This window comes from Megalops cyprinoides, chromosome 24 (assembly GCF_013368585.1).
Source record: "Megalops cyprinoides isolate fMegCyp1 chromosome 24, fMegCyp1.pri, whole genome shotgun sequence".
NCBI lineage: Eukaryota > Metazoa > Chordata > Actinopteri > Elopiformes > Megalopidae > Megalops > Megalops cyprinoides.
The window spans coordinates 18,140,563-18,265,379 of NC_050606.1; the positions used below are offsets into that span (position 1 = coordinate 18,140,563).

A 124,817-nucleotide genomic window follows, 5' to 3' on the forward strand; every position below is an offset into this window, starting at 1 on the left:
GGAGTCTGATATGTCTGTGAGGAATTCATGGCTTTTAACCCTTACCTGTTTGGAGCATATACAGTTGTTTTGTGGATAGAAACGAGGCCTGTCTGCTCTAGGGTGCTCTAGCTGCCCGAACCAAAAGAATCAGGCATACAAAATGGACGGGGCAGAGAGCCACCTGATGTTAGACCAGCTAACACTGAGGTACGCCAGCCAGTTCCGGAAGCTCCACAAACACGGGGATATTATCATGCCTAACTCGTGTTTATCACAGTTATCAAACAATTTATACAGTAGGAAAGGAAACATTTCCAAATAAGTGTTCATAACCAAACTCCCTCAGTGCCACCAAAGGAGGTGACCGATGTTCAGTGACATCTTCAGTGCTGCGTAAGAAGTGTTTGTGTCGTTCAATAGCTGTCTCTCTGTCGCAGAAAATGAGGTGCTGTACTGAAGAAAGAAATCCAGGCATGCTTCTACCTCGCTCTGAGGAGCCTGTAGTGCAGAGAACATGGAAACAGGGAACGGAAAATGGTCACGTTTTGTGTCGTCCGATACGTCCCCTGTGAGGCTCCCCTGATGCTGGGATGTTTTTGGACACCATGGCAGGCCTTGGTGAGGGAGGGGGCAGACGCGGAGGCCATGCCCCCTAGCTTCCGGGGTCGGACCCGTATCGCTGTGGTGTCCGTGACTCCAGGGGCATGTGGCAGCCTGGCAACGACAGCCGGCGACTAGGCTGCAGCCCCGCTCCTGTCTCGGAGCCGCGCCGCGGGCCGCATATTCCTGAGAGGAGTCTTGCAGAGGGACTGGTGGGGGAGGAGTCTGTGCTCTGCAGAGACTCATGGGACTCGGCCGGGGTGCCCTCTGAGCCCTGGGGGTCCAGCACCTGCAGCAGGGACAGAGGATGAGGAAGGGTTACGGAGAGGAAACGTTTATGGAGAGCCACTATAATGAAGGCTTATGGAACCACTAACATGTGCAACATGTCACCAATATGGTAAATGGTATCAAATTGGAGATATGCAGAAAATATTGAAGTGGACAAAGTGGATAAGGATTTAGCAGTGACAAATGCAGCTAAACAGACATGTTATATTTGCTGGGGTGGACTGTTGAGTCCATTCAAAGGGCCTGCAGCCAGAGCTGCTATTTCTATCAAGACAAAATGTCCAAACCCATGTGCATGATTTTGATGTGATACGACTTTCAGACTACAGCAAGACATGTCTTGGAAAAAAGGCAACCCTCTATCTGACTTTGATCATTGAACATCAAATATAGCATATAGTAGTGGTTGTAAATAGGTAGGTGCAAAAAGTGTTTTTCAATGAGCAGCAACATATGGTTAGAGTCTGGTTGGTCACCGAAAGGTATCAGATCCTGATTCTTACAAAGGCTGCAGCACAGATAAAATGGTGACAAACATATACTGATACGTCAGAAGTATTGTGGAGCAGAACAGAAAGAGAGGCCAAATTTTTCTTCTCTGTTTCTGCCACCAGAGGGCGCAGGTTCAACCTTGAGAACAGCCTCGTGTACTGGCGGCTACCTGAGAAAGGGAGGCCAGCGTCTCTGTCTCCAGGGGCGGTACGGGCTGAACCCGCCTCTCCCCGGGGGGCTGGTAGGGGCAGGGCTGGGGCGGAGAGGTCACCGTGCTGTAGGCCGGAGGCACCAGGACCATCTGCCTCTGCAGCAGCTGCATGATGGCGCCAATATCCGTTGACATCCGCGTCTCCAACCTGCAAGCAGTTCAACCAGAGAGGTTCCAGACAGAGTAAGTGTCATTTTTTGTAACGGATAGTAATAACTGATATTTTATTTGTTGCAAGCAAGCCTTCGGAAGTTCTGTATCTTTGAAAACAAAATTTCTTCTAAGCTTCTTAGAAGCTGGCATGCAATAAAGTTATTACATCAAGTCAGAAAGCTAGTTATTGAATGGATACACTACATTGTGTATTTTATGGGTGAAGTGATTTTTGAGCATGGGGATTTCTTATAAGAAAATGTATGCTTCACAAGTGAAAAATTCCATGGTTATTCCGTGCAATGTGATTGGTCAGCCAGGCTCACCTGTTGAGCTGTTTCTGCAGCTGCTCCAACCTGCCCTCCAATTGGTTCCGCTGTTGCCTGGAGATGTTGCGCAGGGGCGTGTCTGGCGGGGGAGGGGAGCACAAACTTTCTCGGGGCAGCTCCTGGTACTGCCGCCCGGGGTTGTCCCCCCAAAAGCTGAAGATGTTGGAGACACCAGAAAACGCATCTGATTGGGACAGAGAGAGGAAGAAAAAGAGACAGAGCCAGTCATTCAGAAAGTTCAGGTAACACATGTCCAGGTTTATAAGAAGGTGCAGGTGTATCTTCCTATCTGGTCTCAGAATACATGAATTGTAACTATTACGTTTACATTTAGACATTTAGTGGACACTTTTATCAGAGCTACTCATAAAAATGCATGCAAAAAGTTCAGGCTAAGAGATCACATTACTGTATCGTTTATTACATTTCATAGTCATTTACCAGATTTGCAAAGAAATGATCAAAAGTAAACATTATGTGAATGTTGGGCTCTGTCCACACAGTGACTTTAAGTGACTTTTCTTTGGTTCTACTATGGATTTAGATGATAGAGGGGGCGGGGCCTGACCTGACAGCACATTACAGGTGCTGCCATTCTTGGGATCCCCCTCCCCTTCTGCCACGTCACTGAAGTTAGGGGGTGTGGTCTGGCCTTGGGCAAGGTCCAGCAGTGCAGAGGGAGGTGCGGGGCACACAAGGATGGGCTCCTCCCCCTCATCACCGATCGAGTGCAAGGGGGAGGACTCTGAGCTCTGAGGCCCCTCCTGCTCTGCGCTCCGCCCCTCCCCCAGGTTTCCCGCAGCCTGCTTCCTGGTCCAACGGACGGGCCTCTGAGGCTGTTTGGCCCCGCCCACCTTCTCGCCATCTGAGAGAAGCAGAGACAGAAAGGACCTCTTAGTGCTGTAGCCTGCAGGTCTGGGGTGAAGGAAGTTTCCAGAAGGGTGCGGTACCTCTCTCCGTCCGACGGCGGAAGGACAGCTTGCGTCTGCGCAGGCGGCTAAAGCTGCCACTCTCAGACTTTTCACTGTTCGGAGACCCAGGGATCATGTTAGACTGGAGGAGAGAGACATCATTATAGCTTCATTATTGAGATTTATGGGCATTATTTATTTGTATTTGGTTCCTTTTCTTTCTTTTTTGCCTGTTCCTTCCTTTTCATGTGATGTATGTATATATATAGTATGTATTTAAGTATATATGTGTGTGTATAGGTATGCATGTATCATATCTGTGTGCACATATTATGTGCTTTGACAATATTTACATGATAATTCAAGCAAATACAGAAAATCTGAATTGATCTGTATTTCAAGAGAGGGAAAGGGAAGGAAAGGGAGAGTGGGGGAGGGGAAAAGAAAGAAGGAGAGAGGGAGTAGGAGAGAGAGGGAAAGAGACAGAAAGAGGGGGTGAAAGGGAAAGAGAGAGAGAAAGAGAGGGAGCATGATGCACACATAATAGTCTTGATACATATTGTATCCAGACTATAAATGTGACCTTTTTATTACTTCCTAGCACCATATTATCAAATGTTATATTGATACATTTTTTATCAAATGGTACTGATGGCTGAAACAGATTCATGAGGAACGTCTAAAAAAAGAATCATTTTCAAGCACTGTATCTCTGTCATGACTTCAGCACCCTTAAAAAAGATAAGGTCATTTGGAATGCCAAAAAAGTAACTGCCAGAAAATTATGTCATTAATTTTATCATTAATGTCAGAGGTCATTTTTTTATCAATGTTATCAGTGTGGTGCAACCACTTCCATTCATTTGAACTTTAGCCTAAAGTTCATCAGTTTACAGATGTTTATGGTTCCATGTTGCTGTTGTGGTGGTGCTGAAAGTGACCAGGGCATAGGCGTGTGTGAGGTGCGGTGGCTCTCACGTCACGCAGGTTGAAGGTGATCTCCAGGTTGCTCCAGAAGTGGTCGGAGAACTCGGGGTACATGTCGAGGACCTCCAGAACGTCCTCGCGGTGGATCTTGTGCAGGTCGCAGTAGGTCAGCGCCCTCACATCCGCGTTCGACTTCCCGGGTCGCGCATACAGATTGATGGGTTCCCCGAATATGTCATTCTTCCCTGCATGACACAGAAGGAGGTCCCTTGCATTTCTTGGCAATTCCTTCAAAAAATGACTGCTCCTGGATTTCACGCTCAGAGCTTATGCTCCTGTCCAGGGCAGAAAAATAATGATTTTTTTTAATATTGATTGATATAACAAAAGTAATTCATGTCTTTTGTAAAATATTGCAAATTTTCATGCCCTATAGAATTTAAATAACAGTACCCAACATAATGGAATTGTGATTAGAATGCCCACAGATGGTATTGTTGCCTGAATATATTGCAGGCAAATAGACACAGACTCAGACGGCGCTGTTGGCTTGCTGTGCTGGAAAAGAAAGATTCATTTACACTGGGTTTTGGAGCTTGTGACTCACACACTGTCACCTTCACACACACAGTCCCTAACACCCTCAGCTTCACCTAAGACACACATACACCATACAAACACACACACTCCCTAACAGCCCATGCCCCATCCAAACACACACACACACACATACACAAATAACACATTTAATGCAACAGCAAGACCAATTGACAACAGTGTACTATTTGTGATGACAGTAGGATATGAAGAGAGCCCAGATTTGCAGTCCTGGCCTGAAAGCCACACCCCCAAAACATAGCCCCACCCAGGGGAGGAGCCCCGCGGTTACCCAGTATGGCCACCACCACATCTCCTCTCAGGATCTCGATGGAGCCGCGCGAGATGAAGTAGAGGGCTGTGATCACGTCGCCCGCGTGCACCAGGGTGTCGCCCGGCGGGGCGTGGGTGGTCTTGAACTTCATGGCGAGGGCGCGCAGACAGCCCTTAGTGGAACCTTTAAAAGCCTTGCAGTTCTGCAGGAGGGTGCGGTTCAGGTGCAGGCAGATATCAGCCTGCAGGCACTCCGGGAAGCCCTTCAGAACCTGCACGGGACACAGTGTTCTCCTATTCAAAATGCCCACTGTAACGTGATCTACAACAATATAGCATAGACTAGCGTGGTGGTAAGGAGCCGGGCTCGTAGACCAAAGGCTGCTGGTTCATTTCCTCACTGGGGCACAGCTATTGCACCCTTGGGCAAGGTACTTAACCCACACTTGCCACACTTCAGTTGTATAAATAGATAACATGTAAAAACTGTAACCTATGAAAGTTGCTCTGGATAAGATATTTTGCTGAATGACAATAATGTAATGTAATGTAAATTGTCCTGTGACAAAGAAAATGTGAGTTGCTTGGTGAGGACTCCAGGGGGCGCTCTACTGACCGCATTCATGTCGATGCCGTTGGTGTAGGACCAAGCGTGCTGGAAGTACTCCTCCAGCCGCTGCCGGAGCGGGTTGGGAATCTGGTGGAAGCGGATGAACTCTCGAACCCGCAACATTTGGGTGTGGTAGCGGGCGGTGCCGGAGTACAGGCGCTGGATGATGGCAGAGACATTCCCAAAGATGCTGGCGTACATTAGAGCTGGTTGGAGACAGAGAGAGGGTGAGGGGGACATGCACATGTGTATCGCCAAAATCAGACTGCACAATCATTATGTTACTTAACATAATTAAGTGTGAATAACTGTATTACGCACACCAACCTTTACACTTACCAGAGATATCCATGTAGCTAGCTTGCTAGTTAATAGCATCAGTAATAGTATGTCTTTGGCTACAGCAGCCAGCTAGGTAATCAGCCACATACTTTGAGCTGTGACCTAGATAACCTTAATGGCTCATAACGGCCAAGGTTTAGAAGTTCAAATGTAGCACAGTCCAGTCTTGAATGCAAATATCATTGAAATAGCTATGATTTCCCTTCAAGCACAGTAGACATGGGCCAGTTTGTTTAGTTGCTCTGAGTCTTAAATGCATTTGAGATGTGGCACTGTGCTGGTTTGGCATTTTTGTTTCAGCTTCATACTACATTATGTTTTGCTTAGCAAACTGTGGTGTGTGTGTGTGTGTGTGTGTACATATATGACAACATTTTAATTTAGCTGATCTTATGTCGCCATTCATAAAGGTTATAAGCTACACAATTCTACATAATGTGTATAATTATTAATACCAGATTATAATCATGATCTCAAGTTGAGATGAAAATTATTCAATCATATGTCAAAGCAAGTCTTACTTCATGCTTCATAAGAGTTTTCATTTATAAGCTAGTTATAATGTGTTTGCAGACTTATAGCAAGCATTAGAGCACATTATGTTGCATTTAGCATCACACTACCATTCACTTGATCCAGGGAAGCACTCAAGCAATACTTAAGTTCACTTAAGTAATAGTTAAGTAAAAATAAGTAATTTGAGTAATAAATGTGTTATGGCAGCCGCACAGCAGGTTTAATTTTCAGACACCATGGTCTGTGATGGTGTGAAATTTCCAGTACTGGCCCCGGGCCTCGAGAAGCGACTCACAGCCAATGAGCATGACGCAGATGGAGAAGATCTTCTCGGAGTTGGTGTTGGGGGAGACGTTGCCGAAGCCCACGCTGGTCAGGCTGCTGAAGGTGAAGTAGAGCGCCGTGACGTACTTGTCCTTGATGGAGGGCCCGGACCCGGGGATGGTGTCATTGTAGTGCTTTCCCAGCTGCTCGCCGAGCGAGTCCAGCCAGCCGATGCGGTTGGCGGCCGAGTGCTCCACGTTGCCGATGGCGTACCAGATGCAGGCCAGCCAGTGGGCGATGAGGGCGAAGGTGCACATGAGCAGGAAGAGCACCGCCGCGCCATACTCAGAGTAGCGGTCCAGCTTCCGCGCCACGCGCACCAACCGCAGCAGCCGGGCCGTCTTCAGCAGGCCAATCAGAGTCGTCGTCTGAGGGAGGGGGGGGCGGGGTTGGAATGGCAGAAAGACATGGGAGGAGGATCCAAAGGTTGAGCAAGTGAAAGAATTTCACCACTCTGTCCCCAGCCGAAAACACAAACTTTGACAAGAAGTTAACAGCTTGCAGTAAAACTGCTGCAGTAGTACAGAAATCGACAGAGATACAGTATAGCATATCTGACTTAGTAAATGAAGGGAGGAAATCAGAGATATCAGAATTAGATATGTGGTTTAATATGGAGCCCCTTCATCCATTAATAATGTCAACTCTCATTAAGCAAGAATCCCACTATGAAGTGAATATTTGGTGATATTTGACTGTACTTCATAAGTTGGACCACTGAGCTCACAGTCTGTGAGTAGATGCAGGGGGGACTGTGGACTGATGCTGTTGCCAAGGAACAGATGCTAATGAGCATCACAGTGGGGGAAACCCTCCCATGGACTAATCCGTCGGGGGAATACAGTGATATACTGGAGGTCATAAATAGTCTCTTCCTTATTTATTGGCCTATCAGCCTCAGGTGTTCATTTCCACAATTATGTCCCTCATTAATTCTCCACTGTCAATAGGAATGATAAATAATCTCCACATTAGTACATGGGGTATTTTCGCAATCAATCTTCTCTGCTGGTTATATATTGGATTGTTGGCTTGTGGTGATCATTTCTTCTGATTACGCTGGAAGAGAAGTCACCTCTGTCAACGGAGCAAATAAATTACCAGCAGATTTGAACATGAGCTGTATTAGCCCTCATAAGGAGGCATCCAGGAGCTGCCAACTGATAATGTATCATAGGCTAACACTCAGGATGATGACAATTTAAAACACACAGCATGCCTCCAAACATTATCCTCATACTTATACTCTTTGTGCCATACCATATTTCCTGCAGTCTTCAGAAAAACCTGCCTTACATTTGACATTTAATATTAATGGGCAGTATGACCATCCTAACCTTTCCTGTTAGCTGCCAGATGGATTTAAACAAGCCTGTAATGCAGGAACAAGAAACTAAATGTGCAGATCACCATCTGAACTCTAGTTCAGTAACCTTAAACAGATTCTTTTGTAAAAATATTTTGAATTTTATTTTTCTTACATAGTTTTACCTCACGAATGATCCCCGAAGGTCAAGGCAGTTATTATTTTTCCTAGACTTAAATTAAACACACTCTGTTATTCAGCCAATATGTCACTGAAGGAATAATCTTCATAGCTGAGGAGCTCATTTCATAAAATCAGTTCAAGCAAATGACTCATTACATTCTTGTTTATTTGTCATTAACTTTCTCACAAAGTGTGGGCAGGGCTAAAGTACATTTCCTTGATCTAGACAAACAAGCCCACACTGGATTAGAAATGCACAAATGCAATTATCAAGTGCATGTTCATTTACTGCTCAGTATAAGCTACATGTTTCTTATGAGACAGGAGGGATCCATATTTGTGATATAGTTTGGTTGTAGTTTTGCAGCCTTATTAAGGCACAAAGATTTGGTTAATCATTAACTATTGGTAAAAATGAGTTAAAATAGCCACCCCAGTGTCTTCAGCGATGCAATTATTGCATATTCTTGTTGTACGCTGGTAATGTTATTCAGTGTGAGAGCCACTACTTCTCGCTTTCATTTGACATTTATATACGTCTGCACTTCCAGAGTTGTATTTCTTTTTTATTCCTTTTTCAACCTAACATTGGAATCACCAGTTGTACACATTGTGCTCAGCTCACAATATCATCCTCTGCATTTGTGCTAGAATGCAGAAGCTCAACGACAGCAATCTTCCAATACACTTGCATGCAGGCAATGGCTAATTTTTGCACTACAAGTCCCACAGTGCACCACAACAAGGAGAACGCTGAACAGAGGACAGGTGAGCAACTGAGCAACTCATTGGTGCCTGACAAGTAGCTAGAGGATGCTGTTCAGCAATGTCACGAGGACCCTGGCAGAAAGAGGACCCACCGTGCCACAATGGAGCCAATTACATTCCATTAACGTGTACTCCCAGTCATAATGACACAACCCAGGCTAGAATGTGAGATGTCATGGCCTACGAGGCTAAACCTGCACTCAGAACAAGGCTTAAACAACTGAGCCACTCTGGAACCATAAGCTGCATTTCTTTAATGGTCATACTTGCAACTAAAACTAAATGTGAATCCTTGAACTAGTTCATTTGAATTCATTGTTCATAAAAAAAATCATTAAAAAATTCTTTATGAGTGACAGTTGATTTTTTTAGATTATTCATCATTCGCTGAGTAATATTCTGACTTGTCAGTGCACAATGACAATGTGGCCTTTTCACGCTTCAAAGATTGATCAAAGATAGATTGCTGAAACAGGATCTTCCTTGGTCAGACAACAAATGATATTTTATTCGTGTTTTATTAGTGTTCAGCTTAACTGTAACCATAAACCCAGATGCTATAGATACAAGATTAGTTTTTATTATAAGCAATAATAATGAAAAAATAAATCAATTAACAAAGGTTTAGCTACCAATTTAATAATAATAGCGCTAAACCACTAGCCTTTAACCAATAATTAATTTCTTCTTTTATTCATGAACTTATACACAGAGTTTTATATAGATAAATAATGAATGTTTTTTGTGGCAGTAAACATGGATTGTTATTTCTGTGCACTGGGGGGACTACAATACCCACGATTCAACGTCACCAAGGTTCCACCAAGGTCAGCCTCTCACCTCCTCTCCAGAGCGGTAGATGAGCAGGTCGAAGGGAATAGCTGCCACCATGTCGATGAGGAACCAACCTTTGAAGTAATGGACGGCGATGCGCCCGGGCTGGCTCACCACCTCGTCGTTGGAGTTGACGTACGTGGTGCGGAAGTTGATGACGATGTCGATGATGAACATGATGTCCACGATGAGGTCCACCACGTTGAGCGGGCTGCAGGAGTAGATGCAGCTCTGCAGGGCCGGGTCCTCCTCGTCACTCAGCAGGAAGGCGGCCGAGTAGGGCGTGAAGATGGCCGTGTAGATGACCAGCAGGAGGATCAGCCAGTCCCACACCGCCTTGAAGGGGCTGTAGTGGAGGATGGTCCACTTGTGGATGCGGGGGGCCTGGAGCTTGTACTCAGGCAATACGTCGGCGCCTAGCGACAGCACCTGGGAGACAGAGAGAGGGAAGGGCTATGGAAACTGATTTGGCAGCAATATTTCCATGTGTCATGGAGCTTAGTGCATGGGCCGATTATGATGGACTCCACAAAGCTGGAGAAAATAACCCAGTTGTTCTTCAAGCGGAGGCTCCTGGTGTTTCCCGCAAGATGCTAACTGTATCTCTTCTAGGGAGGGCAGTGCTATGTAGCTGTAGAGGTTTAAATTTCTCTTCAGTCTATACCAGCAACAGAGAGTTACACAGACCTTATCTGCCTCTATGCTTTGCAATGGAAAATGTCCCAAACCTTCAATAATCATGCGGTAAATTGCACAGCACAAATGACTAAAAGCTCACAACAGAGAAGCCTATTCATACTGAAAACACTTGACAATCAGAAAGAAGCAAAAAAAGAGATATACCCTCTGTGGAAGAACTCAAACTCTCGCCTATGTTTCAGGAACTCAATTTGACCATGATGCATTGCAGAGAAAAAGGAAACGGATACCCCATGGGATCCACTGTAACAGCTATGATCCAATAGGGCTGGGTCTCGAACATTCACTACATTACTCAACCAACATCAACATTTACCATGTTAAGTGTCATGTTAAATTTGACCAAGAGTAGTTCAAGATCCTGAGCTGTGAGAGCACAATATACCAATATACTCAGGTATATTAAGTGTATCTACACGAGTATATTGGTATATTGTGCTCTCACAGTTCAGGATGTGGTATTTCTGCGACTGTAGACACAGGCCCGTGCCGCGGCCGGAGAGCTATTTCCCCAGGCTGGTGACAGCGTCCGTCCCGCAAGTCTACTGCCTCTAAGGCTCTGCACTCATGCAGACAGAGAGATACACATTCCCTGCTCTCAAACGGCGCCACATTTCAACTCTCAGAGAAGGAGGGGATTTGTGATGCCATTTCTGTGTTCTTTTTATGGCCGTTGAAGGGCCCCTAGTGCAAACAAACGCTTTCACCGGGTTTCATTGTGCAGAACAGACACATAAACGGATGTTTCTGTAGAGGAGCTGCTGTTGCCTATGGAGTTAGGGGAAAATTGCCTTTAGAGCAAATGGTAACAATGTTGGCTGTTAGAGTCAGTAGTGTGAGAGGACATCAGGGGTTTGGAGCTCACTTGTGAAGTTGTGCACCTCTTTCACGTTCCCTACACTTAGCGCAAACAAATATTTTCCCTGTGTTTCATTTTGCTCACCTAACTTAGATACTTTACCATTGACAACATTCACAGATCATGAGCAGACTGCTTTGATGTGGTGTGGAAATAGTTGTCTTTTAGTTGTCTTTTAGATTAAACAAAAAACAATCCCTAAAAACACATCTAACATTTTTATATGCTCTGCAAGTCATCCTGGGTGTCTTCCAAGAGTAAAATAAGAAGAATAAGATTGGAGAGGAGATACTTCAGTGACTTTAAATAAAAGAGCACTCAGTATATACTCCCTCTGGATGTTGGCTCGAATCCTGGTGCATGGCACTGTAAAACAGGGAGAGAGAATCCCCAACAGACCTTAGACTGACAGCGGTAATGCTCCTGTTGACTGGGGTACACTGCAACGCACACATGCATGCACACACACGACCACACACTAGTACATATGCACACACGCACGCAAACACACATACACACACACATTTAACATACACACGGCCACAAATTAACACATACACATGCGCACGCGCACACACACACACACACACACACACTCACTATAACACACATACGCAGACAAACTATAATGTTAGTCCACATATATGAAAACACACTAATACACATGCACAGACACACTTTATGATCTTCAATACCTCAAGTGGATCTAATGTACCAGTGCGAGGCAGGAATCCACCAAAATTACAAATGGATTTGAATGTTGAATCCAAGAGTTTCTGTTGCCTTTGTTTCCTTTAGAAAGTCAAAATAAATTGGTGTTTTACTCATTACTACCCATACACATGCATTATATATAATATTACATATGATTTTTTTAAGTGAATTTTCAGCAGGAGTGTGCAGTTTAGAGGACCCACCCCCCCCCCAAATTTAACAAAACAAACATTCAGTCGTAACGAAAACGCGGGCTTCTCGCATGACCTGGAAGAGATGGGTGAAACAGTTAATAAGAGAAAAGCCTCAGAGGACTTCACCTGCCTCCTTTCATTGCCTGTCTGGATCTTGAAATTCTCTGCACAATCCTTGCCAAAGTGGGAGAGGAAAAATACCCCAGGGCGTCTCTCCCCGAGGGTTAGCGGGGGACTAATAAACACATTAAACTCATCTCTTATTTGGTCTTTTCTGGGAAGGGACACGAAAGCGCCGCGAGACAGCCACACGCACAGTGGGCATGGTGAGGATGAGCGGTCCTGACAGGGCCAGCCGAGGCCACCGCCGCCGCCGCCGCTGCAGCTACTGACAGGGCGACTGCGGAGCCAAGCCCGAGCGAGCCTGCCCGCGCTCGTTACAACACAACGCAATGAGACTTCATTATCTGTCATTATGGGGGAATTAGCACAATTAAAGCCAGTCTGCCCGTCTCCCGTATTGATCTACGTCTAACCGAGAATGTCGTGTTCCATACTGATCTGCTTAACATTTAACCGTGCAGCTGACGTTCAAAAAGGTTAGGCTGAGGACTGAGACGATAACCATTCAAAAAGGTTAGGCTGAGGACTGAGACGATAACCAAGAATGCCTGTTCCATACTGATCCACATTTCATCAAGCCCACCCATGTTTAAAACAAATCTGATGAAGCGCATCAATGCTCTTTATAGATCTATATCTATCCAACACTATCTATGTCCAATACAGATCTATGTGTACCCAACCAATCTACATTCTATAGGGATCTACATACATTATGACTGTCTTGCCGTGGCACCTACAGGTTTATATCTGTGTAAGTGCGTGACAGAGGTACTGTGCAATCTGGTGTATAAGCAACCCAAGCGAGTCCTTCCTCTCTGCTGGAGACAACACAAGCAGAATGCAATGTGTCTGAGTTTTTTTTTTCCAGCACAGCTGAGAATGCCCAGAGCAAAAGCTCCTGCATCCAATTTTCCAGCACAGCTCTCAAGCACTTATGTGTCCATTTTGCAGGGCACCACATAAGTGCAGCTGCGGGGTTCTGTTACAGCAAATTAGTTAGTAATGAGTCTGTTACAACACTGTTACTACGAAGACAGTGCACGCACACCCAAAAGACTGAAAAATTATATCAGACGCCGGACTGGTTTTACCTGATTCGTTTAACTCTTTACATGACATGGGTGATCCTTTATGACTGTACATGTGTGGGATCTTGTAGGACAGCACAGGTGATTTTTCTTCTCTGCACAGGTGTTACTGTATAACATTACAGGTGATTTTGATGATATGCATCCAATTCATGTAATTACTAAGATGTGACTCATGTAATTACTATAAATACACATGCCTGTATATATGAATAAACAATCCCACACATCATCTTACATAACATTAACAGGATTACAATAAGTAAGGGTTTCAGTACTTTTAATGAGGATTCACTGGGTATATATGATATACAGAGTGATATACAGAAGTAGTGTGCAACTTAAGCTGAGCTTTTAGCAGGAGTTCTGTGAATAAACTGGTTGCATGTTTTAAGCAAAAGGTGGACACTTTCAAACAGTATAAGGACTATGCTTGGGACCATCATTATTACAAACATAAGTTTGTAATGGCAGAACTGCATTGCGGTAGGCAGGTGATGGAGTATGCCTTCACCAGGATGAATCTATAGCATCAGTCTATGGGCTGACTGTCTGCTCTACTCACAGGGGTGAATTCAGAGACATGAATCACACGTAGCAAACAGAATACAATAGCATAGCAAATGCCTGATTGTCAATTCCATTAAATTGTCTAACAAAAAAAGAAGACATATCTGGAAGGGGAAAAATCAATGCCAACAAGACAGTGTGAAGTTCAAAGTATGGATTACCTCCAGAAAGGTTCATGAGATCATAAAATAAATTAGTTTAAGAGTCGAAGATGCATTTTGTCTAATTGCCTAATGCGAGGGCAAAGAAAAGGCAGGACATTTTATTTTATTAAGATTTGGCCGGGATGAGGGTTTCTCCTGTTCCCCATCAAATAATCCTACATTAGATTTCTCTCTTCAACATCACCGACTCAGAAACACAGTCATATAGTGTGCATAACGGTCTTTAAACATATCTCAGTACAAAAGTGCAAAACAGGCATACCCTATTTTGAGTGTTAAATTGCATACAGCTTTTAAAAAATACCTGTCCGATTATGTTCATTATGGATAAAAATTCAATAAGCTGCAGTCCTCTATCCCCCCCCCCCCCCCACAATAATTATTTTAATCACTTTAACATCAAGTTTAATTAAACATGACTTTAAAATGTGCAACAAGGAGCCACATTGAATACTACTGTACACTGCATTTATTCCAGTCTGATTCTGCCCCCCATACCCAATGGTCACACCCCTGTCACACTCATCAGCACTCAGAAAAGGAAGGTGGAAAATAGCAGCTTCAGAGCGGCTGTCCCATTTCATATCTGCGCTTTGCTTCTTGCACTAGACGCTTGTGCTGTGATTTTGCACCCTCTAAATAAGGCCCCTGACATCACAGAGTAGGGTACATAATGATACTGTACTATTTATAATAAGTAAAATTGACTCTTATTCTTTGAGCTTCAAAACAGGTCAAAAAAGTATGATAACTTGGGCAAACTTTGTTCCTCCATTTACAAAGGGTGTTTTGGGGTGTGTTCACATCTACCCAGAATTCAAGAGGAATGGGGAATACCTTCCTGATTTGGACTGCTGTGGCACACAGAATGTAAACATCACCAAAGCTCAACGTGCCGAGAAGTATGAGAAGTCACAACAGTTCCACATGTGGTTCAGTAGCTATGAATTTTCATACAATGAAAGTACAATGGTTGGCCGTAGGTGATGCTACAGGAGTTATTCGGCATGGACTCATTGGCCATGGCCCAATTCTTCTTAACCCCCAAGTTGGACAAAACAAACAGGAAAAAACAGAGGAGATGGGGTAGAGGACGGATGCCAGGAACATCTGACACAAAAAGGAAGTGGTAAGTGGGATATTTATATTTGTGTATCAGATCAGTTTTTTAATTGAGTAGAGACTGCCAGAAAATAGTCTTCCTGAATCTTTATCAAGAACTTCAGTTGTCCTTACAGGTTCTGGCTTTCACATATTAGAATGGAAATGTTCCCCATTGTAAGTCGGGGGCGGCAGTGTAGCATAGTGATTAAGGAGCAGGACTCGTAACTGAAAGGTTGCCGGTTCAATCCCCGCTGGGACACTGCCCTTGGTCAAGGTACTTAACCCACAATTGCGTCCGTAAACATCCAGCTGTGTAAATAGATAACATTGTAAAGAACTGTAACCTATGTAAGTCGCTTTGGATAAAAGCGTCTGCCGAATGAATGTAAATGTAAGTCTTAGGGCCCGTATGTAGATTATTTCAACGAGAGCTGCCCGGCATACTTTTGAACATGGGTTTAGAGTGCAATGCAGCTCTTGTGCTCTTTATATTACACAGATGCATTAATCAGATCACCTGTGAATCAGTCAATAAGGGTTTTTGGTACAATTACTGATCTACAGCAGGGGTAGGTCTGTGTGCTTACCCTCAAAGCTGCAGTGTTGTGTAAAGAAACATCACATGCAACACTGACTGCATTCAAATCTTGAATTCGTATCTAAGGCTTGGGCGATATGAGGTGCGAGCTCACACCTTTGTCATCTTCAGAATCTGAAGACAACAGTGGCTTTTTATATGTGAACCTGACCCTGAACTATTTTTGAGTTTTTGTAAAATCTTCCATTAGCTTTTACAGGCAAGAGCGTGAGTCACACAGCCCCATTTGACCCCTTCTGTCTGAAGTGACCTTAGGAAGTTATTGGCAGAAGACTGGTTCTGCACATAGTTGTCTGGAATGTACAGGGCTGTACTCCAGGACAGAGGTAAAATTAGTATGATGTCGCTCTCTCATTAGTGAAACTAGGGGAATATTTGCCATTACCAAATGAAAATAATCATCACATGCTGTAAATGACCCTCCTGCTCACAGCCAATCTCCTCTGGGAAAACAAATGTGTCCTTCCCTTTCTATAGTATCATTTCCATCACTGCTGGGTAAGCTTCATCACCACATCCTCTTGCTAATTGCTGCTCTGACTCAGCCAGGAGGGCTTCAGTGGGACACAGTGTAGGCTGAGGTTGTGTGTGTGTGTGTGTGTGTGTGTGTGTGTGCATGTGTGAAGCCAGGAAACACACGTGTGACAGAGAGAGTGTGTGGCTCCTGTTTGGTACAGTAAAAATGAATATGGGACTAAAACCTCCAAGCCTCTGGTTACATACCCTAACCACAAAGTGAAATGGTTACACTGAGGGATGGATTCTGGGTAATATTGATCACCTTTACTAAGTTCAAAGTACTTCACTATGTATAGAAACCTCATCCGATGCACTTTAGGTCATGAACTTCATTAATTTATGTTAATGTAATACTTGTCTTCCTCTTTGAAGACAATTACAATTAGACACTGCATCCGGAACGGAACAGCAGCAAGCAGATGATATGATGTCATTTATTTATTGGAACATGTGTCTGTTTCGAGAAATGAAAAGTACTGTTGTAATTAATTCAATTAAAAGTATAATCCTGTTTCCAGATAATATCTCCCTGACTATTCACAATGATACCTTTAACATTACAAAAATAAAATGAGCTATGAAAAGATGAATCAGACAATGTCTACAACATGATTTTATGCAAATCTGGGATGCATATAACACAAATAATCACACAGCTAATCGCACAGCTAAAGAATGGTTTAGAACGTTGTTTCTCCAATAAAGAACCTCTTAATTATTTACTGAGATTTAGAATCAATGCTGTGTTTAAGGATGTCTATGAACCCATGTCCATATTAGATAGTGGATGAGCTGGTTTGAATACTATAATTATCCTTTGTTCACAAGTATGAGGTCACAGACTTCACAATGTACAGCCTGCAGATTCATGGTGGGAGACAATATGACAAAAAGAGAGTGAGAAAATGCCAGATGAATGGCAAAATCTTTGCATCACTTATCACTTTGTATTCCCTAAGTACTTCCCGCAGTACTAGCAGGACAGGAAGATTTCAGAAAACCTCTTAAATTCTAAAAGTAACTAAGAACAAAGTTCCAAATGAAGATTTGGGAGAATTTTTAGACAATCCCTAGGCAATCAACAAACCCATTCTATCATCAAGTATAAAAATCCACTCAGCACATCCTTTCATGTCAGCAGTTCACAGTATCTCTCTTCCATCCCATTTCCTTTTTATTTTCTATCCCTGTGCTGTCCAACGCAGTGCCTGTTGTTGTAAAATTCACACCTACAGAAAACGGAACTGGTGGTTTCACATCTGAAGCATAGAGTCCCAACAGAAAGTCCCCCAGCTTAAACAGACTAGAGAATGTCTAAGCTCCTGTTGACATTTACATGTTTCTTTTGAAGTGGCGTCTTGTCTTAAAACTCATTTGATTCCCTCTGAAGTGGAAGTTTACCTATTTGCCTCAATGTGAAGATGATTTACCATTTGATTACAACTGTATGAACCTCCTCTATGCAAAGGACTGGGGAGCCATGTTCTTGTGATAAATCCAGAGTAAACACATTGAGAAATAAATCTCTGTATTTGTGTTGAAGCGAGAGGACAGAATTACGCCTGCTCCTTTTTGCCCTATTTCCTGGCACTACCGAGATCCATAAGATATCAAAACAGCCATGTTCAGCCAAATAAATATGCTTCAGGCACCACTCAAGTAGCTGCTGTATGATATTGCAACTGGCACAAATGACAGCATTTCACAACTGCATCTATATCTGCTGAAGGAAAACAAACCTTTACAGGAAATTAATAGTAAAAAAAGAAAAAGAAACCACTATAGAAGTACTGCCAATCAGACTTGCAGAGAAAGATATATAGAGAGAGCATGGAGATCATATCACACACAGATCGCTTACTCTTCCTTTATGCGCCAGTGAGGATTAGGCCATCTGCATTAGTCCTTAAATTGTGTATCTGTCTATGTCTGTTCATCTCTGTCACTCAGTCAGTCTGTCCATCTATGTCAGTTAGTCTGTCTATCAGTCGGTCTGTCTGTCTTCGCTTGAGACATCTCACACCATGGACCACCCCTCTATGCCAAATCACAAAGGAACAGCACAGCACATAACTGCAGGCCCTGGCTGTGCCCACCTTCATGGTGAACAAGGTACGGCAGGACGTTACCGTGGTGTGGCGGTTAGCAACGAGCAGCTGCAGGGCTGCAGACTTCAAACCCAGGCGAGGCAAAGCTGTCACCCCCTCATACAGACCAAGCCCTTAACCTGGACCACTTTGATAAATATCCCCCAGTAGGTGAGGACAGCCTATACAACATCGGCTCAGCATACGGGATGCCCTAAAGGTGGGCAGGTGCCTAGCAACATCTCTGCGGAGACGGCCCTCTTGACTGCGAGAGCCCCGGCAGGGGAGATCCCCCTCCGGGCGTCTCAGCCGTGGCACAGCTGTATCCCTTTCCGCCTGAGCGATGTGCAACACCAAGGATCAGGCGCTGCGCTGACACTCAGTCACAGCCTGTCCTCCAGAGTCCCAGCAAGCAAATGCACACACAATTTCCTCCGCTAAAATCAAAACCCAGAAATTGTTCAGCCCTCGGAGTACCTTTAGAGGTCTCTCTCCTTACTATAGTTTACAGATGCAATGTTATTTCAGCATTAATATTTACAGATTCTTTATAAATAGTACTATTCAGCCAGGACAAGTGATCTATAAAGCTTATAGGTTCAAGTTTTCTCTTATACTGTAAGTTACCAATGCAATGTTTTTCCCCCATTTCTATTCACAAAGTCTTTATATATAGTGCTATTTAGCCAGGCCTAATGATTTATACTTCTTATAGGACCATGTTTTCTCTTAAATTGTAGGTTACAGATGCAACACAGATGCAATGTTATTTCAGCATTTCTAGTTATAGATTGTTTATAAGTAGTACTATTCAGCGAGGAGTAGTGATCTATAAAGCTCATAGGTACGTTTTCTCTCATAGGTTTCTCAGTCCCTACCCTCATTCCCCTCTGTCCCGATCTCCGTCCCCAGCCCCCTCACCTCTCTCCCCTCGACGGGGAGCCGGTGGTGCTTCCTGTCCCAGAGCCGGTGGCCGTTGAGTCCCGGCTCGCGTGTCATGCTGGCGGCGGGAGGAAGGGGAGCGGACAGCAGGAGCTCGGTCAGCAGCTTCAGGACCAGCGGCGGAATCATCATCCGCCGCCGACCTCGGGGTCACCGCCCCCTGCCCCCACCAGGCCGGTGACACGCCACGGGCACGTGGGAGCTCCTGTCCAGGCGCCGTGCCAAAAGCGCATCCCCCCCCGCAACTCCCCGGGGGGGACGGGCGTCGACCAGTCCCTCGTAAAACACGCCCCCCCTTTCCCCTCCCCCAACCCCGCCCCCCCACCTCGCGCCTCTCCACCCCTCTGTGAAGTTCTTCCTTCTGGGCTTTCCCGTGAGTGAGTCTCCCTCTGTCCCTCTAATATTCCCTCATCGCTCTTTCCAGTCGCCTGTCCTCTCAGCTGTATTTCCACTGAAGGGTTGAAGCTTCCAGAAGCTAACTTTGTGCTCGAAGGCTGCTCACTTTCACGCTAACGTTCCACTACGAACAGGGAAACCTGTGAGGATGAGACACGCAACGCTACAGATGGGTGCCAACAGGACCCTGAATTCTTTTGATTGTAGGAATGAAGAGGAGAGGTTTCAAGCAGTCTCACTGTTATAAACATGAGCACTGCTCATGGGTGGGGGGAGGGGGGGGGGGGGGGGGACAGAGAGAGAGGGAGAGAGAGAGAGAGTTCAGCAAGACAGAAAAAACCCAGACATGCTCTGATGAGGGCAATCAGAGAGAGAGGGGGGGGGATGAACAGACAGACAGAGAGAGAGAACGATGAGGAGTTGTTGACCGAGACAGAAAAAAAGCTCCTGACAATCCAGACACACTATGATGAGGGCAATCAGAGACAGAAAGAAAAAGAGAGAGACAGAAAGAGATTTCTAGTAAATATGCTTTGATGAGGAAACTCTAAGAGAGACAGATAAAGAGAGAAAGAGAGGCAGTCTTGGCTGAAAGGTTACCAGTCCAGAAGCAGGACCCAGAAGTAGAAATTATTCCTCAGCTTGAAATACTGCCAAAACTGAAAAGAGTGACTTTCTGTACATTAGTCTTCTCACATACATGCACCCATGCCTGCACATATGCACGCACGCACACACACACACACACACACACACACACACACAGTGCTCAAAATGTATGCGCTCTTGTTTGCACGCATGCACACACGTGCACACGCACATGAACATGCACGCACACACACATTCACTGCTCAAGCCATTTGAGAGGAATTGTATCTGTGTTTCCCAGAGGTATGTGCATATTTTATCGCTCTGTATAAGGGACTGGCAATGGAAAAAGCTCCATTTTAGTGTGCAGACAGAAGGAGTGAAAAAAGAGTATGCAACTACCTCCAGAAAAGCACAGTGAACAGCAAAGTAACAAGGTGGGTGTGTGTATGCGCATATGTGCGTTTGTGTGTGTGTGTGTGTGTGTGTGTGTGTGTGAGCAGGCAGCTTCAATCCAGATATAAACTTGGGTGACAGGTGTGTGTGCTGTGTGTGTGTGTGTGTGTGTCGGTGGGAGTGGGGGTGCACAGGGCCAGTGGTTGTAATTAAGGCATGTATATCTTCATGCACACCCTGAAGACAGTGGAGCTGCAGAGAGCTCCTGGAATCAGTTGGTCTTGACAGGTTAAAGCCACACACCACCACTTGCCTTCAGCCTGGCCAACGGGCTGACAAGGGTGTTATTAGAACACAAGCACACATACATCCACTGTTCTTCTCTGTCTATCTTTTCTTGTCTTTCCACCTCTGACTTACCTCTCAGCCAATGGTTAAGCTGCATTTGAATGTTGAGAATGTATTCGCTCTTGGATGGATGATATATAAAAAAATCCCGCGGTGAGAGAGAGCAACCTGTCCTGCTTCCCTCGTCTCCATTTCTAAATATGGACCAACAGGGTGTGGCCGTTTGAAAAACGGATTGCCCTCATGCGCCTCTACATGTTTGTGCCTCTGTTCATGGTCTAGCATCCCTTGCACTGAGTTTACAGTGATACAGTATGTTTGCTGTTTATGATCAGAGGTTTATTATTCCATCCAAATCTGTTATCAAACAGCATTGTGGTACATCTCTACAATAAAACCAGCTCTCCCCCCTGCCCCCTTCCCTCCCTTCCACCATTCCTTTCAGACACCATGTGACTACCCACCTGACCTCTCAGTCACTATTGAGCTGTTTGCCTTTTGGCTCACTGCTGCAAATATAAATGGTTACGTGTGGATGCTCTAGTGGCTCAGATGCGCTGTCATTTCCGATCGCTCTCCGCTGTCCTTCCAACGCCTCACCACTTCTAGCTGGGGCGTGACCTGCCTTCAGGCCGGGTTTGGAAGAATGTCACAGCTTCCGTGCTTTTATAATGACACTCAGGACTTGGTTGCCTGGATACCAGAGACAGTTACCTCTGTTTGCAAATGTAAAGATCTATGGGTGGAGAGGTAGTGCAGGTAGAGAGCTGCGTACAACATGACTCGCCTGTCATGCAGACACCTGCAACATCTTATTCAACAACGTCCTCTCTCGCTCACTACCCACAATTCTCCTCTACAAGCTGGCATTTTCTGACTGGCCAATTTTATTTCAATGTTATTAGAAGCCGCATGTAAACCTAGAAAGCTTGTCCAAGCATACTGTGAATTAGTGGAGTGGGAAGCAATTTGGTGCATTTCCAGAACATGAAATTCATGTCTGAAATTCATTTGTAATAGCTACAACTGTCATATTGTGATTCTGAATCAGATTAGCGTAACCTAATGAAACAGCACTCCACTTGTTTTTAACATTCAAAAGGCAGGTTCTAGGCACGGTATGGAGAAGGGCAACCAACGCTCCATTTTTGCAACAAACTAACAGTTATTCCACTAGCATTTCATCTGGTGGTTCACAGAAAGGGAACAGCCATGACGTAGCTATGGAAAAACTGAAATAATGTGCTTCATGCAGAAATATGAACCCATCGAAAAAATAACATATTAAAAACATATTTTACAAAATATATATTTTTAGCTCAGTAAATATGTTTAAAATAAGTAAACTATTTCTATTTTGGCATACTGCAGTATTAATATATTTTAAAGGTCTTTGCAGTATTATAGGGTTAATAACATGTTTCTCAGTATATTACAATATATTTCATTTTTGTATGGGCATGTAGTTCTCTTTTTGATATAATTCCTTATAATTTTTTATCCTTTTGGTATGCCAGCGTTAAACAAATTCCTCAGTGTCACACGTACTGCACTGAGACTGCCGGCTGTAAATGACTCCAACTTTAAGTGTATGATTATTTCAGTGCAGGTGACAACAGGAGAGGAGAGCTTGACAGACAGCGCTAACATTCCTCTCAGTGTACCACTTCTCCCCCTCTCAATCAACACAGTCGGACTGCGGGTGATCCTGTCCTCAGCTTGCTTTGAACTACATACAAACTTAAGATGCTGATGTACAGTCTCACTGTGCACTCCACAGTACATATCATAACACTAGTAACCAAGACTCATTTAAGGCGAGGACAAAGGTGAATTAATCCGGGCAGCATTTACATCATGGAAGCATCTCATGTATACAGTCAGAGAATTTCACCATCATGTTAAGCATTAATATCAGTCTAATGTCTAAAAATAGTGTTCAAGGGTGTGCAAAGCTGTCACCTTTAAGAGCATGTGTAGGTATGTGAAATACCAACCCCTTTAAGAGTTACTGTAACTTAGTGAAATGCCAGCCTCTTTAAGAGTCTGTGAAGTGCGAATCCCTTTCAGACTCCGCACATGATAACAAGTGGAAAAACACAAGATTTTGTTCTTCTTTTTTGTTCTAATGTAATGATACATTAAAAACAAAACTGGATTGGGTGTTGGAGTGAGCCATAGTGAGAGTTTTGCTCAAGTAATTGGACTCCTTCTTTGTTTTTTTACTGATTTAAGAGCAGTCCAGTGCTCTGATTCGTGTGGGCAGGTGACCGGAAATCTGAATGGACAAGGGGCCTGCGTCTCCACAGCAATTTATCGCTCTGACTGATGGGCCAGTGAGCGTAATTCTCAGTGGTCAATCTGACTCCTGACACCGCAGGTGATGAACAGCGCCGTGACCGCTGACTGAGACCTTGAGCGCCCGGTCGGGGAGAGACACAGTTTTAATCAGAGGCCTGAGTGGGCCTGACAGACTGCACCTCTGAGACCTGCTCCGCCCACCTCTGGCTGCGCATTGCGGCTGTCGCTGGCTGATAGAAGTCTCTTCATAAACCGAAATAAGATTAATTTCTTTGACCACATCATCTTTTCATGAGAAGGGAAGACCTCACCAAAAACAAGCTATGCCTGTTTGCTTTGAATGATTAGAGAGTGGACCATGAATCCCCATGTTACTGTCGAGAAAAAATCCCCTCACTGTCAGAGAAGGTGTAGAGCATTTCATTTCAAATGGACCAATGTCAGCTTTATCACTTCAAGCTAGCACAACACCTGGCTGGTAGAAGCATAGCTTGTCATTCAAGTGACATACGCTGCAACTGACAAACGGTTCGGTTTTCTGTCAAATTAGGGTTTGTGACAAATAATCCTTTTTCAAACGGCCAACAAACCCGGTGTTGCCAAATGTGACGCAAAGGAGGGGAATGTAATGTTTCTCAGATATTCATATGGGACTTGCGAAATATGCTAATGTGCAGAGACACACCTTAGCATTCAGATGGGAGAAGGACTAAGACTTATGAGGAAGGACTTCATGTAATTAACAGCAAAAACTATCCTAATCCTCCCTTATCTGATCTCATAGAAGATCATGGAGGGGGAGTGGAGAACTACCCACTGTACAAAGCATAGAATAGCTGGTTCCAAGGTAACGGGCAGAGAAGGATACTGGATGACTATGAAAAGTTCCCAAAATGCAATTCTCCAGGGATGTTTGCTTCAGTCAGCCTCATCACATGCAGAATGGCTCCCTCTACAGGTAAAAGTAAATACATCCTATCACTGCAATAGTGGGACCTTTCTTGGATCAAAAAGAAACAGACCTTTAGGAACAGACTGAAGTGGCCTGACTGACCTGTTGGAATGACTAACCAGGTGCAAACTGTGTGCAGAATTCCCAAAGAAAACCGACAGGAAGGACATTGCATGCTGTTATATAGAATTAGCTTTCTTTTTATTTTTACATGACTCTTATCTGCATTGTCAAGCATTTACCACTATGTTACATTACAGAAATAGTTCAGTGTCACTTTACTGCTTTGGTGCTTTGGCTCAGTTTATCAAACCGTGGCAAAGGTATAGGTCTATAATTTGACAAGTGTAAATAGGCTATACAATATATTCAAATTACCCAAAATGTGCAAGTACAGGATTTGCTATCAGTTTTAAAATTATATACATACAGGGGAGTAAACTGTGAAATAAAAATGGAAATTTCAAAGTGCAAAACAATTTACAGGAAGTTAAATTTACAGCAGTAGCAACACACTAAAGAGTCCTTCATTTTCAGTTATTGTGAATGGAATACAGCTGTTTGCGCAATTACAAGGCGAGAGAGCTGATTTTTAAAGGCTTACAAATTCCTAAGCGTCAGACCTAGGAATGTAAAAGGAATACTGAGAACAGTCTGGGACTTCACAAATATGATGGAAAACGACAGGAATCAACCTCACTGTGATACCTTTTCACTGTGATACCTTCTCAGTGACACCTTTTCACTGTGCTCCTGGACTAAGATGCTGAGCTTGCAGTGCTGTGTGGTGTTAGCCAGTGGGAGGCAGTGTCTGACTTTGGGAGGACCCCACACTGTGTGAGCTTAGCACACCGCTGCATATTAACAGGCAAACAGTCAGATAGACTAAACAGAGCTGCGGTGTGTATGGCTGCGTGGCATTGTAGATGGGCGTGGTCAGAAAGCAGACCTCTCTCACATGTGGTTTGATGGTCAGTTACAGCAGGGAAATGAAGGTTCATGCCTTTTCATTTTGATATGTTACTGCCTCTTTCAACATTAGAGGTGGAATAGAGTGGACAATTTAGCAGACAAAATTAGAAAGGAAAGTAAAGGAGAAAAGACTGACTTCAAGGACAGTCTCTTGTGTGGGGTGTAGGGGAATGCAACTTCTGTCTGTGATATATTTGCTGTTTACACGTGTACATGTGCTTGGTTGTGAATGTTTGCATGATCACACACAGTCAGACAAACCAGAACCAGTTCTATAAATTCCAGAAGCAGTATATTAGCAATGCTTTAGCTATCTCACCTTAAATGTATTTTAGATAATGGTTCATATTAAGGCAATTGGGAATCATTAGCTTTTCCTAAAAGCAATTGCTAATTGTTTCAGATTGCTGCGTGTTTGAGTAATGGTATAGATCAGCCAATGTATCACTTATCAGGTGATGCATGAGTTCATTTCAGTCCATTAATATCATCACATTGATCACAGAGTCAGACGGTTGGAAGGATATTTCCTCTGTGTATCATTCAGTGCTTTACTACGGGGGTTTCTGCCACTACCATATTCACAGTTGTGAAACATCTCTGTCCAATGGGAAAATCTTATAACTCCAGCACATTTAAAACATCTGCTTTCAGATAAACCATCCATAACACTCTCTATCCTGGCTGTCAGAGATAGAGAGGACTGTTTCACAGCTCCTTCTGTAGGACTTCACATGTTTATTTGTAAATAGCTTAGCCGATGCTCCCAGATAACATGCAACGCGGCATTTTTAACTATTATTCATGTTTACATTTGAAAATTGTACTGGAGTATTGAAGATATGCGCCTGAGTTATGGGCCAAAACAGCAACCCCTTTGAACACTACTCCATCGAGGCACACGCTATATTTTGCATTAAATTCAACACACTACTGCAAAGGCCATTTTACAATGGTGGATGTACAATGAAATTGAGTATTTATTCATAATGTGTTCATAATGTATGACACCAGAAAGCAAAAGAGAGAAAACAGAGTTATAGTACAGAACATATATTATCGTAGATGCCCCTCAGGCGTTTCCTATCTGTCTATTATATAAATCACCAACACTGAGCTATCTTACATTTCCTTGGCCACTTGACAAGATGAAAGACACTGAGAAATGGCATACAGATCAATATTTCTGTATTCCTTTGGGATGTCATGTGTGACCCTTGACCTCTATTCAACATATATATGCCTCAGCATTCTGACCCATGTCTTCCCCACTGCATTTCTCAGCATGCCCCTGGTTTCATATAGGCCTGCTGCTGCTTTTTAATGAATTATAAGTAATATCACACCTCTCTCTCCAGTACACTTACACTGCATGGAAGCAAGAGAACGGCTAAGGGTGAGGCGCTGGGGATTGAGCTGAGCTTAGACTCTGTGAGTCTAGAGAATGGGGTCTGTCTGGAGCAGTGGAAAGATGGTACACACAGTTCAGAACTTGTGACTCACTCAGGTCTTAATGACTTTGTTGGAGCCCCTGACTGGATTGTAATCTGAGCTATATATTCCTCCTGGTATCCCACATCACCTGGTATCATATCCCAAATGTCAACACGCGATTAGGTGAGTGACACGTCAGTATTAGATGAAGGGGGTTTTGTCACACGATATTAAACAAAAAAACAAAAAAAAAACATACAACACACAATTCACACAACTGCTTCACCATGCTAGTCCAAACACATAATATTGACATGTAATACAACAACATCAAATACTGATAAATCATTCTGTGAAGAAGCTGGTCGATACTTCTCGCAAAACAAGTTTTTGTTTTATAAAATACCAGTATGGAGGCTAAGAAAATTTGTCCATAGTAAAGACTGCATTGTCACAAATTTACCCAGAGAAACGGTCAGATATTGACAGTTGAGCCATGATACTAATATGTTCCCCCAGTAGCTGGTCAGAGAGGCATCCTTTAATGTAGTATTGGAAAATAAAGCATCCCTTGATTACAAGCACTCAGGGATCAATGCGCAGGGTCAGATGTGTGTCAGATGCATCTCTTTGACTCGATTCAGTGCCAATAATCAATGGCTGACACAAGAGGCGGACGTAATTGAATAGGATCCCGCTCTCCAGAGAACTGCAAACAGGTCCATGTCCTTTGGTGGAAGAACTGCAGGTCAAACAGCACCCCTTTCCCACATAGCAGTTGCAATTCATCTGGGGGGGGGGGGGGGGGGGCGAAGAAGCTCTGATTTATGTGTCGGGACCCACTAAGGGTTGGGTTTCATGTTTCATTATTTCATGGCCATCCCATCTACCTTCACTCTGGACTTGGTAGTTCAGCATCTCCATATAAATTGCCCGTACAACTTTTTAGAAGGGAAACAGGGCCTTTTTTGTAAACATGCCATGCCCTTCTTTGATCTATTTTGGGGTCATCTATTTTTTTTTTCTCTATGCAGATAATTTATTCCCCTCTCCCTGGCAGACCCATTGTTTGTGAAATAATTGGCTTTGCTTGGTATAAAATTAAGGGCAGTGCACTACTCACAGCTGTGTGTTATAATAACTGAAGTTTGCACACTGTGCTGGAACATGTTCAAATATTGGCCAAAGAGCTCAAGGACAGGCTTCTGTCAAAGGGTAGCCACGCTGGCTCGCTTCTGCACTCCGCCTATTAATAACATGATATATGCCAGCAAACGGTGAATTATGCAATGTGAACATGAGGAATATTCTGTTGCAGGGAGAAATATATGGAACATCCACATATTACATATTTGCAGAGGATAAGTTCTTGAGATTCATGCCAATGGGGAAGTCCATGAATACAGTATTGCACCAGTATTAGACTTAAGAGGGGGTTTGCTCCTGCAACACACGGCAACACTATAATGTAGTAATGCAATAAGCAGGTGATTACTCTGCGTATTTTCCTAATAACAGGGTGGACAAATCACTGATTTCAGTGGTAATCCTCTGGGCTACAGGTACAGTCCCAGACAAATTTTAGTTGGCCACTCATGTTTTTCCGCATTACATTAAAGAAATGAAATTTGAAATGGAAAAACCAGACAAAAATGAGTGAATTTTCCTATTCAGTCTCATCTACTCTGTATCTAAAACAGGTTATTTTCACTAGCTGTGGAATAGCAAAAGGGAAAAGACCAGATCATGAAAAGGTTAAAACAGGGTTTCACTTGAGGATATGCCTGCGTACAAAGATGCAATCCCATATATATATCGGGCTTTGTGACATAATACCACTCATGTGTGACTGAACTACTGCTTTGTCTGGCCACTTGCAATAAACGTGTAATATTTAAAATCAATGTAAAAGGTTAGTCAGGGGGAGCCAAGGGAGCGCTCTATACAAAATCAATCCATCAAAACAATGCAAATGCAAACTGTAAATCCATGCAAATGGTGAATCCATGAATGGCAAAGGTCTATTTTCATACTACTGTACAGTATATGTGCTATGTGAATATTTCTGAGTAGAATTCAAAACCGTTCAAAAGACATTTCAAAATACAGTTAATAATTATATATATATAAACAAAAAATGACTTGTTTTTAACAATCTGAAACATTTTATGAAATGCATTTTGTTTTAATTTTGGATATTATGTACTCTTTTTTTTTCAGTAAAAGCCAGCAGTGAAAGATGTGCTAAGAGTTTGTGCTTTTGTGTATTTGTGCTCCTTTTCATCCCCTAAAATGAAAGCTTTCCCAGGAGCTGAGCCTGGAGAGACCTGCCGCTATTGCTGTTTACAGAGCACGGGATTAATGGCCCCTTGATAATAACAGAAACGCCGCGGACAGACAGAGCCAAGTGACGTGATCCCAATAGCATCTGTGCACAGCGCTGGATTCCACCATGGTCTTCCCTCGGTCAGAGCAGAGCATGCGGGGAGAGCTACAGCACTGTAAAGTTACGGATGAAGGTTTTTATGCAGGGCAGTAATGTGGCCTAGAGGTAATGAAACACTGTCTTTATGAAGGGTTGTAACATGACGTAGCAGTAATGTAACACTGTATTCATGATAGGCTGTAACATGTAGCGGTAATGTGACACTGTCTTTATGAAAGGCTGTAACACGGAATAGCGGTAATGGAACACTGTCTTTATGAAAGGCTGTAACACAGTGTAGCGGTAATGTAACACTGTCGTTATGAAAGGCTGTAACACAGAATAGCGGTAATGGAACACTGTCTTTATGAAAGGTTGTAACACAGTGTAGCTGTAATGGAACACTGTCTTTATGAAAGGTTGTAACATAGTGTAGTGGTAATGGAACACTGTCTTTATGAAAGGTTGTAACATGGTGTAGCGGTAACAGAACATTGTCTTTGTGAGGGGCTGTGACCCTGCATAGCGATAATGGAATACTGTCCTTATGAAGGGCTGTAACATGGTGTAGCAATATGGAATATGGACCGTCTTTATGGAGGGCACTAATGTGGTGTCACACTTATTATAGGTCACATTTTGTCAAATGTTATACATTGTATGCATAATATTACATACATGAAAAATGATTGGAATCTTTTCTATTGCCTATATTTTCAAACGTTTACGTACCCATTGACAAAGAAGCACGCACACACACAGACACACACAAACACTGTATGCATATTCGGACACAGCAGTAGGGGTAATCCCATCACAGAAACTGTGACTCATCTCCTTTGTGGATTAAACAGGGGATAATCTCTTAACAATAAACCATTAATTACACCAGAAGCGAGTCAGAGATCCAATTGGATTTCACCTCTACTGACTTTTACTCAACAATCCAATTTAACGCGCCTCAATAGGCTTGGCAACATTGATACACACATTTCTGGAGGCGACATTCAAGGTAGTCTTCACTTCATTTGCTATTACTAGCTTTATGCAGATTTAAATCAACAGAACTGCTTTTACAGAACGTTTAGAGAAATGCAATAAATTAAATTCTTTGGTCACCGGCATTAATTAACAAATAATCAGTATTTTACAACATACATTTTTCATTTACCAAGGAAAAGAAACATGAGTTACGAGAGTTCATACTGGGCTGTGTATGAACTTTTTTCACAGCTATTTGCAGTTCTTATTTACTAATATTAATTCCAAAATGTTGCCAAAAATTGCCACACACTGACTGTGAACAGGCTGTTAGCTCCAGATCTCTATCTGTCCAGCACTTTCCAGACATGACAGTAACTCTGGGTCGATACCTCACTGAATGCCTGGATGCTTAGTCACGAAACACGGTAGCACCATTAAGAAGTGCCAGTAATTACAAACATATCACATTTATCCAGGACGTACAACTTACTGCCACTGTTTCTATTCAGACCAGATAACCTGCTTGTCACATAAGATTGCGGTAGACCTTACACTACATAACACTCTGATACATTCTCTACTGTATTGGGCAAGTTCACAGATGGTATAGCATCTACTTTTAGTGTTTATCTTCATAATTCATCTCTGTCATCATAACTATTATCATTATGCTCCATACCAACATCAGCATCATCAAAATCTTCAATTATCATCTCCACAGTCACCATTGTACTTTCTGAACACATTTCTCTGTGCTCTCTCCTACTGGCTACCAAAGGCAAATAATAAATAAAAACAAAGGAACCATGTACTAAACTAATATCATTTACTTTAAACTTTGGTGATTTGTACACAATTTAATGGCTTCTGAGTACGCACATATTTCTCTCTCTGCCCGTTACTTGTGCTGGGATGCTGTTGCATGGTCACACTCACCTCCTGAGCCACCAGGCTGGAGATGCGAACTGCCCTCTTCACACGTGTGTTCCTGCGCTCGCTGCTCACCAGCGCCCCCTCCTGGGGAATGCTGTCCCTCCCGCTGAGTGACATCTCTTCATTCCCTCTGTGCTTTCATCATGCCCAGACGCTGAACATCGTGTCCCCTTCGCTTCTCCAGAGTGACAGGCCCCAACACTGACCTCGCACCTCTGTCTCAGCCACAACTCTCTGCTCTCTCTCTTTCTTTCTCTGAGCTGGTGGGGTAGGACTGCGGGACTGGGGCTCAAGGCAGTTCCTCAGCCTCCCTCCCTCCCTCTCTCTCTCTCTCTCTCACTCACTCACTCACTCACTCAGAAGACAAATTGTTGCAGCTCTCTCCTTTGCCCCGATGGCTCTGTTGTTAAAATCAATGCTGTAGTCACCACCTCTTCAGGAAAGGTGGAGACAGAGGAGGAGAGCACAGCCAGGAGTCAGAGGCTTCTCCTCCTCATTTCTCCTCTGCTCCGCTGTCCTGTACCTGCCGCTCTGTGCTCCTGCTCACTCTCCTCTCTCCCCTCACTGCCTCCCTCTCTCTCTCTCTCTCTCCACTTCTCTCCACGTTCCCTCCCGGGCTGCACAACTTGATTAATTTTCTCCCTACTCCCAACAAAAACAAACAGGCGCGCACAAACCACCCCTCTCTCCCTCTCTCTCTCTCTCTCTCTCTCTCTCTCTCTCTCTCTCTCCACCCCTCACCCTGTCCCTCTCCCTCCCTCTCTTCACTTTTCTTTCTCTAACCAATGCACAATGCACAGTGGCTCCATAGCCACAGCCTGTTTGGCAGATGGTGCTGTATCGGGAGCGTTCGTCACACACGCAACAGCAATGAACACCTGTTACCTTGCATAGGGCACGCAAATACTGCATAGGAGGCTTAAACGTCCAGAGATGCTACACTGGCCCCCTGCCATCTGACACAATCGTGAATTCACCACAGGCATTGGCCGGTGTAGTAAAAACAGACTTCCCTTCACTCTGAAAGAGAGGACCCTCCTCCTGGCTCTCCAGACAACTGCTGGAATGTGGCCTCTTCAGATATACGAGAGCCAGGGCCATCAGCATGCGTGTCTCAGAATAGTTTATAAGTTGTAAATGTTTTTACAGATAGCCCATATAATATCCTTCCTATTTGCCAATACTGTCACAGTCACATAACAAATACAAGACATTAAGAGATATATACTGTAAGTAGTGTAAACTGGCAACTCAACCCGTTTTTGGTTTATAATATATCCAAATGTTTGGTATATTTTGGGACGTCACATGCGACACTGCCACAAGCAAAGGAGAAAATACAGTATGTTATGCAGAATTTATCTATGATACATCCTGGAGGAATTAGAGAGGTACACGGAATAATGATGGAAGTAGTCATCTGTGGTGATCTGACCTGTTCAAGGGTTAGCATTCCACTCAAAGACACTGACACTGTTAGGTAAATGAGTTTGAATGGATTTATGTGTCTTTGTGTTTGTGTCTCAAAAAAAAATATTACAGCGCGAACTTGCATTTTAAAAGTGTTGCCTGCTTGACATCAGAGTAATTGCAAGAATGCAAATTTATCTTGTGACAATTTGCAGGAAAGAAAGCACCATCACTGAGAGCTGCTAGACAACAGACCCCTTTCTTTGCATAACGATATGCATGGCTGGTTTAAATTAGGTCCTGAGTGCAGATATTTGCTTGTTTGTACATGCACCATAGGCCCTGTTTTCAATCGCCTATATAATGCACACAGGCTAATTATCATGTTCATCATTGGGTGTCATGGCTGAAACAGCCCAGAGAGGTGCACAGGACAGAGCTCCATTTCATCACCAAACCCATGTGTTAATCAGGTGGGTGGAGGAGTACAGGCATTTCCTCCAATCATTTGCTGAGTGGCCCAGCGGCGAGGGTGTCCTACATAATCAACACCCCTTGTTTCATCTTTTTTCAGATACAAAATATGCTGATGCACACATCTCAATTTTCGATAGTCTCTCAGGCACTTTTGCAACCCCAGTTTTGCATCGTCGATCATCTCTGAGGCATATTCATGATTAGGAACATTACTGTTGCTCTCTATCTCTCTCATTTGCTTCAGGTTCTGCTTCACACACACTGGATACTGCTTCCTTGCCTCAAAGACAAAAATTCATACTCACATAATTTAAGCCTTTGAAGCATAAATATTTTGCAACGTGAATATTAGAGCGGTGATTATTATTACATCAGATGAGGACATCTCCTTAAATATTTCCAATTCAATAGCTATGCAGTGTAAACAGAAAAGTGCTGAATTTCTGAGCAATACAAGTGTTCCTGAAGTGTACTTGAAGCACCATGCACCACACTACACCCCTTCAATAAGAAACAGTATCAGGGGAAAAGTCACATCACTGAGTTAACCCTGCATATACTGTGCTGTACAGCAGCTCACCAAACAAGTGAAGCAAAAACAGACACACAGATAAAAAGAGGCCTTCTGCTTGACAAAAGCAAATAAGATCCCAAGATCGACATAGACTAATCCAAGACAAGAAGCTATGGTATTACAGCATTAAAATACTGTAGCATTATATTACACGGACGTAAACTAAACGAAGATATACTGTAGTATTATAATATTAAAATACTGTAGTATCACATTACAGTGACATAAACTAAATCCAAACATACTACAGTACAGCAGTATTAAAGTGTATTAAAGTATTATATTACACGGACATAAGCCATAGTGTAGTATTGCAAGTGACTGTCCTAAAGGCATAGACCTCTACAATGGTACTATTGACAGAAAGAACAACATAGAAATTCCCTCTGTTTTCTCATCGCCATTGTTTGGCGTTAATGGGTCACCGCATATAATTTACTGTTTCAGCTGTATTCCCCACATGGGCCTCCCACTCTGCTGCGAGCAGGAGACAGGTGGGAGGAGGGTGTTGAATGATGCCGCTCCTTTGCTATAATAAAGCCAGGCGAGCAGAATAAATATATCACTAATCTAGAAAATGGATTGAGCCTCTGTCCTGCTCCCGCAATTACCCAGCTGCCTTGGCTGGGACGACCCGGGAAGACAGGGAAGGAGGATCTCATTATTCCGTTATATTAGGGAGATAGCTAGCGCGTCCTCTAACCCCGCCCCGTATCGACATGAGTTAGTGCTATTGGTTTTTTACGGCTCAACTCGAACTGCCTGGGCTGCACCCCCACGACTCCTGCCGCCCGCATTAAGGGCGCAGGATGGTAGTTATTTTAAGTCCGCTGGCCCTAGGAAATGTCGGGTAGAATCGGAAAAGCAGCTCTTGGCCTCTGTAATTGAGAGATCTGCACCTTAGTCATCTCTCGGTTTATATAAGCAGCTGCATTTTTAAGCAGGACAGAAACTGTTATTTTCCTCAGCGTCGGCAGTCAGGAGGTCGTGCCGAGGTGTCTGTCCGAGAGTGAGTCACCTCGCACCTGTGGCGGTGACAGGGCCGGCGAGCACGAAAGGGAGAGTGACCGTCCTAACCGGCTGGCAGTGTGCGGTCGAAACCCTGCTCCCTAATGACGTGTGTTTGAATCCCCATGGACCCATTAGGCACGGCCTCACCTTGGTGGGGCACACTGCTAGCAGCAACACAACTACAGTGACTGATGGACACACAGTACTTTGGCCCTGTACTGTTGGAGGGACACTGAGAGCACCGGGGTGGCAGAATTTGTACTTTTTCCAAGTTTTTTTTTTAAATTTTCTCTTTGTAACTCAATGTCATTATTTGTACAAGGTTTGCTGTAAAAGGTCATGGTATAGATGAAGGTTGCAATCTATCATTGGTTGAGGTTTTCACCATGGAAAAATCCAAGCCATTCTATTCATTCCCTGCATTATAATACTGCGCATGTTTTGAGAGGGTACAACTGGAAGAGGCACATTTCTTAACGGCACAAGGCCAGGAGCATCTTCTGTGTTTGTTTCATAATTTACCATGTGACCAAGACTAGTCATATTTCTGAGCTGTGTTTGGTATCGAAAATAATTATCTATCTTAAATGCCTGCCGCCCATTCCCAGACGAGTGTGCTCCTGTTATCTTCTAATGCAAGGCCATCAGGGGAAATCACCTGCAGTGCCCATAGCCGTGAATTTCACCCCGACAATTTAATTTCAGCGCCCTCTGCGCAAAGAGCGCTCCTGTCACGCAGGTAATTGCCTCTCAGTATGCAATGCAAAGAGGTCTTCCAAGCAGGATCTCGTAATTCCTCTTCTCAATGGAGTAGCAACAGGAAATCAGTACCAGGATATCAGATAGCGATAGTCTCCTATATTACAACTGCACAACGTCACTGAATTACAATCGCAAAGGGACTATGGGAAGACAATGAAGTACTAAGATATGCAAATATGGTCATATTAACATGGGTGAAGGAACCATAATCTCTTCAGGGGCTGGGTGGGTGCAGCACGGAGTGTGCAAGGACCATGCTCTTTAAAGAGGAGAGGTGTAGAGTGAAAGGACTATGCTCTTTAAATAAGAGATATAGCGTTAAAGGAGCATGCTCTTTAAAGAGGACAGGTGTAGTGTGAAAGGAGTATGCTCTTTAAAGAGGACAGGTGTAGTGTTAAAGGAGCATGCTCTTTAAAGAGGACAGGTGTAGTGTGAAAGGAGCATGCTCTTTAAAGAGGACAGGTGTAGTGTGAAAAGAGCATGCTCTTTAATTGATGCAAGGGACGGGATTTTTAAGCAGGATGGAAACTGCTATTTTCCTCTGCGTTGGCAGTCAAGAGGTCGTGCTGAGGTGTCTGTCTGAGAGTGAGTCACCTCACACCTGTGGCGGCGACTGGGCCGACGCACACAAAAGAGAGAATCACCTTCCTACCAACCAGGCTCGTGTAGCTGAAACCCTGCTCCCTAATGATGCATGTTCCAACCCCCACCAGAACCATTAGGCACGGCCTCACCTTGGTGGGGGCACACTGCTAGCAGCAACACAGCTACAGTGAGTGATGCACATGGAGTACTTTCGCCCTGTACCAAGCTCTTTAACTGAGAGATGTAGTGTGAAAGAAGCATGCTCTTTAAAGATGAGCACTGTAATGTAAAAGGACCCTGATCTTCAAAGAGGAGAGGTGTAGTAGGAAGGGACCATGCTCTTTACAGAAGAGAGCTGTTGTATGAAAGGACCATGCTCTCTAAATAATGGAGGTGCAGTGAGAAAGGACTATTCTCTTTAAAGAGGTGATGTGTAGTGTGAAAGGACCATGCAGGCTCTCTTTCCTGCACATTTTCATTCCAGCTTTCCAGCTAATGGCTTGAGTTTAATGGAACACAAACTGAACACAGACTGTAAGCGCATGCTGCACAACTGCTTTTGGTAATTCACGTCAATGCATTCAGCAAAATTTCCAAAATTGCCCCCTGTGCTGGTTTTACAATTTTTGTTCCTACTGCACTAGCACGTTGCCCTGTGCAGGAAGGTTATGGGTGGTGATAAAAAAAATTACAAAGTAGTTGTGAATATTCAGGGTTCAGTGATATTTTGGCACAATGCAGCAGGTCATACTGCGGTGGAGATTTTCCAGATCTGGCAGAAAGCCTGATGCAATATCTACCCTGACAGCATGGCAAGTGGTGTTTGATTAAAAATAGAAATTATGCAAGGTGTTTAAAAGGTATCTGTTGGTGATTACCAACATTTAATTCAGAGTGATAATGATTTCAGTTACAGTATTGGTTGGTTTTAAATTGGATTTTGCAAATTTAATGCAAAACTAATGCAATCAGTTACAAATCATGCAAAACCAAAAGCATGGAGATTAGCTGTTGAGTTCATTAACAAAACATCAAAGTGCTGACAGCCAAGTACAGCCTATAGAAGTGAGCTTTGATATATGGCCAGTGAAGGATCAGATGTGTGATGTCTGAAATGACTAAAAGATCTAGCAATTTATCAAATGATCTCTGGCACACAGAGTTGTTTAACCCATTCCCCTTGTCCTTAGTCCTTTCCTGTTTCTGTGAAGGTGACATTTCCCTTCGTCAGCTGTCATACGACTGCTCCCAGAAGGGGGGGGGGGGGGGGGGACCACTCAGTCTGGACCGCTCAGGCTAGTGATCCAGACAAGGTCTTGCCTCACAACACTTCTTGACTGACCAGGTCACATTTCTTTTCCTTTAGGCTAGATATCAGTCAATTCAAGTGGCGCCCAATGTCATCAAAATATATATAAATATCATCATGTTTAGGCCCTCATATTTAGACTAGAGTAATACTTCCACTACAAATTTCCTTCGGGATTAATAAAGTATTTCTTATTCTTATTCTTATTCTTATAAACCAACCATCTCATACAGTTACAACACCTGTTTAGAAGTTTAGTCTTGGTTATCTAGTAACGCTAAACAATCTCAGATGGATTTTTCAGCCATATGCCAGAGTGTCACGTGGATGTCCTTGACTGCATACAAGGATGATACATTTATTATATCTGCTCTGCACACACTGTTGAGAGTGACACTAGAAAATGAGTCATAGTATTGCGCAATGATACGAGCATAATAGGAATTGTATCTATTAAACAAAATTATTGCAAATTGATCTCACAGAACACTGGGTTCTTTCTGATAGCGCTTAGGGGAGGTGTGAGAGCAATGAGGCATGGGCATTTTTTTTGAATAACCATTTCTGGGGATTGGACAAAGAGACAAAGGTCACCGTGCACACTCAGAAAATAAGGAGGGACCCTTAGTGATCTCCAAAAAAAGGAGGAAGGTTGGTGATCTCTTAAATAAGTCCTGCAACACAAACCATGCGCAGGGTTATCGCATAATTTGGGAACAAAAGTAAGTGCATGAATTTTGGGAGACTACGTCCTCCATATTGTCACATATGATGGGACATGCTATAAGTCCTGATCCCACAGTATTATTACTTAATTATGAAAACTTGATCACAAAAAAGAAACTGAAATAATTAACAGAGAAACCAAAACAAAACTGGGGACTTACGTGCGACTGCCCGTTTGAGTCATCTGACAACCTGAGGCTCTTCATCTTTCTGCCATTAAACAACAATGACCCAGAAAGCGCCATGAAAACAATACTACACTAACACAGACAGAGAGCTGGTGTTACTATTGGGTATCTGTTATTATTATTTTGCTCCTTACTGCTCACTGTCCCAGACTGGGAGCTGTGTGAAAGAGCACATCCAGCTCTGTGAGGCGTGGTACCATTATGCCACAGCTCCACGGCTCCGCCCCCCTGGTGGGGGTAACAAACGATGGCTTTCCTTTCGTGTTCGGAGCGAAGGGTCCGCTCGGTGCTCCACTTCCTGCAGCTGTGCTGAAGTAGGCAGTTTTGAGCCACGGACTCCTGCCGTGGGAAGAGGGAGGGGTGTTCATCACCCCCCCCCCCCCCTCCCCAAACACCACCAAAAATAAAATGTAAACCACGACATGGCACAGCAGCACCACAGTGCCACAGGGATGGGGGTAGGCCACTGGATTCTGAATCTGGGGGTGCTGTGTTCAGATTCTCCAATGGACACAGGAGTAAGGATGAACTAGGAGCAAGGAGTACTCTGTGTATCATCAGGCTGTAGAAAGAAAATTTAGAATGTGTAAGATGTAAGACATAGCTACGAGTTGCATAGCAATTGCATTACAGGTTGATTATGCATGTGCATTTGAACTGCTAGTCTAATGAGCTCTTAGTTTAGGATCCCCCTCTCAGGTGGCTGCAAACCCATTTGTTAAGTTAAGTGGAAGTTTGACTTTAGGGCATGTGTTGTGTTGTGTTGATCAGTCCTTCTGTTGGTTGTACAGTGTTGCAATTTCATGTTGGGCCAGGTGTGTACTTGTGGTTTCAGCTTCGTTTTTGCCACTGGTGCTTATTGGTGTGTGGATGGTGATGTCATTGTTTGGGTAATGCTTTGTGTCATTTTGTTGGATGCACTTAGTGCTTGACTTTAGGAGTTGCTCTGGATCTTATGCTGGATGTCGAAAATGTAAATGTAACATTAAATGTACTTTAAAAGAGAGCGTCTGGTAAGTGACAAAATGTTAATATAAACACAGAGCCAAAAAGTGCCCTGAATAAGAATGTCATGATTTTGGCGCCAAGTTTTTCTTGACCTTCTTTTCTTGCATATATTTCTGCCAAAATTAATAATGAAATTAATAAAAATGATAATGGAATTGGAATCCATGAAATGCTTAAATAGCTGTCCAATGAATGCCAGGTAATGAAACTTCTTTACACGTTGACTATTTATTGCAATGAAACAAAGGCTGAACTGACGAACAATCCAACTGCCTATCAGCAAACATCACGTTCTCTTTCAGGGGGAAATTAATTTCATGTTAGCCTGGCTAACAAGAGTCAGCTCTCAGGCCTAGCACAACAACATGCCAGATGAGGTCCTCTGTAGTCTAAATACTCCTTCAGGCTTTTCCTCTGAGAGCTTCAGACTTCAGTATCGTCACAAGAGAGGGCCACAAGTGACACGCTAACTGCTCCATCAACCCCTCACAATGACGACAGGAGGGCCACAGCTGTTTGACTGAAGTGCCACCATGTGCACGCTTGCGACATCACTATGACACATCTGCATTTTTACCTCCAGCCAATTAACTCAATTAACTCACTCTGTGACATGACATAAATCAAGCACCTAGCGGGACCGGGTTGACAATGCGACAGTGATGTAAATCTGAACTACTTTAATAAGACAGCAGTGTATGTATTTACTGTATGTGCATCGTGTAGTAATTAGTCGACAAAGTGAGTGATGTGGCAGGTGTTCCAGTCGTCAGTCAGTAAGTTAATGGTTTGTCAAAATGCTTGACCTACATGTTGTTTTAACATTATCGATTTTTGCTGTATAAAAAATACACCAAAGACATTCTCGTCCTTCCTGAAATATCACAGCTGTGAAAAAGGTGACTCTTTAAAGTGCTCATAAAGTGTTTATGAAACAATGCCAGTCTTTCACCTTACAATGATCATCTAACCTTCATTTAATAGGTATTTATGTTTATCTGGTCACACTATGCACACTGCTTTGTCAAGGCTGATTTGTAAATGTTACATCTCTATGTGCTACATCCAACCAAACTCTTTCCCTGGGTTGGGAAATGTCCTTTATATCAGGACTGACTCTGAGACACTTCAGGCTTCTTTCAGACTTGTGCTTTGTGTTCTCATTCTACCCTATTACCCACAATGCCACGACGAAGCAGCCAAGGTGATCATTTTATCTCCACTGGATCATTTATTTCCCTTTAGCCGCAAGCGTGTTGCTACAGATTGCTAAAAGAATTGGATGTGATTCTATTTTCCCCTGAAAATAAAATTAAGCAATTTATAAACCTTGATTCAAACAAACTGACAAACTGTAACATGTAACGCAAAAGCAGTCTATAATACTCCACAGGGGAGAAACGACAATAATCAACTGAGTCATATAAATTCATTACATGACTGCAAGGCAGAATCTAGCAGTGTATACAATATTTATCTGCCCCTGGTCTAAAAACATCATATGTGCAATAGATCATCTTTCAGTGGAAAATATCTCCCGCAAAATATCTCCCTGTAGGTTTTCTGAACCTAGCTATTCCCTTCATTTCCAGCCCTATTTCTCTTTGATCGATGTGTATTCCAGAGCCCACATAGAACTCCAGCAGAGAGGGAGAAAGGGGAAAACATGCCATATCAGCTTTTATAAGCCTATAAAATGTAACCTATAAAATGTGCAGGTTTGGCCCTAGGGGCATGCCCAGTTTACTCTTGACCACACCCAGAGACACACCCATGTAGGACAGAAAGGGAAGGAAGTAGAGTGTGACAGGAAATGGAGGAAGAACAAAGGGAAGTGTTGGATGTACCTGTGGTACTGAAAAGCTAGAAAACTACAAAAATGTGTAAGGAATGTTAAGATCAGTCCTTTTCATTTCCATTCTAACTTACTTTTCTTGTTTGGAGGATTGCCTTTTTCACATGTATATTTTGGAACTGAGAAATTAAAAAATCTTTATGCTTTTTAAGCTTTTTCAAAAAAGTTTTTCAAGACCCCTTGCACATGTTTACTGACTACATTTCTCTTTGACTGGTGGTGATGCATTCAAACATCTCTGGCTAGTACATGATATTTGTTGCTTCCTCAGTGGCATCTGAAAGTGCATTGATCACCCACCATAGCTGTACATGCGCTGTGCCCCCATAGTGTGGTATAGTGGGGTCATAACCCCTGCTCAATTCCCAAGTGGGACACTGCTATTGTGCCCATGGGAAAAGAATTTAACACAAATTACCCCAGTAAATATCCAGCTGTATAAATGGATGATATGTAAAAACTGTAAGCTGTGAAAGCTTAATAGTATTGCACAACTGTTTTCTAACCATTACTTGTATTACAGAAAACATGCAGGTCATGCTTATTTATGACTTTGACATTTTAAATCTTTTCAATAAAATTCAACAAAAATAAATCTGCATCTATATTATGCCTTTTTTGGAAACTTCTGGAACTACACAGACGCCTCCCCACATTTCTTATTATGTTTTACCTATTAATGGGGGGTGTCAATAAATATGGAGGGCACAAATATGACAGCAGGGTCACAGAGAGTCTGAGGAAAGTGGGGTCACTGCAAGTCTGAGGGAAGTGTGGTTACCAGTCTTATAGCACTGTCTCTTTCAGTGAACAGGTCAGGACACATCTGTATTGATTCAACACCAACTCCAACAACTCTACACCAACTCTTCCACGCAAGCATTTTCCTAACTTTATGGGCGTTACAGTGCCTCTTCATGTATCATCTTATCCTTCCACTAATTACTATACACCTCATCCAACCACACATACAAAGACAGCCACAAAGGTGCTCTGTAATACAACTGCCATGTTACCAATCATAGATGCTGAAAAGAATGCAGACAACAGACTTACGATAATATACAAATATCCACCTGCCACACATCCCCAGGGCGTTAACACTTAACTAATTACATGTTTACTTGCATTTACACAACACAATGCAAAGGAAGCTAGCTGGAATGAGACGGCCAACCTTATTGCACTAACAGATGGGTCTGTGTTTGTGTTTATGTTTGTCTTTCCAGGGCTGTGCACACTGATGCCAGAGGAGCTGTAGGTGTGCTGTTTAGTGTAATTGCGTGTGCATAATTACTGTGAAGGACGGGATAACGCGGTCTAATGTCCACAGTCACGTGATGCCCGTATCATAGCGTGCCTGGAGAACGCGGGCCGCCAGCACGGTCGAAGGCTCGTGAAAGACCGGGTGAGGAGGCGGGCCACGCAGCGCCGAGCCCGATCTGTCAGCACCGGGATGAGCCGCAGACGGCACGCGCCGGCCGCCCGGGCAGATGGCAGGAGAGCAGGCCGCTAAACGAGGCGAGCCACAGAGGCCGGCTTCATGCCACTGGTTTGTTGTTGACAGGTCTCTTCAGCACCTCCGCCACACGGCGCCATGCATTATTAATCACAGGGCCGCACAAAGACACGACCCCGCCCCAAGCCCACGGTTCCCGCCACAACAACAGTGCCCAAGGCTTAGGAGGGGACCAGAGCACATGCAATTACACAGATGTTGAACATCGAACAAACGCAGCCACCTGGTCCAAATGTCACACACTGTAAAAGGTAATCCATACAAAACCAATCCAAAACAAAAGCCACCAGCCACATCACAAAGGGAATGAGACTTCAGGGCTTGTGTTCCTGTAAGAGGTGAAAGTCTATTCTAGTCAAGACTGTATCATAGTGTGATAGCTTCAGGTCCAGTGGCAGCATATGAGAGAATGTCATATAAACTATTTGGAAGATTAGATGTGTACATGAAAAAATGGGGAGAAAATGGCTGATTTTGAAGTGTATATTATTTTGTAACATATATACAAATATAAAAGAAAATAAAAAACTTAGTTATAAAAATGTTAGTCATAAAAAAAAGAATTCTATCTGTTTTCTATATGGCAGTTTCCTTGTCAAATCCTGACAAGGAAACCTTGGCGCTCAACTGCTGAGATTGCCGTAACTTCGACTGGATCAGCTCCTGTGGAAATTTGGAAGTGCACCATAGGGCCAGTTACGTGTGTGCTGGGAGACTCTGAGCTCTCCTGGCATTTAGGATGATATTTATACAGACAGTTCTCTGGAAGTGGGGTCACAGTTAATGATGGTGTGTCTTGTCTCTGTTGCAGTTTACCCATACAAACGGATATACACACTACTACAGCAACTTCTCCACGCACACTCTCGGTCTCTTACACGCGCACACACATTCTCACATAAACAATTTCACAAATACACACAGTTATGACAGCTGCCCCACACACACATGCATATTTCCAAACTGTCCATTTTAAACAGCTGCTTAATTTAAAGCTGTACAAATGTTTTGAGTGGGAAATATTAAGATAACAGATAGATACAAATTGGAATGGCAGCCATTGGTTGGTGGGTTATACTCTGTATCCACAGAAATGGTTCAATTTGTGCCTTCACAGGTGTGCAGACTTGGGGCAGTTATTTTCAAAAAAAAGTTTGTTCATAGCTCATTTAAATATCAGTTTAAATCAATTCTGGCATTTAAAGTTTTTGCTATTTTCTATGCAACGGAGGTGTCTGCAGGTCTGATACATATATATATTTTGGAATTTTTTCTTTCACATTAGTTAAATAAATGCCACAGTCCTTAAACAATATCTAGAGGGAAAAGGCAGCTAAATTTAGCATTTTTTCATGTTATTGAAAGATTTCTCCCAGAAGACGCTTTCTGCAACTTTTACGTCACTACCATAACACTGAGCATTACCCTACAGATAAAATATGCAATAAGCCACAAATGAGGTCACATCAATTTCAAACACAGCCACCTGGTTAGTAGTAATCTATCCCCTTCTAATTTTTCAAAAAAAAAAACATGTGATATGGTCAGTACATCTATAAGCACGTTTATTATGTGTCACCACTGTACATGTGACATTGTCAAAAACAAACGCAGTGCGAGGTCGTGCTTTTGAATGCCAGGCTCTGCTGTCTTTCAGCCATGTGCAGCAGCTCTGCCCAGAGGCATGCTGGGAACGAAGAGGGGAGGAGGGGAGTGGCCAGAGGAGAGCAGAGCCGCGCAGGAGGGACAGACGCAGTGACCGGAGGTAAAGATAGAGGGGTGAAGAGAAGGACAGGGAAGACCCATGGCACACGTGTCGCTGTGGCGATGGGAGAGGGGCTGAAACGGAGAGGGGCTGAAACAGAGAGGGGAGGGTGTTGGTCAAATCACAATTGTTTTTGTTTTTTTTTGTGGGACAGAGGGTGGAGGGCATCGAATCCAAACACACTTTTACAAAATTGAAGCAAATTATGGATGATATTCAGGCTTACTTACATTGTAAATTTACCAGAGCATACCAGACGAGACTGGATATCTGAAATGGAAAATGTCATTGCGTGTATATGTGTATGCAGCCAGTGATGGAATTCAAAAACAAATATCAGTGCCTAAAATATGAGTGTTTCATCATAAGTACTTTCATTATGTTCCCAAGACAACCAGGTGAAGTGACAAAGGGACAAAAAGTGACTAAACTCTTAAAGACAGAGATGAAGCCCTGGCTTGAATGAGGCCTGGTCGATTCCATTTATATTTTGACCCCATATTTAGGCCCTAATCATTACCTATTCCACGGCTCTGCTGTAATGGGTGAAGCCAATGAGCTGTGGCCACCCCACAGTGATTAATGGGGTGAACGCTTTTAAAATGGGCCAGCAGGGCACCAACTGTGTGCTTCTGTTAGAGAACTCTTTATAGAGCAGCTAAAAGAGCTTCCTGAACTCAAAGTGAGGGACACATCTGCTCCCTCCTAGATGCTGTTACAGAGACCACACCCCAAACGGGTGGGACACGCCTACTGGAGACAGCCTTAGAGGACCCCTATATGTGTGTTCAACTCCCCAAATGGGCCTGCCACTACCGAAACTGAACATGGTGTCCTAAAGACAATCCTGGACATATATGAGGAGTACCTATTCTGTGGCTTTCCACATATTCCGTGTTCCCAACTACACCAATTGCTCGATTTTTGTAAAAATCTTGCTGATAATTTGTGACATTATTTTGTAACATTTGTGATGTTAACAGTTTCTTTTTATATTTCATCAATGCTGTGATCATTGTCATGCTGGAATGTCCATTTTCAGCCAACCTCTTGGCTGAGCTTCTTCACTGAGGGAACCAGGTTTTCATCAAAATGTCCTGATACGTATTGTACATAACTCTCTCTTAACAAGGGTCCGAGCATCTGAAGATGCAAAAGCATTTGAAACAAAAAAAGTCTCTCACACTATACTTGGTAGTTTCCTCTGTGAAGTCCAGAAGATTTGTTAAGCATCATCTCGCCCTGTGACAACTATGTTGACTATCTCTCATGATACATTTTTTTTTCAAGGATTCAACTATATACTACGTTATTACTCTCTGAATTTTCTTTTTAATATACTTTGTATAGTCTCTTCTCCTACATTAAACTCTTCCATAAGGATTTACTTAACCACCATGGAGACCATTTATTTGATGTATTTTCCTTATTTATTATGTTTACTGAAGTTTATAATTCAGGTTGAGAATAGTTTGTTTGAATTTGGATGGATTCTCATTAACAGTTCTGAGAAGTGTTACCTAATCAACGGTGCTCCTTCTCTCTCATCTTATTAAAATCAGTTCATCTAAAATTGAAAACCCTGAATTTGCAGGAGGTGGTTTTGACTTGCCAATATACCTTCACAGTTCACAGTTGCTCCACTACATCAACACTGTAAATTCTGTCAGATTTATTACAAAAAACAAGTCTAGGCATGAATTGCCTCTAGTTATATATTGCATTACAAATTATTTACAACTTTCAAAAACATCATGCTGCTGAATTTGTCCTTGTCCTGACACATCTAAAAAAAGAAAACACAAGACCAAGTTACACACAAGAATTTACGGCTGCTTTGGAATTGCATTTGCCCACTTTTTGTGAGGTAATGTTGCCCAAATTGTTTGGTGTCATTTGGTTTCATTTTTATATCAATAACACACCTTTTCTTAAATGTGTGTCTCCTGACTTACAGAGACTTTGTACATATGTATATATGAGTAGTATATATGAGTAACTTGGCATTTTTGTGTTGGTTCATACAGACTGTAATCCCTGAGTGAGGGATCACACATACTGAACTTTCTCATGGGTGCTGTGAATGTACTCTTATTATGACGTTACCTCTGTTGTAGGACCTTCTGTTAGCAGAGCTCTGGAAAGAGTCCCACTGAGGGACTTAGAAATGTATTAAACATACCCTCCACCTCACCCCATTGCCTGCAGGGAGCTGAGAGCAGTGAGCTGTTAATTAGGCAGAAGTTCTCTTCGCTACACTTTGGCGCTAAGAGTCTAAGTCTAAGAGAACAGACTTGCAACAAGATTTCCGCCTCAGATTCGAGGTGGGTCACTGCCGTTGTACGCTTGTGCAAGGTATTAAACTTAAATACCTCAATAAATGTCTAATAGTGTAAATGTATCTAGCATGTAAAAATGTGACCTTTGTAAGTCAACTTTGATTAACACATCTGCTAAGCATAATAATGATAACAATAATAATAATAATAACAACAACAACAACAATAATAATAATAATAATAATAACATCACAGGGCTCTGATCCACTCCCAAACACTGCAACTGAGAGTCTGTATTGTTATGATAATATAGTTTTAAACTGGTGATAACCAATAATGCATTATTATGATGAAATTCTGTGATATGTGATAGCCAATAAGTTGATAACTGATAACACATACCTAAGGTGACAACTGATAATGGCTAACTACTGTGACAACTGATAGTGGATAACTGTGGCTATCAATGATAACACATCATCAGTGTGATACTATAACTGCTACCAGCTAACTACAGGGGTTATAGTGGGCAGTATAGCTTAGTGGTAAGGAACAGGGCTTGTAACCAAAATGTTGCTGGTTTGATTCCCTGCTGGGGCGCTGCTACTGTACCCTTGGGCAAGGTACATAACCCAGACTCGCCTCTGTAAACATCCAGCAGTATGAATGGATAATGTGTAAAAATTGTAACCTATGTAAGTCACTCTGGAAAAGAGAATCTGCTACATAAATGACAACGATGTAACTAAGGTAGTCCAGAGGTTCAAAATTTCCAAACTGAATGTGCTTCCTGACAAAACCAGTGAACTTGATACTAACATATATATATAAGCGACATATTCTGAGCCCACTCAAACATCTGGGCACTTCAAGGACACTCCCTGGCAGATCACACAGTAAGGGGATCATCATCAGGACTCCACACAGACTCTGAATCGTCAGCTAACATCAATCAGACTCCCTTCGAGAGACGATGCCGTTCATGGGTCAAACAAACACCCTTGAAAATTCCAGATGGGCAACTCATCAGACAAGTATGAATTACTAGCACACTTAGAAGTAGCATGTCAAAAAAGAGTATGGTGATCATGATATTCAACCATAAGATTTGTAGTTGTGGCAGGTAGAGGAGTGAGTGTGTGTTTGTGTGTGTGTGTGTGTGTGTGTGTGTGTGTGTGTGTGTGTGTGTGTGTGTGTGTGTGTGTGTGTTTGTGTGTGCGCAGTGACGCGTAGCTGTCAGGTCTCAGAGGAGCACTCAGCGATCTAAGTGGGACAATGTCACTGAGGCGTGATGTGACTGCGACGTCAGAAGGTGTATCACAGAAAGGCATAAACTGTTCCCTGCGCTTTTGGAAGATGCTTTGGGTGGTGCTGCCGCCTGGAGGGCAAATATGGAACAACCAATAGCCCCAATCCAGTGCTGTACAAGATGTTGACAATAACCTGGGTCCAAATGACCAGTAGGTCTACATGCAGGTGGATGTACCAGCACATTGCTATCACCAAAAAAGCTGCTGGATCAGAACATTTGTGTATAAAATATACACTATAGATTCATGACACTTCTGTGGAAACAGTATGTCCCTTCAAGAAAAATACAACAGCAGTTAGATGGCCATCACAGTGGTGAAATTCCTCCAACCCCATTCAGTAACCCTGATCTCCAATCCGTGCTCAGCTTGACCTGGCAACCAATGACAAACAGTGCTCAAAGCACACTGCACGCTGAATATGGGTCATGGTCTTCTTTGTAGTGCGCGTGCTCAGTCAGTTCCTACCAAGTACCAGCATTTCTGATACCTGCATTACATCACCATCGAAACAAAGCAAAGTGTACTCTTTGTACACAGGTTCACAGGTGCTGACCTGAGTTCTGACACGAACGTGTCCATACAGTTGATGCACAAACTGCCTGTCTGCATGGCAACCCCGGCCAGCCTGTACAAGACCAGCACATTCTGAGCAGGATATGAGGATAATCGTGGCAAGAGCATCTCTCTCGGCTAATTATTGGAAAATGCATAATGATAATAATTCTTGTGGAGATAAGGGAAATAATCATAATTATAATAAGACTGCAGGTCAATATCCCTGACAGGTTTTACCACACACACACACAAAATATAGACTCAGAAATAAACCCCTTGGTTCCTTGGCTACCTTGCTCATTATTGTTCAATATGAAATGCCCAGTAACATTTCAGTATGAAAACAGAAGACTGCAAAGCAGACTGCAGGAGCTTGGTCTTTCAGTGCTTGTAGGCTTTACCATTGACTTTCAAACAGTGATCTCAGGTGGAGCACAATATCCTTGAACAGAAGAATACACTCATGTAAATGCAATGTTCTGCTAAAGAAGGCGCTAGCCAAACTGTCTGCTCTACGTTGTAGATTTCTCTCAGAGTTCAATTTAAACTCCTGCACTTCCTCATAATAAACACGGTAATGAAGATTTTACCAACCTTCAAACTTATTTTCTGTTTGAACATGAAAGTCATCCCACGGCTGGCCAACACATGGAACCTCTAAAGCTTTGGTGAAGATATTAAACTCTGCGCATGTTAAATCACATGTCCAGATGATCTCACCTGTCATACAGACCCTGCAGAATTCAGTGGTTTCCCTTAAAGTTCTGATTTTCCTAACGTCCCTTAAAATCATTATTTTTATAAAAGTGCATCCTGGAATAACAGGCTGGAGTTAAACAATGACAATCTAGGCTCAACAGCAGCCAAAGCATTTTACAATCCATATACCAATTTCTCCAGTCGATTCAGATTCAATCAATTCAATTTCTCTGAGATGTGTGAACCTACACCTAGAAGTTGTAAAAGTTCTATATTTGATATGTTTTTACGTCAGAAAATTTTATATAAGAAAATATGTTTCTTGTTTGTTAAATTTTATCCCTGAACATTTTTTGTTTCTTGAGAGATTCTCTGTCTTTCCACTGTGCAGCTCTGTAAAAGAAAAGGCCACTCTGCTACAAAAGCTGCCAGGAGGAACATACAGGCCTCATCACACTTCATATGAGAAAACACACCCTGCATTCTAACTCTGTCTCATTGGGTCATCATGCTCCTGTGCGTGTGTGTGTGTGTGTGTGCGTGTGTGTGTGTGTGTGTGTGTGTGTTTGTGAGAACCAGAATTCAAATAACTGTTTCCCCGCTAAGAAGAGCAAACATTTTCAGCAATTCATTTCACCAAAAAGTCATCAGTGATCATTTCACTCGGTCATAGATGCACAGCAGTACACTCTACTTCCTCCTACCTATGGAAGGACACTGTATGCTGCTGAGCTAACCTGCTCACATCAGCTCCTATACGCAGCCTTAATTCATTCATGGCAATCAGCTGCCAGCTGAATGTGCTGTATGTGTGAGTCAGCTACAGTGCAACCCTCCTACTGGAGAAACGCAAACACTGCCTCCTCGCCCAGCGGCTCGTTCTGTGGTGGGCCGGCAGCGCCCCCGTGTGGCCGTTACCTGCGTGACTTTCTCGGTGACGTTGTGCGTGCGGTCTATCAGCTTGCACGGGGCGATGATGTCCACGTCGCCCGCCGGCAGGGCGATGAAGGGGTCGGGCTTGAAGTCCACGAAGTTGAGGGTGATCTGGGGGATGGCGCTGAGGGCGCGGTAGCGCACCAGGTCCGAGTCGGACGTGGAGTTCGGCATGGGGGACTTGTGGTTCATCACCCCTGTGAGAGACAAACCTGTCCATCTCATAGCTGAAACACACAGCTGTAAGAGTATGACACATCACTGCCATTGGGAGCCCACAGCTGCGGAACAAATTGGCTTCATTCCGCCGGGGTTAGGGGTGGGTGCGTTGGCAGGGGTTGCTCGTATCACTGCTCTCAGGCATTCTGTGACTCATCAGGTGCCTGCAGCTTTCACGGATCAGCTTTCACACCCATCCTCCACTAGGTGCTTTGCTCACTGTATTGCACTGACTGACAGACAGTGTGAAATATACTGGTGTGTGAGCATATTGGAGGATTGCATTCACCATGCCCCACTCTCCTGCATGAGTACAATGGCCCTCATAGTAAGAGATGACAATGTCCAAAAGAGGGGTGCATTAAAGGTGGAAAAAGATTTTTTTTAAATAACTGCCATTGTGAATTCAGTATGTGCAGTTTGAAGATTCAGTGATGTAACATTTCCATTTAAGATACTGTATCTGTAGATCTCTACGCACAGGGCACATGCTTTAGTGTGTCTGCGCTCAGACATTTGTAATTTTCTCTAAATGTTTGACAGACCCGTGCGAGGCGGCGGCCCCGCCCCTACCTGTGCTGACGCAGCGCGCGGGCGGCCTCCTGTCCCAGTCGGGCCGCAGGGACTCGATGTCGTCGACGGAGGAGACGCGGCGCAGGCTGTGCACGCTGTCGTGCGAGCGGCTGGGCACCAGGCTGCAGCTGGAGAGCGAGGCGCTGGGGTCCAGGCGGTGCAGCTGGAAGGAGGACTGCGGGATGGCCAGCGGGAGGGGCAGGGGGAGCGGCGAGGGCGGCTTGCTGTCCAGCAGGGGGCGCTCGGGCCACAGCAGCGCCGGGCTGCCCAGGCGCGGGTGCTCCGGCGGGGTCAGGAGCTCGCCCAGGGACCCCGCGCGGGCGCGGGGGGAGGAGCCCCGCCGGCACCCCGCCTCGGGGTCGTCCTGCAGGGACTGCTTTCGGACGCTGCCGGAGCGGAGGAGGGGGAGGCGCAGTTTCAGCCCGCACCTCCTCGCTGTGGAGAGAAGGAGAGGGAGAGAGAGAGTGAGGGAGAGAGAGAAAGGGAGAGAGAGAGAAAAAGAGAGAAAGGGAGAGCGAGAGAGAGGGAAAGAGAGATAGAGGGAGAGATAGAGATGGAAAGAGGGATTGAGGGATAAAGGGAGAGAGAGTGGGAGTAAGGGAGAGTGAGAGAAGGAGTAAGGGAGAGAGAGTGGGAGATGGTGAGGGTGAGGACAGGCGGTGACAGAGGGAGCGAGAGAGAGGGAGGGAGATAGAGAGGGTTAAGACAGAGGGTGACAGAGGGAGAGATAGGGAGGGACAAAGGGAGGGGTGAGGATGAGAGAGGGAGAGAGAGAAGGTTAAAAGAGAAGGTGAGAGAAGGAGAGACAGTATGAGAAAAAGGTAAAGGTAAAGAGAGAGGAAAGGTAAAAGGATAAAAATCACAGGAGTACAGGTATAGGCAGAGGGAGAAGGAGGGAGCATAGGTGTGATACGGAAAGAAAGGGGGTAGAGAAAAATAGAGACAGGGGAGGTAAAATATGATTGAAAAATATTAAAAAACATTAGTTTTGGTGCAGCTGTAGGTAGGGTACAGGATTTGTGTTTGATGTATTAAAATTTATACCTCATGAGCACGGTAATTTGAAAAACTTGTTACATTTTAACTTAATTTGCTGCTTGGCAAATTCCTTATGCAGCCTATGTACTACACATTCTGCTAATACAGTAAACGGTCACTGAGGAAATTTACTTTCATGACCTTCTAAAGGGTCCAACAGCAGTGTCGTAAAAGTGTTGTAAAAGCAGTTTGGCTTTAATATGGTGTCATCTGAAGATACATAGTATTGCTGCTATGGCCACTGTTATTCTTCTTTCTTCTTTTGTCAGCAACTCCTAAAAAGGCGACATGCTATAAAATGACAAGCTTGTCTTGCATGTGGAAATACGATCGCCGGTTTCCGCACGCGTACAGTAATACTGAGCTGAATGGAAGCAGAAAAAACATGATTATACACATGAATTCACAAACTCTCAGACAGACAGGTGTGCAGTGTGTGCCATCTGGCGGGAGCCAACAGAATGACTCGGGTCGTTCATGAATACACCGTAGGGCTGCCGGTTTAGAGGCGGGCGAGGCTCTTGCTGTACCTGAGGAGATCCAGGGAATGGGCAGCTTGCGCCGGATGTCCCGACCCGGGGAGCTGTGAGGTTTGCTCTCGGTCGCCAGCTCAAAGTTGAGGATGAACATGATGACCACGCTCTCTTCGTTCTTCACAGGAACCACGTCCACCAGGCAGGGCAAACACACACCTGCGCAGAGACACACACAGATTCAACCGTTACCTTCTAATTCACTACCCTTACACGGCATTGCATTACATCATTTAGCAGACGCTCTTACCCAGAGCGACTTCCAAATAAGTGCATCGCTACGCTAAGAGTAGTTATCGAGAAGTATTACAAGAGTTAAGTGCTGAACTAGTGTAGAGTACTTTTTTACAGAAAATAGGGACAGATGGGATAGATAGAGGTAGATAAAGTGGAAGGTAGACTAGAGATACGGCTTGAAAAGATGAGTTTTCAGCTTTCTATTGAAGGTGCCCAGGAAGTCTGTTGTACAAACCCTTACAATAAAGACTATAGGCCAGAGACCTCCTACTACTGCACTATTATTGCACTATTAAAGAATACTGACCAACTTATACAGCAATATCCTCCTATTATGCCTCCTACCGCAATATCTTCCTATTATGCCTCCTACTGCAATATCCTCATATTAAAGACTATAGCCTATAGACCACCTACAACTGCAATATCCTCAATCATGGTAGCAAGTGGGTCTAGGCAGAAGTTGCACAAAAGTGCTAGTGTAGGACCTATTTTGCTGTTTAGCTAATAATGATTAATGTTATAGTGGTGGTATGGAAATCTGGTCCTAGAGGCAAGAGGGGTTTCTTTATGAAAGATAAGAGACGGAGGAATACAGTGTAGTGTCCAGCACTCAAAATAAATACACAAAACATGCCTTGCATATAATTACATACACATGTAGATACATATGGGAAATGCTGAAAGAAATAAACTACATGGCCCTCCACTGCTTTGAACAGTCCCTTAGGTCTGCATCCGTCTCACTCTCAGAACTGAGCTACCAGACTGTAATCACTGCTAATGGACTGTGTGAACTCAGCTGGGAGGAATAGAGGCTATTTCACACTCCAAAAGGGAGGGATGTGGGGATCGAGGGAGAGGGGAAAGAAAGGGAGATAGAGACGAGGGAGGAGAGAGACAGAAAGAAGGGAACAGGAGAGGAGAAGAGCAAGGAGAAAGGAGAAAGATCGAAAAGAGGCATAAGAAGAAAGACAGCGTATGGAACGGGGTGGAATTTTAAAAATGGGATGGAGGACTAGTGGGGAGAAGAACGAGGAAGAAAGGTTTAGTTCACAAGCAAGATAATTTGTCTGCCTGAATGACCGCATGGGCCAGCAGCCAAGAGACGGATGTTAAGTCTTGTCATTTAACGCTTCGTAATAATATTGCAACGATATGACATTGGAAAAATTGATTGTTTTGCTGAGAAGTTAACCTGAAATTAAATACAGCAACACCAGAGAGTAAGAAGATTAATTTAGCCTGTTTAATGGCTCAAAAAAAATTACAAGCCATTAAAAATGTTCAACATTAGCCCAATGGAATTATAACAAACTGTCAAACACGTAATGAATCCCACTCTCAACAAAAGCATTCGGTGAGCTCATCCTGAACGACTGTTGTTTGCTTTACCAATTAGGTTTTCCACAGTGCTAGCATAGCCTATAAATAGCTAGCTATAACTGCCTACTGCTAACCACACTCATGAGGTGTATCTGTGATCTGTAGACAGCAGTTCCTTCTGTTCCAGTAACTTTGCTGACATAGTACAGCTCCAGTCTGTCTTCTCTTGCTGTGAAAAAGCCTTCTGTTGTTAATAAATTGGTCATTCTAGCAGGTAAAAATTAGATTAAGAATTAAGAATAAATTAACTTTATGGGGAAATTGCACTTAAATGAGCGTGTTTTAATTTAGGTTCCTGCTAACAAACAGACTTTGCACAGGATCCACGTGAGAAGAGCTATACACTAACAACCATGACATTTATATCCCTATTTTCCTTAAAAAGATCATAAATAAAAATAAAAAAGCTCTTTACACTAGTTTAGCACTTAACTCAGTATCTTACTAACCTCTTGTGATACGTCTAGATAACTACTCTTAGCATAGTGATGCACTCATTTGGAAGTCACTCTGAGTAAGAGCGTCTCCTAAATGACGTAATGTAATGCAATAATGTCATGTTCTATGACACCGATTGCAAAGGTGTTTTGAGACTTTCACTTGTGGTTCAATGAAACCTGCGCTGAATGCTACTTATTTGACAACACAGGTGACATTTGTTAAAGGAGGGTTGTCCAGAATATGTTTTAATGGTCCTTCATTTGGCCTTGACAAGTAAGACAAACACTTCAGTATGCAGCCTGCTGAATGGCAGGAACTGTAGCAGAGCCTTCAACAGCAGCATGGGATTTTTTTCATAACATACAAAGAGATCCTGTGCTGAAAAGATCATCCTGCAGTATTTCAGTCGCCTCTAGAGGGCAGCAAGACATTTAAAGACCACATGAATGGAGCGGTGAATTACCACAGGTTCTTCATGTGATTCCATGTGACAAAAACGAGTCAAAGGTTCGCTCCACTTGGGAACAACCTTGAAAACGTAAACAGATACTCAGCTGCTGATGATCTCATGCTGAACCACAACAAAAAACTCTGTTGTGGCCGCCCTCGTGAGTTGCACCAACTAAATTAAGGGACATCAATCATCACAATGATGTTTTTTAATGTACAGGAGTAGTCAGTTAAACATAGCAGGGCAATACCAACAGCCTTAGCAGAAGTTTGAACATCTGAACCAAGAGGCCACTGCAGTCTATTAGAATTGGAACAGGTGTTCTTAATGAATGAGATTAGGAAGATCCATTCCAAGCCCCTGAGTTCAGTTGTACAGTGGTCTAAACCTGAGGTAACCCTGATAAGGTCATTGCAATTTTTACACTACATTTATTATCATGTTTAACATATTGGCAAACAACATATGAGGTACAGCATGTCTTCCTCACAAACAATTTAATGTTTTAAAGTATTTCATTTACACTGAAACCAACTTTCCCGTGGTAGTAAAATAACATGTACTAGCTAGATAGCTTGCAGTATGTTCCATTTCAACACAATCGCACAGGTCAGTTTCAGTGATCGCATGTTGTTATTAATGTAACTTAATCTTATATTACAAGGATGGGATATGGTCGTGCATGCTTTGTGTGTGAACAACATTTGTTAGCATTTGATAAATGTCCAACCCAAAAAACTCCTCAGATGGAAAAGGTGCTTACTACTGCATATCCAGTGAGACAGTCCATCATTCAGTAAAAAAATCACAAATGGTGACAAGATCTGGCTTCCTGTTCCATAATTCACTATGGTGCAGAGATATGGCACCTGATTAATCTGTGACAGCTCGCTTCGATTGAAATGCACTTCCCCTTTTCTTTAACATGACAGCGGTTGATTGAATCCTGAGAGTCTGGATTCTCAGGCTGAGGAGGAGGCCGTGTGTCAGATGGGGTGGCAGGCCGAACAAAGGAAGTCTGATATACGAAGCTATTAGCGGCGCTCGGCGTCAGCTCCTCTCTCTGCCCACAAGGTGGCGCAAGTACAATGTCGGTCTGTCTCCCTTCACAGCAGTCTTCTAAAGACGCAGCGTTGCGTGTGGGGACATGGACAGAGAGAACGCAGAGACGAGAGCCGTTACTGCACAGCTGTTCCCAGAATGCAGTGTGACAGAAAGACATTTAGGCACCAAGCAACTGCTCTCACAATCCCCCCAATACACAGACACTCACACTGTCATGCACACAACTCAGACAAGGGCAAAATGATTGCATGGTTTGTGCAGTCCTTACCAATTCCACAGTAATAGTCTACTACATTACATTACATTTTTGTCATTTATCCAGAGGAATTTACACAGGTTACCATTCTTACATGTTATACATTTATTTGACTGGATATTTACTGAAGCAAGTCTAGGTTAAGTACCTTGCTCAAGGATACAATGGGAGTGCCGCAGCAGGGAATCACACCAGCAACCTTTGAGTTACGAGCTCTGCTCTTAAGCATACATTACAAACTTTGCAGAAAAAACTGTCCATGCCAGCAATGATTGCATCATCTTCATAACCTTTTTCCAGTTTCAGTAGTCCCTATAAATTCAGTTAATATTCGGGGTAGGGTTAGATCTGGGGACACCATATGCATGGGCCAGGTGACTTCTTTATAGCAGGGAGGTGGGTATCAGTCAGTGCTCTCACACTGATCCTCATATGTTCTTTGGTAAATCTACTGTTTTTGAAGTTGAAAAATTCCTGCTGGTGAAGCGCTGATTATGTGGAGTGTGTTTATATGGAATATCTACATTAAGATAAGCAGGAATGAAAAAAAAAAAAAACTGCACATCTGATCATCCAGAACTTTTTCCAGTCAAATACCATTTCCACATGGATATTATATATGCACGTTGCCCCATTTTCTCTTTAACAATTTTTTAAATTTACTTATAAGGTTGAGATACAAATCTAAACCTTTATGAAAACATCTTAATGAGAGCATTGTTGCTCCTAAGTAATGATATATTCACTCAAATAAAATTTGCACATTCTCAGTTCAATCTAATGTGTATTGATTAAAGTGTTTTAACTGTTCCTCATTAAGATGTGCATGAATACATCTTCTTGAAGGGCACATGCAATTCCCATGTTTAATATGCAGCCATGTACATAAAGTCTATAACATATCCCTGTGAATGAGCACACTGCATCCTCAGATAAGTTTACCCTTTCAAATTTAATAGAATTGCACAAGGGTGCGCTCACTTTTTAGGGAATCTAACTGCGTTGGTTCAATTTTAATACATTCATGAGAATTTCTCTCATGAGTGCCTCTGCAAACAATCTCTGAACAAGATCTCTTTTTCCTCCTTTCTTCTAAGATTTTAGAGCTTAGATCCCATCTTCAAGGAGCAAAATCCTTGCCAAGTTTGCATAATTAGATGGAACAGGGAATGCAATTAATTAAAACAGTGGATTAAATGAGAAGTCAGAGCTTGAAATCATATTATGACTTAATTTCCCCCTCCTCCCCTTCATATTTAGAGATTGTGTGCAAAGAAGTACATAAACAAGCAGGAACCTGAATGATGATCTTATGTAACTTATAAATATACTGTATACATTCTGTGCTGCTTCCTTACAGTAAAGACCAGCACAACCTTGATTCTCATGTATGGGAAGCTAAGAGGGTGACTGTATGAGAATCTCATAAGAGTGCACAGGTTGTGTATATTCCTCTGTATTATACCATATTTCATTATATTTTATTTGACAGTATTATTCATAGACACTGGGTGCCTCCTGTGTTTGGTGACACAAGCAGTGTGCCCTTCTGGGTGAGATGGCACATTCCTCTCCATCTGTCTGTGATCAGTGTATAAGCAGCCACTGCCGGACAGCAGAGCACAAACACACACATGCACACACACAAGGGCACATAAAGTCAAAGCCCAGCTAATATTCAGAGCTGGTGCTGTACTTTACATGTGCTTCCACATGAGCCTCACTAACAATATAAGGCCTACTTTCAAAACATGTTCACAGTACAAGACTGGCAACTTGACGGAACTGAGGACAGTACAACAGCCAATGGCGATGTATCCAGAATGGCTGTCTCTCTTCATAATGCTGTGAATGAGTGAAGCAGGCACGGAGTGGTTTTTATGCTACTATGAATGAGTGAATCAGGCACAGAGTAGTTTTTTTAAGCTGCTGTGACTCAGTGAAACGGTTTTGGCATGGTGTTTATTCTACCGCGAATGAGTGAATCAGGCATTGAGTGGTTGTTATGCTGCTGTGAATGAATTAATCAGGCGTAGCGCAGTTGTTATGCTGCTATGATAGAATGAATCAGGCGTAGAGCGGTTGTTATGCTGCTGTGATAGAGTGAATCAGATGTGAAGAGGTTGTTATGCTGCCATGAACGAGTGAATCAGCTGTGGAGAGGTTGTTATGCTGCTATGAACGAGTGAATCAGCTGTGGAGAGGTTGTTATTCAGCTATGAACGAGTGTATCAGCTGTGGAGAGGTTGTTATTCTGCTATGAACGAGTGAATCAGCTGTGGAGAGGTAGTCAGTGCTCAGAGCTCACAGCCTTCACAGAATGCCATTACAGAGTGTTGAGTAATGAACTGACTTGTATCTAGACAATTGCAGGTGTGAAACTGGTTGGGGCAACACTGATGTGCAAGGCACTTAATCTGAACTGCTTCAGTAAATGCCCAACCATATAAATAGATACAATACAGGAAACCCTCACCATTCGTAGATTTATGATTGTGGATATAAATCACTTGTTTATTGAATTTTATATCCAAAATGTGATTCTTTTCAAGGTGGAACAAATCCCCCTGTAAGCCCTCTGTATAGGTACAGATCTCCCCACTCGCGGAAACTGCAGGAGCTCGTTCCCCTGTGAATTCCAATCCTCTCCACAAACGCTGCTCGTGACTTGGACCGCGACTCCTCAACTTAACAGAATAGGACCTGCTGGCGCACATAGTCATGGCAACATGTTATTTATAATGCTGGGGAGATAAACATGATTTATGTGGGCGTGGGTCTAATCAACGGGGCTACAGGCAATCGAGATTAGAACTTTTCCTATATGATCTCAGTCTGTAATGAAGAAACCACGCTGGATCTAAATTCCACTTTCCTGACAAGTTGGGTTAATTCAGGCGAGCTACACATCACATGCCCCCCCCCCCCCCCCACCCCCGCCCCAACACCCCCGCCCCAGACCCTGTTTGACTGCAATGGGGAGCACAATGCACTGTTTCATCTCTTACACCGACAATAACAAGATTTTACTCCCTCCCTCAACAGCAAAATCAATGACCGCATCCCTACTGTAGGCTCTGTAATGTCCTAATGGGCCCAGTAAGGTCTTACTTCCTTCTGAAACAAGCAAATAATTGGGAAGATTTATTCATGGGAGAGACATTCACACGGAAGCCTGCATTAGTCCTGATCAGGCTTACAGTGTCCTCAGCCTCTTGTCCCACGCGCTAAATCACACAGATATAAAATAATACATTAAAAGCAGCTCCATTAAATCTGTGTTTATTGTAGCCAACAGCCTTTCACCTTGCTGCAGTGGAGGCTGCGTGCTGCAATAACTTCAGGCTGCAAAAGGGATGATTCATGTCGACATACTGTTTATTCCATTGGAACCTATATGACTATGTGATTTGAGCAGTGTAGAGAGGAGATTGTTAAGATATAGTTAAGACAGTGACAGCAATATCAAGCATTTGGTTGTCTTTAGAACATGTAAAAAGGAAACAAATGCATACATTAAAACCTTTTTGTTTTCCCCATGATTCCTACACAAGAGACAAAAACACACATTATATGTCTTTTTACACCACTTAACTAATTGGTGAAAAACAGTTTGAATGTAATGGTATATGGACAAATAGGAAGTACAGTACATGTCAGGTAGGTATAAATATTTAATTCAACAAGAAGAAAACTAAAGAATGCAGCCAGATAATTGCAGATAATTACTCTCTTTAGTTTTTTATTCATGTTATAGAACAAGATATTGAATCCGGAAGTTTTTGAGCAAAGGCTTGATGGGTGTCGATTATCCAAAAAAGGATCCAATAATCGTGTTAAATGGCATACCATATATCAATTATTCAAACATATCTGTTTGCTGTGGCACTATTCAAAATGGTATTGCTGCAGAATTCTTTGCACAACTACCACAGGGTTTCCCCCAGCACATCACATGTATGGTGCAGTGCCATTTGAGAGGGCTATACTTATTCAGCTGATTGGTCTTTACAATACTAATTGAGAACATGAAGCAGACACATGGGAATGTTATCTCCACTAATATTCAGATGAGTGTTTTGTGGTTGGCTGTTTCTCTGCCCAAGTGAAGTCTTCGTCATTGTGAAATGTGGTTGGCAGGGAAGAAGAAAAAGAAAAAAAAGTGTATGTTTCACTTTGCAATATCTTGAAGGGTAATACATTGCCATTCTTGCTATGTATTTCTTAGAAGGGAATACACCCGAATTCATATTTATTTTAGCTAGCTCAGTTTAGAAAATGACCTAATTGCTTCAAGGATGGGTCAAGTTATTTTCTATACTATGCTACGATACATTTTAAAAGAATATGAACATCCACCTTATTCAAAATATATTTACATTAAATAAATATTATTAAGAAACATTCTACACACTCTGGATGTAACAGGCCACTCATGCTGTGCTGCAAAATGAGCATCCAAACAGATGTGTGTGTTTTTCTGTGTCAGAAGCTGGAGCTGTAAAAGTTGGACTCCAGTGGAATATTGCCCCTCGTTATTTTTGGTGAAAATATTGGAATGGAGTTGATTTGGAAGCGATATACAAAAAAGTCAGTTATGGGACAAAAAATGAAACCTTTGGGAACATCATGTCAGAAAACCAGGTGTCTGTAAATATTAATTAGTTTAGGTGGGAATAAGGAGGAGCTGGAAGTAGAAACGAAGGAATAAGCAAATAAGTGGCTGACAGACAAGGAGAAGAACCCGCTGAGATTCACCCTTGTCATGGGACATTGGTTTCATTTATTATTTTCTCTTTTCTAGGCTGTTTTGTGTGGAAAACCTGTTACAAGGAGACACCAACAATTTTGTGTATTTTGATTTATAAATTAAAGAGTTCACACCTAAAATAAATGCCAACCACAATAACACGATGTCCAGCCTGATCACTCTTGAGCTAGCACATGTGGCATGCAAACATTACTTATGTTAAGCATTTGCTATTCACCTAAAGGTAGTGTAGACAGTGCTGCTTGACACAGGCCATTCCTTTGTGAGGGGGCTGGGTCAACAGCTCTTTAAGTTGGCTGCCAAATGACGCTGCAGGGAATATTTTCAGCCAGACCTCTACATGGTTTTGAATCTGCAAATTGCTTTAGACTCTGCAATTTTTCCACCTCGATGTACTTGTTACCAAATGAAATCTCCCTTACAGGGTCATGATCAGGCACGTTGAAGTATGGTGGTGTGACCCAAGGTATTGGTCCCAGGGTACTTGTCTCCCTGAGATCCAGCCATTTTCTGGAAGACCATAACTTTTGTTGTGTTTTGTTTTGTCATTCACTGTCAGTGCCCAGGGCTATAGGTATTGCTCTAGCAGTGCCAGAAATTGCTGTAGTCCGTGCTCTGTCATTGACAACGGTTCCATGTCACCTGCTTGGGGTAAAAACTGTTTATTTTTCACGTAAGCAATACTGAGGACTGCTGCAACACTGGCTAAGGCATTACTACAAATATTTAAGAGCATTGGACTCACTACAATCCTGTCTTCATGCCCCTGAGCAAAGAACTACATTTTTATATTTCCAGTTTTAGTGTCACACTTATTCTCTGTGTACACTGATTTTATGACATCATAAACTTCCTGCTTCATCATATTATACAGGTTTATGAAACAATATTGTGTGTAGTATTAAACTAACAAAGTATATGTGTGGGTGTTTGGTGGACATATTTTATTTGGGTAGATAGGGTGTAAATATGTATATATGGTCCACTAAACCATAAGTAACAGTTTCATAAAAAGCCAGGCTGTAACTTGTAACTGGACTGTGACAGGCTATCTTTACAGATAAGATGGTCCATTATCCTAAAACAGTTTCCAGTTCTTTTGTTTATATTATCAGCATATTGAGGCTTAGTTGGAATTCAGTTTCTTTCATGTATTCCTTATTAACAACATATAAAATATATTCAAAGAGTATATAAAATATATATTTTCAATATGTTCCTCAAAGTAGGTTTTCCAAAAATGGTTTTTGTATTGTGAGCATTTCTCCGGTATTTGATTTTTTTAAAATAAAAAGAAAAAGAAAAATGAATCAAAATAAACTCAATCACTTGTATTTTCAATTTCAATCAGTTCTTTAGACATGTACATTGCCTCCTTCCTATTCAAGAGCTGTTGGTAGACCTTCAGAGGCAGGTGGTATTTCAGATGTCTTTCATCAACTGTCTCCCTTGGTCACAAGGCGCTGTTTATCTATGAACTCAATCCGTCCTGTCTCACCTTTTTCCGGCCATGGGATCTTCTCCTTTACATGGCTGTGGTACATGATGTCATACTATTACATTGACCTGTCACCGTGGGTCGCTGTCACATTAAAGCCTGATGCAAACTGACTTTAGCTTGGGAAAATGGGGCTTTCTGATCAGTACTGTCTACTACTACTACCTACTCCACTGGGGAGTGCAGTACACATGGGGGATACGGTTGCTTCTGCAGGGGTACTGATTAGGCCAAGGTCATCCTACACCCCCCTCCTGCCCCCTCCCCACACCACCTCTGCAAAGGAGCTGGGATTTAGCTCTATCGTGTCAGAAGTGGCTGACACAAGTGGCTTTTGGTGTGTACACTAACAGCATCCACACTCAAGTGCTTCCGCGGCTATTTATGTCACCAGTTATGTCATGCCCACCACACACACTTCCTTGTTCATGAGATTTGGAAGGATCATTTTTAGGCTTGTCACCAGCTAGCTTTTTTCCTCTCTACACACTTCCTCCTTTGTGAGCTGTGGAATGACAATTTGTAAGCTCGCCATTGCCATGTCATTTTTCTTCCCCGTCAGAAATGGAGCTCAACATTGCAAGACATTCCTGGACCACGAGTGGAAGGTTACTGGCTGCGGAGGTCCTTGAACATCCTTGCCCTGGGCGGTGAGCCTCCCGCCTCATCCTGCAGGCTCAGTCCGGCTCCGACACCTGTCTGTCAGTGAGCCAGATAATGGACACATGATCCCTCTCTCACTGAAGCGGGGGGCCCAGGGCAATGACGGGAAAGTGCTTTGGAGGTCACCCTCACCAGCTAAGAGAGTGGCACTGCAGTCAAGGTTACTTTCTGCCAGCCGAGCAGCGCGAGGGCACGCTTTATGCTCAGATAAGACCGCGTGCACTTGAAGCATTTCCATTCAACACTTTTAAAACGGGTTGGCCATCTAATGTGCTTTTGGTGGAGAGAAACTTGTGTTCCCCGGCCCTGTGTCTGGCCTACACACTGCAACCAGGCTTGCGCATTTCTGATAATAACCCAGAATAACCGTGCGATTAACTGAGATGAAGAGTTTCCTCAAGTGCTTTACAAGCTTGGATTTGAGCCCTGGCTTTGACAGCATTGTGTTTATTCAAGTTCAAAAATACCACAAAGCACATATTGCAAAAGCAGTATGCATATCAGCACATTCAATGTTCCTAGGGGTGTTGTATATAAAATATATACTCAGAATGGTGCTGATTTTTACAGAATATTGGGTAAATATGCGTTGTAATAAAGCTTCAGTTACACTCAGACACATACAGTAGCATCAGAGGCAAAAGTCTGTTGACAGTATAAGCTGTCAATAAGCTTTGCTGCAACTTTTCTGTGGAAAAAGTTTGTCATTCAAAACTTTGTGCTGAAAGAAGCTTGTGGCAGTTGAAGCTGGGTGGCTAAAAATTGCAACAGCAGTATATGGTTATACATCTTATGACAGCACTTACTATGGCAATGATCCCCAAGTATGGCACTAATGATTCTATCATCTATATGGCTGCATGCCTGCCCCTGTTAAATGCATTTTTTGAAAGTCATTCTGGATGAGAGCGTCTGCCAAATTAATAAATGTTAACGTACATTGAGCTACATTATTTCGCTGATTTAGAGCTCCAGCGAGAAGTTGTAATCAGATCAGTACTGAGTTTAAAACTGCAGCAGGGGAGCCACATTCAGTTGCACAATTTAACTTAGTTTTAAACTTGGGAAAGGAGTTGCACTCACATTAGGCCACTGATTGAAACTTCAGTAGAAGAGAGCATTACCTCTTTCTGTGGGCCAAGACCTTTCTACTAGATTAAAGGAGAGACATCTGAGAGGCAGTACTATTGGTGATAAATAAATCACCCGCTTTCAAAGTTAACTGCCGTGTTCTGCAAACAAAGAAGCCATCCTTTTGCCCAGCTGATGCAGCACAGAGTAACAGAGATTCTCCCAGAACTGCCCACAGCTATATAGTCCGTGGAGAAATTCTCACTGCACTGAAATAAATCCCACAAAACCTATGATGTTCTGGAGGAAACAGATGATGTTTTTTAAACACAAATGTGGAGTCAAAGCAGACAAAATTACTGCATGCTGTGCACTGTCTCCCTGTATGTGTTATAATTAATTTTAGGGTTCCCTTGTTTTTAGAGAACAGAATGGTTTAGCACTTGAATAAATAACTGTGTAATGCACTGGCCAAGATGAGCTCTCAGATCTGCCAATGCTAGTCTACCTCTTTCAAATGTGAACAGCAAAAGATCAGGAGTCTGCTTTCTGTTCATACGTTCCAAAACTATGGAACTCATAACCACAATATACAGTGGCAAAAGACTGTTCATCTGTGCACCTTTAAATCCCATTTTAAAACATACTTTTTAAAATGACTTTTGGCTAATCACATTTATTTTTTTGTTTCTTCACCTCGTTTTTGTTTTATTTAATATTTGCCTTTTTATTACTGATGTATGTGTCCAATTTTATTATTTTATTATTAAAATGGTTTTTATGACATATTATTTCATTTTTATAACATATTTGAAGATGGCCAGCATTCACCACTGTTTTTGCAGCTTCCCTGTTTGGTTTTTCGATCTTTCTGTTTTCAACTTTCACGTTTTCTGTCTGTGAGGCTCTTCGGGTTGCATTAAAGATTATAATTATTATTATTATTATATTGGTTACATTACATTCTCACATTTTTACATGGAAATTGCATTATTGATGACTCATTCATTATAATATATGATACTATATATACCAGTATATCATACCATAACTTGTCATCTTATATTGACAACTTATCATACCATGTGAACATTACTGACAATAGTGTGCCCTTAGTTATACTATGGTAGTCACAAAAGAAATGTTACATGATCCCATTACAAAATCGTATCATGTTCAAGAGCTACAAAATCTAAGAAAAAGAAGAACTTGGGATGCAGATGCAGTGTAGTTTAGTAGGGAATGGCTTATATGTCTGCAGCATCAAGGTCAGTTTTCCTTTTCAGAGTTTTCTATAGTAATAACCACAATGAGTGTGAGGTCTGACTCATTACAAACATTTACTTTAGTACCATCTAACCTCATTTCAACAAACAGTACAATCTCATACTCCCGAAAATAAACACCCACACAATTTCCATTTCGTCCTTATCATCTATCATCTCCTTCTTCTCTTTCTCTATTACAGTATTTCTGCTTCATTACATTGAAAGACTGCAGCCCAAATTATGGTTCTCACCAAAGGCTACATCTGTTCATTGTAGCCAACACCAAGTCACTTTCTTTTTCGGTGACTGCCATCTTCACTGTGCATTGCTAGATCGTTAGCTAAGTAAGCTTCTCAATAATAATAATAATAATAATAATAATAACAATAATATTATGGCAATATAGCCTTAACAGACAGCAACAACATTTCTAAAACACATCCTCACACCATTTCCTATTTAACAACAGCATCTCCTTGTATATGAACTGATGACAGGTAGCCAGGTGAAAACAAAGGCCTTAACATGCCCTATCTAGATTTGCTGCTCCCGGCTGCCTGCAACCTACCATATCTGGATAAGAAAGGACCAACTAGCTCAAAGTCACTACAGTAGCTCTATTTCCTGAAAGTGGGTTGGAAGTAAATTTACTGGCCATCTGTCTTTTCTGGCCCTGATACGGTGGACTGCTCTTCTGACTTGCAAGTAGTAGTCAGATTTTAGGAATTCAGGAGAGACTGATGTGCTGTTGGTGTTGATTGTCGACATGTAGAGTGTTTTATATCCTGGAGACCGCCAAAGGCCTGATTATGAAGCCCTGCCAACACTCCTTAAGATAATCTGTTAATTGAAAAATAATGGTTCCATGCTCTTGTAGCAGGTATCTGGATATGTGTGGGAACAACTGAAAATTACTAAGTTTTATAATAATTCAGTCCGGCATGTGCCAGGACTCACTTCTGTGAAGGACCCTTTCACTGCAGGTTTATAAGACTAATAAAACACTTTCCCTGGGAACCACCCTTGGTGGCTTTTAAATCTCCTTATAAATGAACACAATATATGAAACACAATATTAATAAATAAAACATACATGCACACACACAATCTGTCATTATCTCAGATTCTGACTCTGACTCTCTCTCTCTCTCTCTCTCTCTCCTCTCTCCTCTCTCTATGTCATGGTCTGTCCACTCCCTGTCCAATATTTTATCTCCGCTGCTGTCCAGGAGGAGTTAGAGACTATAAAGCGATCATCCTGAAAGTGCAATTAAATCTGCAGTAACACAGTCAATATAAGGGCTTCCCTTGAGAAGCTGATAAGCTTGCTGCTTCATCTTTGGGGGATACAGCTTAAATTCTCATTAAAGCCAAAAAATAAATTTGTTGGGTTTCCTTCTATACAGGCTATTGCAGTGCCTAAATGCACTTTCTAGAAGCAAAATGAAACTGTTGTTTCTATTCAGCATGAGCATGTGATTTTAGTTCATAAAGACACAAAAAGATTAAAATAAATATGGGTCTACAGACTAAAGTAACACTTAAGTAACAGAGTGTTTGTGGAGTCCTGCAGGGCACAGGATTGTGGTAATAAATATAATTGTGGGTATAGTCATCACAGAATATGAGTTGTAGTGCTTGCTGACTGACCCAATTAAAAGCTGAGACCCAATGCAGAGAAGGTAAATCCACATCATGGACATCACAGAGGCATATCACAAAGTAAACACATTTATTTCTGCATCTAATGTTTATGTTTTTCCCACATTTCAAGGATGGTGCCATTTGTAAAACACTCCAGCCAATCAAAACAATCCCTGTCATGTGACCAAGACGATTTGTGACATAGATTTGTCCAACTGGTGAACTTGGCCAGCAGCAACTGCAAAAAACTTGGAAAAATTGTTATTATTTTTGCTTTAACTGAAAAATATCATAATGCTGTCAAGCTTGTGCATCCTCTCTCAAAGGAGAGTAACTCACCTCATCAAAATGACAGTTTATGCTGCTGAAGATTGACAGTTTAGAACAGGATTACTGACAAGCTGATGGGACTGTCTGGTTATTCCATGCTTTTTTTGCTTGGCAAGCCAAAGCACTTTTGAAGAAATAGCTGTCAGACATTGAGAGGGAGCATTTCAAATGATCAAATGATCCCCAAATATGCTGCGACAATTTTACAAACAGCTAGGAGTTATCATCTTGAAGATCTTGCTTGCTATTTGCTTCGAGTACATCAAGAGATGAACATGATGTGGTACCATATTTAGGCCGACACTCCAAGGGTACTGACTGTTGGCCATTCCTAGCGCATTAAACCAAAATGTTTGCCATGAAGCCCCCAAGCCTTATTTCATCCTCTAAAATTAAGGGCAGGCCTCACCTTTAGGAGGTGTACTGGAGTAGTTGATTTTCTGTAGTGGTTTATATGGTCATTTCTCTGTCAGCTTCCTTATGATAAACAAAAGGGAGAGGCCTTCCCCCTTACCTCTACGGCACTTTGTCCTTCAAACTTCAAATACCCGATTTAAGATACTGTTCCATTTTCAGATAGGTGCTGACACAATTTATCACGTCAGTGACTGCTGAATTTGTGATAGACCTCTAAGTTCATATGAGAATAATTTAAAAAGTAATACTTGAGATGGGTTCATTCAATCTTAAAAGCCATTTCAAGAAGACAGATGGTTAGGAGAGATAGGAGGATAGAGAATCAGCTGACATTAACGTGAGAGGGCAGGGACTTTCAGATCCTGAAGGCTGTTGAGGAAAAAGGCCGAATGACCTGTAGTGTGCTGAGTTGTAGCAAGCATTGCTTAACTTCCTGTGTGAGAGCACAGTGAGGTGTGGACCAGGGTGCAGTAATGGTAGCATCTGACGAATGTAGCCCGGGGCAGAACTATGAAAAGCATTGTACATGAGATCAAAGAACTTGAAATCCCACTGGGCTTAACTGGGAGCCAGGGGAGGTTAAAAAGAACAGGGGTATTGTGATCCTTGTTAAGAGGTTTCAAAAGAGTACAGCTTGTATTCTGGACTACAAGTTGCTGTTACAATCTGTGGTCTCAGGGCGTTCTTCACACCTTTACACAAACAATGCGGGACATTCAAAATGTGGCTAAATTCTGGGAATGGGTTTGTGCTGGACCAGTGTCCTCTCTGTTGTTGTCCCACTTTCTCCTGAAGTGCTCCTTCTGAACCATTTTGTCAGTCTGAATGTATGACCATCTGAGAGTTGTGTTCTGCTGACAGGGCTTACAGCAGCCAAAAGGATGGTTTCTCTCCCCTGGCAGCCTCCTCGCTCTCTCTCTCTGGTGAGATGTGAATCTTGGGTTTGATTTATGTTGCTAATATTTGGTTGTCGGCTGTGCGGGTCCAAGCTGCCAGTGAGAGGAGTGTTAGCCTGTGGCTGGAAGCAGCCAGAAGATTAAAAAGATTGCTGTGATTGGCATCCTTTTTGGAGAGAGACCACATGGTCCTTATGGGTTAAAGAATAGTTTCGTGAACATCTTGTGTTCTTTTGTAACTAAACTCGAATCAAATAAAATAAAAAACAACACAGACAGAAAAAGTTTTATTTTTTCATTTTGTTAACGTTTTTACCATTTTTATTCCATAAATGTTCAACTCTATAGAAGGAGAGATTTATAATTGGTGAGTAAGTGACACATGGACACGCTAACAGCTCACTGTTTGCGGTAGCTTTTAACAGCATGAAACTGTATGGTAACAGTGGCAGATGCTAGGTTTTCATCTATCTGCTCGGTGCCAGCTAAAGGAGGAAGTAAATAGAGGACAGCAGAAAATAATATAGACCCTTTCACTGTAGAGAAGCAGGGAGATGAATGAAATACCAGTCAAAATGGTGAAAATGAAGGCTCAAGATAAAGCTCATCAAAAGGATACAGGCATTGTTAGCTCTCATCCACTCAATGCATTTCAACCTCGTGAAGAGAAATTCCTATATATGTTTTTCAATGTTTCTTATAAATTAAAGACACTGAGGTGTGAAATGAGAGGGTCACTTGACTGACCACATAAGAGGGTCTAAGAAGAAAATGACGGCTTACAGAATGGATAGAGCCAAGATGGAGGTGAAATTGGTTGACAATTGACTGCCTCATATAGCAGAAGTCCTGCCAACCATGGAAGCCAGCCCCATTGAATTTGTCCAAAGAATGGTAATCTTTCTCTGTCTTTCTCTATCTTTCCTGCTGAGTTGAAATCTGAGGTGGCACTTTGCATTGTTGCTGTGATTGGCATTTTACCTCAAATAACTTCATGTACAGAACTTAGTAAACTCTTCTCACAGGGGTAGATCAAACTGGAAGACACCAGGATTACAGCATCCTGTGGATATTTATTTCCTGTACCAAAAACTAGTGCCTGAAATCACCTTCTTTCAAACAACAAAAAGTGGCTTCTGAGTCCACTCTTGTTTGCTTGCAGTGCAAGATTTTCACTCTCAGCTCCACTAATGCTAGTTACTATGATAATATTGTACATTGTAAGTGTACTCTTCATGCCATATTGGCAGGGAGGACATGCCAAATTAGACAGTTACAACCAGACATTTTCTGAAATTAAAGACAGTGAATACTTCACACATTCTGTTTTAGTACCTCTGGATGCAGCAGGTAGCCATTCCTCCAGGGCCTCAGCAGACCTTGAGCAGCCTAGCTTTGTTATAGTTTAAAAGAAGCATAGCTCTAAATCTAATCCTTTGATGTAACCTCAGAAATCCCTCTTTCAGTCAGATTCCCGCCTCAGTAATACACCTGCTGAGAAAGTGTTCATTGTTGGCAGCTCTGTAATTAGACACATAAACATAGTCTACAGCAAACATGGTCAGCTGCCTCTGGTGTGCCAGATAAACTTGATATTGATACAAAGCCATTGAAAAGTTAATGTATTCTTTGTTATTCTGGCATAAATTATACCCAAATGAGGCAATCATACATTCTTCAATGGTTCAGGGGGCAAGACTGCTAAAATATTGAATCACTCTGTCATTTGCTCTGATTCCAGTCCAACTTTGAGAGGTATCAAGAACTACAGCAGGCATTTGTCTCTAAATTGTTTACTGGTGCTCATCCAGCAATGTACACTTTATAGACAATTGGAATTTGTTCTGGGGAACCCTGGCCTTGAGAATTTGTTCTGGGGAACCCTGGCCCCTGAAGAGAGATGGGAATCCACCCAAGCTACCAAAAAGGTTTCAGCAAGGAGCACTGATGAAAAATGGAACTGATGAAAGTTTCTTGCTGAAACTTTTGCTGTTCACACTTCTTTCCACCTGAGCACTTACTTACTTACTTACTACTACTTTCCCCTAAGATGATAACATAAAACATTTTTGATAAACCCAGAGGTCTGATTTTTTGTTGAGGTGAGCAGAAAGCATTTTGTTTTCGTCTTTCTGTCTCAAATTTAGCCATTCTGGCTGACAAGGATTTGATCATAACGGATTTTAATTTCCATATCTGCTTTGTATCTGATTCTTTAAAAACTGCCTTTATTTGAACTGCTGGCTGATGGCTTCAGCCAGCAGTTCAAATAAAGCCAAGCTTACACATCATCTTGCACATTAGACCTGATAATTTATCTGACCATTTCCTTACGACATTTACGAAATTTACTTGCATATCCCTCAAACCTACAGCTGAGAAATTCCCTAAATTAGTTTAGCTTAATTTACACTCCTTTAAGGTTCCAAATTTAATAATAGGGCTCCCCCATTTCCTACCAAAGAAGGCCCCCATAGCCTGACCTCACCAGATGATATATTATGTATTTTCAACAATACCCTACCTCAAGCCTTCAACTCTGTCATACCTCTTAGCAGGAAAAAAGCCAATCAGAAAAACAGCATTAGGTGTAGAGACAATACATGCACCCTTAAAAAAGCACACTAATAGAATGCAAATGGAACTTAGAAAAACTAGAGGTATTCTTTCTGACAAGGAAGGACACTGTCTTACACTACAGTTTCATCAGTCAATCATTTTATTTTTCAAAGTAAATAGAGAAAAATAAAAAACAATCCTCGTTTCCTTTCTAATACTTTTGCTAAATTAACTAATGCAATGCTGATTACCTATTCAAATGATGCAGAGAGGATTTCACCAGGTTGTTTCCTGAAGAAAACAGATAAAATAATCTCTCCCTAACCTCTAACCTCTAAGGTTCTAACACCTTTTCTAAAACTGCTCACTACCTTGAGTCATTTTTTAGCTCTGAAGTATTGCCAGAATTAGGCCTTTTAACTCAGAATAAGTATTCCACAAATTTATTGCAATCCAATCATAATGTTCTTTTATACATATTGCGAAATGTCACTGTAAATCCCCTGCAATTTTTTCAAAATGCTGCTGATATAATTGAGACAAGAACAAAAATATTGCTCTTAACTTGCAAGGATTTGAATGGGTTTCCACCTGCCTATTAATCCCCTACAACAACCCTAGATTGTTTTGTTCACAAGAGGCTGGATTTCTAGCTGTTCCACAAACAGAAAAAATAACTCTGGGGGAGGGACTCCTCTGTTATGCAACAGCCACCCATATTTTGTCTGGGAATCAGACACAATCTCAAATTTTAAGTCTAGATTAAAAACCTATGTAGTAGGTCTTATAGTCAAACTGGTAGCCGAGGAAGAGGGTAGCTTCCAGCTATGGAAAATTTCTGGTGCAAGAACTTGTCCTTGTTTATTGTTGTGGGTCGTAACCTTACTGCTCACCTAATTTTGTATGTTGCCACACTTTTTTCTTTGCTAAGGCTTCACAGCATCATACCGCTCCATTACACACTGCGCCTGAATTGCCTGGGCGTTCTACTATAATAACTACATTCTTCTCTCCCTGCCCCTCGTGTCATCTGAGCAATGAATGCTCTTGCAGCCCCGCTCCCTGCTGATTATCATTTACCGTGCCTCAATGAAAAAGATGCCTGGATCATTGCAACATGATCTCATGACACCCCCGCCGATGTTGGGTGGAAAGTCCCCTTCACAGTCTGCTTAACCACACCATGTCATCCCTTCGGCCAAACTGCTTCTGGACTTGATGCAATGAAAACAAACTGTTTCTCCATCTGATGCAATGAAGGGATGAATATTTTATGACATGACACTGTTAACATTCCACTGGTTTCCACTCTTTTTCTGGGGGCAGGGGATAATTTTCCATTTTTTTTCCTAATTGGCTTTTGTTTTCCACTGTTTTTTTTTCCATTATTTTGTTGTTGGTTCCCTCTGTAAAACCATCCAGTCTATAACTGCTGTTATAAAACTTTGTTGAAACAATTAAATTTTGATGGATTGATCATTATTACAGAGAGTGGTATGATAGCACAGGCGGCTTTGATGCAGAAAATAGTCCTGAGTGTTTTCTATTCGGTCTGCATCCTGACCTCAAACAGACTGACTGAAGTTGAATTTATGTAGATGAATAATCCAGACAAGACAGGCAATGAGAAAGCATTTCATACACCATGTTTGTGACAAAAGCAGAGACAGTGGGTTTCATCTTCCCAAATGAGTGTTAGTGCCAGAACAGTATTCTCTGAGAGAATACTGAGGAGATTCTTAGTTCCGAAGGTGACTTTGGCATGAAGCTTTCAGTCTCTGGTTAAAAGCATGTTTCAATCAAAGCACTGTAAGGACGTCAAGTGGTCAAAATTCTTTGTTGTGAGACAGGCTTTGTTGTGATTTTTTTGCGTTGTTGTGATATGTGAACAAAGGCTTTTCATAAAAGCTGAATAAAAATGATAAAAAACATGAAGGTACATGAACACCTATGCAGTATTTCAGACCCTAAATAGAAGCTCACCATTAAACATACCAGAAAAGTTCAACATCTGTTCATCAATAAGGAATATAATTAAGAACTTTCTTTATTAGCCACTGTAAATGCAATAACACATCTGGTCTCAATGATGTAAATGCTAGGAACATATGTACAGAACATATATATATAATTTCATGACAGGAACAGGCTATTCAGCCTCAGCTCATCAGTTTTCCTATAGACTAGAGTGTGTGGGATTGTGTCAAACCTTGTCTTGAACACTCCTACTAAAATCCTTAGAAGCTATTCCATACATTTATGACTCTCTGAGAGATAAATAGTTCAGTATCAGCAGGAAAAGGAGTATATGCATACAAAGGTGCAGTTGAAATGTAAACATATGTGCAGTGTACTCTAAATGTAACTGCAAGTATTAAAGTACTGAGGTGAGGTAGGTCCCAAACAGTCACTGTCAGTGTTTGGCAGTGTTCAGTTCTCATATCGCTCTGAGGTAGAAGCTGTTCCTAAGCCTGTCTGTCCGTGATATGATGAACCTGAAGCGTCTACCAGAGGGCAGCAGGTCAAACAGATGATGTCCAGGGTGGGATGGGTCTTTCAGTATGTTGGCTGCTCTACTGAGGCAGCGACAGCTGAATAAGTCCTCCAAAGAGGGCAGTGAGCAGCCTATGACCTTCTGGGCAGTATTGATGACCCTCTGAAGGGCTCTCCTGTCCGCTGCTGTGCAGTTGGCATACCACGCAAAGATACAGTACGTCAGCACACTCCTGATGGAGCAGCGGTAGTAGGACACCAGCAGTTTCTCCTGCAGGTTGTTTTTCCTGAGGATCTTCAGGAAGTAGAGTCGCTGCTGTGCCTTCTTGACTACTGCGGTGGTGTCTGTAGTCCTGGAGAGATCTTCAGTGATGTGCATACCCAGGAACCTGAAAGCAGGGACCCCTTCCACACAGTCCCCGTTGATGTACAGTGCATCAGGGTCTGCACTGTTCTTCCAGAAGCCAATTATGATTTCTTTTGTTTTTGAGGAGTTCAGAGCGAGATTGTTCTCTGAACACCGCGCTGCCAGTCTTTGGACTTCATCCCTGTAGGCTGTCTCGTCTCCTCCTGAGAAAAGTCCAACCACAGTCGTGTCGTCCGCAAAGTAGATGATGGTGTTGGTGGGATCGGCGGGGGCACAGTCATGTGTGTAGAGGGCATGGAGAAACAGGCTCACTGGACGGTAGTCGTTGAGGCTGCTGATGACAGTCTTTTTCATCAGTGGAGTGATTGTGGCAGGCTTCAGGGAAGGTGGGATGATGGATTTAGACAGGGACAGATTGAAGATCTTTGTGAAGACCTCGGAGAGCTGGTCTGCACATTCCTTCGACACACTTCCTGTCACACCATCAGGGCCGGTAGCTTCCCTCGGGTTCACCGCTCTGAGCACCCGCCTCACATCATGCTCCTGCACAGTGAGGGTGTGGCTGGTGGAGGCTGGTGGAGGTGGAGGTGTCGTGTCTGTCTCTGCTGCTTTCACCTCATAGCGAGCAAAGAAACAATTAAGCTCCTCTGCCAGCGAAGCGTCACCGTCGACAGTCGTGTGGTTGCTGGTCTTATAGTTGGTGATGTGCTGGATGCCCTGCCCCATCCGTCGTGGGTCGTTGTTGGTGAAGTTGTCTCACTTAGTTTTTTACTACAACCATTACGGCTACGTGATGCAATAAAATACTTTTTCTTATGCTGTATATTACAAATCCTACGATAACAATACAATGTAATTTTTCCCCATTGAAAGCTAGCCTATTCACTTCTACTGGAAAAGGCATAATTCTAATTGGTAGGTGACGTGTTTAAATTCAGTAAACAGTAAACAGTAAGCAACTGACCAATACAAAACAAAGTGGAGGGGAAGCCACTATCTCAGAGAGATCACAGATTATTCCTTTAAATGTGAATTCAAATGTAGTGAATTTAAATGTGAATTCAAATGTAGTCCTCAAAACTATGTTCTCAATGTGCAAATTTTCATATATAAATATCATAGAATTGTGGGAAATGCACATGGGGGAGGGCTCTCATTTGGAAACCCCCCCCCCCCCCCCCCCCCCCCCCCAATGTCTATACCATGGTTATGCCCTTGATTTATAATTAATAAATATTATCACACCTTCGGACGCTGCAAGTCAAGTTCCTCTCTGTTACACAGTCTGTCTGTTGTTTTGCTATGAACACCTCCTTTTTCAGGGCAAAAATATTCAGGGCTAGGCTTAAAATATTCATAAACCCAAATGATCGGAACTTAACGATGCCACTGGCTTCATCAAATGTCTACATCCAGACTTCAGTCAACTATTATTCTGCAGTCTTTTTCAGAATGCACATGCTCTAGTTTTAATAAACCTGTAATTCTGCCTTGCACTGTAATTGCTCATATGTAGATCTTTACTTTTGGTAATGTTAAACTTTATTCTCAAGGTTTCTGCTGACTTCAGGATTCTATTTAATTCCTCGGGATTCACCTTGGTAGCTTCTAAACTGTTAGCTTCACCTTAGGTTTAGTGTCAATGGTGAATTAAACTACTAATGTTCTTGTCAAGGTCATTAATGCAAATAAGGAACAGCAAAGGTCTCAACACTGGTCCCTGAGGGACTCCACTTCCTACAAGTTCTCGCTCAAAGGAAATCCCTTCTTATCATTACTCTTTGTACTCTACACTGAAACCAATTTTGAATCCACTTTAACACAGCTCCATTAATTCCTACTTATTTCAGCTTAATAATGACTCCCTCATGTGCTACATTGTCATACACTTTCTGAAAATCCAGACGCTTAATATGCTTTAAGCCCAATACAAGTTATCACACGTAATATGTGAAAACCATGTTGAGTATCCTTCTCATGCATTTTTTTTTCCAGAAATAAATCTAACCTCTTCTCTGTGATGGATTCTACAATATTACACAAGACACAAGGTAAGTAACTGACCTATAGTTCCCTGACTCAGTGTGGTCCCTTTCCGTATTTATTTATTACACAGCCTTGTGTCTAATCATCAGAATTTCTCCAGTTCCAAGAGACAAAAAAAGCTTTTTAAAGATTTATAAATAATCTTGTTTAGTTCTTTAAGTACCGGGTATGTACCCATGGAGCCTGCTGGCTTATTATTCTTTACTTTGTGTTATTTTTTGAATATTTCACAGTCCCTTGTTTCTGTATTATTAATAATTATTATTGTGCATTAGACCTACCTCTAGGAATACAAAGAGTCTCTTCACTGATGTTGAAATCCTCAACAAAGTCTTTTTAGTGCATCTACAACACCTTTATTGCTATTAAGCAAAATCCTTTCCCTTTTTGATGCACCTAACCTCCTTTTCAGTTTTTCTTTGTCATAACAAGATTGAATATGATTACTTTCTGTGTCTATCACAGTTTGTTTCACAAAAGATCCTGATTTCTTTTCAAACATTGTTTTATATTTTACTCTCTGAACTGTTGGTTATTTATATACCTTCTACAGCCTGTTCTTCTGTGTTAAACTATTCTGCAAAGACCTATTTAATTGCTGTGGGGACAATTTATTCAACCCATTTTTCTGTACTTTTGAAATAAATACATTCTGCAGGTTAATATATATATATATATATATATATATATACATATATATAAATAGCTATGATATTATGTAATTTCATTTTTTGTTAGATTTGGCTCGCATAAAGACCATAAACCATGTTAAAAATGTCAAACCTCAAACTTCAAGTTTCAAATCTCTTAGGCCTCTCATTCATGTGCCATTTCAAGAATATGTCAATCAAGAATATCAAGAATATGAATAATCAGTTAGATTGGCAGTTCAGCAAAAGTCACTGTAAGGTACGAGCAGAAATCAGGAAGCTAATGGGTATTCAGCAAAGTTAATGAGCTTCATCCCAGTGGTGATGATGATGAGCGTTTCAGTGCTAATGAGTGGCAGAGTGGGGCATCAGATAGCCAATGTGACAGCGTGCCACTTATCCGGGAAAAACACCATATGCCATAGCCAGGGGTCAACTCTCAGAGCTGGCAGATTTTTACATTGCACTGAGATCTATTCTCAGCTCTTTACCTCACACCTGTCTTTTCACAAATACTTTTCTGTTGTGGTGTTTTAAATTGATGCTATGGTTACATGCCCCATTAAAGGTGTGTGGTTGGACTCGCCAAGTGGGCATTAAGTCAAGTATGATGTATACACCAATCCGATTTGCATCAATTGCTTTCCCTGGGTTGTATATTCAACACAAAGACTCCTTGGGAAAGGAAACAGTGAGATATTCTGAGCCCTAATGAGGCTGCATTTGAGAGTCCAGCTCTCAGCTGCTGTAGATCTAATAAAGCGCAGCACCTGAGCAAATCCCCATGCTTTCACAGAGCAGCTTGAGAGCATCCACCCTAAACCCCAGGAAAAGAAGTCCATCCCTGCAGACAGCTGCACTCTGATCCATCAGGCTTATACAGCGAAGCGCCTCGCCAGGAGGAAATGGAGAAGCAGACAGGATGCGTTCAGCGCAGCCACGGCAGCATGCGCGCCCGGGTTTATCTTAAAAATATTCCACTCCGCCATTCATTCCGGTTTAAATCTTGCTTTGCAATTCATTTAGCAGAGTTATGGGCCACTGACTCGCCTGAAACACAGTGCGTAAGAGCTATACCTTGAAATGTTCAGTGTTCGTATGCTTTAGCCTGGAGGCAGTCATGTGATGGGAAGTTTTGCATTTCTGAGCATACTGTAAGCGTTTAGAGAATGATCTCTATCTCTGCTTGGCCTAATGGAATGTATAATGAATATGTAAGATTTAAAATAAATATACCGTAAATTACATATATTATATGTAATATAAAAAATATGTATAAATTTGTATATATAAAAGGACAGATTTAGCCAAAATAAATAATAAATAATACATGACAATTTTGTTGTGTTTTGCATTTCCCATCCCATATAACAGTTCCAATGCTCTGTAAGCCATCACAGACAAAGATGTCTGTCACATAAATACATGAATAAATGATAATTGTAATCCCTCTGAACAAAAAGACTTGAAAACCATTTTGGGTGCCAGGCTAAACAAATACCTATTTGGCATTTGATTACACAACCAGGCTATAAACAAATAAAGGGATAAATTAATATTCAGAAATATGTTACTGTTTGAAACCACAGATAAACACCCAAATCTGAGATCAGCGCACAGGGAAGGTAATATGATCTGGACAAGCCCATTTTCCAGATGGATTAAAATGATCCCCTTCACGGTGAGTGATTTACTGATACAATGACAGAAAATGAAGAGTGTGGATCAGAGAACTGTGTGTAGTAGGATCAGACACGGGCCCCTGACACCCCCACCATTCCAGCTGTCCCTCTCGCCAGCTCCCCAACACTGACATTGCGTGTGACTTGTGCTTGGATCCGGTCCCATTCAAAGTGTGACCAAAGTCCTCAACCATCTGTACATCCCTGCCAATTGTTGCCATGGTTGCTGACACCCTTGCCGACGAGACAGCTCCTCATCTCCAGAAGAGGCAGGTCTTGTGCAGTGTAGTGGATGGGGTGGAGGTGGATTCAGGGTCCAAACCTGCAGTGTTCTGCAATGTCTTCATAATTCTACAAATGCAAGTGTCAGTTATTTAGATATATTTTCTAAAATGTGCAGCATATTTTGAAATGCAAATGTATTCCTAAGATTTAGGATGGTGCATTGCAGAAAGAATGTTTTTCCTTGTCTTTTTTGAGAAACTTTTCAAGACAATTATTTCCAATTCAATCTCTTTATGGGTCAGATGATAAAAGTCAGTCATTGAATGGCTAATGTTTCAGGAGAGCCTTACAGTGGGGGATAACAGCTAAAGGTTAAGGTCAGCATCGAGTTTCACCCAGTGACTGCACCCTTTCTGGTAGAGTTCAGTGGCAATTAGCAATGCTTTTAAGCTAACTTGTTTTAGCCAATGTACATTAACTTTAATGTTATTTCTTTCGACCATGTTCCTTTGGGAGCAGCAGTTTGGACAGCACCACGGATATTCTATTTACCGAACAGCTTGTGTATTTAACATTGGAAATTCAGTCTCTGTAATTACTGAGGATGGATGTGTTCTGATTTCTTAAATCTTTGAATATTATTTGAATATATAACTGTGTGAATATTCATGAAGGGCTAGGGAAAAGACGGAGCATTCATAACTGTCCTGCTAGCACACACAGTACCAGAATCTTGCATTACAAACTGGAACTGTCCGTTATCAACAGGACCTATCCATCACCAGCCAGGACCTCCCACAACCAGACAGAGCCTCCTGTTACCAAGCAGAACCTCCCATTACTAGCCCAAACCTCCCATTACCAACAGGCTCTTCCCATTACCAACCAGAACCTTCCATTACCAAGAGAAACCTCCCATTACCAACAGGCCATTCCCATTACCAGCCTAAACCCCATGGATGTAGAAATATGGACGACAGAGACAATGCAAAGCAGAAAGACTCCTATTAAATCTTTGGGAACTCCACAGGAAGGTGAGAGACAGCTCTTTCCTGCTCAAACAGATGAGTGATTTATCACTAACGATTCAATACATCAAAACAAAAGAAGGACATTCTTTAGTAAATTCACAAAATGTTTCCTGGAATAGATCTGCTCAGAGAACAGTGTATTTGGCTAAACCCAGGTAAAGCCATTTCCTCGTTATATTAGCCCTAACTTCTTTAACTCCTTAAATGACTCCAGTCATTATAAAGAATAAGAAGCTTAACATTTCACATTTGAATATTTTTTAAAGTAACTGCTTTTTACTTAGACAAGGTCACCCCTAAAAGATAGCAGAATGGGCAGTGAGTGGGAGAGAAGTAGAAATACCATCACAGGGATTATACCCCTAATATATTCTTATCATTCATTTCAATCTACCTCACCACTTCCACCAGCCTCTGCTACGGCACAGCCCTCTACAGAAAAGCCATCTGCTTCTGACTATGTCAAAAACCGCACCCCCTCCCGTCCCACAATCCCTCACCCCCTCCTTCGGCTAATCCCCTGGACCTCCCTGATCCCAGAGGGCAGTGGACAGATGGCGCACAGGTACGCCAGCCAGGTAGGTGACGCAGGGTCGCAGGTAAAGCCGGTCGTTACACGCCCCTTTTGTGTACAGCTCCGCGGGTCTGGACACGTGACTACTCCCCTGTCTGTATCCGTACGCACTGTCCACACGGGCACGTTCGCACAGAGACCGAAGGGGCGAGTCACTGTAGGGCCGTGAGAAGTTCTTATCCACGGCTCACCTTGGAGTGCCTGGAGTACGTGCCGTCCTGCACGCCCTCCGCTGAGCTCCTAAACGGGCCGGCGGGTGCGGAGGCGCGGGGCCTGATGATTCAAGGGGCCCGTGTCACGGCGGCAGGCGCACTGCGAGGACACTTCATCGGCGCTGCGCCTCTGATGGGGACATCGAGGCCGACCCGGCCGCCACTCGTCCCTGATTCTAGAGGGCAGGAGTGATGTCCGCTAGCACGAAGCCCATTAGCCAGACCCCCGTCCCCGCCCCCGCTGCCACCAGGGGCCAAAAATACCTGCTCCTTTTTCATCTGAATGACAGTGTGTGTCCTACTCATGCCAACTACAACTGCCCACCTTCAGCAACGGAAAAAATCAAAAGTAAAAGTAATGTATATAAATGAAATACTCACATTACTGCGTGTTCTAAATGCTACTTTTATTGTTGTAGACATTTAATATTACACATATTAGGTCTAATACAGAAAGAAACTACATACAAGAAATTATATATAATGCCAATGCATTGCAACCATACACTGCTTATTTGCTTACTTTGAGTCCAGTATGTTCAATAAGATTATTTTTGGATTCTTAAGACAGCTGCCTGGCATTCCACATAAACATTTACATTTATTCATTTGGCAGACGCTTTTATCCAAAGCGACTTACATAGGTTACAGTTCTTTACAATGTTATCCATTTATACAGCTGGATATTTACTGAGGCAACTGTGGGTTAAGTACCTTGCCCAAGGGTACAGCAGCAGTGTCCCAGCGGGGATCGAACTAGCAACCTTTCGGTTACGAGTCCTGCTCCTTAAGCAGGTGAGATGAAGTGTTGTTGTTGTAGTACCTTGCCTTCTTCTCAACACACTCCATAACGAGTTAAAAGTCCTCACTCGAGTATTTCAGGGATGACACGCGAGTGTGCTGTTACCTTCCATTCCACAGGTGGGCGCTAGCGAGGGGTTCAGGGAGCAGCTAAACACAGAGAATATTGTGTAATTTTCTCCTGATAGTAGTTACTCAAGAGGAACCAGAGGTGGTTTCTGCTCATAAACACAGTAATATATCAGTGCAGCTTGATGCTACTACCTGTCTTATTTGCTAAGCAGAGTCAGTCAAGTACAAATGACATTGTTGATATTTTTACATAATACTGTGACATCTTCCATAATGCTGTGACTTTAGTAAAAAAAATAATAATATGAAAAGAAATGTAACCTGACCTGTTCTGCCAAAGATTATTTCATATCTTTTTCATAACAGCACTCATCACCAGTCCATCTCCGTCTATTATTTAGTTTTTTGTAGTTATTTTCTTTCTGTTTATTTCCACATTTAAGGTCACTGTTTACCTTATTTTATTTCAGAAGGTTTCTTCCTCAGTAGGAATCTATATTCATATGCTTTGCAACCCCCATCAATCACTTTAGCTGTTTGTATAGTGAGTGACTTCCATAACTTACCAGATTTTTATATGTTACCCCTATAGCTAGATCTTCATTGAAGCAATCTGGTCACTTTGTCTAAAGTGCACCAGCAGTGGCCTATATGGGAATTTAACCAGCAGTTGGGTTACAAGCCCTACTTCTTTCCGCTATCCCACAGTAACACTCCTATACCTGTCACTTAGTGTTTCAAATCATTTAGTGTTTCCCAATCCTCTTTTATTTTTATGCATTAAAAAATCAATACATATCCACTTACAAAGCTAGATATTTACAGAAGCAGATCACATTTAGTACCCTGCTCAAGAGGACATTAGCAGCTATCACAGGAAAAGGGTGCTTTCCTGTGAGAGCCTCAGGGCAAGTATTAGTTTACTAGAGGAAAAATCCCCTGCCACTGTATGAATGTTCATACTCTCAGTAGTCCTCGCTGAAGGCAGCAATATGTCTGGTGTAAAGTATGCTAATGTGCCAACAACCCTACTGTGTTTGAGAAGTGTTACAAATACTGACTGCTAATGCATGCCACTTCCTACCAGTGTGTGTGTGTGTGTGTGTGTGTGTGTGTGTTTAAAAATATTATAAAAAAGATAACATAAAAAAGAAAGTGAAAGTTAAAGGAAAAGTATTTTTAATTGTACTAGGCCTACCACAATTACATTTAACTGAACAGCCATCTGTATTAATAAATTAGGAATGACTTGCAGTAAATTTTACTTGCATCTTCTGGGAAAAGAAGGCCATGAGCTTTTCTGCTGATTTTTCACAACGCTTGCTGTATATTGTTAAGATTCACATTACAAGATTCAAAGCCTCATGTGAAGTGCAGTGTCCTTCAGGACCATGGACAGAGACCAATGACACATTCTTGATTTGATAAAGGTAGTTAAAGCATGTCTCATCTAACTACAGCCAGAAAAGGCACACAGTGAAGTATCTTTCAAGTATATCATACCAGACAAATGATCTTGTTTAATCACTTGAGAGATACATCTAGCACTTCAGTGACGGTTTTGTGCCATGTATTGTAGGAGTTCTGCGCTAATTCTGACAGGTTCATGGTCAATTATGTAAAAAAAACAATGTTGATTAAGACATCTTATTCAACACTGCAAGGAGAAAGTTAAAACTACTTTTATTACTCATAATAGATGGATTACCTAACACTGGTGAACATTATGAGGACACAGCTTGTAAGCCCATGCACTTACAGAAAAAAATGAAAAATGATACATAAACTGTGGTCCTCCATTTTCCTGATACCAACGCACAGAATAAAAATGTAATTCCATGGCAAAGGTTTTACCATATCCACTGTGCATCCTTCATACAAGGTTTAAAACACCCCCAGATTGCTCTGTGTCAATGCCCCTCTGATATCATAGCACCCATATTAAAAATCAGGAAACGACCGGAGCTTAAGTATTAAAAAACATACGAATGACTGATGTGGATAAGCGTTTAGGTTGCAGGATAATAGCTTCCGTGAAAAAAAAGTAGAGATATTAAACTGAAATTAATGATGGAATGACACTCCTGAAAGCTGATCTCCCAGATCCCTTATGGTACGGACTCATCATCCCCTTCCCTGTGGAGCTGGTTTCTCTTAATCCCCTGGCCAAGACACAGAGGTGGTGACGGACTCAGACACGGGGAGATTTTTTTCTTTTTTATTTCTGAAAATTGATTGTTTTGATGTAGACAGAGGATCTCAATGGCTGGATTAGCTGCCAAAGTCAGAGCAGGAATTGGAAACTGTAACCACAACATTCAAACCGTTATGAAAGCCAAATACATTTATATAATCAATAATCTATGTAATATTTTATAATATATGACATGTAAAGGAAATAAGTGATGACACTCTTGTACCATTTATTGACTTCACTGTAGAAGATATTCTAAAATGACACGGTAGCACATGTTCAACAGTACTCATAAACATGCATTTGTGGGAGAAGCAATAACTAAAACAGATGATATACATTTAATAGATGCAGCACATTTATCATTTATATTAAAACATGTACTCTTAAATCTGATTCATGTATTCATGTAATTCAAGTACATGTACATGGACTTGAATTATCTTTTTTTTTTTTAAAAAAGTAATGTTTTCTCCTCACCTGAGTCATCAGTGGTTTATCTGCTTGTAGATTTATCTTTTTTCTGCAAATGACTGAGTCAGACCTTGGGAAGCAGATGTTGTATATGATCAAATGCTTAGACTGCATGTGATCACAGTAAAACTGGTGTCATAATTCTTTCCACCTTCCAGCAAAAGGAATAGCTTATTATTATTACAGATGTGGGTGATCAATGATCTGATTTCATAGGAAACACACAGCACCAAATTTTGAGAACATCAGGATATTTCACGGGCCAAACAAGTGCTTTGTAGTAATGACTATTACACTTCTTGGTGGGGGTTAAGCATTGCTGAAATGTTTCTGAGAGTAATGTTTAGAAGGATGCTATCCACTGTATGACTACAATGCTGAGACAGGCACTAGGCTTGAGTTTACATTTGGACAAGGACAAAAGGGATCATATCTACAGTAAGTAAATCAATAAACCGATGTGCTTTGCCAAGAATGGTGAGCAATCTAATGGACACAGCCCCTCATTTTTGGGCCTCTAATTTTTCACCTCTAACATTGTCTCACTTCCTACATAACCCCAGAATCACCATTTCAAGCCAATTAGGCGCTCTGACTGCCTCTCTTCACAAAAGGGAAAGCTTCCTTAAACGACACCCTTACCAAATTGCCTGAAGTTAAAGGCAGAAAAACTGTCGCGCCGCAAATTTTACCCTCCGGCACAAGATCACAATGGCAGACCAGCAGAGAATGGGTGAAGCTTAAACAAGACCTCAAACGTTAATGAGAATGAAAATCTCCACTTGGGAGAAAGGTAGGCTTGTAACCTTCACTGGTCTAATGAGTGGAGCCGTAATTATAAAAGCGCACAGGGTGGAGAATAGTGTTCAGGAAGGCACTGTGATATACTGGTTATGAAGACAGAACTGGAACCAGCAGGTTCCAGTTACAGGTGTGAAACTGCAGTTGTACACTCGAGTATGACACTTAGTGAATGGCAAGTTGTTCAAATGGACAGTGTCTAAATCATGCAAGCTGTCCCTAAAAGGGAGAACTTTCTGTGCACTGAAATTATGTGGATGATGAACAAATAGCCTATATATAGCACAGGCGGTGCAGCATTTTTAAAAACAAAATCCAGACAATTTTGTGCAGGCTCCCCAAAGGTGAATCAATACGCCTGTTCGTTACCCCTCTGTGGTAACGAGTTGGAGTTGGTCTTAAAAATCCATTCCCAAATCCATATCAGAAGCAGAAAATGCACTGCAGAACTACACCGAGGCTGCAGTAATCAAGAACACTGGGGTTAAAGGTCAGAGGTCAGAAGAAGCTGTGTATTGCAGCTGTTCCGGGACCTTAGCCAGAGCTCTCACAGGAGACTCAGGGGCACATCTAGGGAAGGTGGTTGATGGGGTGGAAAGTGTGGAGGGATGGTTTGGGTCATTAAGATCCTGCGTCTGCGGTTTAAGGAGAGCAGAGAGGTCACAGAGGTGACCCCCCATTCCACTGTATTCACCCCCCTGGGTCAGGTCTCAGAGGCTAATCAGAATAATTATTTCAAAAGCATTCATCATTTTGGGTATTTAACAGCATTTTAGGCTCCTCTGTAATCAGGTCATATTATCACACTGCATCATCTATTAGTTTAGCAGACTCCATAAATGCAATTATATAATGTGATTATGACCTTACATGCCCCAGCTCCAGGATCTAAAGTTCCAATCTCCTACTTATGGTGCCAGTGCCTTACAAAATTAATTAAAAACCAGGGATTTTTGTATTAGAAAGCTCATGTTCGGGCTCTTAAAAGTAGCCTGCCCAACAGACATATTGTGTTATGTATGTTATGTGTTATGTATGACGTGTTATGTATTGGTACAGGATGCTGTATGGCCTTAATGGCTATCCATAACTATTCCCCCCGCAGTGCCTTCTGGGAATATACTGGTACTGTAGAATGTTATTCAACCAACACATCTTTGCTCTATTGAGTTCTGTCTTATGTCCTACTAATGTCCTACGATGGTCCTATTATGCATTTCCCTACCTTTGCCCAGAGTGTATCTGACAATACAATATCCAGTCAGACACCTCATGCTGTGCAGAGTTCAGAACATTGACTGAATCAGTGAGACCCTCTCCAGACAGAACTGTCCTGATACATAGTCAGAGTTCCCAACGTTTCTTTAACATGTCAGGTCATCAGGCCAGATCTAGGGCTGTATCAGTGTGTAGAAGGTCTACACATCTTCCTCAGGAGGCTAAGTCGCTTTTATCGGTGAGAAACAAGCATTCAGTGTGATTTCAGCAAGTACCCCGGCGGAGGCAGACAATGCTGCTGGGGATCGGGTATCACCCTGCTGTGCCACAGCCAGCCCTGCAACTCTGAGATCTGTCCGTTCACTTTGCGCCGTGCAGATGACCTGTCAATCAACGTGGACAATATTCATCCGCCTGCGTGAGGAATAGGCCAGAGAAGACAGGGAGGACAACTCACTGCACAGGATGCTACAGTGAAAAGCCAAGCAACCAACCAACCAACTATATACACATTTTTACCTACAGATTTCATGCAACTGAATTGAGCTCAGTGAATGCTATGTTTTTGGGGCCAATTTCTACAACATTATCTTGATATTAATTAATGTCTTTAATTTTACATGGAACATGGAGACATGAGAAAGGCAAGTCTTTGATCATATGTCCTTTTGAATAATATATACAGTATATAAGATATGTAAATGCAGACCATATATACATATACATATATATATATATATATATATATATATATATATGTGTGTGTATGTATGTATGTATATAGGATATGTAAATGCAGACCATATATACATATATATATATATATGTGTATGTATGTATGTATATAGTCCATATAGTCCATATTTAACTGATTTGTAACACCAGCCTTTCAGCCCATCTCTTCTGAGTCCTGCCCCTTTCAGATGTATGAAAGCATCTACGTGACTCCAGACCTCTGCGTGGGCAGCGGTACAGCTCTGTAGCGCAGTCACTGCAGAGAAACCAGAGCCGCTGCAGACTCTGAGCGCTCAGCAGCCTTGCAAGAAACCCCGAAACTTCACCGCAAAGCTCCCTTCAAAGGAAGCAGCTGAACTGTGACTGATGTCTCCGCTCGGTCCGCTCTCCCGGGTTTATTAGTGCCAGTACCTTGGGAAGGAGAGGACACCGCGCGGGGCTGTTTATTTTGGGAAAAGGAGCGAGTCAGCTTTAAAATTAACGGCTCCGCCCTCCTCCCCCTCGCGAGCGCAGCTGGAGAGTGAAAACATGCCATTAAGAATTAATCGAGTGTGTCCGGTATTAATTAAACGGGAGGCCTGCCGGGGCCCCGGTGGCAGGCGTATCAAAGCCCCCCGCGCCCGCGTTAATCACGCAGAGATCACACGGCCCACGTTAATCACCGCGCCCGCCTGCCCGCCCGCCGCCGGCCTGGTTGTGTTTGCCGCTCAGCAGGGGTGACCCTCCCGGTGCGCCGAAACCCGCACCTGCCTGCCGTGACATCAGCGTTACACATACGGTCGGGGTGGGGTGCAACGATCAGTCACTTTGGGGTTTTCTTGTTCCTCTTGTTCCTCTCCACTCACACGAAAAGGCCGGAGAAACACAGCAGAGCAAGGGATGTGTATTACATCACATTATTGGCATTTAGCAGACACTCTTATCCAGAGCGCCTTACACCAGTTACAAATTTTTTACAATGTTGTACATGTTTACAACTGGATATTTACTGAGCCAGTTGTGGGTTAAGGGTACACCAGCAGTGGCCCAGCAGGGAATCGAACTGGCAACCTTTCGGTTACAAGTCCAGCTCCTTAACCACTATGCTACACTGCTGCCCCATGCATCTCATGCATCTCATGCATCTCGTGCAGTACTGCACACAAACACACTAAACAGACACCAGCACCATCAGCGCATGCAGGCTTGTGGCTGCCTGTGTCAAGACCTGAACCCGCAACCCCCTGGTCACAGATCCAGTTCCTTTCATGCTCATCTGAACACCTACAGCTGAGCGGTTACTATATGTAGTAGATACTGGCAGTCACAGTTACACTGCTACAGAGTTCACTGCAATGCTGGTAAGTTTGAAAGCCATTGAGTTTTGAGTTGAGTCTTGGTGGTAAGGAGATGCAGTGGCTGGCTTGAGGAGAACCACTGACAGGGGCTTCGTTACATATATACATGTCAGTGGAGATTTGTGATTTTGAAAGTGCGGAGACTAAAACCTTAACCTTAAACTAGCAATTATCCTGAATCATTTCTGATTATTTTAACTAATTAACAGGTGTGATCATTTAAATAAAGATCACCTGTAGCAGATTCGTTTTTTACTTACTCTTACTTACTCTTCTAAATTCATTATGAATGTCAAAGAGCTCAGGCCACATTATTGTTGTTATGTTATTTTAGTATAAGAAAGAGACTGGAGGTCAACCTTAACTTCACACACATCTTACAATATGTCTGATACTGAGGCAAAACTATTAAAAACAGATCTGTGACAGTCTTGTAGTTAGTAATTACTGAGCTCCACTCTACCGCACCAAACAGAGGCACATACTCCATCAAACAGTAATTGCTGAAACCATTAATGAACACTAAACCAGTCACAAGTAACATCAAAAGAATTGCGCGTTACTCTGATGCATGTCAGTGTATGCATGTGTGTGTGTGTGTGTGCGTGCGTGCGTGCGTGTGTGTGTGTGTGTGCATGCATGCGAGTGTGTATCAGGGAGTGTCAAGCATAAATAACAGACGTGCACATAATTAAGAATTTGAAACGGCTTCGATCGTCACCCCTCCTAATTATAACTGCGGTGGCATTAATGGATTATCCAGATTAACGATAAGGGCGCGTCTCAACGATATTTTTATCTACCAAGACCACATCTTCCCCAGAGCCTTTCCACAGACATATGCTCCTGCACACACAAACACAGGACCAATTAAAGGCATGCCATTCATGTAGAGGCTTAATATAAGGATGTTAAGCGTGCTCACAGGGAATACTGCGAAAACAGTGACTCCCAACAGCACAAGCATATGACACACCAAATGTCAAGTCAAAGGCAATTTATTCTAGTCTAGTTATGTACAAGTATATTTTTGATTTTAAGCATAGTATCATCTGCTCCTGTGAGGTCAATGGCTGAAATGAATGGCAGGACAGATCCCCTTGACCATAAAAGTTAACCGTATGACAGTGAAACAGCCACTCTGATATTTTAATTCACAGCAAAATATGTCATACAGTACACGGCAAAATATATCAGATTTTGCCACCTTCATGTATCACATTTTAAGGATACAGTACATTGTAGAATAGTTCAAATGTATAAGTAGGCCAGTAATTTATGGAAAATAAATATATTTTCTGAGACTTTAGATTTGAATACATATCGGCTTTCAGACGAGGGTGCTCAATTGATGAAGTCTTACGGGTCATGGCCATGGAATTAAAGTAATGATGGAAAATTACTATACTTAGATCCTGTAACTCACAGAGTGAGGAGGTGAGTCCAAGCCAAGGCGGCTCAGAGCTTGGCGCCGGTTTTGTGGACGGAAGTGATGCGATGTACAACTGCTCAACTATATACAGGGCAATCACCCCAAATCAATCTCTTTTAATGCTGAGTGACAGGCAAAGGGGTCAGGGGTTACCTTTTTTAAAGGCTTTGGTACAACCTGGCTGTGCTGAGTAAATAACCTTCCAGGGATCAAGAAGGAAATTGGAACAAGGCCATTGAGTGTGACTCACGCAGGTGTAAGGGTTAAGTGTGAGTGGGAATCTCCTCAGTGATCTCATCCCGCATTAGGTGCACTTGTGTTTATAATGTGAGCTTCACTTGTGACAGAGCTGGCACTGCATGGGTTAAATGAGAAACCAGGTCAATAATGGCCTGTAATTACTCGTTGCTGATTTAAAAACGTGTGCGTGCGTGTGTGTACCTCCACATCTGTGTGAGTGTGTGTGAGCGTGCCAGCATATGCAGATTTGTGTGCGTGTGTGTATGAATGCGCACGCGTATGCCACCTACACTCTCAGTCTGATTTATGAAGGCACCTTAAAGTTTATGTTCCCCCAGTATTAAAGGCTTAGGGGATAAACACAATATTAAACATAATATTACCAGGGATATAAAAGTAGGTGGTGCTGCGAATGCTGTGACGGAGAGATGAGCCGTCCCCCCAATGCTGCCACCTGTTGGGCCACGCTCGCCATTACAACCGCTTTCCACATTACATTGCGCTTTCCACTGCAACACGCCACTGCGCCAGGACCATAACAAACCACCCACTCTGCTGTCTGCAGCCCCCAAGCCTGCACATGGCTCTACTCGCTCATTTCATGCTCTTCTTGACCGAGCTCTCCGTCAATCAAATTATGACACAGACACAGCACTGAGGCATAGAGGCTGTTTCACACATGAGACGGTCGAGCCTCATCTGCATTCAGAAAACAATGACTCCTAATGTCATAACCAGCCAGCTGCATTTCTATTCTATTTCTCTGTCGCTCAGTGATTTGCAGGCCTGATTCCTTGTAAATATTTAGTTTGAGGCTGCAAGAAAAAGCAATTGCCATGGCTTAATAAGCTAATAAACAATGTTCTGATGTACTGATGGGATAAAGTCAAGCTGGCAGTTAAGGAGAAGGGGACCGCTGATGCTACAAGCCTGTGACAGCACTGTTTATCTGGGAGCAGCGACAGTCCTTGGGAAAGCAGGTGAATCGTAATACAGTTACAGTCGTGTGCGTTTGAATGCTAAGGGCTTGTTGACATTCCAGCGATTCAGGCAGTATGGGATGTTGAAACAAAGCATGATTCACACTGCTGTATGGAGCATCTGATCTCACCTGGGGGATCTGAAGCTATGATATCTGGGTCTTTTTTTTTACATGGAATCGCAAAGAGAGTTAAGTTTCACCTGAACGTCCACAAAATATTCAGCTGGATGTTTGCAGCGGCCGTGGGGCGCGTACTAATTCGAGCGTGGGCGTTCGCTGAGACCGTATGCTGCGCTATCTCTCTCTTCGTAGCCTCTTACCTTGGTGTCAGCGCAAATATTAAATCGTGAGACAGAGGGGCCCTATGTAGGCAGCAGTAGCACAGTGGCCAGCGCAGGCATACGGTAAAAGGCACAGCGATCAAACGCGCGACGCTAGCTCGATATTGCTATTTTGGCATCACAGAGGGAAAAAAAAGACACTTGGACCGCAGCTGCTATTCTCCTGCACTGTGTGGAGGAGTACGATCATTTTGGAGTGCAGCCTTGCAATAACACACAGTGCAGTAGTATTTAAACAGTCCTCACAAGCCACCTGTGAAAAAGGTGCTGTAAATGCAAGTGCAAGAAGTGAAGTTCTCAAAAATTGAATAGGGGAGATTTCTACGTAGATACTACCACAGCAACAATATTATAAAAGAATCCATCACAGTAAAAGAATTACAATACATTTTTACAACTTTTTTTGTTTAATGTTTTACATGCAACTATGGATGATATATATGTGTAACTTTATATATAATTTTTTCATATTTCATCCATACTTGCATTTGAAACATTAAACACAAAGCAAAAAGTTTACCAATACATGTAAATATATATCTATTGCTAAACACATTATTTAGTATGTAAATAGAGCACACCAACGACAGTGAAACATTTGCAACAAATCTTCTGTTGTGACTTGACAGAGACTGAATGTCACTGCTCACTATTGTCTTTGCAAATCTAATTTAATAGGCAGTTATGCACCCCAAGTAGCTCATTAAATGAGATCTGCAAAGGCCACTATGTGCAGAAGATTCATTCATTTCAATTAGCTTATTTCATCTACTACGCAACTGTTGCAGAGCTTCATTCACCAGGCCAATTTTTATTTCTCTTTTAAAACTCTGAAACTCAAAACTTTGCTCTAACTTTCAGTTTCAAGTTTTTGTTTTGGTCTTAAGTCACAGGTTTTGAATTTACAGTGCTTTAAAAAATTCCCTCCCCAACCTACATGGCAAAGTGGGGAATTTTAGTGATTTGTGATGTAATCCTTTTAAAAGGTCGCTGCAAGACTATATTCAAAGCGCTGTGCAGATGAGACACGAGGGTCAGATGGTCTATATTCATAATTAGAGATGTTATTTCATAAGGAGAATCTCTCCTGCCTCAGATAAGCACTGTGTTCTGGTGATGGGATGCCCTAATTAGCAGGACAGCACACAGAGCAAGTAATGGTTGTCAATCCCGAGAGAGAGGAAAGTGCCCACTAATTAACTGTCATTACGGGCCAGCCCTCCTCTCACCCTCTCTTTGTGTAAGTGCTGCATTTACACTGGAACTAGTTTGACATTTTTCACAAGAGCACCCGATAAAAAATGGCATTTCCACAGCTTGTGCTGCGATGACGCCTCACTAAATGAAAGGGGTGGGGGGGGGGGGGGGGGCAGGGGGTTGGACAGAGAAAGAAAATCTTCAGGAAAAATAATGAGCAGAAGAGGAGCGCTGAGGTTTCTCTCCAACAAGGAAATCCTTCAAGGGGCCTGCGGGAGGACATGTTTAAATGGAAGAGCCAATTACGCGCGAACCGCAGGAGAGCAGGAGATACGCGCCTGTCTGGATGGAGACGGGGCTCGGCACACGCTACCTGCGGTGTCACACAAGCGGGAAATGGGTACTTCATCTGTGGGATGCGCTTGAGTTTGATACGTCAGGCCTCATAAATGTATAACAACTCAGTCCTCCATATTGTACATCTCGTATCAATGTATAACATCTCAGTTCTCCATACTGTACATCTCGTGTCAATGTATAACATCTCAGTCCTCCATATTGTACATCCCAGTCCTCCATATTGTACATCTCGTATCAATGTATAACATCTCAGTCCTCCATATTGTACATCTCAGTCCTCCATATTGTACATCTCGTATCAATATATAACGTCTTAGAGCTTCTGTATGATACAGGTCATAAATGTATAACATCATACATCGTACATAACATAAATGTATAACCATATAAATGGCTTCATATAAATGTACAGGTATAATGTACAGTTATAACATCTCAGAGCTCACATGATACCCCTCATATGAGTGTATAATCTTAGATCTATATATTATATACTCTTCCACACATAGATGTATAACATCTCAGAGCCTCTGTACGGTACACCTCATGTATAACATCTAAGGCCTCTGTATGTATGATATACCTCATTTGATTGTACAATATCTTAGACCACTGTGTGATATCAGCTAACACCACAAACCCAGGTACATTTACCCTCAACATACACACCAGTTGACAAATAGAAACTGCCCAAAGAAAGGAATCATGTTTGCTGAAGTATGACGCACCCATCAAGTCAAAACTCTGGATTCATCCATCCATGACCTGCATCCATCCATCACCAGCACTGTTGGCAGCATTTTGGCACGATTTCGCCAGCGGAGAGGTACATCCAACCTGCTTCATAAATGAGTCTATCCATGCAGACAGTGGCAGCACCACTCTCCTGGGGGGGGAACGCCACCGCTCACCGTATCATTGCTCAACTCATTGTGGCCCCCATTCATCACTGTACAGATACATCGGGCTGAGTCAGCCGTGCGCTCGGCACCTTATCTGATCACACACTGGGGACAGTCCACTCCACCACTGAATGGAGTCAGAATTGAAGAGTTCCTTGCAAGTGCAGAAAGTGCGCACACACACGCACGTCAAGCTTTAAGGCTTTCAAGTCCCATATATGATATTTTATGTATGATATGTAATATCATACATATATAAAATGTATAATGTAATACCTGGTATAATATAATACCAGGTACCTGCTCTGCCCGCACAGCATATTATAATATACATAAAGTCATAATATCCTATTGGCCCATATCTTGGATTGTTTTGTATTGCATTGTATTTCTGTACATTTTCAACCTAACTGAAAAGACAGTGTAACTGTTTATCATATTATAAACAGCAAACAGACGTCAGAAGAATGTCAAAAGGAACCCTATCATTCTAAACCACAGCAGGAAACAGCTGTACGCACTACCTGCTGGGAAAAACCAACCCTTGCATGCTTGTTCATTGCTCAGTAAATTTCAGTTGTACACAATGTTCTCATCTCTGGGGTTTTTCTTAACCTTATTCAAGTAGACCCCAAACCATCACAATTTCACTGAAATTAACACATTATTTTTTTCTCTACTACGCAGAAGATCTGGAACAGAGTAAGGGATGAATCCATCCATAGCACCCCAGCAGTGAAGAAAAAGAATATATAATGATGATGACGATGCTGCACTCTTATTCTCTGCTACACAATGCTGCCCCCCCCCCCCCCCCCCCCCAAACATAGGTAAATGTCACCATGGTGATTAATTTGAGGCAGGATTATGCAGTGTCTCCGTAGCTCCCCCACACTGACGCTGTCTTACCGTAAAACCAATGGCCCCTTTAAAGGACCCCTAGGGCTGTTCTGCAGAAAGCACATTATTAATGGTGCACATCACTGCTGTCGTTTTAACATGCAGGACTGCCTGAGCCTTGAAATGAGCCTCAAATTTTCTGGAAGAAAGAAGAATTTCAATATGAACCCAAGGAAAAGTAGAAGGTAGAGGTATATTAACCTTGATGTCTTACTGCTACAGAGAAGCCTTGAGGAAGTGATTGAAGAGATAAACCGTCTTACAGTTGTATTACATTTTACCCCTGCTCTGAGTACCTCAGCCTCTGTCAGGACTCACTCCAGCTAACCGCATACACGGCTCCTGTATAACACATTCACTCCACCCATGAACAATCCGGTCTGCACAGAGCACTGGACAGGGCCTTCACATTATACAAGTACATGGCAGAGGTCCTCACATGAGCGCTTAACACACGTAAACTATCACACAGAAATTTACACCACAGGATACTTACAGTCAGTTTTGAAAATGAATTTAAGCCTTTCTGCATGTTTTGCAGTTCCCGTGCATTATAGTTGAGCAGGCCTTTCCCAAACTCGCCATTGCTGCAGTAATTAGTGCATCAGACCTATGTATTGTTTGACTTCCTGTCAGTGGAAGGATTTTTTAAAGCAGCAATACCAGTAGACTGAAAATTGCAAGTGATAATGACATTTTGTTCCTCCCTGTGACTGCAAGCAAGATGTATAAGCAAGTTAGAGCTAGAAAACGCAGAACCCAAGCAAAGCAAGAAGTAGAGCTTGTTTTTCTCAAAGTAGAAAAGTTTCTCTGGCTTAAGTCTGAAGAAGGAAATGGCCTGCGGACTGCCATTTATCAGTGACTGAACTAATTGTGTTTGTGTTTGCACTTTTCCAATGCACAGAACAATCAATCTGGGAGAAACATGTCTTTCGCCTCATGCGCTGTGTGTGGGACTGAAAACACTATTAATGAATTCCACCATGTTGTTATACATTTTCATTGATTTCCTACATGAATGACAGACCAATAACTCACATTCGTGCTATTCATCCCTTAATTTGCCTATACATAACAATAAAACACTAACAATGCTACTGCACTACAGGAGAGATCAACTGCTCAAGGCCATTTCTTTCCCTGCGCCATTCCTGTTTTTCTAATTAAGGACGAAGAAAGAGGGGTTAGTGGCTCTTAATGCTCCATGTGCATTTGCTTAGGGTTTATCTGACTAATGTAACTGACTTCAATGAAAAAGAAACATGTGTTGCTTGACCCAAAGACCGCTGTTTATTGAAGAGCTGAATACTCAGGTCATTACATGATCAAATACAGTCAAATACAGTGCAAAGCATTCATAAGACTTGTCTATGATTATGATTATGTTTTCCATGCAGTGTGATTTATTTGGGTATCTCTATGGGGGGACAGTTGTACCTTCAGGATGATTTGGGACATCTCCATTGGTATTTGCATAATGGAGGAATTCATCCAACACTATATTCATTAGATTATCTCTATTATATTGTTCCAGAATATGAGGTTTAAAGTTGTAGAATGGCTCATTTTTGAATTTGCACAAATAAAAAAAGTGCAACCACTGTTAATTAAATGGTAACAAAACCCAAAGGGATGAAGCGATTTCCTGGTGTCTCTGACATACTAGGATCCTAGGTAGGATCCAGCCGCCTCAGTGTTGCTTCCCCTGGTCCTTGCCCCTTCCAAGGTCACTGAGGCCTGCCTGAACCATCCAAGCCTAAAAATATTCCAGCCAATCGCACCTCTCCAGTGAGTTATACCTCTCTGCAGGCCTGGAAAGCAAAGGTTGGCAGACTCCTGTCTGTCACAGAGATCCTCCAATCAGCCCTGACACTCAGACGTGGCTGCTGCTGTGAAGCTTTTATCAGGCTCTCGCCTCACAAGGAAACAACAGCCTCATTTTCTCATCTGCTCTGGCCAAGTAATTACATCGGTATTAGGCAGCGATTACACCTGTATTTATGCTGTGATAACACCCCTATTTAAGCTGTGATTACACCTGTATGTATGAAGTGATTACACCTGTATTCAGGCAGTGATTACACCTGTATTCAGGCAATGTTTACATCTGTGTTCAGTGCATCCAGTGTAATGTTGTTTCATGGCATGCAATAATTCTACCTGAGACAAACTGTGCATGCTTTTACTGAGACCAAATTGACCCAAAGTCAAAACTCAGACACATACTCATAACGTCATACAAAAATATATATTTGTTAATATTTGTACGCAATTTACATATTTGTACTCTATTACTATATTATTTCTACTTCACTCTAAGCACAGTGCAGCACTGTGGTCAGGGAAGCTTTGACTAGTGGGTAGCATTCTGGAATCCCAGGAACTCAACTGCATCACTCCAGTGAATATTTCATAGGATAAGGGCATCTGCTTAGCAAATGAAAGGCATCGAGTAAAGTCAGCCCTGGCCAGCTCCTCTCTCCAGGTTGGAAGGCAAGTCTGGAGGATCCATGGGAGCTGTCACAGTGGCTCTTAGTGACACAGTGCAGAGAGCTGGGACTGGGTCCAGGGGGATTCTCTGCATACACACACACAGACACACACATAGATGCTCACTCACTCATTTCTTCAATCATTAATGCACTCACTCACTCATTTACTCTCTCAGTCTCAATAATGTTTTACTTACTTATTCAGTTATTCACTCATTCACTCATTCAATCTTTCTGGTTCCCTCTATTTTTCCCCTCCTTACTGTCACTCTAGTTTTCCTCCTATTTACACACACACACACACACACATACGCAGGCAGCGAGGTTTATTCTGCTAAGACAGATTGCCAGGAAAGGAAGGAGAACCTCTGAGTTTTCAACAGTTTACATCAAACACAATGAGTTCCGTCCCTCTGCTTAACATCACACTGTGTTTTACAGCTAACCCTACATCTGAGCAGTTAGTGAGAGGGTTATTTAGTGAGAGGGTTATTTAGTGAGAGGGTTATTTAGTGAGAGGGTTATTCTAGATCACTCAAAGTACATGCTCTGCCTGCATCCTTGCTTTGCAGAATCAGACATCACATTAGTTTCGAGTGATGGCCTTTCGCCGCAGGGACCTCTCATGCAAAAACTGAAGCGTTTTGTAGACAGTAGACACACAAAGCCACTCCATGGATACCAAACTGCTGACACCCAGACTATCCTTCAGCAGGGTGCTGGTATGTGTACGTGTGTGTAGGCCTGCCTATATTTGAGTACATTTCTTTATGTGTGTGTGTGTGTGTGTGTGTGTGTGTGTTTTGTGTGTGTGTGTGTGTGTGTGTTGTGTGTGTGTTTTGTGTGTGTGTGTGTGTTTTGTGTGTGTGTGTGTGTGTGTGTGTGTGTGTTGTGTGTGTGTGTGTGTGTGTGTGTTGTGTGTGTGTGCATGAGTGTTTGTACTCTGTACTTTCAGTGTTCCCACTCCAGGTGAGATGTTCTTTTAAATACTCTCAGGACCAATCAGGCCACAGCCTTATGCAACGATCGGCAGTCTGGGGGATCCGCTCAGGGAGTCGTGCTGCCTGGTGACTAACTGTTCCTCAAGTGATCACGACTTACGAGTCTTTTATAGTTTCAAGGAGGTATAAAACCAATACACCATTAAGGTAAATGGCATGGAATAATAGGCGGTTGAAGAAGGTCATTACTAAGGCAGGACTTGAGTAATGAGCTGAGACTATCGCTGGCAGCCATGACAGTAAGAGCAGCTGGGGAATGAGGGGTCTGAGACATAAAAAAAAGTTCATGTACAAACAGCATCTCGTCTGTCAGCTTCAGATATAGCATAACTCTTATTTATCATACAGCATAACCATAATTCTCTTTAATACCGCAGGCACTGTTCAAAGACCCTGTCTCTTCTGGAGATGCACTAACAAAAATACTAGCTCGTCTGAAGAACAGTGGGTTTGAGTGATATATGTCCTATCTAAACAAATATCCTATCCTATGATGACATGTTCATTTTCATCTATAGCTCTATCAAGTCATTTCTGCTGAAAGTGTACACCTTTGTGTACTTGCTATGATTTACTGCTTGTATATCTGCATAGGGGAAATTCACAGAGCTAGGCCTAAACACGTTTATAGACAAGGAGTGTTCAGGGTGGCACTGTGCTTGCTTGTGGGGGGGGTTAAATAAATCAGACTTAAGAGCTGGTGGTCTGAACGCTTGCAATACAACACAGTGGCACTGGTGACCGAAACTACTAACTTGCCACTGTGCTCACACTTGCTGTTGGACTTACACCTAAAGTCAAACTCCCACTTGGGCTATTTCACAAGGAGAGGCCTGGTGCTGTCTGAGGGCTGCAAAAGGGACAGCAACATACCGGAAAACTGACAAAAACTTGGGACAAATAAGGCAGCATGCCCTGATTGTATTTGCCTATACTTAAATCCCTATACTTAAAGAACTAGGGTAGAGTACTCACAGACTCTTCACAAATGTGTGCATGTAAGTTTTAGAAACATCAAGAAATTCTTGATGACTAGTATCAAGGCAGTTTAATACCAACACATATAAGAAAGTTTTGGATTCTACCATGTGTTAGATTAAAGTTAAAATAAAGTAGCATCATAAATGATATTTAATATGTATTTCTCAAATCTCAGTGAATTCTTAAAGAGAAATATAATATCTGTCTACTGAAATTGATCTCCTGATATAATCCATGTGTTCAAAAGGCTTTAATGTACAGCATAAACAACTCATTATGAAAGAAAAATCAATATGAATTAAGGGGGTTATTCCAAAAAGGATTGAAAATGGCTGGAGGACATGGCTGCATATGGATTTTTATCCAATTGTTTGCGTTCCCTCCTCAATGGTTTATAGTATCTGTAATCTATCCCATAATTAAATTACATAACAGTATTCTGTCCAACTTTGGGTATTGCACTATAAGGACACAGTTGCTGTTCAGAAAGTACTGAGAAGGACAGCAAGACTGTTTGTAAGTATCAAACATAAAAGCTATGATGAGGGACATAAGACATTTAATCTTTTTAGTTGAGTTTGATTGCATTTTTTATTTTGATTGCAGTTTTAAAGAGGTTCTAAAAAGTTAACTAAAGCTATTTCATTCATGGCAGAACTTGAGGACATAGGTGGACATAATTGCAAGGAAAATTTCATATGCTAGGATTTTTTTTCTTCAGACAGCTATTAATGCATGGGATAGTCATAGCATAACTACAGTATTCACATAGAGGAGGCTTAGTGTGTTCAAGACCAGGCTTGACACAGTCCTAGACACACTTTATTCCATAAGCAAAACATCAAGCCTAGCTGGGCTGAATGGCCTGCTGCCATTATCAAACTTTCCTTCTAGCAAATGAACAACACACAGAATGAATGAATGAATGAATGAATGAAAACTTTGTTGTCTTTCCAGGAGGTTGGGAGGAATTGCAAGAGAAATTACACTAGATGACAGACAGAAAGGACCGAATGACATTACAGTAAACATATACCTGCTCTGTTTAGGCCACATTGCAAGTCTGGGAGGAAGTCAGTCAAATTTTGCAACTGGAAGTACAGGAAAAATAAATAGCTGAAATGTATTGATAAATGACCAAGTAAAAATAGGGAGCAGTTGTTGACTGTCAAAGAGACCACTCACTCACTCTTTCACTCAGTCAGCTGATCTGTAACTCAGCCACTACATTGTTCAGTGAGTCAACAAGAAGCACTATTATTTCTAATGCTGCTTCTCGCTTTCATAGACAGAAATGACCAGATCTGATTGGTCACTGGCGAATCTCTAAGGGTTCTGCATATCTGTGGTCACACCAGCACATAGGCATCAGAGAGTCAGAGAGAGCACAGGAGATAAAGAATCGTGTGAATAATTTGCACAGTTTCTAAAAAAAATACCGATCAGACTCAAAGTCAGCTAATGAGATCTTGTTAATTACCCATAGCACAATATTGTTAGTCATTTATCTTTAGTTTAATAGGCACAGACAGAATTAATCTAACATGTCTGCTTTCCTATTCTAAATGAATCTCCACAATGGAGCAGAACGAGCTAAGGATTAATCTTCAGGAACATACAAAGACAGACAGACACACACACACACACACACACACACACACACACACCTTCAAGAAACTTCCTCTACGTTCTGTTATTCCAAGTCATTCCATTGTTTGCAAAAAGCCTTTTGTAAAGAGGGAGATCGGGACAGCACATAGAGATATGAATGAACAAGGCTTCAACCAGCCTTACAAGAACTCATCCTGTAAGAATCCATTATCCTGTCACTTCATCCCAAAGAAACTCACAACTGGGAGCTCAATGGGAAACGGTCCACTGAACTCAAGAGGAGTTTATTTCATCATTTCTGAAGGCTTATGCTGTAGCACTAGCACTGCAGCTACAGCAGTTGAGAGATCACAGCACTTGCATACAGAAGAGAGGAGGAGAGAGACAGCGCTCTGTAATTCCAAGGCCCTTTGGTCCAGTAATCTAATGTGGAAGATTTCCTTGTTTAAACATTCCAATACTGTTAAAGCAGAGGTCAGAGGGATTATGAGTGTATAGCGACTAACATTCCATAATACAAGCTAATGGATGGGCGAATCTTGAGTGCACAGGGGCTAACATTGCACAGCCCAAGTTAATGGCATAGATACTTCATACACAGACCAGACAGCAAGCCAGTGCATACCACATCAATTCTGCCACTGCCATTGTACGAAATATAAGTATTCAGATTTTTTGGCTTTTTATGACGATTCTTGAAGGGGAACAGTTTAAAACAGAATATCAATAGGAACACGCAGGGAAGTAAACAGCATTGGAGACTCCTGTTACCAAGCAGAACTTCAAAGACAGGGCACAGAAGGAAAACCGGAGCTGAATATCTGGTAATAACTTAACATCTGTGCCAACAGCCTGAGAGATCTAGAGTGAATCAGCACCAACATTCCGCTATACAAACTAAAGGAGGAATGCATAATTTTACACACTCCTAGGTGTCCTTCATTGGACAGCTTTTACTGACTTATAAATTCTGCTAGCATGGACGATAATCCTAAAACAAATGTTCCTGTCCAGCAATTTGACATCATATCTGCATGATTTAAGCACTTTCCAACCAGTCTGCCCCTGCAAAGGATTTCTGTAAATATCCAATATGGAAGAGGTATCTCTCAGTATAAACAGTGGAAAGTCTGCTTGGTTAAGCACAGTTGGACTGCACTCTACTGTGGAAAGCCTGCTCTATCTGGCACTGGCTCTGTCTTTGAGGGTCCTGTTATTGTATTCTGCAGATACCTGCAGTAGGGATCTTTCTTGTCCAACACCAGATTTCTGTAGGGTAAGCATATAGCAAAACAATACATTCTAGAGTTAGCTGAGCACCATTGTTCATTTCTTTATCAAATCACATTCAGTGAAATCTGACAGCCAATGACCATAAACAAGGAACAACCAGTGTTGTTTCACCCTCTGAATTTAGCAGTAAAAAAATTCGTACATACTTCTGATTTCTCCATAAATGACAACATTCCAAACAAGACTGACTCCCACATACGCTGCAATAGCCACATGTAAACCCTTAATTCACAAGGAGATTCAAGTCTCACAGAAAGAGTTTCCTTCATAGGCAAAGCGTGCGCCGGCTAGCAGGCTGCAGTCCTACCGTCTTTCCTGTAGAGGGAGATCTCCACCTTCCTCTCCTCTGAGCCCAGCAGCGCCTGGGCCATCTGGACCACGGCCAGCCGCTTGGTGCGCGGGCCGTACAGGAAGTTGCAGGTGCAGGGCTTCTGCATGACCTCGGCCCGCGTGTAGCCGCACATCCCGCAGAAGCCGTCATTGCAGAAGATGATGGCGCAGTTCTCCACCCGCGCGTTGGCGATGATGAACTTGCGGTCTGCGGGGGTCGGGGGTTGAGGAGTTGGGGGTGAGGAGAGTGAGAGAGAAAAAAAGCAGTGTCAGTGACCACTAGACATGGACTTAGCCTTCACTTTACGTGCTGACCACTGAAAGCCAGCCCGAATTCATGCTGGTGATCAAAACTAGTCATTCCTTGCACAGGTGACAACTCCAACAGAGCTGCCAAGTGTGTCTATGAACAATTTAATTCCCATTGTATTATACTCCTGTTGTCACGTCTGAAAAAATGGTTGACTTTGCAGCCACAGTACAGGTTTCCAGACTTTCAGTTAAGCGGTTGATGCCTGTGACACAGAAGATCTGGGACAGGCCCAGTAGGATGCCTCTGATTACATGGATTCAATCAAAAATAGGAAGTGTTATTCAATCAATAAAAAAAACCTCCCAGTTCCCCATCTGACTAAGACCTTGGTTTGGTAGCAATCATGGGGTTACGTGTATTACTGTAATACAGTGCCATATTAATCTTGGACAGTTTTATTATTTTACTTTACCTTAAGGCAACTTGGTGGTTTTGATTGATTCTACTACTCCCAACAATATACTGCACCACAGTAATGTAATGGTAATATTCAGCAAGCCCTGCTTAATAAAAGAGCCCTTTAATATTGTGCATAAATCTCCTACAGGAAGAGTTTAGGCTTCGTGAACTTCAAAATAGGTAAAGATGGCTAACAGTATGTTGCCAGTCATTCACTGAGAGGAGCCAATCAAAACACAGAGATTTCAACATAATTTCTGAAACACTTTCATTTCCAGACCCACTATGTAGTCCACAAGGTCTCTATAGCTCTATAGGTCACTCTTAGAGTGTTGTTTCTGTACACCAAAAATCTTTCCTATGCGAGATACCGAAAATACGACACAATACAATACAGAGTTTCCATGGGTCACACAGTCATTTCAAACAGCCATTTCCTTTCCCTACACCATGCTATCAACTCAAGAAGCCCAGGATGGGTTTGTTGCAATTGAATACTTCAGTAGTTGATCCAACCTGCTACTGCCTTAATGAAAGGAACAGAATCACTTCCCACTTTCCTGTTTCAGCCTCTAAAATAATCTGCTGAAGGTGAGGTGCAAAACTTCCAGGACTGCAACTCTCCTGGAATAGAGCTGAAAATTCCTGACTTCAGTCAAATCAAGAAATCACTGCAGGAAATATATAGCTGTCATAATCTAAATCTTTCCTCATTATAGCACAACAACATAAGGGTCAGAGTTGGGGTCAGTTCAATTGAAGTTGGGGTCAATTTATTGAAGGTGGGGAGTTGGGGTTAGTTCATAACTTGAAAATCAGTCATAATCTTCTATGAAAATTTTTCAGTTGATGAACTGAATTTCAATTCAAATTGGTTGAATTGGAAAGGAATTGACCCCGATTCTGCTAAAGATCACAGTTATGGTTCTTTCCTCATATGATGATGATACCAGCATAAGCAGATGCAATAGTAACGCTGCAAGATGCTGAGAATGGATACCACATATGACTTCCCACAGCAGCAAAATGGGACAATGACATGAGATACTGCTTCACTTGCTTCACATACATGTTATGCACCATAATCGTTTCTGTAAAAAATGTGCTGTGACAGTTAGCTAAATGTACTCATTCAGGCTCCTAAGCCATAAAATGAGATAGGAAGAGCACCATTATCTTAGAAAAATGTCACTTTTCTGACATCTCATTTAACGTCTTGCCTTGGAGTGCTCCAATACAAAGCACTTAGAATCTGTCTGGGGGAGGGGTTTCTACACAGTGACAAATCAGGTCACTGGAGACACATCCATTTCTGAAGAACAATGATTCTGTTAATCTAATGAAGGGGAGAAAAGAAACCAGTTAGTCAATTTCAAAACTATTAATGTATATGTGGTGGGAGTGTGGCTTCACACAAACCAAGAATGAAATGCATGGGCAAAAAGCCTTTGTGGTTAAGGTGCTGTTATGAATCATTTTGATGTTTATTGATTAAAACTAAGTAAATAAAAAAAATGTTCCAAATACATGAAGTGATTTATTGCCAATCTTAATTGCCAAATTTGCTGACATCCTCAATCCATCTCCTCACATTATAAATGGGGTGCATTAGCAATTTCCATTCCAGTTTTGGAAGAAAAAAAACAGGAAGCTTCTGCCATAAATCTACATCAAAGTCTAAGCTGGAAAAATGTGAAGACCTGTGAAAAGTTTCTGCACAGAGAAATTCTTTCAGACTTTGCTCACAAGATTTCCCCAGTTCAAAGTGTCACACTTGTCCTAAGCAGTTTATGAGAGGTGCTGTCCCTGGTAGTATGGCCTCCTCTACGTTTTTATCTAAAGAATTTAGTGAGCCATACTGCTGACATACCCAGTGCTTTTAGTTAATTAAAGTTACTTTTAAAAGAACAGCAATAATCAACAAGAATATTTTGCCATTGGCATATATCTGTGTCTCTCTTGTGAAAAAATTAGAAAAATGTACACCGGTATTAATTTCAATTACCTTTGCTAATAAATAACATTATTTGGAGTTTCATCCTAAGATTCTAAGCCAAATTTTAAGTCACTGCTCTTACCTCAGTGATGTAAACTATTTGCACTAGAGCAAATCTTAACTCCCAGCTAGATCAGAGAAAAATTAGCAATTTACCTACTTTAGCTTGTTAGTACACTATCCATCTATCTGAATATAAATATGCCTTGCCAATCAGCAAACAAGGCTAATGGCTGTTTTGTGTTTGCTTGGTGTTTGTTCAGGCCTTAGTGCACACATTGCTTCTTCTGGTTTTAGCCACTTTATTGGAATTACTGTTTCTTTTCCATCCAGCTAGTTAGCAGGGCATCTAAACAAAAGGTTTTCTTGTTCTTTGTTCCATTGTGGATGATCCAAGCCACATCCAAGCCACAACTGTAGACTAGGTTTCTCTGTCTGGGCATTACACCAAACAGTTTGAAGGTAAGTTAGTTACGTAGTTAGGGGGTGAAAAGGTATGCACTACACTGAGTGCGTGACAGAATGATTCCACTCCTAGATAAAACCCAGGATTAGTTCAGTTGTGACTGTTACTGGCTGGTTGAGCACCTTGAGAGTAAGATTCCTGATCTTGCTGGACTCCACTGTAAAACAGAATTGTGCCTTGGGGCAAAATTATTGTAAGTTGTTTTGTTAATGCAATATGTCACTTCCCCTACCAGAGGCAGTGCTTTTACTGATCCTAACAGAATTTGCAGCATTGATGTAGAGAAACCACTGGCACCACATGACCGCAACAAAGTCTCTTCTAAGGTGAGCTACCTCCTCCAGATCCAGGGTTTTCAAATTTATGTGAGCTCATTTTCAACTTAACGTAACTTTTAACAGCAAACTACACACTAACTAAGGTATCTTATCCCTTCAGAGAGTTAAAATGGCATAGAATGGTGTATTCAGATTTGCAGTGGATACAGAGACCCTTAGAAGTCCCAGGTTTGACACAGTCTTCCAGTCACTCTAGAGTCTCAACTTTTGACAAAAAGATGAGCCTAGCTGGGCTAAGCGGCCTGTTCTTATCATTTATTTTATGACTGTATGTTCTGAAAACATTATATTACATTACAATTGCTCAGCAGATGCTCTGATCTACTCACATACATCTCATATAGCTTTACATGGTTATGTTATTCATTCATACAACTGTTTGAACCCTTGTTTAAGATGTGATTTAATCAACATGGAAATCACTACAGCAGATGCAAATGCAGAATACAGTTCTGGAGCTCCTCAAGTTCCTCCACTCTGTACCAATGCCTTCATGATGAACCTCAAGCCTAGACATATTTATCATGTCCATTACTTCCTCAGTGTGGACCTGAGATGGCTAATTTTGTACATTGATCATTCTGAAGTGTCTTAGCTTCTTACCTAATGCAAAAGCACAATGATTCAGAACTTTTTTCCTACCCCAACTCCCACCTCTCCTATTATCTGACATGATAAAAAGTGGAGACCACACAGTATTTATTCACAGCACAATGTGCTTTGTCCTTTACACTGAATCATTACTTAAACCACAAGTGAATTACTTCATAAATTCTTTTCTTTTGTAACATTATGAGTTGGGGAGTCACTGGAAATTAAAAAAATGAACCCCTTGGGTAAAGACAAGTACAAAGTATATTGTGTTAATATTACAGCAACTGTGACAAAAATGAAAAACATATTTCTTGCTGATTCAGTTGTCCAACTAGGCCAGGAACATTGCTGTTGTAGTCTAGGACAAGGTATTGAAATCAACTTCACTCATTAAATATATAGATATACAAATGGATGACATATAAACTCTGTAAGTAGTTTTGGATAAGAGTGTCTGCTAAGCAAATCTAGTGTAATATGTCTCTATATGACAGCTACTCAGAAACAATGGGTTTCTACTGTATGCCCTCCCACTGAGACTCAAGAGCGGGACTGAGAAAGCTGATTAAAGAGGCCTTGTAGCAATGGAAAGATATTTAATATTTGCATGAATATATGAATAAATAACCCCCTGCCTGCATACTCCTTCACAATTCACCCCCCTCTCACTAGTTTCCTGCTGTATCCAATATGCTACTGAAACTACAAACGTCTAGCTTTTGTAATGTATATATCAAAGAGTACACCACTGACATAAATAGTCTTTATTAAAGCTCTATGAACTGAGCATCTTGACCGCCTAGCTCTATTGAGATAATCTTTTTCAAAGACTAGAGAGAAACAGGAAACACCTCTTTTCACTGATGGATTGTTTGCTTTTTCAGGAAACAAAAGCCGACTGCACAATGTACTTGCAAGGGGATAGAATAAGGTGATACAAACCCTTAGAAATCGCCCCAGCCCTCTCAGTTTAAAGAGTGGTGTCAAAACGAGCAGCTGGGATGCAGATCCTGCTTTCTCTTTACGTTTTTGTTCTATCACTGTCACTGCAAATGCTACCCAATCATTTTCTCAAACAATGCATCCTCATGCATGACAACCGTCTACATTTCTCAAAAACATCCCTAGGGGAAGACAACATCCAAAAGAAAAACAAAGTGTTACCATTAAACCTGACATTTGGATTCATTTTTTTTTTTCAGCACACAAAAGACTAGTGTTCTAAACTTGACACTAGAAATTTTGCTTTCATGCGGTGCTTGCAGACTTGGTCCAGAAACTGATCAATTTTAGTGCATATATAGTTAATGTAAACTCATGCTGCCCACCTCACAAAAAACTAAAGCGTAGTACAGGTGAAAATCTACCTGAATGGTACTGTTACATTGCAAGGAACTTAATATAAGTGTAACAGAAGATGCTATAGTCTGGCTTACTGCATTCAAGCCCAACAGGTGCTGCAGCACCAGCCTTGCAGCATACGGGTAATTAAAGTTATGCACTAGCGAGCTGGCTAGCAAACAAATCTCAGTATCTGAAAGGACATCAGCACTGCGCATTGGGTACAGAAAATCTAAGTCTCTGCCCAGTTAGCTGGACTAAACCCAGTCAGCAACACTGCTGGCCAATCAGAGGCTAGTACGCTAAATGAGCATACCGAAATGGAACTCACTCTGAATACGATATCTTGTTCCGATAATGAGAAAGAACATAATGTAGTATATATTATATATATATATATATATATACTAGTGTCGAGCAGATAATCATTCAACCTGTACTTTGGTGATATACAGCTTACATTTTCTACATTATGGCAAATTCAAAAAACAGTTTCTACAGGAGATGCGAGGGCACAGCCACGTGCTCATGTCATTTTGGATCCATCGATAGGACACAAGTATAAATAGCCCAAACCGCTAGAGCTAAAGGCAGGAAGGCGCAGCGTCTATTCTAAACCCACTGCAGCAGTCTCATTCTTTCTTTACAGCTAAGACTTCATCTTAGGACAGATCTCAGGACACTGCTGTCCCTTGGTAAATAAGCCTTCTGTGCATCTGGTGACAGCCATATGCTGAACTGGTGTCAGTGCGCACGGATCTCACTGGATGCCCCTTGTCCCTTCGTGGCACTGTCAGGCCACATAACGAGAAACGCCTAACGTGGAGTGACAACGTGATCACAACCAGGTCTTCATGGGTTTTCCTGGAGAAGTGACGGAAGATGAATCCTGACAGAACTCGCGGCCGAAGGCAGAAAACGGGCCAGGGAGCGGGCGATGATGCGTAAACATTGGGAAACTAGTGCCTGTGCGTGACACGTTGGTATTACAGGAACTGCGGTAGGAGGTGGTGATTAATGTCAACGCCCTGTAATTGACTTGGATAGTATACACTCAAAACAACTAACAACTCATTTAAAGACATAATTAGCTTTGTCCTCGGGGTGCCGAGGATATGTTCTCGTATAGTGGAGTATCAGTGCTCACTATAGAAAAAAAAACTTCAGGCAGGATGATTATCCAATAGAATGGAGGCTGCCTATCTCTGAACCAGATCTCCAGGGAACACCACCAGCACCTGCTACATAAGTTGCCTGGAGGGTTCTTTGTTTGTGTGCATGGATGGCACTTCACGCCCATGTAATTGCAGTTTGTATGTTCCCAAGCTGAGGGGGAAATAAAACAACTGAAGACCTGGTTAAGGGCGAACAGGGGAGTTAATGGCTCATTAGCGCCACAGAATTAGTAAATGAAGTAGGTCACCAGAGAGGCAAGAAATTTTCCTCTGCTTCCAGACTGGCAGCGGCTCAGTCTCTGACATTCTGCTGACTCACCACTGAACATCCACCCAGAGTTGTTCTAAAACTTTAGGAAAACCACTGGGAATTGCCATTGTGATGGTTTTGTCTTAACTCCAATCAGTGGCAGCCTCTGAACGAGAAACAGGGTGGACAGAATTGAACACTTAAACTGAGAACTGTTCCAGACCTGTTTTAACTGGATTGCCTCACCTGCAGATCACCCTTCAGCAGCAATCCTGAACTGTGTCTGATTTTGTTGCATTACAGTACATTAAACTGTTGTAATTATAACAGAGAGATGAGTGTCTGCTTTTTTCTAAAACCATTTTTCTGTGACTAAATGTATTTCATTATTTGTTTATATGTGTAGTGCGCAAAGGTAAGGTACACATAATCATGTAAAAAGCTATCCACGTAGGTGTGAATGGGTAAGCCTCAGTAAATTGGCAGGCTTGTTAATTGTGCAAAACATTCTCTACCTCCCCCTATTTGTAGGTCACCAGTGGCCACTGCCAGATTTATTTGTATCCATTATATTCAACCAATATAATACACAGTTGTATATTTTGATTTCCCCATTTGCCATTTCCCAAAGATTATAAAGGCATACCACTTTTCTTTAAAGTCTCACAAAGTCTCACAATGTAAATCAAAACATTTTTCAAAGCACTTTATAAAATTAAAATCTTGACTCAATATACTCTTTAGGAGTTATGGATTAAGGTGGTGACAGCAGGTAGGTTCTTTTTATGGTAGCTCAAAGATCATGATCAAGATCTCAAGAGGATCATTCTTGTAAAAGGCTGTGAAGTCCAAAACCTGGATTAAAATTCAGTAATAAGAACAGAGCGTATTTATGTTGTGTGGTGAGTGGACTCCATATCATATGTCCCTTTCAAGAACAGCAAAAACTCTGATGTCATATAATTATAAGGGCTGATTACTTTAGTGATTTAAAGTGATTTAATCTCCTCTGCTGTGAGCTGTTTACCAGCTGTTCCTTTATGGGATATAGGCCCTACCACAAAATTCCTGCTTTAATAACATTGGATTAATCAATGAGTTAAAACAAATTATCCCCAACAACCTGGTCAGCTAACCAAGATGCTGGATGCCAATCTCATTGCTTGTGTTAAACCCAACCCCATCAATAAACAATAAACAATAAACTATTTTTGCAACAAAATTGTGTGACTCTATCCTAGATCTGAGCTATAAAACCTCTGTGCAATGCCCTTACTGTGTTTATATATCTGAAAGTATATAATCTATCTAAAGCCACATAGTACAGGTTTACACTACTCTACTAAAGTGGTTGGCTTTCAACAATTGCATTCATAGTCTAAGTCAGTTGTTTTTGTCAATACGTTCAGGCCTGCAGATCTTTTTCATATGGAGTATTATCTTGTGTCGCCTGCCTCAATACTTTTCCTTAAGAGTAAGCACTATCCTCATGGAATATGCACAACGGTTCGTCCGCTCTGAATCGGTTTTATCAACTGTACAACTGTCAGGCAGAAGTTGTCTTTGATAGCAAGGTTCGTCATTACGTTTGTTGCAGATGTGCCTGCATATGAAATATTGCGATATTTCACCTTTTTGAAATTTACAATTTCATAGTCTTAGATCCGTGATCTGATTAAATGTACTTTCGAGTACTCTGTAAACTGGTTCTGTTCTGTTACGTGGGTTGCTAGGAGCAATGTACTGTAGTTTTCGCATGTTGCTATGTACGTCCCTTGTTCGCCTGGCCTTCAGACAGCTATTGGGCGCCCACAACCGGGAAAACAGGCACACACATGCCGCACTTTATTCTGAAGCCTACATATTTTTGTAAAATAGGATTGATCAAATAGACTAAATTTCGTGTTCATGTAACCAGCACTTTTAATTAGTTTCAACATTCAAAGGTAAATAAAAGGTTATCTATATTTCGGCTGCTTAGAATATAAAGTTCAAAAGCAATATCTGATGACACTTTCATGGATTTCAACATGTAGTTATTTCTTATTATTCTATACTACGAACTTTCCTAAAGTTACTTGATGAACTGGACAATGCTTTTCTTTATTTCTGTGTTTCTGTGTAGATGTATGTATATTCCCAACTAATGGGTATGTTTTTCTTAAATTTCATACGTTTTTTTGTTTTTCAGGAAACACGATCTTGACCCACAATTCACTTAGTTTCAATTCAGCAATCTTACTGAAGGTACAGCTTTCTAGAAAACCATCTGCGACCATCCGCATGTGGGTGAGGGAAACAATTCAACATACACCATCCATTTCGATACACGCTCTCTCTCTTCTCAAACGTGCAAGCTGGTCGCCGTTGTCAGATAATTGTCATGCATTAGTCTTCACATATGCACGTGTAGGCTAACTTCACACATTGACCTGGGTGTTGCTTTGTGTTACAAAGAGGTATGGTGCTTTAAATACTTGACCAAGGCGACTCGGGGGAGACATGCATTGAAAAGGCGATTGTCATACATTGTCAATAAAAAAACAGTATAATAATAATTTAAGTAGATCATCTCACTCTGGCCCTCGAATTTCCGGATGATAGTGTCCAAGAAAGTGTTCTGCGGCGCCACGTGCCCCCGTCTGACCGGCATCCTGAGTCGTTCCCGGAGGAGTTTGAATAGTTTCTATGCCCAAGCTTTCCGTTACGACACCTCAAAGGGGTCACCGCGCTCCGTGCCGAACACTGTAATCCACGGCTGAACGCACTTCAAACTTCTGGCGACGGAGTGATCCGAGGCGTCGAGCTTCCCTGTCGGTGAACCGATCACCACCACGACGGATTCTGTGCCATGGTAGTTTTCACTTTCCAGGATGCAAAGCGGATCGCTTTTGTCCCATCACGCGTCATTTCGCGAAAGCGCAGAAACTCCCGATTCCCTTCTTCTGTTTACCATGACACGCTCACGATTATTTCACGTCTGTCAGCAGCAACCGTGTCATCGGGCTATTGTGTCCGCTCTTTTCATCCCATGGCTTCCTTGCAGTTGCTTGGTGCTCGGTACTCCCCGCTCGCATAAAGACGCGGGGTTGCAAGCTCGCTGGTGTCGTTGGCATGTCTGTCCCTCTTCAGCACTCTCTCCGCTGCACATAGACGGTCTCAACTCACCAGCAGCAGCGGCTACACCTGTTTAACCCCTTCATTCTACACAATTTTCGGTTGAATTTTATGACGCACGTTTCATAGCACACGTTACAAAATACAAAATTATGAATGAATGCACAAATACCATTTTTTAACATCGTTTTTTATTCGTGTTCACAATTTATGTTACCTAAGAACCATCTTTTCAACCAGAATGTGATGTTACTTTTAATATGAAGATGATCTGCGTCTATAGCGTACAATAACTCTCCACTTTAGAAAGGGGGAAACATATTGCCAACATTTCATCATCACGCAAGTACATTGCATGCATTTGCATTCATAATTGTAACCCCGACAACCCCATGTGTTATAAAATTAAAAAGTTGCCAAACTGAACGGTTTATATGCGACATGCAAGGCTCGTTCATAATGTAGCCTACCATTTCCAGTGTTAGGGGCTGTAACCAGTAACAACGCATAACTTGAAATGCACAATTATTCTTTCGGTGTGCATCGGCGACTCGCTTTTGATGGGAATCGGTATCATGGAAAGCGTTGTGTTTGAATTTAAAGGTGAAGAACTGTTTTTACCCAAATTGGCAATCTGAGGGCTTTTAGTGTTGGAGGTGGAATTCCCTCTGCCATAAGGAGCTCCAAATTAAGTGCGTGTGCAGCCTCGATCGCGGCACTGTCACTGAGGAATTCTTCTGTTTATTGTTAGATAATTATTGTACGTGTTCCTGTCGTTGTTTGTTTTCTTTTTACTCCTACCTCTGAGATTTCTGTTTGTAATTTCAGGAATGTTCTGGAAAAGCTTCATGTTTGTTTTACATATCGCACCCGCGTTCTCGCTCTGCGCTTCGCAAAGCCTTTGCTAATGTGGTCGGAGATGCATCGAGTTCCGCCAGGCGGCGCTGAATATTCACCTTAAGTGGACGCATTTCTCTATACAGCTCTCCAGGAAGCATCGCGCCAGCGGTCTCTTGGACCTCCGCACACACCACTCTGTTCAATTGAATCCTCTGATTTTAGGGACACACGGTAAAGACTGTGGCGCACACATTTCCGTGGCTGTGACTTCTAGCCCAAGAAACTTCTAGGCATCTATTGCCTGCAATGAAGAAACTGCACGAGTACCCCGGCTGTGCCTTAGGGACTGACAGTGACGGCCCGTGTGTGTGACCTTCCCCCATGCTTCAGTTTTTGGTTTGCTGGGTATACAACATGTTCTTCCCCCATGCTTCAGTTTTTGGTTTGCTGGGTATACAGCATGTTCCTGATGTTGTACTGTATATGTTCATTTGCTTGTGCACTTGTCTGTTGCCCCCTACAATAAACATCTGTCCATGTTGAATCTCCTGTCACAATACATGTTTTACTTGCCTATATTGTGCTGTCTTTTTCATATGAAGAATGTTGTGAAATTATTCATTAGAATTCTGGGAAATACTTCATCCATGGAAATTTTAAAGCGCGATGCCTTCACATTTCACTTCCACTCTGTTGCTTTTCAGTGTAAGATTTGAATAAGTATACTCTATTATATATTATGCTATTTTCTAATAAAAGAATGCATATGACGTCACAGAAGAGAAGCCGCTTGGCTGTTGGCATACCTTTCACTGTGAATGTAGATGCCAGTGCAGATTCAGGGGACTATCAAGAGATGGGTGTAGTGTGAAACCACTCTGCCCAGGTGTAGTGTGTGTTTACTATAAGGACCCTCTACCCGGGTGTGGTGTGTGTAGCATATGGACACATTGTCCAGGCGGACCCTCTACTCAGGCTGTGTATGCTTAGTATATAGTTTGGGGACACTGCTCAGTCTGTAGTCTGTAGTGTAAGGACACTCTACCCAGGTGTAGTGCATGTATAGTGTGAGGACACTCTGACCAGCAATAGTGTATGTGGAGAGCATGTAAAGTATAGTGTGAGATCACTGCCAGTCTGCTAGCTTTTACTTGTTTGTTATTCCAGTTGTGACTTCCATCTAGTAGCAAAACCTTCACAGCAGGGACTATTTCATTTTAATACACAGCACACATTAATTGATAAATGTCACTATTTTCATTACATACAGGCCTACAGTAAGATATGGCGATAACTGATATTAATTTTATTTAGAAAACATATCTAGAAACATTTCACGCTTGTTGTATACTTCAGGTATAATGTAAGGCACATTCACCCAGTTCTGAAAAGTTTATTTCTTAGTGACTTTTTACTAAGAAACTTCAAATTAGTTTAAAATAAGTGCCACACACTTAATGGTAACAATTACTCAATCCACTGATATGGTGTGGGTTCATGGTATGCAGCTGACTTCCACATTCACGCATATCCCATAACTTCACAGCTGTTCTGAAAGCTGATTGGACAGCTGATTGTGTGGTCACTACTTTCTACAAGAGATGAAAATTGTCACTTGAGGTCATCCCTTCAAGAATGCCTTCTCCTTTTATCAGACTATATAATCACCACATCCCAGAACTCACCAATAATATACACCTGTCAATTTTGGGGTCAAATATATAAAGAACCAATAAGAAACACTAGCAGACATGGAAATAGTAACATACAAGATAAGATAGTTCCAGACTACCATAATTGACCGTGGCAGTCAAAGTCAATTGGATTTGTGAACACTATGTCCCTAATATTCTACTGGATGTAAACTGTTTGACAAGTCTCATATAAACTCAGTTCGTTCTGTTTTAATTTAGCGTCACCTTGAATTCCTTACCTCAGTTTTTACTCACTGTGGCCTGAGCCTTTAAATATAGATTCTGCTGGGACTTCCCTGATATAGTGACTTTCCTTTTTCTTTCAGTTTAAGCATTTAATACCCTCTGGATGCTGTCTGAAGGACAAATGACAAATACTGTTTTCAAATGAAAAAAAAGGGCAAAAATGTCTGGAAAACATATTTCAAATCCATATGAGAATTATCTAAGTATTCATATCTGATTGCACATATATTAAATGCCATAAATGCATTTTTCAGCAATGTTCATGTTTTAACCCCACTAAAAATGTCATGTGATTGTGTGTCTTTAAAATATATTTTCTGTCTGTTCACCATAAACTAAATAGAGTAAATATATTTGTTTAGAGTTGTTTAGAGTCTCCTCCCTTGTACTTCTAGCACATTATTCTTCCACAAAGTATTCCCCCTAACGGTGATGTTCAATTAAAAGAATAAAATTATTGCTCACAAGCCATAGTGATTGTCACTGTTTCTCTTTCACTTTCTTCTGAAGCAGCAACATGTGCTAAAACTGCTGCTCACTCAGCCTCTATTTCCATGCATACCAAGGAAGCAAAAGGTCTTTCTGACGTAGAACCTTTTGTACATTTTCTCCTGCCTGACATCACAGAGACACTACCCTCACACCCAACACTTCAGATTTTTGCTCCTGGTTGGCATTATGATGCATTTCACATGGCAGTTTTTCACTTTTCCTGACGGCAATCAATATCTGGCTTTTTGGCTCTTGCCAGCTAGATTGGTCATTTGCAATTCCCTCCTCAGAAAGCTGCACGCAGTTATGGGCTCCCTTAAATTCTTCACATAACTTGGTGGAAACTGCCTCATTAAATTTCACCTTCCCAATGCTTTTGAAATTCTTGCATGAGCACTTTGAAGTTATTCAGCATACTGATGAGCTGGCCTGGCTTTGCTCTTGTTGACCCCTTTTAACTGTGATGTCTCTTTTTCTTATACTTTAACAGAGAGCATCACTGTTTCTTTTTTCCATCTTCTCGGATCCTAAAGCTCCATTTATATTTTCCTCACTTGCCATTTTATTACACAGAATATTTTTTAAATTATTTTCTCTGCAGCATGAAATAATGTTATTTCCTTTCTAGTTGAATGAAGCCGTGCCAATGTGAGCAATAGCCACTGGATGGCGCTGTTATATAATAATTCTAGGAGATTGGGGGATCAGCTTCTTTACTGGATATAGCTACTTTCCTGTTATCCTGAGCCTCATAGCTAGGGTCACTTTTGTTTGCATGGAATCCTATGTTTTCTTTATTGTATTCATTGAACATTCAAATAACATCCTGTGATTTAAAATGGGAAAATTAAAATCAGTGACATATAATGAAATGTAATTATCTGTATTTGCTTTTAAGTTCGTTCCTGTTCCTTGCTATACCTGACAATGTAGAACTTCCATTTTATTTTCAAAACATAACTCAAAGTAACTACTAGACCAAGCAGAAATGAAACATAAACATAGTGTACCAGTATTTTAAAATAAAAATACTTTTGTATTAAATGATTTCATGTTAAGTGTGCAAAGGTAAACAGGAATAAGCTTTTAATGAGTGATCTGTATTGAATTAGGCATGCTTGTCAATCACGTAATCAAACAATTAATTAATATGCCATTCTGAACTGTTTAGGACAATTCTCTGTTTAAAGGCAACTTCACTACCCTATCTATAGCTCACCAGCCACCACTAGAATGAGCTGATCTGAATACAGGATGGAATTTTCAGACATAACCCACGTGATCAGGATCAGCCTGTCTCGTTAGGTTATGCAAATTGATTAAAAAGAGCATGAAACCTGGCTGTCCTTCTTGGCTTAGGTTCAGGACCACAGACACAGTGTAGCATCAAGGTCATGTACAAGCTGTGACCACTTTTGAAAACAAGTGTCAAAACTGTTTATTTTCTTATAAATTTCTCCCTCTGTGTTAATGCTAGTTAACAAACAATGTGGATGCTTGCGATAGTAACTGACACTCCAAAGACAAAATTCAAATTTTGATCCACCTGTAAAACCGGACTTTAAGTAGATGTTTTCGCAGACAGTCTTAAATTAAGTATTAAGTGAAGCATTAGGTTGTGCATTATTCATCTATTTACTTTGGTGGATGTGCCATTAACACAAATACTGATGAATACAGTGTCATGAGTCAGAGTGAGCTCATAGGCCGATTTTCATCTTGGCTCCCTGGGCAGGCTACAACAATAAAAAACAATAATTACACAAACAGTAAACCAAAATACATCACATACTGTAAAAGAGAGGATAAATGTTTTATTAAAAATATGATAAACATATTTTGGGTGTGTGTCTGATGTCTAATTTAAGAATGAATCTACCCTGCAACTTGGTCTAGTTTTATTTGTGATAAAATTAGTGGTTCCAGCTGTCTACGCCCTGCAAAACACTATTTGCGAGACACAGTGGGTACACAGATGTCATGCCAGGATAACACTGCTACACAACATACATGGGTACACAGGTGCACAGGTGACAATCATGTAAGTAAACGTAACTATTTAAAATATGTAACAAATTGAGATAGCAAATGGGACAATCTGACTGGACCAAATTAATGAATTGTTAGAGTGCTGGTGACATCATTCCAAAACAGCAAGTGACAGGTTCTAGGCAGGCTAAAGCTACTTCCTGTGACATCACAGACATCAGGAAGCATTGTGAATCCCTGGTGGAACACCTGCTATAAGAGCACATCCTACCTGTATATCTCCGAGTCATGTCCCATATAAAAAGGTCAAAGGCGATGCTGTGATCAGTATTACCTTAAAATCTATTTGAAATTCCAGAAGCCTATTTAAGAAGCTTATGACAGGAGTAATGCGTTTAATAAGAATCCTAGCCCGAGTTTTGTACCAGCAAGCCACAATATAGATAATGGTGATTTAACACAGAGTACCGCAAATGACGATAGTCTAGTTCTGAATGCATGAAAGCATGGATTACTCTCTCGGTATCTTTAAACAATCGAAATGATCTGATTTTAGAAACAAGCCTGGGTTAACTTATTCATACTCAAAGCACAGGTTTGGGTCAAATAAATGTAAATGAACAAATGTTCTTTACAGAATTCTTCACATTTGGAATCCGAGCCCCATGATGAGAATGAAGTGGATCTGACTCCAGTTTAGGGCCTGGAATAAAAAAAAAAATTCTAAAAGATTTCTATCTTGCCTATACCCAGCTGGAGAAAAAAGACTGGCAGAATTATTGTGATAAAACACCGAAGTTATTCATACTGTATCACAACATGGTGACGTCATATTGTTAGTCGTGTGCTAAAAATCAGCTCTGACAGCTTGAATGATTTGTGTGCAGACGTTTGAAACGATATGGTCGTAGACCAGTACATTTAAAACGATGCATAGTTGTCCAGAGAGTAGAACTAATTACACCCCACAGATCTTTACAGTGAGTGCACTGGCACGTGGCGGAAGTGTTCTGCGGCCAATCAGGGAGCAGCATTTCTGGGCACATCTTGGGCAGGCAACCGTTGAAGTAGCGCGCTTGTACAAAACAGTGCACGGCATGCAGTAACGCAAGTTTGAAAAGCAGTATTAGCAAATTTAGTAACTGCGCGAAGGAGACGATAAAGGCTGGGGAAAAAACAGTATAATGAGTGATAGATTTATCGTGATCCCTGTTGTGACGGAGGGTGAAGCTCCCGACAAAAATCAGGACACTTTAGGGGAAGAGGGCGGAGGGACCGGCAACAAGCATGTAATTGAAAATCTCGAAGTTCCTCCACATGAAGACACTAGCATTAAAGAGCCGAGCAGACACGGTAAGACTTGTGTAAATAGGTGCTGTTCAAGTGTATTATGCACCAAGTTGTCGTGATCGTGACTGTGAGCATTGCCAACCTCAACTTTGTGGACTCGCGTCTCGGTATAGTGTGGATAGCTGAGTTACTTTGGTTGTTTTGTTCCTACTTTTAAACAGAACATAAATGACATTCAAAGTCGAAGGTCTAGGATCTGATCCCTTTTACTGGGGAAAACGTAGAGTGCAACTTGCCTATGTCTTCGTCACAACCCTGCATTTTGTGTTAGAACGTGGAGACTAATTTGGACCAATTAAAACTAACGCTTATGAGTCGCGTAGTGGCGCTGTAGCAATTACTTGAAAATTCTGTTTTCAGAAAAATCACTAGAATCATTTTATATCATTGAGGTCTGAACCATTGACCACATCCGTTTGTTGTAAGACGCTTTTTCAAATTAGCTGGGTAAGAATGTGACTTTTTAATAATAAAAACATCACTTTTTAAATGAAAAAGTATTTTATCGTATCATTTTTGTCAACCACTGCACAGAGGTGCATGGAATTTGGTTTGCATTATTCTCATCACGTTTTTTTTTTATATAATTTCAGAAGGCAAAACAGTATGGTTGTGAGAGCAAATAAAATTGCAAATCTACTATAAGGCTATAAATCATACAATTTTTTAATTTGAATTGTACGAAATCTGTACAAGGCTAAGGGAACTACTTAGCAAATATTGTGTCGATAAGTCACATATCAGGAACATTTTTTTCACTGTAATTGTTGCTCGACGTTATCATGCAAGTGTCTGATTTTTTAATATGACAGCGCATTGCATAAAGGCCATTTATCTTGTGAAATCAGTGATACTGAGTTGGTGTACTGGAAAGGATACTATGACTGTCTTTTGTTGTGTAGTTTTGATATCTGGCTCATCTTCTACACTGTACTGCACTTTGAGTAACAGAACTTTTGGTTTGAAAGTGGAATTTATTTACGCTACGGTGTGGTGAATCTCATCTAACCAGTAGATGGCACCGCTTGTAACCAAATGAAGCGTTTGTGTTTGGTTCGTCTCGCTTCAGCTAAAAATATCCCTCCATGTTATATTATTGCATTACAGAGACAGCAGGTAATCAATGCAACACACTCAAGCACTTCATTTCTTTCTAGTTGTGGTGATATTGAAACCATTTCTACAGACTAGGCATACATTCAAAGGCAGGGATATCTGCGTGTCCTAATATAACTCATAGCTTCATATTTGTAATGCATATTATTGTTTATGAAACTTCTGTGACCTGGCATTGTGTCTGAATATGGATAATCTAGTCATTTTTGATCTAATTTTTTATGAGATCCGCTCTAGTGTGGTGTTTCCATGTCTGTAGAATGGATAAATGAGCAGTGGGTGTGTAGTGAGAAATATGACCCCCTGTGTACCCATTCTTTTACCTGATTTGACTGGACCCTCCCTCAGCCGTAGCCAGGAATGTTATCTGCTTAACTTCAGACATGCAGGGCTCATGTGAAGCTGATTCATTAGCGAATCGTCTAAAACGGCTGGTAGAAATCAGACTGGAGAGGCAGTATCGCCTGCAGCCCCTGTTTGCTGTGCCTTTCGGCGCGGGTAATGGAGGATAAGCGAGCAAAACAGAACAAACCTGTTAGCAGGCAATGCAAAGCATTTTCTGCAAAAAATGTAATGTGTTTAGAGAAGAGGTATCGAAAGACTGTTGTTACTACTCTGCAGTGTACTAACGCAGTGTACAGTTTAAAGTCTAATAGGTGTCCATTCTAGTTTAATGAGTTTTTAATGTGCAATACTACGTGGGACTAGCGATGCTTTCCGTGGCAATGACTGAATGTCATTGGGTTTTAAAAACAGAGTTGCATTCCAGCACAGTCAATAATATCTTATTCTACTCTGCCTCGGCTGTTGGCATGTGATCTTCAATCTGCTATGGGATTGCTCAGATTACTTTGATTTCTGCCTAGTTACTTTGGCAAAGGAATCCATCAGGTGCCTCACTGACAAAACTACAGATTCTCCCTCAAATTGCATGTGTCCCACAAGTCTGCTTTAGGAAACAATGTGACACTAAATTGCTGCAGGCAAACCTTAGGAAATGTCCATGACAGCACAGTGAATTTTCAAAGTGTTTCACATATATAAAGTAAAGAACAGGTTGTGTTCTTACAGAGATAGTGCTGTGTAACTTCATAAATACATCTTTATGAAGTATAAATCTTAAACTCACCAAGAGGTGCTCAGCAGAGAAATTCTCATATTCATATTCTGAAAATAATCCCACTTGTGAAAGATTGGCATCATCGTGGTGGGAGCACATACATCCACTCCCGTGCAAACTGGGAAGCTGGCAATCGTTCCACACAAAAAAATAGCTTAATTCTATTTCAATGCTTTTTTCCCTATTCTGTGAAGACCATTTGTAATGTAATACCACTGTCCAATAGAAGTGGAGCCTAGAAGAAATGTTTTTGATTGCAGCAACCAGCAAAGCCAGCGGCCATGTAAGAGATCAAAACCTTCCATCTGAGTATCAGTTTCCCCCAGGCATGCAGCACAGGGATCAGGTGTTTTTCAAGCAGTGGGTACGGACAAGCTTGAGTGAGTCTCTGTAGCATGTGATCTGATTCTTGCTTTCTGTGATACGGCCAGCTTTTAAATGTAAGGTAATAGCCTCTCTTGAAATTCATGGTCTGTTTCAGTTTGGTTCTGCTCAGTAGACCAGAAGTCTATCATGGAGAGGCTGCCATCTCCCCCATGCTCTGCAGTGGCGATGCTAGTCTGTAATGCCCCTCATGGAATCTACAGTGTCCCATTAGGGTTACTGTTTGACCACCTCCCTGGCATTTCGCATACATGGCTATCCCCGTATTCGTCACGCTGGCTTATGGACAGTGGCAGTGTGGTGTACACGGCAGTTAGGGAACTAAACTTTCATATCCTAGGAGGGACACTGCTGCTGTCCCCTCAGACCTGGACTGCAGGTCACCTGTGAATAACAGGTCACATTGCTAATCTAGGAGTTGCATTACCCTCTGGTTGTGGAGCAGCCTCGCTCATTCTTGCTGTGAGATTGAGGTTAAGCATTAAACCCAGCCGGAAGGGAGAGTGTTTTTCAGTGCAGGGAGACGAGGATCCGGGAGGGGTTTCAGCAGGGAGTTTTGTGGAGAAGACAAGGGGTTAAAGGACTGAAGTGTGGGTTGTGTTTCACTGGGGACATTCGCTGACATTCGAGAACATATGATTGCAGAGAACACCCTGATGTTTTCTTTGGATTTTTTTCTCTCATTCCTTCACCCAGGGTCGCTTCGGTGACTTCAGGATAAGCAGTCATGCTTTCCCTGTTATTGTACGTCTATCAAATCATATAAATGATTGAAAATTCCTGCGGTCTTTCTGTGCCGTGCAGCAGATTAGGCCTATCGTTCCCTGGGGCGGTTGTCGAGTTGGCAGCTCATAGGCCAGGGCTCTCATGCTGTTACAGACAAGCAGTCTTTCTTCCTGTTTGTCATTGCTGGTGCTCCGTAGGGGCACTTGTGTTCTAGGCAAGGCAGGCTGACTGAAGTGTAACATAGCAAAATGAAAGCTGCATCCTCCACCAGTGACTAAAATGTCCCACAGTGGAACCCTGAGCAAGCCTCAGTCCTAATATGGCTAGAGAGCATGCACACGCTCCCAAAGCACCCTATCTCAAATAATGGGAAAATATACAGGAGAGGGGGAGCTTGCATTGTGTAGTCAGGAATAGAAATAAACAATTAAAATCATAGTTCTCATCCTCAGTGCATATGCACAATATGCTCCCTTTATTAAACGCTAATGTGTGAGATTGTTTGGAAAATCATTTTCGCAATCGCATTTTGAAATTGAAGCCCTGATGTGTAGGTCCATATCCCTTCTGAAATACAAAGGCAGTTTTGTCCAATCGTTGAATCTGCTCAGACTGTCCTGTGAGGTATTATGATGTACGCAGCATGCGAACGCTGTTGAGTTGCTCAGTTTGCTGTTTAGAGTGAACTGCTAAGAAGGCTCAGTGCCCTTAAAGCATCGTCTGTGGCACAGGTTGATGCAGATGCTGTGCAGAAGTACCCCCTCAATATGTGCCCCCTGCACACTCATATTCAGCACAGCACACCTCCCTCCTTCCTCCCAATGGCTTCTGCCACAGTCATGGCTTTTTAACCTTGTTATATTTGCTCTGAAATTCCAGCTAAATTTATTTTCACACTTAACTGCTACAAATTGTGTTCACCCATAATAGTTGGTTTTCGTTTGGAATCAAATTAACTTAAAGGTCAAGTCTGAAAATTGCCAGGAAATATACTTTCATGTCATGGTGGCAGCCACTCAAAGGAATCAGTCAGAGCTGAACTCAACCATATCAAAATAACAACCTCATAACAATATTTGGCTGCAATAATAAAATGTTTCAAGAAAACATTGTTATAGGGGATGTACACTGGTTTACTGTCCCAAGAGGTGCGACTGCATTTGAAGCACAAAGTAGTTGTAGTAAACAAGCAGCTATCTCAATATAACCAGATAAGTTACAATGTGGTCCCCTGCGTTGCCTTAAGCTGTAGCTGAGAAACTTGCAGATCAGAGTAAACAGCTGGAAATGATCTTATCTTATCATGGCTTAAGAGAGACTGCTGTAGACTGCTGCTCTGTACCGAGACAGCTGTGTTTGTACCAGCTGTAGGCCTATATCTCATTCGGGAGCGTAACTATGTTCCCAGGGTCCTTTGTTCCCCAGTTCAATATTCTGTTAACACACCAGCTAATGCTAACCTTGCATCTAATGCTAATGTCAATAGTAACCAAAATGCTAATGCTAACACTTACCCACATGTGAATACTAACCCTAATGCTAATGCTAACACAACCCTAAAGCAAATGCTAAATCTCAAGATAATGCTAAGTCTAATGCTAATGCTAACGCAACCCTAACTCTAAACCTAACCCAAACCCTCACCCAAATTTCAAGGCTAAATCTGACATTAATGCTAATGCTAACCAGAAAGCTAAAGTTAACGCCAACCCTACAACTAACGCTAAAGCTAACCCTAACCTGAACCTCCATCTGGGCCCTTATCCCATTATCCATGTCATATTAAGCGAATACAGAGCTGGGGAACATCTTTTCCAGCTTCCCAGTATGTGCTATATAGAGCTGGGGAACATAGGAATGACCCCTCTCATTCAGCAGAGAGTCACTACAGCTAAAGAGAAGGGGGCCTTTTCCTGGGCCCCTGTCAGTGTGGGCTGGGCCATTCCTGCTTGGAGAGAATGAAAAGGAAACGGATGGTTCACAGTGTGCAGTGTGAGGGACAGATAGGGCAGAAAAGGCTGTATTGTTAGCGAGAATTAATTTAATTTCTCTGGACTGCACTGCAGTGCACGCTCTATTGAAAGACACACATACTTACCCTTTAGCGAAGCTAGCACGTGCAACCAGCAGAATTCCAGAGAAGACAGCCGTGGAGGTTCTGCTCCTTAATCTTTGTTGCTAGATCAACAAATCTGTCCCACAGAGCATCAGACATACCCTTACCTGTGTCATGAGTTCATATTTGAGCCGTTTCAACTAGATCTACCTCAGCTCTGGCCAGGACCTTCTGTTGGAAGTTTCCAGCCAGTCACCAAACAGGCAACACATTGGATTATTGTGCCTCATGACTAATACATACATTTGTCATTGTGATATTATTTCGTAATTGTAGAGTGGGCATAAATAGTACAGTTGTTACTGCCGTTTCCACTTCCCGTTGTGGGGTGGGGGTGGGGGTGGCAGGGATGGGGGGGTTGAGGGTGATAGGGTTGGGGGGTTGGGTCACCATTGTGTTACAGTCTGCCTCCTTCCCTTTCAGTTACGACCGTGAGCCAGCCGGCTCCAAAAACA

General features: G+C 42.0%; 1 protein-coding gene across 1 annotated transcript; it reads right to left on the reverse strand.

Moving 5' to 3' along the window:
* Positions 1 to 517: 517 nt before the first annotated feature.
* LOC118770992 (potassium voltage-gated channel subfamily H member 2-like) lies at positions 518 to 111,825 on the reverse strand. Its single transcript, XM_036518815.1, has 15 exons — positions 111,750 to 111,825; positions 102,278 to 102,508; positions 52,371 to 52,532; positions 50,803 to 51,237; positions 49,996 to 50,207; positions 9,656 to 10,078; positions 6,530 to 6,926; positions 5,383 to 5,582; positions 4,786 to 5,038; positions 3,948 to 4,141; positions 3,009 to 3,111; positions 2,627 to 2,923; positions 2,056 to 2,242; positions 1,535 to 1,724; positions 518 to 871 (listed from the first exon to the last, which is right to left on the reverse strand). Exons 1-15 carry the CDS (start codon positions 111,823 to 111,825, stop codon positions 635 to 637), a joined length of 3,597 nt encoding a protein of 1,198 aa, XP_036374708.1. The 3' UTR covers positions 518 to 634.
* Positions 111,826 to 124,817: the final 12,992 nt, after the last annotated feature.

Excerpts from the sequence above, each read along its gene's own strand:
- LOC118770992 (XM_036518815.1), bottom strand. The coding sequence starts at position 111,825 with ATGCCGGTCAGACGGGGGCACGTGGCGCCGCAGAACACTTTCTTGGAC. Across the intron at positions 51,238-52,370 it reads CATTCCCTGGATCTCCTCAG|CGAGGAGGTGCGGGCTGAAA; the intron begins GTACAGCAAGAG and ends TTCTCTCCACAG. Across the intron at positions 3,112-3,947 it reads TCACCTTCAACCTGCGTGAC|TCTAACATGATCCCTGGGTC; the intron begins GTGAGAGCCACC and ends TCTCTCCTCCAG.